The sequence below is a fragment of the Chlorocebus sabaeus genome, chromosome 27 (assembly GCF_047675955.1).
Source record: "Chlorocebus sabaeus isolate Y175 chromosome 27, mChlSab1.0.hap1, whole genome shotgun sequence".
Lineage (NCBI taxonomy): Eukaryota > Metazoa > Chordata > Mammalia > Primates > Cercopithecidae > Chlorocebus > Chlorocebus sabaeus.
In genome coordinates this window covers 34,688,081-34,832,259 of record NC_132930.1, presented here as the reverse complement: position 1 = coordinate 34,832,259, position 144,179 = coordinate 34,688,081, and the positions used below count along the sequence as shown (strand labels likewise).

The following is a 144,179-nucleotide window of genomic DNA, read 5'->3' as shown; positions in this document are numbered from 1 at the left end:
CCTTAATAACCAACAGCAACATGCAGGTAGAAAACTTGCTTCTTGAATGAGACTCTGAGATGTCCTGGCTTCAGGTATTAGCTAGGTCACAGTGGAAGAGAGCACCAAACAGGCTCTTTGGGTACCTGAGTCCAGGCCTAGGCACTTGGACAGCATTTACAGATCTGCCATGGGCCAGATGAAAGCCCACTGCCCTAATGGGCAGTATTCACCACAAGCTGAATGAAGAGCCCTGGGCCCTAAGTGAACATCACTGGTGGCCTGGCAGAGCTCCTTGTGGGCCAGTGGTAGTGGTGACCACAAGGAGAGGTTGCTCTGCCTCTGAAAACAGGAAGGAAGAAGGAGAAGGACTTTGTCTCATGGTTTGAGGACCTGTTTAGCTACAGTGGAATAGAACACCAGATAGATTACTAAGGTTTTTGATCCAATCCCTGGCTCTAAGACAGTATCTCTGGGCCCACCCAGGGCCTGAGGTAGCTCCTTGCCCTGAAGTAAAGGACACAAACAAGGCTAACTTCACCAGCTCCTGATTGTAGTGCTCTAGGGCCTTGATTAAACACAGATGGTAGCCAGGTAGTGGTTACATTAGGCAGTGGACAAGACCCAGTGGAGTCTCAGTGGTGGTGGTCATGGTACCTCTACAAGTCTACAAGAACCATACATTACATGAGGCCCAAGTCACTTTGAATATCTGGAAAGCATTCCCAAGAAGGATGGGCACAAGCAAGCCCAGAATATGAGGACTACAATAAACACCTAACTCTTTGATGCTCAGACACCAATGAACATCCACAAGCATCCAGACCATCTAGGAAAACATGGCCTCATTAAACAAACTAAATAAGGCCCCAGGGAACAACCCTGGAGATATAGAGATATGTGACCTTTCAGACAGAGAATTCAAAATAACTCTCTTGAGGAAACTCAAAGAAAATTAAGATAACACAAAGAAGGAGTTCAGAATTCTCTCAGATAAATTTAACAAAGACATTGAAATAATTTAAAAGAATCAAACAGAAATTTTCGAGTTTAAAAATGCAGTTGTCATAGTGAAGAATGCATCAGAGTCTTTCTACAGCAGAATTGATCAAGGAGAAGAAAGAAATAGTGAACTTGAAGACAGGCTATGTGAAAACACACAGTCAGAGGAGACAAAAGAATAAAGAATAAAAAACAATGTGTAACTGCCCAAATTTGTAACCACCCAAGAGGTTCACCTTGCCTGCTACCTAGACAGAACTGATTTATCAAGATAGGGGAATTGCAATAAAAAGTAATTCACACAGAGCCAGCTGTGCCAGAGACTGGAGTTTTATTACCACAAAAATTAGTCTCTCCAAGCACTTGAGGATCCGAATTTTTAAGGATACTTTCATGAGTAGGGGCCAGTGAGTTGAGAGTGCTGAAGATTGGGTCAGATATGAAATCATAGGGAGTCCAAGCTGTCCTCTTGCATTGAGTCAGTTCCTGGGTGGGGACCACAAGATCAGATGAGCACTTATATTGATCTGGCTGGGTGGTACCAACTGATCCATCAAGTACAGGGTCTGCAAAATATCTCAAGCACTTATCTTAAGTTTTACAACAGTAATATTATCCCCAGGAGAAATCGGAGGAGGGTCAAAGTGTAAGAATGTTAGAGAACACCAAGCAGATTTAACTCTAAGAAGACTACCTCAAGGCATAATCAAACTCCCAAAGGTCAAGGATAAAGAATCCTAAAAGCAGTAAGAAGAGCAAAGAAACAAATTACAATGAAGTTCTAATACATCTGGCAGCAAGATTTTCAGTGGAAACCTGACAGGCCAGGAGAGAGTGGCATGACATATTTAAAGTGGTGAAAGAAAAAAACTTACACTCTAGAACAGTATACACAGCAAAAATATTCTTACAGCATGAAGGAGTAATACTTTCCCAGACAAACAAAAGCTGATGAATTTCATCAACATCAGATCTGTCCTACAATAAATGCTAAAGGAAAGACTTCAATTTGAAAGAAAAGGACAGTAATGAGCAACAAGAAAAATCATCTGAAGATCCAAAACTCACTGGTAATAGTAAGTGCACAAATAACAAGGAATATTATAACACCGTAACTGTGGCATATTAACTACTCTTAAGTAGAAAGACTAAATGATAAATAAATCAAAAATAATAACTACCACAACTTTTCAAGACATAGACAATGAGATATAAAGAGAAACAAAAAGTTATAAAGCAGGAGGATGAAGTTAAGGTGTAGAGTTTTTATTATTTTTATTAATTTTCTTTTTGCCTGTTTGTTTATACAATCAGTGTTAAATTGTCACTAGTTTAAAATAATGGGTAATAAGACAGTATTTGCAAGCCTCATGATAATTTCAAATAAAAAAACATACAAAAGATACACAAAAAATAAAAATAAAAAAATTAAATCACTAGAGAAAACTATCTTCACTAAAAGGAAGACAGAAAGGAAGGAAAGAAGGAAGAAAGACCAACAAAAAACAAAAACCAAAAAACAAAAACAAAAAAAAAGAAAGCAAATAAGAAAATTGCAGGAGTAAGTCCTTACTTATCAATAATAATGTTGAATGTAAATAAATAAAAATCTCCAATAAAAAGTCATAGAATGGCTAACTTGATTTTTTAAAAAGACCCAGTAGTCTGTTACCTATGAGAAACACACTTGATTTATAAAGATACTCACAGACTGAAAATAAAGGGATAGAAAAAGGTATTCCATGCCAATGCAAACCAAAAAGAGGAAGAGTAGCTATACTCATATCAGACAAAATAGGTTTCAAGACAAAAACTGTAAGAAGAGACAAAGAAGATCATTATATAATGATAAAGGGATCAATTCAGCAAAAGGATATGACAATTGTAAATATATCTGTATGTACCCAACACTGGAGCACTGAGATATATAAAGTGAATATTATTAGAGCCAAAGTGAGAGATAGATCAAAATACTATAATGGTTGGAGACTACAACATCCCACTTTCAGCCTTGGACAGATCTGCCAGACAGAAAATCAACAACAACAACAAAAATTGTACTTAATCTGCACTATAGAACAAATGAGCCTCATAGATATTTACAGAACATTTCATGCAATGGCTGAAGAATATACATTTTCTTCCTCAGCACATGGATCATTCTCAAGAATAAACCATATGTTAGGTAACAAAACAAATCTTAAAACATTTTAAAAAAGCATACTCTCTGACCACAATGGAATAAAACTAGAAATCAACCACAAAAAGAATTTTGGAAACTATACAAACACATGGAAATCAAACAATATGCTCTGGAATGACCAGTGGGTCCACGAAGAAATTAAGAAGGAAGTTGAAAACTTTTTTGAAACAAATGACAATGGAAACACAACATACCAAAACCTATGGGATACAGTGAAAGCAATACTAAGAGCGAAATGTATTGTCATAAATGTCTATATCAAAAAAAAGAAGAAAAACTTCAAATAACCTAACAATGCCTCTTAACTAGAAAAGCAAGAATAAAGCAAACCCAACATTAGCAGAAGAAAATCAGTAATAAAGATTACAGCAGAAATAAATATAATTGAAATGAAGAAAACAATACAAAAGATCAACAAAAATTAAAAGTTGCTTTTTTGAAAAAATAATCAAAATGAACAAATCTTTAGCCAGACTAAGAAAAAAAAAAGAGGGAAGACCCAAATACATAAAATCAGAGACAAAAAAGGAGACATTACAACTGATACTGCAGAAATTCAAAAGATCATTAGTTGCTGCTATAAGCAACTATACACCAATAAATTGTAAAGCCTAGAGAAATGAACAAATTCCTAGACACATAAAACTTATCAACATTAAACCAGGAAGAAATCCAAAACCTGAAAAAACCAATAATGAGTAAGAAGACAGAAGCTGTAATAAAAAACTCTCCCAGTAAAGAAAAGCACAGGACCCAATGGCTTCACTGCCAAACAGTTAAAGAACTAATACTAATCCCACTCAGACTATTCTGAAAAGTAGATGAGGAGGGAACACTTCCAAACTCATTCTATGAGGCTAGTATTATTCTGATACTAAAACCAGACAAAGACACATCAAAAAAAAAAAAAAAGAAAAAAGAAAAAAAGAAAACTACAGGCCAATATTATTGGCAAATATTGACGCAAAAATTCTAAACAAAATACTAACAAGTCAAATTCAACAATACATTAAAAAGATCATTCATCATCACCAAGTGTGATTTATCCCAGGGTTGCAAGAATAATTCAACATACATGAATTAATCAATGTGATACATCATCATATCAACAGAACGAAAGACAAAAACCACATGATCATTTCAATTGCTGATGAAAATCATTTGATAAAATTCAACATTGTTTTGTGATTTAAAAAAAAAAAAAAAAAAAAAAACCTTTAAAAAACTGGAAGTAGAAGGAACATACCTCAACATAATAAAAGCCATATACAACAGACCCATAGCTAGTATCATACTGAATGGGGAAAAACTGAAAGCTGTTCCTCTAAGATCTGGAACAAGAGAAGGATGCACATTTTCGTCACTGTTATTCAACATAGTACTGGAAGTCCTAGCTAGATTAATCAGACAATAGAAAGAAATAAAGGGCATCCAAACTGGAAAGGAAGAACTCAAGTTATCTGATTTTCAGATGATAGGATCTTTGGAAAAACCTAAAGACTCCACTAAAAAACTACTAGAACTGATAAACAAATTCAGTAAAGTTGCAAAACACAAAATCAACATACAAAAATTAGTCACATTTCTATATACTAATACTGAACAATCTGAAAAAGAAATTTAAAAAATAATTGTATTTACAACAGCCAGAAACAAAAATTAAATTCCTAGGAATTAACAAAAGAAGTAAAGGCTCTCTACGATGAAAACTATAAAACACTGATGTAAGTAGTGGAAAATAGCACTCAAAAAATAGAAGATAATCCATGTTCATGGATTGAAAGAATCAATATTGTTAAAATGTTCACACTACCCAAAGCAATCTACAGATCCAATGCAATCTCTATTAAAATACCAATTACATTCTTCAAAGAAATAGAAAAAAATCCTAAAATTTATATGGAACCACAAAAGACTCAGAATAGCCAAAACTAGCCTGAACAAAAAGAACAAAACTGGAGGGATTACATTACCTGATTTCAAATTATACTCCAGAGATATAGTAACCAAAATGGCATGGTACTGGCATAAAAACAGACACACAGACCACTGAAAGAGAATAGAGAACCCAGAAACAAACCCATATATATAAAGTTAACTTGTTTTTAACAAAGATTCCAAGAACATACATCGGAGAAAGGACAGTGTCTTCAATAAATGGTGCTGAGAAAACTAGATATCCATATGCAGAAGAATGAAACTAAACCCATATCTCTGGCCATATACAAAAATCAAATAAAAATAAATACTTAAATCTAAGACCTCAAGCTATTAAACTACTATAAGAAAACATTGGAGAAACTCTCCAGGATATGGGATTAGGCAAAGATTGCTTGAGGAATATCCCACAAACATAGACAACCAAAGCAAAAATGGACAAATGGGATCACATCAAGTTAAAAAGTTTCTGCACAGTAAAGGAAGCAATCTACAAAGTGAAAAGACTACCCACAGCATGGGAGAAAATATTTGCAAAGTACCCATCCGACAAACAATTAATAACCAGAATATATAAGGAGCTCAAACCACTGTCCAGTAGAAATATCTAATAGTCCAATTAAAAAATGGGCAAAAGATCTGAATAGTGTGGGTGTGGTGGCTCATGCCTGTAATCCCAGCACTTTGGTAGGCTGAGTGAAACTGTGTCTTTATTTCTAAACAATAATAATAAAAAGATCTGAATAGACATTTTTCAAAAGAAGACATACAAATGGCAAACAGGGATATGAAAAAGTGCTGAGCATTGCTGATCATCAGAGAAACGTGAATCAAAATTACAATGAAATATCATCTCATTCAAGTTAAAATGACTTTTATCTGAAAGACAAACAATAACCATTGATAGTGAAGATGTGGTGAAAAGGGAACCCTCATACACTGTTGGTGAGAATGTAAATTAGTACAACCAGGATGGAGAACAGTTTGGAGGTTCCTCGAAACACTAAAAATAAAGCTACCACATGATCCAGCAATCCCACTGCTGGGTACATACCCAAAAGAAAGGAAATCAGTCTGTCGAAGAGACTTCGGCACTCCCACATTTGCTGCAGCACTGTTCACAATATCCACGATTTGGAAGCAATGTAAGTGTCCACCAAGAGATGAATGGATAAAGAAAACGTGGTTCATATACACAATGGAGTACCATTTAGCCATAAAATAAATGAGATCCTGTCACTTGTAGTAACATGAATGGAACTGGAGGTCATTATTTTAAATGAAATAAGCCAGGCACAGAAAGGCAAACTTTACATGTTCTCACTTATTTGTAAGTGTTAAAAATGAAAACAGTTGAACTCATGGAGATGGAGATTAGAATGATAGTTACCAGAGGCTGAACAGGGTAGTGGAGCAGGGAGGGGGTGGTAAGTAGGGATGGCTAATGGGTACAAAAATTAGAAAGAATGAATAAAATCTAGTATTTGCTAGCACAACAGGGTGACTATAGTCAAAAATAATTTAATTGTACATTTTAAAATAACTAAGAGTATAGCTGGATTGCTTGTAATACAAAAGGATAAATGCTTGAGGGGAAGGATAGCCTATTTATCCTACGTAATTATTACACATTGCCTGCCTGTATCAAAGTATCTCATGTACCCCATCAATATAGACACCTACTATGTACCCACAAAAATAAAACATTTAAAAATTTAAATATTCATTTCAGAATCCCCAATTGCCTGTATAAATGTTTGTTCTTCAAATTTCCCTTTGAACCAGTCCAGTCACAACATCTTACGGTTCCTTCATTCATTAGCGAGTTGAGTAAAATCTTTGACTTGTGTTCAGTGTATATTTGCATGAAAGTCTTGTTTGTAATTCCTTGAAAATTATAATTTAGAAGGCTTAATGAGGCTTATGTCTAGGGATGCAAATAGCAAATTGTAAACATTCTGCAATTAATTTGTAGTTAAAATTTGAATAAATACTGGAAAGGTGAAACGCACAGCTACCTCTAAACCTTTCAAGAGACTCTCATATTGATCTGGGATTATAGTAGCCTTTTAGCTGGGACACAGGTGCTGCCAGCCTCACACCAAAGACTCCTATCAAGTTTTCTTCTGATCTCCCAACAGCAATCCCATTTAGAGCAAGCTTTGACTCGAGGCTCCAAGGAACTGCTAGAGACAAAGGGAAATATTAAAAGGGCTAGACTCGAATAAATTCCTTTTGACTGCTGAGAACACAGAATGATTTGTTGTTTTTTAATTAACAGGGACGAGGTTCTTGAAGATCAAGGAAAGTGGGAAGTAAGTTCAAATGTTGACAAAATATCCATCCTCAGAATTTAAATAGAACTCCCCTGCCCAAGAAGATCAAGACCAGGGAGCATTCAGGCAGGTCTGGTTGGATGGAGTCTATTTGCAGAAGCTGTGCTTGGAGAATGAATAAAATAATGAGACTGCCTAATGCTTTCCAACCTGGGTTAAATTTGAGGGAGATTTTCAGAACACTTTTCATATAGAAGGAAGAAGAATTACAAGTTAAGTCAGAAAATTGATCTAGATTGGAGTTTTTAAATCTCAGGACTCTCCACACTGTGGGCTGAATAATTCCCTGCTGTGGAGGGAGGTTGTTCTGTGTATTATAGGATGTTTAATAGCATCCCTACATTCAACCCCACCAGTGGCAACATCTCTCACTCCCGACTGTGACAACCAAATATGTTCAAAACCTAGGGTTTGATTTTTTTTAAGTCACAGGTGGAATGATTGAGTTCAGGCAGAATATTATCAGATATATTAAGCAAGGGGTCCCTGGCGGCAGTTTTGGCAAATACTAAGGACTGCGGTCATGAGCTGAAGCGGACTTACCTGTGCCTCCACCCTACTTGACCCAGTTATGGTACCTGCCTGGCCCCGTGGGCAGGTGAGTTTCTTCTGGTTACAGGATTTTCGCAGTTGTTAGATACTTGTTTTCTCCTGTAATCCTCAAAGCAAGCCAACTGGGTAGATATTATCAGCCCATCAGGCAGATGGAAGAGTTGAGGCGCAGAGAATATGTGATTTACCCAGTCACAGAAGGGGCAGACCAGTGCTCAAAGCTCTCAGAATCCTCATCAGAACTCTTCCTACTACAACACAGAAGAGAAGGTGTGCACTGCCCAAGCGTGAGAGAAAGCCAAGGCTACGGTGGGAAACTTGGACTTCACTATGATGGGTAATTAAGCCTCTAATCACGCAGACTTCTTAGTTGTACACCCCGACAGCCAAGACAGCAAGAGTAAGAGTAAGAAGTTCAGAAGGACGACACTGGGGAGTTCTCACATTTGTGCCGTATCACACCCAGTGACAGCCTGCCCCAGAACAATTACAAAGTGAACTGTTTCAGGGAATGTACTCGCCTCCTTGTATTCCTCACTTCCATGTTTGCAGCACACGGGGCAGGATGCTTGTTACAAATGTAGCCCAGCACTTGCCAAAACTCCAAATTTTACTCATAAGTCTGATTGAGCATAGAAGCACTTAGAAAAAAGAATAGAAGGACTATTAATAAAATATCCTATGGACTGAATGAGAAATTGCTTAGCAGATGATAGCCTTCAATAAATCCCAGAGGAAAGCAGAGGCAATAAAGTGAAATTATAAGCTCTTTAAGCAGACAAATAAATGTAGCAACAGTAAAGTTGTCTAAAAGATAAATGAAATATATCCACGGGGCAGTTTTATGTCCTTGTTGCTGCCATTTGCTGACTATCTACCATTTCTCAGGAACGGAGTGAAGTAGTTTCCATACATTCTGTTATTTAATTAAACCCTCATAGGGGGCCGTTTTTATCCCCATTTTCCAGAGAAGGAAATTGAAGTCTGCAGAGCCAGGCTCTACACTGTTATTTCCATAGTAAGAGGAGCAGTAGAGCAGTTACCATTTGTCGAGGAAACCATTACTCTAATCACCTTACACACGTATTTCATTTAATGTTTAAGATAATCCTAGGAAGTAGGTATTATCCAGCAAGCTAAATAGAAGCACATTGAATAACCGTTATGCACCAGGATGGGGCTAGGTGGTGGGAATACACCAGTAAACAGTCCCTGCCCTCATAGAACTCACAGTTTAGAAAGAAAAGCAGGCATTAACAAACACTTTCAGATGAGGTGAGTGGTACATAAGTGGGCATCTCCATAGATGTTATGAAAGTATATAAAATGATGTCTATATTCATTTTCTGGGGCTGCCATAACAAAGTAGCACAGACCTGGGGGGCTTAAACAACAGAAATGTGTCGTCTCACAGTCTGGAGGCCACAATCAAAGTGTTAGCAGTGCTGGCTCCTCCTCAAAGTGGTGAGGGAGAACCTGCTCCAGGATTCTCTCCTAGCTTTTCGTAGCCCCAGATGTTGCTTGGTTTTTAGACGGAATTCTCCCCATGTCTGGCCATCATCTTCCTTCTGTACATGTCTGTCTCTGTATCCATATTTCCCTCTTTTAAAAAGGGCACCAGTCAGAATAGATTAGGGTCCACCCTCATGACCTCATCTTAACTTGATCATCTGCAACGACCCTATTTCCAAATAAAGTCACATTCGCAGGTACTAGCAATAGAACTATTAATCTTTTAGGGATACATAATTCAACCAGCAACAGTTTCATTATTATAGATGGAGTAACTGATGCTCAGAGAAAGTGACCTGCCTAAGGTCACCCAGCTGACACGTGGTAGAAGTGCAATTCTGTCTTGGGTCTGACCAGTCCTGGAGGCCAAACCTTTAACAACTATGCTAAACCAGCTATCAAGAAGACAAGTCTTAAGAAAGTGCTTCAGAAATTTTTGCTCACTGATTATCTCTGCAAGATACAAAATCATTTATTCTTTTTTTTTTTTTTTTTTTGAGATGGAGTCTCGCTCTGTCGCCCAGACTGGAGTGCAGTGGCCAGATCTCGGCTCACTGCAAGCTCCACCTCCCGGGTTTATGTCATTCTCCTGCCTCAGCCTCCTGAGTAGCTGGGACTACAGGCGCCCGCCACCTCGCCCAGCTAGTTTTTTTGTATTTTTTAGTAGAGACGGGGTTTCACCGTGTTAGCTAGGATGGTCTCGATCTCCTGACCTCGTGATCCGCCCGTCTCAGCCTCCCAAAGTGCTGGGATTACAGGCTTGAGCCACCGCGCCCGGCCATTTATTATTTAATTCATCCAACAAACAGTCATTGAGCACCTACAGTGTGCCCATGCCAGGCTTGGTGCTAGCATTAGGGACCTATCCATGAATAAAAGCAATAATCCCTGACCTCAACTTTTACACACAGTCGTTAGAAGTTGATAAGTCCTCTAAAAATAGAGAAGAAAAGAATGAAGGAGAGAGCCTTGGAAGCAGCAATTACAGCAGGACTCACTGAGATAGGGTTTGGGGTTGAGTCCTGCAGGGGATGAGGAGTGAGCCAGGTGGTGAGGACAGAGGACAACCAAAGCCAGCTCCTGGGGCAGGAGCAGGCCTGGCCTATTCAAAGAGCTCCCAAGAGGCCAGATGAAGTAACTGAATGTGGGTAACTGTCAGAAAAGACCTGCTTGCTCAAAGTCAAAGCCAATCAACGGCTAATATGTTTTCAAATCCCACCTCCTACTTCCAAGATGGAAGGACTTATATGAAAATACAGATAGCAATGTTCAGACCTAGGGCTGGAAGTGAAGACATTTTCTTGATGAGCTTTCAGTGAGCATTTAGTCTGTGCCAGTCAGGCTCCCTCCTTGACACTTATGGACATATAGGTGACTTCAATCCCAGCCCCACAAACTTTTTGTTAGGACTTGGCTGCTTACACACTGTAGTTACTCAATTAATAATGATAGTGGTTAGCAAAATAATAATGTAAAAAAAAAAAATGCAATAGGAACAACAACAACAAAACCTGGATCTATCTGAATGTGACAAAGCAATGATCATAAACCTAAGGAGACAAGGCCTTGGAAAACTGAGCTGAGGTTAGAGGATTTTAGAGATTCACTGAGTTACAAATTTGCAGAAGGTAACATTTATATGCACGTCATTCTGCACAATGTTTCAGGAGCCATTTAATACTGTCAAGAAGTACTAAAATGCATAGACCTAAAAAGAGGATTTGTTGCTTTCAGAGATACCAAATTTGAAGATGGGTTTAAAAAAAGAAAACAAAGTAAGTAAAATTAACATTGAACTCTAAGGAAAAATTCCCTGGTAAGGAGACCTAGAGATGCAAGGAATGCTAATGAACATTGTAAGGGTACACTGAAGTCAAATTTAAGTCAGTAAAATTATTAAAGCTGGGTAATAGGTATCAGGGGTCTGTTTGGTGCAGGTTTGAAATTTCTCATCCTAAAAAGGTAAAAAGAAAAAGGAAGAAAAAATGTTAATGGCTGGAATGCTGGAAAATGGAGGTGGCACCAGAGCCGCTTGTATTAGTCCATTTTCATACTGCCATGAAGAAATACCCAAAACTGCACGACTTATAAAGAAAAAGAGGTTTAGTGGATGCACAGCTCCACATGGCTAGGGAGGCTTCACAATCACTGTGGAAGGTGAAGGAAGAGCAAAGTTATGTCTTACACGGCGGCAGGCAAGACAGCAGGTTCAGAACTGGCCTTCACAAAACCATCAGATCTCATGAGACTCATTCACTATCACGAGAACAGCACAGGAAAAACCCACCCCAATTACTCAATTATCTCCCATTGGATCCCTCTTATGACAAGAGGGAATTATGGGATCTACAATTCAAGATGAGATTTGGGTGGGGACACAGCCAAACCATATCACCCCTCAACAGGCTGCAGGAAAGGTGTGCTGGAAGCAGGGTGCAAACCCAAGGGCTGGGTGAATCCAGAGTAAAGACCAGAGTCAGCAAGCAAGCAGAGTGCTGTCATTCATATGCTCAGCCATTTTCATCATATTAAGTCTTATGGAAGGAAAATGTCAAATGCTCAAAGGCTTAACAAATAAGGGACCACTTTCATTGGCCAGGCAGCAACATGGTCTGGGGTAGACCAACTTGGGTTCAAATCTGACTCTGACACACCTAACTCTATATGTCATCTTGAGCTTCTTATACTTAACCTTCTATGAGCCTCTATTTCGTCACCTGTAAAGTAGAATTAACAACAGTAGCACTGCTGGGTGTCATGAGTCTCACATGAGACAAGGCATGCATGGCACCTGCACGGCAGAGGGTTCCAGTAAGAGCTGGTGCTCTCCTCCTGACCACGCAACCTCTGATTGTATTTAGGGTGGCACAAGGATCCTTCCTTAGAAGGACCCCAATCCCACCCCTGAGAGAGGCAGGTAAAATTGTGCAGGGTAAAATTGTGCAGGGAAGTACAAAAGGGCCTGAATCTCCCCATAGCTTGTCCTCATGATAAAACACAGTCCAAATGCATCCTAGATGGGGCCAATCATATTACTAAAAGTGAAACCAACTTAGTATTTTCCTTCTGCCATTTTAAAAAAATACAAGCTTGTTCCTTCTCCAGAGTTCTCTATTTTAATTAATAACATCAGTCTCCCAAGATGAAAATTCAAACTTACCTATGTTATTGGTCATGTGGATCGAACCATGCAACCCCTTTTCTTGCTGGGGACCTCCCCCCCATTTGTGGAGAGTAGCAGTGGGACACAGCCCAGCACTTTTCACCACAAAAACCTAACAATCGTCCTCCCATGCAACTGCCGCACACCCAAGCATGACCCTTCCAAGGCCTGGCTGGTCGGCCACTCCTGCCTGGGCCTTTCACTCTGGCGTGTGTGATGCAGGACAGGAGGCCAATCAGACATCAGAGTAGCAGCAGGGGTGGTGGTATCGGTGGTGCCACACGCCAGCTGTAGTGTCCTAATCAGGCTGTACCTGACCTGGAGTGCTGATTCCAAACTCCAGCCTCCTGACAGGGCCAGGAGCCATCCAATATCCTTTGGATATATTCCTCTTCTGGGGAAAATGATTAGCCAGAGTTGGCTTCCGGTGATCCCTGATTGATTAACACACCACCTCCAACACTGCCCTCGTCTTCCTTTTGTAATCCATCCCCTCCTCTACAGTCTCATGGTGGCAGTGCTAACTCAGCCACTCATGTACTGTGTGGACTCGTCATACTCCACGTACTTTGTAAAGTCCCCCAAAGTCCCAGCTCATTGCTCACTCATTGGGATTAAGGGGAGGCAAGTGATTTGTCATGTCAAGTACAGGTTCAGATCCTGTCTGTATGTTACATTCTGAGGCGTGTGTATCATGGAATTTGGGGCATAAATATGGATTTTTAAAATATTGCATTAAGTATTATTCACTATAATTAATGAGCTGTTTGGGAACGCCCTTAAATTTTGTGCTGGTCCCTTGAGTGACGCTGCAATACTGACCAAGACCATAGCTCATCCACACACTTCCCTTCCTTCACTAAACAAACTCTTCAGAGCATTGCTCTGCATCCAACTGCACTCGGCTCTAAGGATGCAGAGGTAATTGACACCAAGTCAGGCCTTCAAGAATGTTATTTGTCTAGTGGGGGGAACAAATCAATGCCACTTGGAATTCTACATGCACCAATAAAGGGAGAGTACGAGATAAGCATGCCCATAAGGCAGGAAGTCTCAGTTCAACCCCACATGAAACCTTCCAGAAAAGGTTTCCCAAGGCTATGATGCTCCAGCTAACTCATTAGAATGAAAAGTTTGCCAGATGAAGAACAAGGCTAAGAGGAGAGGAGCCCTAGGCAGAGGAGTCAGCACACACAGGCCTGTTCAGATTCAGTCAGTGGTTTGGTGGGGCTGGATCGTGTGGGCTGGGACATAATATTGGTAAAAATGAATAATGATAGATGAATCTAGAGCAGTAAGTTGGAGGGGCTTGGGATGTGGAGGTGCTCACATGCCACGCTGAGGAATTGGGACCCTCTGAAGGCAATGGGGAGACATTGAGGATTGTAGAGGAAGAACTGCTTGACATTAGCTGTAGGAAGATTACCCCAGAAGGAGGACCGGGGAGGAGAAAGGTGTGGGAAGAGAGGAGCCTGACAGGAGTCACCCAGGTGGGTACTCAGGGCTGGTTCATGGGCTTGGCATTTTGGAATAATCCATTAGGTTTAACCTCTCCTTGTGCTGCTTCTTTCTGCCTAGTTGCTGGCAAGCAAAGTGCAACTATTATATGTAGCAACTGTCCGCCGGCCTCAACACCCTGGGTCTACAGAATAAGGTCTCCTTTACACTTACATCCCAGCTAGAAAGACTCCATGCCCTGCCCCACCTCCACCTGCCTCAGCAGGAAACCAAGTGCCTCTTACAGCACCTATGCGGCATTTCTGGGGCTCCCCCACCGCTCAGGGCCTGATACCTTCTTAAGTTCTAGCTCTGATGGTCGCGACCCACAAAGCCTCCTGATGAGGCCCTTCCACTGCCCCTGCTGACCGAGCCCATCCTGAGACGCCAACCTCCCTGCCACTGCTATCTCCAGATTCTTCCAGAGCCCTCAAAACTTGGAGCTCCAGGGGCTGCTGCATAGATCTTGGGAGAACGGCTTCCTCCCCCAAGCAGGGCTGTAATTCAGACTTCAAAATGGCTCTGCACGTTCCTAGAAATTCCTAAGAGTCCCAGGAAGTGTTTCATTACCTTCAAGATCTTACCCCTCAGATGAGAAGGATGCTACTATTCTCATCTCCCACGGGAGTGGCGGGGCAAAGCCTCTGCCCCGCCTCCCTCATTGTCTTCTGGGACCCATGCCCGAATTTTCGTCTCGCTCCAACTGAGAGCTAGACTTTCCCAACAGTGTTCAGAGCATGTTTGCTTCTGGGAGCCATGGTCTCAAATGCTTCCACCTCAGAAGACCTTTAGTGTTCATTTGCATAGCTGGAGGCTCACTGGGGTGGGCAGGTTTTGCAGAAAAACAATGGGACAACCTGAATATATCCAAATGTCTACTTCTTCCAGAGACATGCTCAGCTTGAAGTTGCTGTCCCCACTAGGTTTCCAAGAGCCAGGCCCAGCGCAGGTGAAGACGGTGTGTTTCTCCAGTGCCCTGAATGTTGTCTGCCAGGGGGAAGCTTCCATGAGGCCTGAGACAGACCCGGTAGGAAGCTCAGCCCAAGGTGGTGGCCCAAAAGGTCCATCTCCTGTGTGTTTCATTTCGGGACCGTTGCCCTTTCCTCTGATCCACATCATGGAAATTTTAGATTCCCATGAAATGTAAGTTCTGCAAGGGCAGGGGTCTTGATCTGTTTTGTTCACTAAAATATCCCAGGAGCCTAGAACTGTGCCTGGCACAGAGCTGGAGCACAATAAATACATGTTGAATGAGTGAGTGCTTATTCTCAGCAAGCAGATTGTGTAGTGAAAAGAATATGGGATAAGCATCTAAACCTGGATTCAAATCCAGCTCTGCTACATGTTAGTTGAGTAGTGAGTTTAAACCCATCACTTTACCTCTCTGCACCTAAGTTTCCTCATCAGAAATGGGGATGATAGCTGTATTTTAGAAAGAAGTGAGGTATAGGCTGGGCTTGATGGCTCACACCTGTAATCCTAGCACTTTGGGAGGCCAAAGAAGGCAGATTGCTTGAGTTCAGGAGTTCACGACCAGCCTGGGCAACATGCCAAAACCCTGACTCTACCAAAAATACAAAAATTAGCTGGGCACAGTGATGCACTCCTGAAGTCCCAGTCACTTGAAAGCCTGAAGTGAGAGGATCACATGAGCCTGGGAAGTCAAGGCTGCAGTGAGCCATGATTGTACCACTAGACTCCAGTCTGGGTGACAGAGCCAGACCCTGTGAAGGAAGGAAGGAAGGAAGGAAGGAAGGAAGGAAGGAAGGAAGGAAGGAAGGAAGGAGGGAGGGAGGGAGGGAGGGAGGGAGGGAGGGAGGGAGGGAGGGAGGGAGGGAGGGAAAAGACAGATATTAACACACAAAGAAAATGAAATGTGACTGTAGTGTGTGGTATATTGTAGGTACTAACAGATATTTCTGTCCCTCTTTCCTCCTTCCCTTTCTTCTACAAATATTACTGAACACCTTCTATGTGTGTAGGCATCATGCCAAGTGTTCAGGACACAGCAAGAGCAAGACAGTGGAGGGAAAAGTTTACTGTCTAGTTTGGGAGATGGATAAAAAATCTGGAAACAAATAAACCAAACAAGTCATTTCAAAAGGTGCTCAGAACTATCTGGCCATGTCCAGATTTTAATCTAAGTGGAAATCTCTTTTGTTCCTGACCCATGGGCCAATGCTGGGTGCTGACTGGGGTCAGGGGCTGGAGGTTCTAGGCCTGACTTGGCCCTTGACCAGATATGTAGACTTGGGGAACTACCTAATGCTTCCTGACCCCAGCTTCCTCATCCAAGAGCAGAATCTCTGAGCTGCTTCTCATGGTCCAGTGGTCTGTGATTCATTTTTTTCTCCCAAGGTCTGCACTATATTGGAGCAAGTTTGTAATTTGTAGGGAGCTTAATATTTTAATTTAGGAAAGGACCATTAAATTCCTTGCTAATAGACACTGTCATGCTGCTCAGCAGCTTCGTTAGCCAATCTATCCTGAGTCTGAAATTAAAGCCAGGAAACCCCAGGGTGTCACTCAGTGTTAATGTCTGGATAGCATTAAGAAGTTTATAGGAGCTTATATTAAGCCTCCCAGCCACCTTCCTTTCTTGAGTCAGCTTCCATCCTGCTCCAGCTTTCCAGATGCCACTCAGAGCAGCCCACGTTGGCCATGACTTTGATGGTGGAGTTTCGAAGACATTTTAAGTACAGTCATGTGCTGTTAAATGATGGGGATATGTTCTGAGAAAATACATCGAAGGCTGTTTTGCTATGCACACATCACAGAGTGCACTTACACACATGTAGATGGTCTAGCTTACTACACACCTATGCATATGGTATAGGCTATTGCTCCTAGACCGCAAACTTGCACCGCATGTCACTGTACTGAATACTGTAGGCCACTGTAACACATGGGTAACAGTTGTGTATCTAAACATAGAAAAGGTACCATAAAAATACGGTTCTACAATCTTATGGGATGGCCAAGGTGTGTATATGTGGCCTGTTGTTGATTAAACATTGTTATGCGGCACATGACTGTAACTGTGCACTGTAGAAGGCATTGCTCTGCAACAGCATGTCCCAGACGTTTTCGTGACATGACAAGTATGTTATCTGCAGGGTCAGCTCTAGGCAAAAATGTGGAGTATACATAGGAGGAAGAACATGGACTTTGGAGCCAAACAGACGTAAGTAGAAGGCTATGTCCGCAATATCTTGTGTGATCTTGGACATATTTTCTCATCACTCAGAATTCCAATTTCGTCATTGACAAAGTGGGAATAACAGCACCTATTTTACACTGTCATTGTAAGGATTTTATGGAAAGGATACAGTTGGTCCTCAGTAGATCGGGGGCCTCTTAGAAGCTGCACCTCCATGTCACTCTCTGGAGTCTCTGCTCCCATCTGCTTTCCCCGTTGTCCACCCTGGGTAAGCAATCTCCGCTTCTTCCTCATTTTCCTATGTCAGACCTGAGCCTTGGAGGTATTCAGAGATTTGGGGGAACATTTCTCTCTCCTTAGCCCCAGTCCTAGCACTGGAAATGACTTAGGCTCAAGCTTCGCCCCATCCCACCAGCCACCTGCACATGAGAAAAAGGAGACCCCAGGAAGTTGTGTGTATTGAGTGTTTTGTATCAGAGGAGTTAAAAGTGTGTGTTCTGGAGGTAGATTGGCTGTGATTTACGGTCTGCGTCTCCTTGGTGAGTTACCTGACCTCTTTGTATTTCCGTTCCCTCTTCTGTATATTGTGGCTAGCACCTAATACGGCATAACATTGTGAGGATCAAATGAGTTAATACACACAGAGCTTTGCCCAGCAACTAACATGTATTGTTTCCAACAAGTATTTATTGAGTGTCTGCCCCATGATGGCAGGTGTCTTTTCTAATGTCACCATGTCAGTCAGTGGGGAACAAGTGATTAAATCCCAGGTCTCTGACTCAAAAGTGCCAACTCCTCCCAGATTTTGCACTTTTCCTTTTTCTTCCCTCCCCATCTTTCAAGCAGGAAAATGGGAGGGAGGGAGGGAGGGAGGGAGGGAGGAAGGAAGGAAGGAAGGAAGGAAGGAAGGAAGGAAGGAAGGAAGGAAGGAAGGAAGGAACGAACAAAGGATGTATGGAAGGAAGGAGGGAGGGAGGGAGGGAAGGAAGGAAGGAAGGAAGGAAGGAAGGAAGGAAGGAAGGAAGGAAGGAAGGAAGGAAGGAAAGGAGGAAGGGAGCAAGGAAGGAAGGGAGGAAGGGAGGAAGGGAGAAAGGGAGGAAGGGAGGAAGGCAAGAAGGGAGGGAGGGAAGAAGGGAGGGAGGGAGGGTGAAAAGGAAGAGGGGTAGGATTTAAACCTGCCAAGCATGCTCTCCCTCCTCCTCTGGGGTCAACTGAGCCAGAGCTCACTTCCATTGAGTAGAAGACGATGGATTCTATGGGGGTTTCTATATTTGATGCTCATGTCTACCTTTATCACATAGTGTGTGTAGACTCACACTCTCCCCTCAACCACAGATTCTTCATTCAGAAGGGTCCGCTTCCAGTTACTGCACAGCTGATAGAGACAGTGAGAGGCAGGGAGGAAAGAGGACAGATTTCACATCCAGGACAGAGCAAATTATTTCCTCCCTCTCATTCATTTGTCCGTTCTTTTGTTTAACAAATACTGACTGACTCTGTGTCAGATACTGTGTAGTATCTCATCTAACCCTCATGAACCACACAATGATGAAGGCATCATCCCATTTTCCAGATGAGAAAGCTGAGGTTCTAGAGGTAAAGAAATGGCAGAATGAGAATAAGTCTGTCTCCCTTGGTCTAGCACTGGGTCATTATTGATCAAGCACTGATCATTATTATTGTTATTATTTTAAGAAACAAGGGCCTACACTGTCACCTAGGCCAGAGTGCAGTGGTATAATCACAGCTCACTGCAGCCTCAAACCCTTGGGCTCAAGTGGTCTTCCCTCCTCAGCCTCTCAAGTAACTGGGACTACAGGAATGCACCACCACATCCAGCAAATTTTTAAACATTTTGTAAAGATGGGGGGCTTATTATGTGGCCCAAGGTGGTCTTGAACTCCTGGCCTCAAGTGATCTTCCCAGCTTAGCCTGCCAAAGTGCTGGGATTACAGGCATGATCACTACACCCAGCCCAATGATTATTTTTTAAGTCATCAAACATATTTTCATTTGACTGGTGGAAAATTGTCTAATGTATTCCATAAACTTACCCCAATAAGGCAGAGAATGAAAAAGCCTGAAAAGTACCCTATTCCTAGATCACAGTGACAAGAAGGTGGGGTTAGTCGAACAGTTACCCCTATCTGAGGGTGCCAACTCCCTGCCACGCACTATCCTTGGGGCGGGTCATCACTCATGTGGTGTTCTCGGAGCACCTTTTGCTCCAAAGTGTGGGCACCACAGTTTTCTGTGCAGAAGCAACATTGCCCTGATGCACTCTTATGTTTCAGAACTGAAAATACCAGCCAGGGAGGCAGAGAGCTGGGTCTGGTTCCACCTCTACCACCTACCAGATGTGTGACTTCAGATAAGCTGATTAACCTCTCTGAGCTTCTGCCTCTCCTTTCAGGAGCTCTGAGAGTGTCCTCATCTCTGCTTGTGCTCCTTTTGAGTGTTCTTTAATTAGCACTTGGACAAAGTTTGTCACGGCAGAGCTATTTACAGTTGTCCAGGAAGCTGAACTTTCAGTGAAAGTTCTGGAGACTTCCATTCGCCCCTCAAAATAATTCACATAAATAAATATCAGGCTCAGATGCAAAGTTTCTTTTTATAATAGAGAGGAGACATTTGAGAAGGAGCTGTTGCTGTGTTGCAATAGCCACTACAATCATGTTTTTGCCTCCTCTTTGACCTTTCTCTTCTGGGAACCTCCTTTGAGAAGGAGTCCCTTAGAAATGTATTTCCAAAACTTATTTGGTGATAAGATTCACCTGGGGCACTTGAATAAACAAACAAACAGAACCAGAATCCCAAGTCCATCATCTGGAGTTGTGATTCTGCAGGTTCAGGTGAGTATTCTTACAAGTACACCCAGGCCTGGGTAATTCTTGTGGTCAGATGGACTGGGGGAGCACTTGTAGATCCTGGAGCCCTGGAAATAAACTCAGCGTCCAACCCTGTCATTTTATAGTTGGGGAAACAGAGACCCAGAAAAACTGAATGTCTTACTCACCAGCTGTCACCAACTGAGGCTAAACTGAGACTTGTGTGAAGGTCCTGGGGCTGGGAAGAAGTTGGAATCAGGAGTTTGATTCTTGATCTGCCCACTTAGTAGCTGTGTGATGTTGGCAAGTATTCTGTTCACCTCACAAAGTGTTCCTTGTCAAGGGTCCAAATATTCAGGACGGTCGTGGTGTCATCAGGTTTTTGAGATTGTGCACTTGGCTTAAGGTGAGCAAGAGAGAAGGTGACCTGGCCTTGGTGACTGGAGCCCAAAGAAGGAGGCCAAAAAGAGTAGGTACTCCCAAAAGTGAGCAGTGTGGCCAAAGTAGAGGGGGGAACCCTAGGCTGTATAGAGCCCTACCCAGCCTGGTCTGCGAGAGGCAGGAGCGGCTTCCCTGAGAAAAAGAAGGTTGAAGATGGTTAAAGTGACCAGGTCTTAGGCAGATAAAGAGGTAGAGGAGAACACCGCAGGCATCAGGGAAATGTACACAGGCCAGGTAAGTACCAGAAACACGGTCTCGGGTGGAATCACCAAGTGAGAGAGAGAGAGAGAACAGAAGGCAACTCCATGGTAGCAAGGCAATGCAGAGGGAGGCTGGTGCAGATCAGGCGGGATCTCGTGGGTGCCCGTGTATATGTTCCATTTTAAAGGCAGAGGGAAGTCACCTGAGGATCCAGGTGATCCAGGACAGAGAGGGTCATGGTGCCATCAGATTTTGGAGGCACATTTGTGAGCTGAGAATCATCATCTGAATATGGCAGGGGGTGGGGCGTTCCTGATTTGCCTTCTGCTTTCTCTCTGACCCCTCTGTGGTCTAATTCTCCACCCAGTGGCCCTAGCAATGCTTTCATAATGGAAGCCAAATCCTGTCACGTCTTTGCTCAACTGCCCTGATGGTTCCCATCTGCTATAGTTTGGATGTTTGTCCCCTCCAAATCTCATGTTGAAATGTGATTCCCAGTGTTGAAGGTGGGGCCTACAGGGAGGTGTTTGGGTCATGGGGTGGATCATTCGTGCATAGTTTGCCGCCCTCCCAGCAGTGAGGAATTCATGGAGATCCGGTTGTTAGAAAGAGTCTGGAACCTCTCCACTTCTCTCTTGCTTCCTCTCTCACCTTGTGACATGCTTGCTCTCCCTTCTTCCACCATGATTTTAAGCTCCTGAGGCCTCACCAGAAGCAGATACTGGTGCCATGCTTCCTGCACAGCCTGCAGAACTATGAACCAAATAAACCTCTTTTCTTTATAAATTACCCAGTCTCAGGTATTTCTTTAGAGCAACACAATACAGATCAACACACTATCTCATTCGTCACTCAGCACAATGTGCAAAGTGCCCAGTGTGGCCTATAACTATCTGTCCTAAGCCCCAACACCCACACCTTCCTTGTTCTAACTGGACACCAGTCCTGCTGGCCTCCCTTAACATCGAACAGCCTGTCTCTTGAGACATTTGCACTGACTGCTCCCATGCCTGGGGGCAGAAGGGTCAGCCCCAGACACCCCCACAGCTCCCTCACTCCCCAGGCCTTTCTCGACTGCCTGCCACTCGCTGACCCAGCAGCTCAGCTTTCCTTTGGTGCACTCACACCTGTCATCACTTATATGCATTTGCCCAATTCTTTCCTGAAGGCTTACCCATTAGAAGGTAAGCTCCACGGCAGCGGGAACTTGGGTCAGTTTGCTTCTGCCCTCCCCATGGTCTGGCACAGAGCCACCAGCCAATAATATTGTTGGGTCAATGGCTGAACAATACCTATCTTGAATGTTTATTGAAAAGCTTGAAGAATAGAATTTCTATACACACAGCACTAGTTGCAGTATGTGGTCAGTGAGTAGAAGCTTCCTCATTTTTTTCTATGGCATCCTCCCTTCCAGACTTACAATTAGAAGTTATTTCCAGGACATCAGTCATCCCTGGGCCCCCAACTGACCGCACTAAACCCTCTGCCCTTCCTGCCAGCACCTGGCTCTGTCCTTGACAGAGCTTGTTGTTTGCATTTCTCTGGTGTCAGCTTAGCTGTGTCCCTAGGGAAGGAGATGGTGGTGGTGGTGGTGGTGGGCAGGGGTGGTGTGTGTGCAGTTACCATACAGTACATTGGGATGGTTGGGAAGCTGGTGCCTCTTAGATTGAGTCATATCTCTGGTTCCTTTGGACCCTATGTGATCAGAACCCAGAAGTGGTCATCACACCCATGTGACACCAACTGCATGCCAGGGCATGTAATGATTCAGGACCATTGTGCAGGGACAGAAAAAACAAAGCCTTCCTTGTGCCTTGACTAACAGGTTCTTCTCCACTGACCCCAGCACAAATAGACTGTGCTAGTCTGGATGTTGTTGGCAGTGTGAACTTGGGATCATGCGCAGAAGCGTACTTTCCTCCCCAAAAGCATGGCTTGAGATTCCTGGAGACAGTAAGGCTGTTTGTAGTAGAGAGGCCCAGATGACCATCTGAGAGGGTTTTCTCCTCCTTCTTTCTTTACTTACAACTCACATTGACTCAAATAATATATGGAGACATTTGCAAGCTTCTTTGGGAAGGCAGCATTGCAAACTGTCAAGAAGTCTGATACCTAGTTCAGGATGTTTAACCTGAGAGGCTCCTGGATCGCTAAAGGATTTGGATGTGGGCCCTGAACTTGTATGCAAAGCGTGGGTCTATCATGAATATTTGCAGAAAGAGGGTCCGCTGCTTTTCTCAGATTCTGAGAACCAACCTGTGAAAACGTCCAGTCTAGATAGGAGAAGTGACTTACCTGACTCACAGCGTCACTGGCCGCCCAGCCTCCACCTCCACGTCTGCTGCTATCCACAACCTGCATCTGTGAGTTCATTGGCACTGTTTAGAACAAATGATGAACAAATCAATAACAGCAAAGCCAAGGACTATGAAAACCAAAAGCTCAGGGAAAAGAAAATACATCAGCACATTAACCATGATTGCCTCTATGAGCGGTGGGGCGAAAATCTTTTTCTTTTTTTGTCTCTTTTTAATTTTTGTGTATTTTCCAGATTTTCTATGAAAAAACATTTAAATTTAATTATTATCAAGAGGAAAACGTTAAGAAAAACAAATAACTGTAAATATATAAATATAGCCCTTCTTTATACAGTTTTTTAGGTTTTTTTAAAAGGGTTGCTATTATTCAAAGTTTACAGGTTAGATATTTTGGGAACCTGCTTTTCTGGGGGAAAAAATACATGAAAGTTTTAGAATGCATTCATTTTCACTCCTGAAGCATTTAGTCGAAGGAGGAGTTAGTGGACACGCTTTAAAGGACAATTTTCATGCTCTGATATGTTCTATTAAAGGGCAAGCTGCATTCATTGGAAAGATGCGTTTTTATGGTTAGTTTTGATATGGCAAAGATTTTGGTTCACTTAACTATTATAAAGTTTTACTACTTTAGGGACCAAGCTAAATTCAGTGAGCTACATTTGCCCTAAGATACCACTCCAGGGTAGCCCTCTATTTTTCTACACTTTAGCTTTAATGGAGTTTTTCAAATATGAATTCTAAACTGGTTACTTCAGCTGATGAACTCAAAGTGACAGCTATTAAACTCAATATTTATAAGATTTCCTAGAATAAATTTAATCGTCATATGAATACTTGCAGTCAGCTGTCACTGTTGCTATAAATACCTCTCTTGCCTTCTCGAGTCCCAAGTGTGCCAACACTAGCTCTGGCCTCAAGAGAAGTTAACTAGGTATCACCAGTTTATGTGACCTCACCATAGTCAATTGTTTTGATTCATCTGGGGCAGGTCTTTGTGTAGTTTAGACTCTTTCCACATGAAAAGACTATATAAAAGTATTCTCATCCTCATGGAGAAAGGACACATGGCTTTTACCTTTAGGCATGTGGAAATATGCTTCCAAATCTATGCCTGATGTGTAGCTATGCTGTCTACTGGAATCCCATCCTGAATTTATAGTGAGAAAAATAATTTAAATGAGTATAAGTCATCTCGTCTTTAAATATATAAATCTGACTTCAAACCCTGGTTCTGTCTCTCAGTAGCCATGTAACCCTGGGCAGCTCACATAACTTCTCTGACCATCCTCTACAAAACAGGGATAGTAATACACTTCAGTAAGATTGCCGGGAGGGTTTTTGGAAATAAAGTATGTTATGGCATTATTACCCCAGTGTGTAGCATACAGCCCACATTCAAATTCACTTCATTTTCCCCACCTAATTCTCAGAGAATAATGTCAATTTTATTCAATTAAGCAAACATTAATTGGGCATTTGTTATGTGCAAATCACTAGAGATACCGGCACTTCATTCATGTATTTAAGAATCCCAGCCGGGTGCTGTGGCTTGCACCTGTAATCCCAGGGAGGCTGAGGTGGGAGACTCATTTAAGGCCAGGAGTTCAAGACAAGCCTGAGCAACATATGGAGACCTTGACTCTATTAAAAATTAAGAAAAAACTTAGACAGGCTTGTGCCTGTAGTCCCAGCTACTCAGGAGGCTGAGTAGGGATGATGCTGGAGCTCATAATTTGACTGCAGTGAGCTATGATCATGCCACTGTAATCCAGCCTGGGTGAGAGAGTGACAGAGTGAGACCCTGTCTCAAAAAAAGAAAACAAAAACAGAAACAAACAAACAAACAAACCAAAAAAACCTCCCTATCTTCCAGGGAGGATAGAGCCTTTGTCCTTTCATAGGTCTTAATTATGTCAGATTGTAAAAATGCCTTAATCAAAGTATCAGGAAAAGGTTCTGGGATCCAAGGAAAAGGAATATTAGTTTCACCTGGTATGACTTTACCAAAAAGGTTACAGAGCCTCCAGTGAGCCCTTGAAGGATGAGTAAGTTCTGGCCTTAGAGAGGAGCAAGCTTTTGGAAAGCTGAGAATGAAGAGGGAACAGTAAGAGACAACAGCAAGAGCACAGGCAAGGAAGAATAAATGTACGGGTGGAGTTGAAGAACCCTTTGAAGGGACAGATCTTGGGAGAAATGACCAAGTAACAGAAAGATAGGGGGACAGACAGGAGAAAGGGCCAGGTGGAAAGAGCCATGGCTCCTCACCATTGCCTCTGGCATCTTCCCACCTCTTGAAGCAAAAGTCTTAGAACTGTAGTAGAAGCTAAGTTGACACCTGTTGTCTTCATTCACTCAACAAATATGGATTGAAACTTCTATGTGATAGGTCCTATTTGAGGTGCTTGGAAGTCAACAGTGGTCAAGACACAGTTCCTGTCTTCATGGTGCTTACACTCTACTGTGGCAAACAGACAATAACGAGAGAAAAAACAAATAAACATACTGCAGAATATAATTGTAGGAAATTAGTGTTGCATAGTAAGAGAACGTGTAAGGGATAGATAAGAGTTGTTCTTTTCCATAGGGTGGTCAGAGACCTCTCTGTCAGATATTTGAGAGGACTTGAGTAAAGTGAATAACCGAGGGAAGCAAGTTCCAGGCAAAGTACAGTGCAAAGTCTGGGGAAAAGGGGCCAGCTTCGTGTATTCAGGGAACAGCAAAGAAGCCTGGATGGGTCCAGTGCAGGGCTAGAAAATGAGATCAAAGAGATATGGAAGAGCACCAATAAGGTTTCCCAACCCCAAGTTCTGTAACCCACTCTCTGCTCCTGCTCTGATCCTTGGAGTCTGGAGTTTAAACCTAGGCTTTCTGGGACAGATTCTCTTGGCTCCCTGCTGGCTCCCTCTGTCCTCACAAACATGCCTGACCCTTGGCACACAATCCTTGACACGAGTCTTTGGGCAGAAAACCCACTGAGAAGGGCTTTAGTCACTGGGGTGGCTCTGCCTCCCTCAATGGCATCCTGATCAAATGCTCCCCTTGATTCTCCAAGGTTGGCAGCAGCCAGGGAGATTCTCCAACATGGGAGGGCCATAGAAGTCTTGCCACTGAGGCCCCCCTTTCCCTTGGGACCTCACTAGTGTCATCGTATCCCTGGCATGGCGAGGCTTGCCTGTTCTTTAAACTCTGATCTATGCCTGAACACCTGATCTATTTCCTCAATTTGCCCCAACCCAAATGAGATCAAACCTGATTGTTTAGCAAGATTTTAGAGAAGACCTAAACATAAACAGAGTAACTGACAACTGCCCACTGCTGCGCATGGCTGCTCTCAGAATCCTCAAGGCTGCCCACAGCCGTCCCTTGACTGGCTCTGCCTCTTCCAGGGCAGTGGCCACCACCTCCATCATCCCCATCACCTGGCACCCCTCCTCCCTATGTCTGGGAACTTCTGGGGTCCAGATCCAGGAGAAAGGAACCCACAGAGAAGAAAGCAGCAACTTCTGCCAGCCGAAGGCCCACCTCCAAGCTACTTCCTGTCCCAGCATCCTCCCCTTCCTGCCTGATTGACATTGGGAACAGCCACTCTCTGGGGAGACACTGCCCAGCACCCTGGAAGCTTAGAACTCCCCTTAGTCCCATCAGAGCATCAGAGCAGTGTTCTCTCAGGGTCATTCCTGAGATCACAGATATTCCTGCAGAAGGGTTTGTCACGGCCCCATTTGGTGCACTTGGATTTGGTCTGTCCCTGCCCTGAGCTGCTTAGGGTAGGAACTTCCACCTGGTCTGGCCCCTCAAAGATCCACTCAGCTCACCAGCACCACACAGCACTGGGAGTCAGGAGCCTGGCAAGGCAGCCTTCCTGCTCACACTCTGCCAGGACAGATGCTGCATCTTTGGGAGGCAGCTTGGGGGCAGAGTGGGCTCAAAGAGGGTTTCTTGAAGACCCGCTTGACTCAGGGTGGGGACATGGTTCCTTTTATCCATCGGGATCTGGCTGAGGAACTCTGACCCTATTTACAAGACAGATACTAAAGTCAGTGGTGCAGAGTAGTTGTGCAAATTCAAGTGGGATATGAAGGGAATGGAGCCTAAATGAGCTGCCAGGAGAACAGAGACAGAGAGAGGTCATACCGCATTACACAGCTGTACACACCAATACTGAGTATATGTAAACTTCGTAAAGAAGATACAAGAGCAAACTTTAATCCAGACATAGAGGTTGTGATTAATTCTGATATCCAAGATGAAGAGCCATTGCTGAGGAATGGAAGTGGAGGGTTGAAATGCAGATTGACTGACTCTGGGCCTGGGAGTTTGGCTACCACAACAGACTACTTGTGAAGTAGTCTGAAGAAGTGAAGAGGTCTGAAGCATGAGGAAGAGAAAACAGGGTCTGGAAGAATTCACCCAGCTGGAGTGTCCTATGACATTTTATGCTGAGTTGGGACCACTATGACATTTTATGTTGAGTTTATGGCATGTGTCCCTCGTAGAGTGTACAGTGGAATCATCTGCAGTAGGGTAAGGAATCACCCAGCAAAAATCCTATGTGAGTTGCTTCTATAACCCAGGCAAGATGAGGACAAAAACATGTCCCCAAAAGGAAGCTTCCCTTTTCCTCCAGGAGGGTGGCATTTATGAATGCTTACCCATCCCTGATATTCTGTCATCATTGCAGCTACCCTGTTACGGGCTCAATGGGGTCCCCCAAAAAACTCATACATTGAAGTCCCACTCCCCAGTACCACAGAATGTGACCTTATTTGGAGACAGGGTGTTTATACAGGTAATTTGTTTAGTGAAAATGAACTCATTATGGTGAACCTTAATCCATTATGGCTAGTGTCTTTTTAAAAAGGGAAAATTTGGACACAGAGACAGACATGCAAAGAAGGAAGACAGTGTGAAGAGACACAGGGAGGAGGTCACCTATGAGCCAAGGAGAGAGGCCTGGGAGACATCATCCCTCAGAGCCCTCAGGAGGAAATGTTGCCATCTAATCACCCCTTAGTTCAGCTAGGTCCAAGTTATTGACCTGCAACCAAGAAGAATAAGGCACGTGGCCACCAGAGAGTGAGTAGAGCAGAGCAGAGTTTTATTAAGCAACAGAAAATATCTCAGCAATAAGAGGGGATCCAAGGAGAGTTAACAAAAATGGGGATGAGTTCCAGGTCTTTATGTGGCAAAGACAAGGAAGTCTTCTGTGGGATCTGCCCACATGGGAGGGGTAAAGATCCCCCTTGGGGGTGTTGCATCTGTGCATGCCAAGATGAGGACATTTTTACTGTCCTCATCTTTCCTGGGTGGTAGAAGCAACTCATGAAGGATTTTTGCTGGCTGGCTCCCTACCCTGTTGCAAGTTATGCCACCATACACTCTATGAGGGGTTGGCCATAGTGACTTCATCTTGGTTATTACTCATGAGTGCCTAAGCAAAAGTACAGCAGGGGAGGGGGGAGGGGGAGGGTTAAAACACAATGCTAATGGCATGTTAATGACATTATAATGAGCTGGGTTAAGTTAAGGACATTTAGGTTGATTCATTGTGCCTGCACCTAGGTCGGCACAGTCCCTTCCGAGCAACATCCTGGCATTAGAGGAAATTCTTAACCACATTTCTTTCCACTAGCAACAGAGGTAGTGCAGGTGCTGTCCCACGGGTATTTTTCTACTCCTGAGACTCTCCCTCTTATCTGGCTAAGCAGCCTCTAACTGCCTTCTCTCTCAGAACCAACCCTGCAACACCTTGATCTCAGACTTCTGGGACAATACATATCTGCTGTTTAAGCCACTTGTTCTGTGGTGCTTTGTTACAGCAGCCCTCACAAACTAATCCACATCCCATGAGACAGGAGTTATTACCTGTTTTGCGGACGAGGAAACTGAGGCTCAGAGAGGTTGGATGTTTGCCTCAAAGGCCCTCACATCCAGTAAGAGGCAGGGATTTTGGCTTCCAAGACATTTTCCACTGCACTGAGCTGCTCCTCTCGAGGCAGTGAGAGGTTTGGGGTTTCTGGGGTTTTCCCACACCTGGCACAGGCTGCACTCTCATGCTGTAAACAGAAGGCTCTGTAATTGGGATTATTCTCCACTCTTCTGTGGTTAGGTAGCCATGCTCCCAATTATCTCCCCGGTGCTTACATGGGACAGAAAACCTGCTTCTCTGAGGGGGAGCCCGGATCCCATTCCTGGCAGTCAAGAGGACGAAAGGCCCAGCAGTGTGTTTCCTTGTTTACATTGCAAAGCTGAAGAAAGCCTTGGTTGTGAGGCACCGGCTCTTTCAACCCGAGGAGCCCTTCACCCACCTCAGTCTCTCACACCTCTGGGAGCCAGAGGCTGGGCTTTTTATTTCCCCCTTTCACAGACAATGAAACCCAAGCTCAAGGAAGCAGAAAAACTCACCTGAGGTCACCCAGTAACTATACTGGCAGAGCTGAGTATTTGTTTAGTGAAAATGAACTCATTATGGTGAACCCTAATCCATTATGGCTAGTGTCTTTTTAAAAAGGGAAAATTTGGACACAGAGACAGACATGCAAAGAAGGAAGACAGTGTGAAGAGACACAGGGAGAAGGCCACCTACGAGCCAAGGAGAGAGGCCTAGGACACATCCTCCCTCCTTAGTTCAGCTAGGTCCAAGTTATTGACCTGCAACCAAGAAGAATAAGGCACGTGGCCACCAGAGAGTGAGTAGAGCAAAGCAGAGTTTTATTAAGCAACAGAAAATATCTCAGTAATTGGAGGGGATACAAGAGAGTTAACAAAAATGGGGATGAGTTCCGGGTCTTTATGTGGCAAAGACAAGGAAGTCTTCCGTGGGATCTGTCCAACACAACCTTTTGTTGTCTCTCCATAGTAACAAGTAACCATTATTAGTAATACTAATTGGTAATTACTAATTAGTAGAAGCTAAGTTGACACCTGTTGTCTTCATTCACTCAACAAATATTGATCGAAACTTCTATGTGACAGGTCCTATTTGTAATACTAGTTAGTAATTAGTATTAGTAATTAGTATTACAAATGGAATCATTCAACATCCCCTTCTTAACAGCATGCAGAGCATCAGGCTGAGAAGGGCTGGATGGGGGTTTCTGTTTTTGATATATTTTAACCACTGTTGAGACCATTTTGTGTGCGATAATCAAAGTTACACATTTTGTGGTAGAAAACCTGGAAATGGAGAAAAGTCCAAAGAAGAAACTTAAAATGACTAATTTTCGCTCCCTCGTTATTTTATTTATAGATAGACAGAGCATATTAACTATGCTAATACTTCAGAGACACGCCTTCCATTTTCCCCCTTGTGCAAAGGTAGATGGGCAAATAGGCTGCTGTGTGCCCTGTGTGCCCTGCTGTGTGCCCTGGTTTCTTAAACGCTGTGTCTCAATCCCTCACCTGTAAAACGAAGATGTGAATTGTACCCACTTCATAGGTTTATTGGGAGGATAGAATGGGTGAAAATGGTGTGAGCCACAGAGCAGGTGCTCAGTCAGCCCAGCACACATCAGTTATCATGTTTTTCTGTGCAACTCAATGACACGAGGCTTGTTATATCTCCAGAGAAAGAAACTGAGGAGTCAGGAAGGTGTCAAGTAACTTGCCAAATGACAAAAGGAAGCAAAAATTCTTTTCTGAGTACCTCTATGTGCTAGGTCATCACTGTTGGCCCATTTACCAGAGAGGGATTTTGAGGCACTGAGAGGTTGAGAGTGTCCCAAGTCACTCAGCTGTTTCAGGGCAGAGTTGATTGATATGGCAGGCTTTGTGTGTTCCTCCATCCCGCCCCACTGCCTTTTCTTTTGTGGAAATGCCCCTTGTCTGGGACTAAGAGTCACCCGGCCAGGGCCCCTCACCTCTGGGTGGTTCCAAGCATCTGCTTCTGCCTTCCTGCTTGCCCAAGGTTGCTGTTTACCTCTTCTCTGGCTTCTCGCTGTGGTCATCTCCCGGCTATAACTGCAGGCACTCTTGCAGTGTTTCCAAGAAGCAGAGGCAGGGGCCAGCGCTGTGGAAATCGGTGTGTTGGTCCCTGAGTTTCTGTTCTCGGAGTGTCTCAGGCACTGCTCTGAAGCTTCACAGAGCCCTCAGGTGATCCCAGGCCAAGAGACACTGTCAGTGTCAGATACTGAAACTGCCCTTCCAGAAATCTCTTATGTAAGCCTCCCAACTCTGCCCTGGGAGAAAGGTTAGGCCCTCAGAAATACAGGAAAAAAGGCTCGAAGCCTTGTTAAGCAAGGAAGACACTGTCTATCTCAGGTCTGACTTCTCATCCAGAGATGCCAAGGGCTCAGGGTGGTTGGTATTTGGTCCTGTAACCAAAACAATGTGATCAGCCTGGAGGGCATTCCCTGAGATTCCACAGGAGGGCCAGGAGACTGCGGCATTTTCCCAGGATGCTAATTAAAAACACTATGAGACCAATACAGCATCATAAATAATTCAACTTGAAGAGCCCCACCCAGGGTCCATGCTGCTGCTCAAATCCCTCCAGAGCATGCTGGTTCTTGCAGTTCTTCATCTTTCTAAAGAGCTTTTAGAGATGAGGGCTCTTCCTGGTAGGCAGCTGCTCCCAGTCCCGGGAAACCCCAGGACTAGAGGCCTACATAGCTGCCTGGGACCCGGCATCCTCAGGGACACGGGAACGTTCACTGATTAAGCCCACCCTGGTGGCACCGCCAGGTTGGTCTGTAGCTTGTCAAGTGGGAGTTGAGTCTGGAAGCAAAATTCCCTCTCCTCGATCAAATTTCACAGCATTCACTTGGCATGATATTGAGCAGGTCACCTGCTTTCTGAGCTCCCAGCAGGTCCACAGGTAAATCCTGTATGAGACCAGCCTCCTGTTGTCATCTCCTCTCTTCTGGGACTCAGCTGGCGTTGCTCGTGGGCTGCAGGCCCTGTTACCCCCATCAGCTGAAACTGTTAAGCTGCCATTGCATCCCCCTGAGATCATGGTTTTGAGAGGTAGTGGAGACAGGTGTCAAGAAAGACCTTAGCACTGTTCGTTCTGCATTCTCTAGCATCATCATCTTCACCTTTGTCCAAGGTAAACATTAATTGAGTACCATTCTGCTCAATAAGCTGAGCCTTTTATAAGCAAAATAGCATTTCATCCTCCCCCACACTCATGAGGTATATGCTGTCATGATTCCCACCTCACAGAGACCCACTGGGGTTCACAGAGCTTCCATGCACTGCCCAAGGTCACATCTGGTTAGTTAGTAGTGGGCCACGGGTTAAGATCAGGCAGGTTGACTCCAAAGCCGACAGTCCTGACAAAGGCTGCTAAGATCTACCAGTCATGGGATGGTCTGTAGGATTAATAATCTGGGGTAGGAAGAAGAACATATATGTAGACTGTGAGGATGAGACAGGATGTTTAGTTCCAAGGCAAAAACCTTATCAACTAAAAAGAAGAACGTGAAGGAGGAATGGCAGATAACAACAGCACCTGAGGGTAGACTGACAGCAGGCTCAGCGTCCCAGTGTGAGAGCTTCTTACCTGTAGACAGGTGAAGAGTATATCAAGTACTCGATGTACTCACCTGGGTCCCCTCTTCTACCTCGTCCTCTCCCCAAACTAGATATAAGGTAGATCTCTGGTGTCTATAAATTTAACAATCCATGTATTAACCTGCCATTTTTCTGAGCTAAGAATTTGAATGACAAACAATGATGGGTAAAATCAGCCTCCCAATCAAAAGAGTTTCATGTCATATAACCTAAAAGTTAAACAGTAAACAAATACTGACTCCTTTCCTTTTCAGATGCTTGCCTAAACCTCTTTCCCTTATTGTTTATCTCTCTTTATTTTCAAAATGTAAGTTTACATCTCTTTTCCGATGTATATTTTACCCTGTTTACTGTTCTTCCATCTGTTTTCAGTGTATATATTTACAATGCTTGTCAAATGTGCATTGCATGTTTATTTACTTGTAAGCACCAGGATCTGCCTCCAGATGTATCTCAAAACACAAAACAAGAAACTTTCTGGAAAGGTGCATGTGTAGGGTGGGCGGAATCTTGGGTTTCATTCATGTATAAAACAGAACCTATAAACCTGAGAGGAAGCAGTCACTTGCCTTCTGGCTGCTGGATAAAAAGCCCGCACTTCTTCCAGCATGCACAATTTTTGTGAGACAGCTAAAGTGTTATCTCAAACCATTTTTTTTTTTTTTTTTTTTTTTTTTTGAGACGGAGTCTTGCTCTGTCGCCCGGGCTGGAGTGCAGTGGCCGGATCTCAGCTCACTGCAAGCTCCGCCTCCCGGGTTTACGCCATTCTCCTGCCTCAGCCTCCCGAGTAGCTGGGACTACAGGCGCCCGCCACTTCGCCCGGCTAGTTTTTTGTGTTTTTAGTAGAGATGGGGTTTCACCGTGTTAGCCAGGATGGTCTCGATCTCCTGACCTCGTGATCCGCCCATCTCGGCCTCCCAAAGTGCTGGGATTACAGGCTTGAGCCACTGCGCCCAGCCTCAAGTCATCCTCTTGTCTCAGCCTCCCAAAGTACTGGGATTACAAGCATGAGCCACCATGCCCAGCTGACACATTGATTATGTGAAGACACTGTAAAAAGATTCCTATAATCCGACAAAAAGACCAGGACCTCTTCTGAACTGAAGAAATTCTGAATGAAGTTTTGCTAATGATGGGCTGCAAAATCATACAGGTGAATGTGTTCATTGATGGCAGAGTTGCATTGCTTTGAGGATCAGGTTTGATCTGTCACTTTGGGGTCCAGGACTAAAAATATCTGAATCTGGCAAGGAGAAATGGCAAAAGACTGTCTTCTCGTTTGGAGACCAAGTAGGTCAGAGGTAGGCATGGAGCTAAGGAGAGCCCATCTGAGAGGGATTGGTCCCTCAAGGCGGGACGCAGCCTTTGGATCTGGGAGTCATGTCCTGTTTGTTCGGGCACATGTACTTTGTGTCCTGTGTAAGTGGTTTGTTAATTTTTTCTAGTTTTTAATTACCTTCTGAGGATATTGCCTACAGGGATATTTTATTAACTCTTCCAGTCTTGAGTCAGCTGTGGTCTGGGGATTAGGGAGGCAGGATCCATGCATGGGAAAGCTGCTGCTGTGAAGTATTGAGAGAACATCTGCAGGGAGTGAGCAAGACCTGGAGGGAGGTTGTTGTTGAGGTGACAAATAACATGAAAGACATATTCTGGAACATGTTGGTGTCCCTCTGGGACCCCTCGGAGAGACACTGTTAAAACTCTCTATTTTCTCCTAATCAAGTAAATGATCTGGGGCTTGGGCCTACACTGGTTGTTTTTTTGTTCTGTTTTGTCCTGTTTGTTTTGTTTTTGAGACAGAGTCTTGCTCTGTCACCCAGGCTGGAGTACAGTGGCACGATCTCGGCTCACTGCAACCTCCGCCTCCCAGGTTCAAGCAATTCTCCTGCCTCAGCTTCTCGAGTAGCTGGGACTACAGGTATGCGCTACCATGCCCAGCTAAATTTTTTTGTATTTTTAGTAGAGATGGGTTTTCACATATTGGTCAGGCTGGTCTTGAACTCCTGACCTCAAATGATCTGCCCACCTTGGCCTCCCAAAGTGCTGGGGTTATAGGCATGAACCACTATGCCTGGTCCACTAGTTGTTTAAGGGAAGGGTTTCTCATAGGTTAGAGAACTTGGGAATAGCCAGGCTATACTTGGGGTTCATAGAAGTTGACTTTGGTCTCAGTGTTTTTCCAGATATACAGTTGGATTTAACCTTGACCTTTGGAAGGCTCAATAGCCAAATGCCCACCTCAATGTCATATCTTGCACCTCTGAGCTATTATAAACATTCCTCTTATCCTTCTACTCCAGGGAAAGGCTGAAATTTGTGTGCATGCAATGAAAACTGAGATGCACTAGAAATTTAGGTGGGATCTTACTGTCTTGAAAGCCAATGACTAGCTTTATCACCACATTTCTAGATCCAAAATTTACGGACACATTTGTCTCAAAGGATCCTATAAAGTATCAAGTCCATGCAAAAGTATAGGAAATTTAAAACTGCAAAAGAGTACAACAATCTTAAGAGCATTTTTTTTTTTCCTTTTTCCTTTTTTTTTTTCTTTTTTTGGCGACAGAGTCTTGCTTTGTCGCCCAGGCTGGAGTGCAATGGTGCAATCTTGTCTCACTGCAACCTCTGACTCTCAGGTTCAAGCAATTCTTGTGCTTCAACCTCCTGAGTAGCTGGGATTACAGATGCCTGCCAGCACGGCTGGCTAATTTTTGTATTTTTATTAGAGATGGGGTTTCACCATGTTGGCCAGGCTGGTCTCAAACTCCTGACCTCAAGTGATCTGCCCGCCTCGGCCTCCCAAAGTGTTAGGATTACAGGCATGAGCCACCACACTTGGCACTTTATAAAATACTCAAGAAGTATTTTCTTTCTTTCTTCCTTTCCAATCTGTATGCCTTTTCTTTCCTTTTCTTGTCCCATTGCTAGGCCTTCCAGTATGACATAGGAGTGAAGAGAAGGTGTCTTTGTCTTGTTTTCAGTCTTAAAGAAAAACTGTTCAGTCTTTTACCATAGTATGCTGTTAGCTATAGGATTTTTTAAAGAAAATATTACCTTTATTGTGTTAAGGAAGTTCTTTTCTAATTCTAAATATTTGAGAATTGCCATCATGACGTGACTAGATGGGTTTTCTTATTCAGTCTGCTAAAACTTACATCGATTGATTTTTAAATGTTGAACTAGCCTTGCATTTCTGTAACTATATATATATTTATGTATATATGGTTTTGATTTTGCCCGTATTTTGTTAAGGGTTTTTGCATCTATATTCATGGAGAAATATCTGGTCTGTAGTTGTTATGTCTTGTACTGTTTTTGTCTGGTTTTGGTAGTAGGGTAATATTGCCCTCTGAAAATGAGTTAGGGAAGCGTTTGCGCTTCCATTTTCTGGAAGATATTGTGGAGAATTGGTATTTTTTTTCTTCAAATGTTTTGCAGAATTCGTCACTGAAATTCTAGTGCTTTACTTTTCTTAAACTTTAATTATCCATTTGAGTTTTTAATAATTAGAGGTCTACTGAGATTATCTATTTCTCCCGTGTCAGTTCTTATAGTCTCTTTCAATGAATTAGTTTATTTTATCTAGGTTATCAAAGTTGTGTGGAAGTATCTTTCTCAAGTGCTCAAAACATTAGTTTTGAAATTGCTTCCATGAAATTGCATCAGCATCATGAGCCAAATTCTCCTGTCAAGTAGGTGAGGAGACAGTACGTCATGACCTTAGTTGCTTACTAAAAACGAAAGGAGTCTGGAGAAAGCCTGATAATTCTTTGACAACATTACCATCAGCCACCCCTTATCATTCCCAGCAGAGCTGGCCAAACGGATCTTCCTCTATCAATAGCAGGAAGTGGGTATCTATCTGGTATTAACAAACATGCAAATTAGTGATTTAGGAACCACACAGTCCCTGATGATGAAGGCACATGATTCCTACACTATAACTTCAAAATGTAACATTGAATACTAAGTTGTTTTAACAATAACAATTTTAAATTAATGTATTTTGGATAAAATATCAGATTTATTTTTTCATTGCATAACATCAATCTATTATTATAATATTCACTTTTTGCCTTGACAGAGACAGATTTTATCATTTGCCAATTTGGAATCTGGTCAAATGCATATTTACCATGCAGCTCTAGAATATACATGCATGGACACACACACACACTCTTCTTTATCTTAATGTCTCCAAGCCTCACCAGGCTGTATTTATAATCACATTGAGAATAATCCTTGTGTCTTGCAAGTAGTTCTTCTGTTTATATTCCAGGCCCTTTTCATCCCAAAGTGCATGTTAGTTGGGTCACAGTAGATTTATAAACACAACCTCACAAAGCATTTTCAGATCCCCAGTGCTCCTGTGTGGTCCTCAAGTCTTGAATCTGACTTGTTTTGTCAAAATCCCACTTCTCTTTTGAATTCTCTTGTAGGGTTCCCACAGCACTCTTGGTAGCTGTGTAAATTCATTCATCTCTCAGTTCATAGAAAGACAAGAGAATCACAGTTGAAGCTTTTCTGCAATGCTTGGGACTCATTTCACACCTGTATCATTCAGAGCTTATAATTAGCTTTCTTGCATCTAACCAAACACTAAACAGTGGCTTAAACAAGATCGATGTTTATCTTTATCTTATGTAAATGGAGTCTGGAGGCAGACTTCTTATGGCAGAATGATGACTCTTTTTATAGCCATTGTGGCTTTGGCTTCTATTTTTTTGCTTCCTTATTCTGTTATATCCTCAAGGTCACTACCACATCCAAGAACACTGTTGGGGCTTCACAATATCTGCACTGGGGGTCATGCTGCGGCCTGAATGTTAGTGTCCCCTCCAAACTACATGTTGAAATTCTAACTCCCAAGGTAATGAACCTCCTAAAGACTCCATTTCCTAATACCATTACCCTGGGGGTTAGAAGCCATCATGAATGGGATTAGTGCCCTGATTAGGTCATGGGGGCAGAGCTACCATAAACGGGATTAGTGCTCTGATAGGAGAGACCCCAGGGAACTTGCTCACCCCTTCCACCATGTGAGACACAGCTAGAAGGCACCACATGATAGCAATATGGAAGCAGAAAAGAAGTTAAGACCAATTAAGATGGAAGGCTGATGGTCACACAGGCAGAATCAGGAGGTCCATGGGGTAGATAGATGTGGCCCTGCTGATGATACTAGGTGTGGACTTGCTGCGATATCCATGTGGTGCTGCCACAGCTGGTCAGAACAGCCACCTTAGAAGACTCAGCTGAAAAGTTCTGCTTGAAGACACAAGAGAAAACTGGCATGTCTAGAGAGGAGAACAGACACAACAGAAAACTCTCCCTGGGGGTACATCCAGGTTTGAAGGGCAGAGGGGAAGTATAGCAAATGGAACCAGTGAAGAAGACAAAGAAACAGCAGCTGGAGAAATACGGGCAAAGCAGGGCAGTGCAGAATGGCCAAGATCCAGGGAGGAGCATGGCTGGAGGGAAAGGGAGAGAGAAATGGAGCAGAAGCACCGAGAGCTTGAAGTCAAATGGAGCAGACAATGGCAGAGCAGGCCAGTGGGTCTAGTGTTTAGAAAGCCATTGGCGCCCAAAGAGGGCATTGTTTTTTGAGGTATTACCAGTGGGACAGATGGTAGTGTCTTTAAGCCTAAGTCAAAATGAATAATTAAAAAAAATAAAAAAAAAAGAGTCAGCTGTGAAAATAACTTTGAAGGTTACGGCCAGCCCTTGCATTTGCATGCTTGGTGCTTTCCCAGCAGGACAAGCTCCATAATTTGCAGGGTCCAATACAAAATCAAAATGTGGGTCCCTTACTGAAAAATTAAGTATTTCAAGACAGTAATAAAGCATTAAAATAAGAGTAGAGTCTTTCTGAGTCTGGGGCCCCATGCAACTGCATAGATTCCACACACCCATGAAACTCACCTGCTTCCAAGCAGTTTTCCTCTACTCTTTAATTTCAGAGATGAGTTCTGGAGACAGGAAAAATCCATATGAGTCATTTGGGATAAATATCTTTTCTCAGCATCGAAACACCCTTCTTACTTGGGGGTTAGAGGGATTTCCCATTATCTGAGAAGCATGCTCCCCTCTACCAGGCAAATCCTTTGTCAACCCCAAGCAACCAGGCTTAGCTAATTAGGTGCTCCTTCCCAGCATTTTGAGTCTTGAGGGAGAAGTGCAAAGATGCACGATTATTAGAGACAATTTCCTGTGGCGGTGGCAGAATGGAGAGGCCAGGGCAGAGGTGAAGGTAGGGCAGGAACAGCAGTGAGTGTCCAGTGGAACCCAGGAGTACTGTCCCATCCCACATTTCCCTGGGACCTGCTTGGGTGTTCTCTCCTGCTCAACCTTCCTTGACTGTTGCCCATTCTCCATGTACAAGTTTATGCTGGGGAAAGGGTCCCTAAGACCACCCTTGGGCTTAGTCATTCACTAGAAGGATCACAGAATTCAGCAAAGCTGTCATGCTTACAGTTTTGATTATTACATTGAAAGGACACAGACAAAAATCAGCAACAAGAAGAGGCGCACAAGGCAGGGTCCAGGCATGAGCCTCCAATTGTGCTCTCCCAGTGGCATATGTGAACAGTGATTACCTCTTTCAACAAGGATGTGTGGTAACACAAATGTTGGCAATGCTGATGTTTGGCAACACAAGTATTGCCAACCAGTGCAGCTCACCAGAGCCTTGGTGTTCAGAGTTTTTGCTGGAGGCCAGCCATGTAGACACAGCTGACAACCCACATGGCTGAGATTAGTATCCAGTCTCTCCAGAGGTTGAGCTGTGGCCACAGGGCTTCACCATCAATCACGATTCTAGCATAGCCTATATGACATAGTCCAAGGCCCCCAAATAAACAAAGACACTCCAATTCGGCAAAACATTCCCAGGCTTAGGGTTTACATCTCAGAAGTAGGGATTGAAGCCACACCTTTCTTTGGGCAAGATAAATCCTTCACTGCACACCAAGCCCTCTCCACCTGCTTTCTCATCCATTCCTCTGGGTTCTCCAAGCCCTTTCTTAGGAAGCCCCTCCAAAGAGTACCTGGATCCTCTCAATACCTCCTGAGGTGGGCACAGCAGATACTGTGATCTGTATTTTTCCAATGATCCAACAGAGGCCCGGAGAGATCTAGGAAATTTCCTGAAGTCACAAAAGTTGATGTAGGGCTCACATGTTCTGAAACCTACCTCAATGTCCTTTTGATTCCACCCAGCTGTTGGGGATGTAATTGCTCTAACAGGCTAGCAGCTGTCCAGGAGGACTTGGAGTCACTAGAAAGGTCAGAAGACTGAGGTTGGCTGAACTTCATCTCAAATATTTGGGGATCTGAATTTTTTTAATTCCTCATAAGCCTGATGAAATTAACCCAGGGTTTGCCTTCCAACAGTATTTTGTGGATAAATAAGGCTTTCTGTAGGTTTTTACAAACATCCAATGTTAAGACATTTCACTATGTTAGGAAGCTGGCCAGACTTTCCCGGAAACATGGCAAAACCAAAGGGCATCCCTACATCCATGGAATGGAAAATAAGTCTTTATAACCAATAGGTTATAATCCCTAAGCGATTATCCCCCACTGTGACCCAGAAGTAAAAGTCCTTTGTGGTGGGCAAGGCTTGTCTCCTAGCCAGGGGACAACTCACCCCAGCCCTACCACCAGCTGGTCCCATCTGCTGCTGGGAGCCCTGGGAAAGAGATGGTCACTAAGGTAACCACAAGTCACTGAGGGTTGGGCAGACACAGACACACAGCAGCTGCCACTGCTGGGCACACAGCCCATGTCCTGCTCTGGAGAGACCCTGGGGGCCTTCTGCCAGCTGAGGCCTCAGACCTGGGGCACACAGGGCTGCCTAGAGAAAGGTGCTTTGAGAACCTTCTTGGTCTCCGTAGTGTTCCTGCAGATCACGGATCATGGAGACATCTCTTCCAACTGGGTAGACTGAGGCCAGGAGCAGGAACTGACACTTAATAGCAGAGCTCAGACTTCAACTCAATGGTCCTGACACCAACTTGAGAGCTCCCCGCTTTAGAGGTGATCGCTTGATGCAATGAGCTCTCCAGGATCCCAAAGAAAGGGGCTGAATACGGCTGCAAGGGATGATGTAGAAATACCTCATTCACTCATTCAGCAAACATTTACCAACTGAAATCAGTGTGTTGACAGGGAGAGGGCTGTGGCCCCCGTATTCAGAGGGTCTAGTAGGAATCCCTCCTTGTCTCTTCTGGCTTCTGGCAGCTTCAGGCAGCTCCAGACATCCTTGGTTTGTGGCTGTGTGACTCCAAACTGCCTCTGTCTTCACATAGTCTTATCCTCTGTGTCTCCCCATATTCCCTTCTCTCAGGAGGACACTTGTCATTAGATTTAGGGCCCAGCTTAATCCAGAATAATCTCAACTCAAGATCCTTCATTGTATCTTCAAAGACCCTTTCCCGAAATACAGTCAGATGCACAGATTTTAATGGCTGCATATTTTGGTGAGGAAGCACCATCCAACCCACTGCCCCCACCCTGTGTCAGTCTTTTTTCAACCCTGGGTGCTACAGGAAACACAGCAGACAGGGCCTGGGTCTCTGAAGTATATAATCCAATGAAGAAAAGACAATCTACAGATGGTCACCAACTTATGATGGTTCAATTTAGAATTTTTCACCCTTAAGAGGATCCAAAAGCAACATGCATTTAGTAGAAACAGTACTTCAAGTACCCATACAACCATTCTGTTTTCACTTTCAGTACAGCATTCAATACATAACGTGAGATATCTTGATTACTAAATAAGCTTTATGTTAGATGATAAGTGTTCTGAGCATATTTAACATAGGCTAGGCTAAGCTATGATATTTGGTGGGTTAGGTGTATTAAATGCATTTTCAGTTTACAATATTTTTAACTTATGATGGGTTTATAGGGATGTAACTATGGGCATCTGTATAATTTAATGTAGTTTCAGGTAATGATAACTACTCAGAAGAACAGTTACGAAGGGCAAAGGAAGACTATCTGGGCATGGAGTGGGTTCTCTTTTGGATGGAATGGTCACAAAAGCTCTCTTAGAAGGGGTTTTGGATGACTCAGGTCACTGGCACATGCACACATTTCCACCTATCCAAGTTCAGGGGCCTGGGAGACAACAGTATAGTATCAAGGAAAGAGCAGACACTTGGTAGCTTGTCTTTCATTGGGCTTGCATTGGAGGGGCACGATGTTTCCTGCAGTTCTTGTAGCTGAAGTTGAAAATGCATTTAATATACATAACACACCAGATACCATAGCTTAGCCTCGCCTACCTTAACTACACTCAGAACACTTACATTAGCCCACAGTGAGGCAAATGATCTAACACAAAGCCTATTTAGTAATCAAGTGCTAAATATCTTATGTAATGTATTGAATGCTGTACTGAAAGTGAAAACAGAATGGTTGCATGGGTGCTTGAAGCACTGTTTCCACTAAACGCATATGGCTTTGGCATCATCTTAAAGGTGAAAACTCCTAATATCTGCCAGTAGCATTTATGAAAGGAAATGGCAGCACTTTGGGACTGCACTCTTTGGAACCTCGACTTTCAAGACTGCCATTTACCAAGCATTTTCTATAAACGAGGCATCTCATCAACCCATCAGGATGCTGAATGGAACTTCTCCATTGAGATTTCCTGAGTCCTCAGAAGTGAAGACAATGGGTTCTCACACATTTTAAAAGGAGGTGTTAGACACATGCCCACAGAAATGCACAGATCTGCAAAAACCTGTGACCCTTGCTCACCACTTGCATCCAACCTACACAAGAGATGAGAAATTCAGAGAGGACTGATCAGAGAAAGCTGTCCCTTACAGCAAATGCACAGATGCGGAGCTCATGGCAGTGTTTGTCCTCCTCTTCCTTTTATTATTTTTAGAGACAGAGTCTCGCTCTGTCACCCAGGCTGGAATGCAGTGGCACAATCACAGCTCACTGCAGCCTTGGGCTCCTGGGCCCAAGGGATCCTCACAGCTCAGCCTCCTGAGTAGCTGGGGCTACAGACCCACACCATTGTGCCTAACTTGTTTCTCCTTCTTTTCTGAGAGGGAAGAGAAAAGCCAGGGCTCCTCATCCTAAATGAGGGGAAGGGGCAGGAGGTTCTCTGGGGGAGGGGAGGGGGTGTCCATGGGCCAGTCTGGTTTCTGACTGCATGCTGAATGTCTCCTAAGCTGCTGAACTGTGCACCAGGGCCACTACAAGGCCAGAGCAGAGTGCAGTGGCAACGTTGGGTGACACCTTGGCCTCCTGAACTTTGGAGGTCACATGCTAGAGTCAGCTTTTTTCCTGAAGATGTCCAGGATGCATGAGGAGGATGGTCAGGCAGCCTGGGGAGCAGCCTGCACCCCCAGAGACTGGCTGGGCCGAGGGAACACCAAGGAAGGGGCCAGACTAGAGTCACTCTGGAAACAACCCTGCCCAAGCAGGCTGCCTTCCAGAACTCCAGGGCGGGCCCCTGGGGCGGGAGACGAAGAGATGAGAAGGAGCTGGGAGAGGTCAGATCAGAGGGTGCGTCTGCCATGCCAGCAGGCCCCAGGTGGGGGCAGGGATGGAAGTGAGGCTAGTAGATATCTCTGAAGAACCCACAAAAGGTACCTCCTTGGAGACAGAAAAGAAAGAGGGTTGTTATGGGTTGAGTTGTGTCCCTCAAAAAGATGTGTTGAATGAATTCCTCACCCCTAAAACCTGTGAAGGTGACCTTATTTGGGAATGGGGTTGGGGCTGATGTAATGACTTAGAATGAGGTTGTAGTGGACCAGGGTGGGCCCTTAATCCAATATGACACTTGTCCTTATCAGAAGAGGGAAATTTGGAAACACACAGAGAAGAGAGCACCATTTGAATAGATGCAAAGATTGGAGTTGTGGTGTCACTATCTAAGGATAGTGCTTTGGGGGCTGCCAGAAGCTGGAAAAGGCAAAACAGGACCCAGCCCCAGGGGTTTCAGAGGGAGGCTGGTCCTGCCAACACCTTGATTTTGAACTTCTAGCTTTCAGAACTGTGAGAGAATAAATTTCTGTTGATGTAGGACACCCAGTTTGAGGTATGCTGCTACTAGCAAACTAATGTAAGGGCCAACTTTTGGTCATCTGCCACATAGAAGACCCATGGACAGATACTCCAAGAGTCAGGTGAGGCAGCCTTGAGTTCACATCTACCCTCCCCCACCCACTCCCTTCCCAACTCCAGATGCAACAGGGCATATGAAGGACACACCATGTCCTATTCCTGGGGCTGTCCTTGCCTGAGCTGGGGAAAAGGCAACTGCTTTGAATGGGACGTGAGATGGAAAAAAAAAAAAAAAAAAAGCAAAACAGAAGATCTGAGTGGCTTAGATTGGACTTGAATCTTTTTACTACCAGAACATGCTATAGGATCTACCCATAGTGTGAGGAGTTTCCCCAAAGAGTCCACAGGAAACATACAGGTAGGAATATCTGATGGGCTCTGGCCCAAAACTTTCCCCTAAGCCTCAAGGAGAGCCAAAGCACTACTCTGAAAATGTTGGAGGCAGAAGAAAGTTTTCTCAAATTCCCTGCCATCTCTTGGACTTCTCCATAAATGGAAAGAAGGCTCAGTTCAGCTTCACTAAAGTCTTGGATTCTTGTTCCCCTGGGACTGAAACCTAACCCGGAGCCCAGGTCACTACAGGGAAATGATCCAGACCTCAAGGAATTGCAAAACGCTTACGCAGGCAACAGCTTTACCTGGAGGCTGGCCAACAAAGGTCACATAATGGACAGAGCAACATTTTGTGGTTGGGGCAATGTTTTCAGAGAGGCAAGCCTTTGGGACTGTAGATTAGGATCCAAATACCAGTGTAAATAGAGTAGAGCTTCCTGGGTGAGGGCTTGGTTGCTCAAGGTGAACAGTGTGCATCTTTGTCCATGCTCAGCTCCACAGTCTGGAGTTAGTTACCCTATCATCAGAGTTAATGGCAGGAAACAGAAAGTTCCCTGGTGGGTGTTAGGTATACAGATAATTAATACAGATAATTAGGTGCTTGCAGAAATCATCTGAAAGCTGTCGGGAAGCCAGGTGGCTCTAGACTGGGTCTCTAGGAGTGTTTAAAAGGCATCTCAAATTTGTTTTAAGCTGGTATGGTGAGACATGAAAGTGACTGTCATGAAGAAGTTTGCTACTCACAGGTCCCTAGAAGCAGGGCATGCAGGGCCACATGGAGAAGCACCTATGTCAGTACTTTACTGAGGTTTCTACAGGAGGAACAGGTGAGGTAGTGTAAGCAGCGTTAGGATTGTCTAATTTGAATACTCTTAGCAGGCTCTTGGGCACAGGGGCTGCCCCTAGTTGTCTGTCCCTAATTGTCTTTCCCTAGGGCTGTCCCAAGTTATCTGGCCCTAGGGTGATTAGAGCAGGTAAACAGTGGCCTGGAGTGTGAGAGCAGACATAGGAGGTGGTTGGAGTATGGCTCTGGATTGGTTGGTTTGCATATGAAAGGTACATTGACTCACAGACCAGAAGTTTGCTATTCCTAGGAATTCGTTAGTGCAGTAAGGGGTGGTCCCTCCAGGATCAGCAAAGCCCCAAGATGTCAAAGCATCAAAAATACAGAATAAAAACACCAACTGGTCAAGGAATTGCTTCTGCAACATTTGAGAAGGCAAGGAAACAGGGGGCTACACAAGGAAGCTCATGAGTGCCAGAGGATTAAGATAGTGTCTGTAAACCACTAGCAGAGTTAAAGGCATTAAATCCTCAATTAACAGCCACTGCTACAATTCTTAGCATTGTTTTGAGTTCTGTAACTTGGCTACACAGACAATGATCATATTATTAGGTTTGCACTTAAAAGGAAAGAAAAGTCCCCTGTCATTTGACTATCTCTGAGACATCTGGAGTTTGTGACTTTCCAGGAGCACAGTACTAATCACACGTACACTCCAGCAATACTGGATGCACTAAGCGAAACTGGTGACCAGGAGCATATTGAGGTACATAGTTCTGAACCTCACCTTTTCATAAAGGTTTGGTCCTTGCTGGGGGCTGACATTGCCTATAAGAGGACCTAATAAAGCTCAGTGCTCTTTCCAGCATTTTCCTGTAATACCCTTAGAGGTCTTCTAATCGTGTAGTGCTTTCTGTTGTCCACTAGCCAAGGAACACAGTAAAGTGAGACCCAAACCAGAAAGTAAACCTGAAATGCAGGCAGAGAGGGCCAATCCCCACATGCACAGAGCAGAAGTGCAGAAAAGGGGGGAGGGGACACACCTCTTGTGAGCACCCTGGACAGCTGTTTTGCGTTTAGCTATTGGCAACGCCGTGAGGCTGAGATGTGTCTCAGTTTTATAGAGGATGGCAAAGCTCAAGAGGTTATGTACTAGCAGAGGTCCCACAGCAGGGTTCACACCCAGGTCTGCCTAACTCTGCAGGCTAAGAGGCTTCCAACCACACTACACAGCCTGGAGAAAGAACTGCACATGAAGAATGAACTGTGGAGAAGGCTGCCTTTGCCATGCCCATAGAGGGCAGCCAGGTGGGGTTGGGGAAACTGTGGAGTGAGGTCAGGGCCTCAGAGAAGAGCAAGAGAGGCAGGCTGCAAAGATGTCCCCCCATGTCTCTGTTCTCCCACAGACACCCACCCAACTTCCCAAACTGGAACTGCATTTCTATGTACTTTTGCTAATGGAAATCCCAGCAGAGGACTTTGTGACTTTTATGGTTTTAGTAACACACCCCTCACAATTTCTAAAGTGATAAGCATCATTGTAAAACAGAAAAATGCACCTTGTATGAAAACAAGTCTCCACACCCACTAGGATGGCTGTCATAAAAAAGACAGATAATAGCAGGGTTGGTAAGGGTGGGAGATATTGGAACCTTCATAGTCTGTGGATGTCTGGTATAGCTACATTGCAAAACAGATTGGCAGGTCCTTAGAAGGTTAGACAGAGTTACCATGTGACTCAGCAATTCCACTCCTGGAGATATGCCCAAGACAAATGAAAATATAGGTCTTGGCCGGGCGCAGTGGCTCAAGCCTGTAATCCCAGCACTTTGGGAGGCCGAGACGGGTGGATCACGAGGTCAGGAGATCGAGACCATCCTGGCTAACATGGTGAAACCCCGCCTCCATTAAAAAATACAAAAAACTAGCCAGGCAGGGTGGCGGGCGCCTGTAGTCCCAGCTACTTGGGAGGCTGAGGCAGGAGAATGGCGTAAACCCCGGAGGCAGAGCTTGCAGTGAGCTGAGATCTGGCCACTGCACTCCAGCCTGGGCGACAGAGCCAGACTCCGTCTCAGGAAAAAAAAAAAAAAGAAAAGAAAATACAGGTCTACAGAAGAGTATGTACATGAATGTTCACAACAGCATTATCCACAATAGCTAAAAGGTGGAAGCAATCTAAATGTCCACTAATTAACGTGTAGGTAAAGAAAATATGGTGTCTATACAATAAATGTTATTCAGCAATACAAAGGAATGAAGTGCTGATATGTGCTGTGACATGGATAAACCTTAAAAATGTTATGCTAAATAAAAGCAGCCAGTCACGAAAGACCACCTGTCATATGATTCCACTTTCATGAAATGTCCAGAGTTCATAAATCTGTAGACAGTAGGTTAGTGATTTCCTAAGGTTGGGTTGGGTGGGTGGCTACTAGTGAGTACAGAGTTTCTTTGGAGGCTTACAAAAGTGTTCCAACATTGATCACGGTGATGGTTGTACAACTCTGTGAATATATGAGAAATTATTGAATTGTATACTTTAAATGGGTGAATTTTATGATGTATGAATTATATGTCAATAAAGATGCTATAAAATTATAAAAACTTGCATGTGGATATGTATAGCAGCTTTATTCATAATCACCAAAATTTAAAAGCACCAAGATGTCCTTCAACAGATGAATGAGTAAATACACTGTGGGACATCCAGAATATGAAATATTATTCAATGCTTAAAATAAATGAGCTGCCAAGTCATGAAAAGATGTGAAGGAAGCTTAAATGCATATTTCTATGTGAAAGAAGCCAGTGTGAAAAAGCTACACATTACATAATTCCAAATGCTGTATATGACATTCTGAAAAAGGTAAAATTATAGGGACAGTAAAAAGTTCAGTTGTTGCCAGGGATTGGTGGGAGAGACAGATGAAGAGGCAGAGCACACAGAATATTTAGTGCAGTGAAACTATTCCATATGATACTATGATGGTGATCCATGTCATTACTCATTTGTCAAAGCTCAAAGAATGCACGGCACCAAGAGTAAACCCTAATAAAAACTATGAACTTTGGGTGATAATGATGTGTCAATGTAGAATTGTCATCAATTCTAACAAATGCACTATCCTGGTGGGGGACGTTGACAGTGGGGGTGGCTGCAAGTGTGGTGGGTGGAGAACATATGGGAACTCAGTACATTACACTCAATTTTTATGTGAACCTAAAACTGGTTTAAAAAATAAATATGTGCAAAAATACAGTTAGGTAGAAGGAATAAGTCTTATGATTTTATAGTATAGTAGGGAAATTATAGCTATCAATAATTTATCGTACATTTCAATACAGCCAGAAGAATTGTAACGTTCCCAATACAAAGAAAAGATAAATGTTTGAGGTGCTAGACACGCCAATTGCTCTGATTTGATCATTACACCTTTTACACATGTGTCAAAATATCACATGTGTTGCGGGAAGTCAGGGACCCTAGATGGAGGGACCGGCTGGAGCTGCAGCAGGGGGACATAAATTTTGAAGATTTCATGGACATTTATCAGTTCCCAAATAATACTTCTATAATTTCTCATGCTTGTCTTTAATCTCTTAATCCTGTTATCTTCGTAAACGAAGGATGTATGTCACCTCAGGACCACTGTGATAATTGTGTTAACTGTACAAACTGATTGTAAAAACATGTGTGTTTGAACAATATGAAATCAGTGCACCTTGAAAAAGAACAGAATAACAGCAACTTTTAGGGAACAAGAGAAGACAACCACAAGGTCTGACTGCCTGCAGTGTCGGGCAAAAAGAGCCATATTTTTCTTCTTGCAGAGAGCCTATAAATGGACACGCAAGTAGGAGAGATATTGCAAAATTCTTTTGCTGGCAAGGAATATTAATATTAATACCCTGGGGAAGGAATGCATTCCTGGGGGGAGGTCTATAAATGGCCGCTCTGGGAGTGTCTGTCTTATGCGGTTGAGATAAGGACTGAGACACGCCCTGTTCTCCTGCAGTACCCTCAGGCTTACTAGGGTGGGGAAAAAACTCTGCCGTGGTGAATTTGTGGTCAGACTGGTTCTCTGCTCTCGAACCCTGTTTTCTGTTGTTTAAGATGTTTATCAAGACAATATGTGCACCGCTGAACATAGACCCTTATCAGTACTTCTGCTTTTGTCCTTTGCCTTGTGATCTTTGTTGGACCCTTATTAGTAGTTCTGCTTTTTGCCCTTTGAAGCATGTGATCTACTCCCTGTTCTTACACTCTCTCCCCTTTTGAAACCCTTAATAAAAAACTTGCTGGTTTGTGGTTCAGGTGGGCATCACAGTCCTACTGATATGTGATGTCACCCCCAGTGGCCCAGCTGTAAAATTCCTCTCTTTGTGCTCTTTCTCATTATTTCTCAGCCGGCCTACACTTATGGAAAATAGAAAGAACCTACATTGAAATATTGGGGGCGGGTTCCCCCGATAACATGTATCTACCAAATATGTACAACTATGACATATCAATAAAAAAACACAAGACCCTATTTTTAAAAATCGCATAATGAAAAAAAAACACGTGGGAGTCTGACCACACACACAAATATGATAATCACTCAACAGTTCAACCAACGTTCTTGGCTCTTTGTAAAGACTTAAAAATACAGTTTCCTATTATAGTGTTTCATCTGTTTCTCCTTTGCTAGGGTGAAAGGAAAATAAATCTTGGGGCCCCCAAGTCACTAAGCTAAAGGGAAGAGTCAAGCTAGGAACTGCTTAGGGCCAACCTGCCTCCAATTCCATTCAAAATCATCCCTCTCCTTACTGAGATAAATGCGTATCTGATTGCTTCCTTTGGAAAGGCTAATCAGAAACTCAAAAGAATGCAACCATTTGTCTCTTATCTACCTATGACCTGGAAGCCTTCCTGTTTTGAGTTGTCCTGCTTTTGCTTCAAATTGTGCTGCTTTTCCAGACCAAACCAAAGTTCATCATACATACATTGATTGATGCCTCGTGTGTCCCTAAAATGTATTAAACCAAGCTGTTCTGCAACCACCTTGGGCACATGCCATCAGGACCTCCTGAGGCTGTGTCATAGGCACACATCCTTAACCCTGGCAAAATAAACTTTCTAAACTGACTGGACCTGTCTCAGATATTCAGGGTTCACACTAGCGATATGATATAAGCATTTTTCTATGTCAATAAAGACGTTATATTTTAAAATATCTCCATGGAAATGTATTATGTGGATGAACTATAATTAATTTAAACACCACGTTTTTTAGACATCATCATAACTTGTGTTATTATAAAGAACATTGTGAACAAATCACATGTTCCTAAAATAGATTCTTAACGACAATAAAACAGTGAATATTTGTTGAGTGCTTACTAAGAGCCAGTGATTAAGTAAAGTGCCTTGCAAATGTTGCCGCAATTAATATTCAGAGAAACTCCTGGTGGCAGGTGTCTGTAGTCCCAGGTACTTGGGAGGCTGAGGCAGGAGAATGGCATGAACCCGGGAGGCGGAGTTTGCAGTGAGCCAAGATCCCGCCACTGCACTCCAGCCTGGGCGACAGACTAAGAAAAAAAAAAAACTTCAGAGAAACTTAGGAAGCAGACACTAAAATTAATCCCATTTTACAGATAAAGTAACTGAGACTTGGAGATTCAGTGACTTGCCTAAAGTTAAGCAGCTATAAACAGGAAATACTGTGATCAAACTTGGTTTATCTGAATCTAGAACTTGAGCTGTTATTCATTCTGAACCCCAAAATATACTGAGTTTATGTATCTTTTAATTCTTTTGATACCTTCTGTCAAATAGTTCTGGGCCCAGAAAAGTAATATTAATTTATAATTTCTGCCAAAAATGCAGAAAAGTGCGAATGATCCCCATCAGCATGGTTTTATAGTTCTTCATTATCTTGTATTAATTTAATATGCAAAAACTAGTCTCCTGTTCTTGTTTCAATTTGCAATTTTTAAGTTACTTGAGAGATTGCATATTTTTATGCTTACTGGCTGTACGCATTTATTTTTTTCTGGAATCAGTTTTGCATATCCCTTTCTTCTCTTCCATTGAGCTCTCTTTTTTCTTATTGATTTTGTATGGGAATAGCCCCTTTGTCATATGATTTCCAAATATTTTTCATGCTTTACGTTTTTTTTTTGGTGGGTGGGGGTGAACGGAGTCTTGCTCTGTTGCCCAGGTTGGAGTGCAGTGGCATGATCTTGGCTCACTGCAACCTCTGCCTCCTGGGTTCAAGCAATTCTCCTGCCTCAGCCTCCTGAATAGCTGGGACTACAGGGGCGTGCCACCACGCCCGGCTAATTTTTTTATATTTTTAGTAGAGACAGGGTTTCACCACGTTGCCCAGGCTAGTCTCAAACTCCTGAGCTCAGGCAATCCGCCTGCCTCGGCCTCCCAAAGTGCTAGGATTACAGGCATGAGCCACCGCGCCCAGCCATGATTTTTTCTTGTAACTTGACATTCCATTATTTTTTGTTGATTATTGATTTTACACTGAAATCAAGTGTGGGCTCCAGTTAGAAACCTTAGACATAGAGAGGGGTGGCAAAGCACAGGAGAATGGTTTTCAATTGTTTTAAAGCAGTAGAAAACTTTTTGTCTGATAAAATTTTATTCAGAACCTAGGGTGAGATACAAAATATCTTGCAACCCAAAGGCATAGGCACCAATTGGAATAGACTCAAGCCTTAGCCGTGCCAGGTGCTGTCCTTTGAATGGGGAGAATCTTGGGACATAGCAAGTGTGCAGGTGTCCTCCAGGAGTGGGCCTCCGAGAACTTTCTCTTTCAGGGGTCTGCCGTATTACTCCAAGGGGGAGTGGGAAAGGGGATATTTAGGGAACTTGGCTTTCCGGGCTGTCCTGCCAGCTTTGGTAGCTCTCCTGGCCTGCAGCCCCAGAGGCTGTCTCCTGAGCAGGGAGACATGTAATGCTAATCTCCCCAAATGGATCTCATCTTTCATGTAGGTCTTGGCAGTTCTTCTACTGAAGAAGGGTGGGTCAGAGGTTCCTACAGTGGGGAAGAGGGCAGGTGTGGGTAAGGGCAGCAGGGGAGATGTGACCTGTCCTCCTTATTCCCTGGACCTCACAGGTGGAGATGGCCTTGAAGAAGAGATTGTGTCTGAATGAAGATGGCGGGGAACTCACCTTTCCCTATCCGCTCTTCTCATCCTGTCCTTTCAATCACTCCAGGAACTGTACCCACTACCATCTTGCTTTCTGTGTTTTGTCATCTTGCTACCACTGGATGCCCAGGTATCATGAAGGCGAGACTGCAGGGTCTTCTAAATGTGGGTCAGTCTGAGAACTGGCTGAATTCCACGTTATATGGAAGGAAGCAGAACATGTCAACTTGAGTCTTGATTTTCCTAGGAAACAACTGAGTCTGGCTCCCTTAAGGAGAGCATGTTCCATCTGTAACGTGTCTTGGATCTTGATCCTTGAGAAACAAAAGCCCTGGAATTATTGAGGTTTTAACTAAGGAGCCTTCGACTCCGCCTGAGCCTGGTTTATACTGCCAGTTACAACCTTTAGCTGCCAGTGGCTCTTTCTTAATCCTCTTTGATGACTGGCACCAGTTGCGCTTGCAATTATTTCCTCTGATTCTAAACGGGATGATGTTGCCACCCTTCTGTCTGCCATAGCAGAATGGTCTTTTCCATCAGACAGACTGGGTTTAATTCTCATCTCGCCACCTGCTGCATGATTTTAGGCAGTTCACTTGGCCTGCCTAGATCTCAGGCTCCTCAGCTATAGGCCTGAGATATTACCCTCCTTGCTGTGAAGATTCAGACAGGATGTGGCAAGCACCCACCCTTCTTTTCTCTGTACCCTTTGGTCCCTGTGTGGAATTAGCTGATGTGCATGTCATCTGGAGGGGCCCATAGAAGAGGACAGTTCTAGGACCCTTCGCTGCTCTGCTGGTCTTGCCTTTCTATGGCCTGGACCTAGTCTAGCTGTCAAACACAGCCCTCAGCACCGCAGAAAGGCTGCAGAGGGAGCGGACCAGACAATGGTTCAAGTAGGGTCTGAAGCCAGCCTGCTTGGATTTAAATCCTGCCTCTGCCACTTACTGTATTACTTTGAACTTGCAGCATCTCTCTAAATCGCAGAGTTGATGAGTTGTAAATGGCTATTTAAACATAAAAGCTTGGTGTCATTTGATCATAACAGTAGCGCGGGAAAATGAACCGCTCTAGGACGAAACCCAGGGGTGAGGAGGCTGCCTTTGTGTTTGTAGACAGAGTTCATGGGCACATAGAAGACTCTAATTCCCAGTTAGGATGCTGCTTCTGCAATGAGATAAGACCTCAGCTTTTCAAATGGGGTCAGCAGGTTGCTAGGGGGGATTATCTTGTGGCCTAATTAAATAGTGGGAAGCAAAAGGACTTTTGCAAGTGAAGGAAAAGACTACATTGATATCAGTGATCTATGTTAAAATAACAGAGCTAATTACTGCCATTTTAATTAGGAAATCATAGGAACGCAATTTACCGTGGCAGTAGGGTGCTCTCCTCAGGCAGTGGGGTGGGACAAACCCACAGCTGTGGGTCAGAAACTTGCATTTGGGTGGGTCTTGACTTCAGGGCTAGTGTGTGATCTGTGACCTAGGCCAGGCTGTCTAGCCTTTGCAGGCCTTTCCTGCTCTGAAAAAATGAAGATAATTAAACCAATTTCATCTAGAGAAGACAGTTGATGAGAACACAGTACACGGCTCTACAAAATGCAAATATTTATTATCATTACACGCAAAGATTTATTATCATTACATCTTGATCATTTCTCTCACCTCTCAGAGCAGGGGAGCCCTACCTTATTGGAAAATGGAGATTTTGTTTCCTTCCTCATTAGTTATTTGTCCACGGCCTTTACCCACAAAAACTCAAGGCAACATATAGAAGTGTATGTATCTATGTTTAAAATTACATATAAGAAACAGCCATCTGAAACTCTCTGTGGTATTTGTGGCAATCAGTATTTTAATAAATACGATAAGCAGTTTCAGATGGCTATTTCTTTTTTTCTTTTTTTCTGGAGACAGAGTCTTGCTCTGTCACCCAGGCTGGAGTGCCAAGGCGCGATCTTGGCTCACTGCAACCTCCACCTCCCAGGTTCAAGCAATTCTTGTGCCTCAGCCTCCAGAGTAGCTGGGATTACAGGAGTGCGCCACCATGCCCGGCTAATTTTTTTGTATTTTTGGTAGAGACGGGGTTTCGCCATGTTGCCCAGGCTGGTCTTGAACTCCTCAGCTCAGGGAATCTGCCTGCCTCAGCCTCCCAAAGTGCTAGGATTACAGGCGTGACCCACAGTGTCCAACCTACTATGGCTATTTCTTATACGGAATGCAGAGCAGTAAAAGTGATCCTCTGAGACTCTTCTTGCCACTTAGTTTGTTGACTGAATGAATGAGTGAATGGAAGATGAGTTAAGGTTCCTTTTAAATAAGATCCCTCTTCATTCCCTGAAGACTACTTTATACTTTTGCAGTACCCATGATAAGCTGTTAGACATTCCCTCCCTTGCAAGCAAAATCCAGTCATAAAGGCATCACGGGCACAGGACCTCTTCCCTATCCACCACCCTCGGACCATCACCCACTGTCACCTTTATGACAAAGGATGCTGATGCTGCAAATGGTCCAGGAGCCAGTGCCAGGACTTTCACTAAAGTATCAGGATGTGACATATCAAAGGTTTGGTGGCACACTCATCCAAAGGAATGGAAAAGAACCACTAGTAAAGACAAAATGCTTTTTTTCTGAACACAAAGGAGACTGAGCAAAGCCCTCTTTTGTGGGAGAAAAGGGGTCATTTCATACCCAGTTGCTGTGTCCTCCGCCTATGGGGCAACAGTGGTGGAGAGAAACAAGAGGATGCAGAGTGCTGAGTCCCACAGGCTGGGTTCAATCCATCAGATGCCCTGTGCACCCTGGCCCCAACGATGTGAGCCCCATTGAAAAACGACTATTCTGCATGACAAGTTGTCCAAAGTCATTTGGGGAAATATCCAGATGGTGAGTTTAAACAGAATCTTGGGAAGCATTTGTGACAATTGTGTGCTTAAAAAGACATGAGGACAGTTTATCTCACATGAGAAAAAGAATGCCAAGAAATAGTTGTAACTGGAGCACACCTGAAGAATATCCCCGGGGTGGGGTAGCCTGTGTTAGAGAAGTGAACCCTGGGAAGAAAGGCACTGAGGAGCTGAGAACCCTGCCCAGGGTTAACTCTTCCAGGAGGGCTCATCTGCAGCCTGGCAGCCAAGGTCTTCTGTGGCAGGCAGAGCTCAAACAACTCTTCCAGCCGTACCTCTTCCCACACATCCCAGAGCTCAGCTGACCTGGTGCTCTTAAAGCTGCTGGAGTTGGGTTTACTGTCACCTGCAGTTGAGTCTTGCCCAACAGAAATGCAGTTCAAATGCCTTCTTTCCCACAGAGCTTAGCATAGCCTCCCCTCCCTCTGGCCCACCCTGACAATGATCTCCATATGCCCAATGGTTCTTACTGCATCTGTTCTGCAGTTCAGTGATGGTGACATGTTTGATTCACCGTGGGTTTAGCCATGAGTACCTGGCACCATGTTTTGAATACTGCAGGTAAATGTTTGTTGGATGAATTGGACAAAACAGTCAAAATGTGAAACCATTCACCTCTTAGATTAGAAAGCAAGGGAGAAAGGAAGCGTGACTTGCTGAGATACTTACATACATTATTTCACTGAAACATGCAGCCATCCTGGGAGGTTTGTATTATTATTTCTATTTTACCCAGAGGGGAGAGACTCTGAGAGGTAAGATTGTTTCACCAAAGTTACTTGTTAAGATAGAGGCAATGCCTTGATTCAGACTCAGGTCTTTCTGATTCCAAAGCGGAAAGCTTTTTCTACTTTTTCCAGCAGTCTTCCAGAAAAAGAGGCTGTTTTTGTGAAAAAGAGACTGAGTTTCCCAATGTCTGGGTTGCTCCTTAGCAAATCGCTTTAAAGATTTCTGAAATTTCCCAATAGAATATGGGCTAGAGGACAACTCCCTCAGGCCCACATACTCAGCAACCCCCAGGAAAGGGGAATAGAGTATGGTTTACAGAGCACTAGGGAGGAGAAGGCGTCCAAGAGTCACCTAAATCTTCTGTCCAAGGAGGATACATTTCAGTTCCTTCGGTTTGTGCCATCTTTCCACCTTATTCCATCTTCTCTAAAACATCTACCCATGGAAAGTCTTGGTCCTTTGAGCTCACTGGAGTGACTCCTAAAAACAGAGAAGTCTCCAGTAGCTATCTGAAGTCCGAAGTCCAGCATTGGCTCAACTGACCAGAAAGGTTATTAAATGGAAGAGAGAGAAAAAGCGAACAAAATGTACATGACCATAGAATGACAGGATGGAAAACCTTTCAGTAAATTCATTGGTGAGTGCATCCAAACATCAATTCTCACTTTACAAGCAGATAAAACGAAGCCCTGAAATACTTAGGGATCCTTCCAATACTTCATCGTGGAGCTTCACTGGAATCCATTTTTTCTGAGTCTTAATCCAGTGACTTTGAATACATGTTATTTTTCTATCTATGGCAGGTTTTTTTTTTTTTTTTTTTTGAGATGGAGTTTCGCTTTTGTTGCCCAGGCTGGAGTGTAGTGGTGCAATCTCAGCTCACTGTAACCTCCACCTCCCGGGTTCAAGCAATTCTCCTGCCTCAGCCTCGGGAGTAGCTGGGATTACAGGCACCTGCCACCACACCCCGCTATTTTTTTTTTGTATTTTTAGTAGAGATGGGGTTTCACCATGTTGGCCAGACTGGTCTTGAACTTCTGACCTCAGGTGATACACCCGCCTCGGCCTCCCAAAGCACTGGTATTACAGGCATGAGCCACGGTGCCTGGCCCCATGGCAGTTTTTTCTCATAGACACATCATATGAGAGATGCTTCATGCATCCCCCTTTTGGCTTCTTACCAAAGGCCTTGTAAGCATTAAGATATTAACGTGTCCTTTCTTTCTTCCTTATTTGTAGGTGGCATATTTCAAGAGTAAGAATTGATTTCCAAGTCTCACTGAGGACCTGGCCTAATCCCTTGGGTGGGGCAAGGAATTTCTACCTTTTAATGGATGCATTTGGATCCCCTAAAAAAGTGAATGACCTTTAATTCATTAACTTACTTAAATCATTAAGAAAAACATTGACATCAAAAAGAAAAAGATACAAACATGTCACTAAAAATGCACTGAAAATATCTAACAAATATGTTTAAATATTTAATTACATTCTTAAAACTGGGTACCTTTTTTGAAACATCGGTAAGCTTGGCAAGACCTAGGAGACCACTTATTCAACCCAGGACTGGTGAAAGTGTGGAGACTTCAGGCATGCTTCTACACTCGGTGCCTCTGGAAAGCAATTTGGCAACAGACATCAAGACTTTGTCCAACTAATTCCACTCTCAGAATGTATCCTAAGGAAATAATCAGAGAACTGTCCAGCAGAGAGGAAGGGATTAAACAAATGAGCATATGGCCATACATGGGAATTCTACATAGCCATTGAAAACATTTTAAATTATTGACAAGGGGAAAATGCTCACTACATGTAAAGGGAATGAAGCATGTTACAAGCCAACATGTAAGGTAGAGTCTTACTGAGGTCTATTTACATGTGGAAACCTATATCTATTATATATTATCAGAAAAAGTTGAAGAAATATGCACCAAATTAGATGGTGAAATTATAGGTATTCTGGGGGTGCATGTGCGGGTTTGTTATACAGGTAAACTCGTGTCATGGGGTTTTTTTGTACAGATTATTTCATTACCCAGGTATTAAGCCTAGTGCCCAGTAGTTATTTGTTCTGCTCCTCTCCCTCCTCCCACCCTCCACTCTTCAGTAGGCCCCAGTGTCTGTTGTTCCCCTCTTTGTGTTCGTGAGTTCTCATCATTTAGCTCCCATTTAGAAGTGAGAACATGGGGTATTTGGTTTTTCGTTCCTGCATTAGTTTGCTAAGGATAGTGGCCACTTATTATTTACGGAATGAAACACTGAAAGCTCTAAAAATGTGTGATAATTGCCACTGCTTGAGCCAGGAAGTGGGCTACTCTCCCCAGTGTCCCCTCCTCAGTGCTGAACAGCAGTGCTGGAAGCCCTATGCTGGCCTACGGTGGGAAGTCCCATTTCCCAGCCCAGGCACTGCATCTGGACTCTCGGAAAACCAGGGCCTTGGTTTAACCGGTTGGAACATGGATAGCCCCATTCACACTGTGCCCACCTTGCAGGGTGGAATCAGAAGTCAAGGACAGAAAAGAATTATCTGTACGTGGTGGCACATGCCTGTAGTCCCTGATACTTGGGACGCTGAGGTGGGAGGATCCTTTGAGACCAGGAGTTCAAGGCTGCAGTGGAGCTATGGTTGAGCCACTGCACTCCAGCCTGGGTGACAGTGAGACCACATCTGAAAAAAAAAAAAAGAAGAAAAAGTGCCAGGCATCATATAAATACACCTCACACTGTCATGATTCCTTGGTGAGAAAAAAGATGATTCAACAATATAAAATATAAACAGGATAACCAGAACAATCTATTCATAATCCAAATGCTAAAATAACACTCAGCAAAGCCAATCTATGGAGAATTAGAATCACATGAGAGTATGGAAAATGTGAACTGAAAGGAGGGCAGAAGGAATGGAAATTCTGTTAAGTATGCATGCTTTTGTTAGAAAATGATTTAAGAAAAAGTATTTTGTAAGAGCTCTTGTGGAAGGCTGTCCTGAGGCCTACAGGCTGCATGTTGGTTACGAGCCAGCACTCTGGGATCAGAAGGAGCAGGGTTGAAATCCTGGCCCTGTTACTCCCTAGCTGGGTGACTTTGTTGAGAAAAGAGCCTCTCGAGCCTCAGTTTCCACATGTGTAAAATGAGGACTTTTTGGGGACAATGTGCAAATTAAATAAGGTAATGAATTAAAAGGGCCTTGTATGATGATTTGTAGTAGACGTTTAATAAGTATTGGTTTTAGGCTGGGCACAGTGGCTCACGCCTGTAATCCCAGCACTTTGGCTGAGGCAGGTGGATCATTACCTGAGGTCAGGCGTTCGAGACCAGCCTGGCCAACCCGGTGAAACCCTGTCTCTACTAAAAATACAAAAATTAGCCAGGCGTGGTGACACGTGCCTGTAGTCCCAGCTACTTGATAGGCTGAGGAAGAATTGCTTGAACCCAGGAAGCGGAAGTTGCAGCAAGCCGAGATTGCGCCACTGTACTCCAGCCTGGGTGACAGACTGAGACTTCTTCTCAAGAAAAAAAAAAAGTATTGGTTTTAAAATTATTATTAATACTACAGCACTTATTTCAAGACAAAATTATTTGATAACTTCTTGGGAGTACAGGACAACAGAAGCCCCGGAACAGGGTTCAGATGCTTTGTTAGAGCTGCTTTAATGCTGAGAGATCCCATCATCCTAGGACCTAAGTCATTTTTGAACTAATCTTTGAAAGAGAAATGAACAGTGCATTTATATCCACAATAATTGCAAGGGAAAGTCATCTTATTTTCTACTGTGTTTTCAAGTAAAGATAGATAGAATCTGAACTTCAGAAAAATGTCATCTTGTCAACTGGAAACAATGTTTCCAGTTCTTAGTGCAGCCCCCTCACTGGGATAGTGGAACGGTTTCCTGCGGCTTGGCAGGGGCTCACAGATGCTTCCAGCTGTTTCCCCTGGGCATCATTTCAGAGAGTAGCAGAACTGGAGGCCATTCATCACCATGATCATCCAATGAGAGACACAGTTAGATAAAAGTTGACTTTGCCTACTAGGTGGTGTCAGCATTGAAGAAACAAATGGGTAAAGCTAGGTTCAGAATCCCCTGTCCTGTGTCTGTGTCGCCAAAGGAGGTGTTAAGGTTCCTCCAAGAGGCTGCTGCTGCTTTGCCCTTCCGAGGTGGAGAAGAGCCAGACCAGGCTGGGGGCTCCTGGCCCTGCCCTGGCATGACCCCAGGCCTGCCTGAGCCTGGTTTATATCACAGAAACAGCCCTTTGCTAGCCTCTGATTTTATGCTAGTTGTCCTGCAACCCATTCTTCGGACAGCAGAAGACAGTAATATCCTAACTCCTTACCTCGTCCTTGGACCAGTAGTATCCTAACTCCTCCAGTCCTGGGGCTTGGATGACCTGGACTTCCACTCCCAATCTGTTTTGTTTGTTTGTTTGTTTGTTTAGACAGAGCCTTTGTTTTCTGAGACGGAGTCTCGTTCTTGTCACCCACGCTAGAGTGCAGTGGCACGATCTCAGCTTACTGCAACCTCCGCCTCCCGGGTTCAAGCAATTTTCCTGCCTCAGCCTCCCGAGTAGCTGGGGTTACAGGTGCGCACCACCACACTGGGCTAATTTTCGTATTTTTAGTAGAGATGGGGTTTCACCATGTTAGCCCGGCTGGTCTTGAACTCCTGATCTCAAGTGATCCACCCACCTCGGCCTCTCAAAATGGTGGGTTTACAAGTGTGAGCCACTGCACCCAGCCAGGACAATCTGTTTCAACAGGCCCCGGGGCAAGTCTCCCCACTAAAGTGTGAGAACCCTGGAAAGTCATCACCCCCTGGATTTCAGGGTGATGGGTCCAAAAACTCACCTCTACTTTTTCCAAAGATTGGAGAGACTAAAACAGGATCTGGGGGCCAGAAGTTCTCTAGCATATGACCATACTCTGTTTAAAATCCACGATTGCTGTCACTCACTCAAGGCCAGGCAGCTAGACAGAGGCAGAGCAGGCTAAGACCAGGGGCTTCTAGATCTTCCTGAAACCCCCGCGGCTCCTTCTACTGCACCTTCAGGGCTCCACCCCATCCCCTGGCAATAGTACCTTTCCGACGAGTCCTGCAGAGTTGGGGAAGGGAGAAAGGATATACAATCCACTAAGTGGTGTGATTCAGCACCAAAGCACTTTGTAGGGGTTTCAGTCTGTTTTCACTGAGCATCTCCGCTGATCTAGGAGTTGCTGGTGCAGCCAGCAAGGCAGGCACGGCCCTTCTCTTTAGAAGCTTATATTCTGGTAGAGAAAACAGATCATACAAATGTGAACAGGGCATTTCAGAAGGTGACCTGTGCTGTAGAGGTAACAAAGTAAGGTGATAGGGACATGATGCTTTCTTGAAACCACGTGGTCAGGGAAAGCCTCTAAACGTGACATGCAAGAGGAGACCTGAACTAAGGGAAGGAACGTCATGTGGCAGAGGCCCTCAAGTTCAAAGCTACTGAAGTGAGAGGGAACAGAGAGTATCCTAGGAGCAGAAAGAAGTTCATCAGGGTTGGGGGAATGAGGACATGGGGACTGCAATTAATATCTGTGAAATAAGTCTAACAAGCTTTTTATGCCTTTTCCTTGTTATACATTTCACTTATCTGGTTAAACCTGACATTATGGCAATTTCTAACCTTCCCAGTATTTACATTCTTATGTTGACATATTAAAAATGGAATGAGAACGGGCTTATTGAAAATAATTGCAGTTTCAAAATAAACCATCCACTTTGAAGGTTATTCACGCTGCAAGAGCTTATTCATTCTGTAGTTCCTGAGCTAATACCTTTAAAAAAGAGGCCAAATGGGCCCTCAAGACCTCCCTTGGTTTCCTTATAAGCCAAAAGCAAGAAACAAACAAACAAAAAACAAGACATATAAAAGCAAAATATATTATACTGATACCTACACCTTGTCATTAAATATCAAAAAAACCTCAAATACAACTTTACTACACTATGCATAACTGTGCCTTTTGCCAACTTGCTGATATATTTACTCTCTTTTCTTAATAAAATTTAGAACAGCAATGCCTTGTTTGCTCAGCACTGCTAAGCATTAGTTCTTCCCTACAAGCAAACTTTTCAGATAACTCAAGCTCCCTGAGAATGCCATTTTTTTCTGAACAACTTCCCCTCTGAATTGTACACACCTTAATTTGTATCAAACAAACACAATCCTTAATTGTATGTAATGAACACAATCTAAATCAGCCTAGATCTCAGGCTCTTACTGCACACCACACATCACACTGACCTGTAACACAGTTTATCAGCAATCACAGGCACGGCATCATTGACCTCAGGTATATTTTTATTGCTCTCTTAACTCCTTTTGCTTCTACTTCTCCTTGCTGTTAAGCTGTACTTACAATTTACTTTTACTATACACACTTTCCTGAGATAAAGGGCAAGAAATGTCTATTTGATAGAGTATACGGACAAATAGAACTTTGCCATTTATGAGCAAGTTTAATGTTTAGTTCAAGCAGCCAAGGGTGCTGGGAGTCTGACCTCTGAAAAAGTGAGGTGGAGTAATCTTTATCTTTTTCCATATAAATAATAAATAATGGGTATCCAGAGAGAATTTTCAGAAGAATGTGTTTTAGCAAGATAGGTCTAACTCCTTCCTCCTTTCATGTAAAGATCTCTAAACAGTCCCTCTCAGATTTCCTAATGTACTAACGTGGGGCTAAACTTCATGAACAGAACCTCCAGGTTCAGTGGCTTAGAAACAATGGCATCTCAAGTTTTTCTCTTATGTATAGTCAAGCGGAATTTTCCAAGCTGACCAGCAACTCTGCTCCACAGCGGCATTCAGGGATCCAGGTTCCTTCTCTCTCAAGGCTCTGCCATGATGGGCACCTACTGGGACAAGGTCACTACCTTCTCTGGGTTCCACCTGTGGGAAGGGGACAGAGGAGGTGAGGCGGACTCACCCACGGTCTTAAGGGTCCTGGCCCAATAACGGCATACACCCTTCAATTTACATCCCCTGGGGAGAATGAGTCAGCTGGCCAACAGGTAACGGCAAGAGGGGCTGAAAAATGCAGTCCCCAGCAAGTAGCATGTGCCCAGCTACAACTCTACACAATGGAACAGGAGAACGGATTTTGCTGGGTAACTAGCAGTCTTCAGGAGGAAAGTATTTTCTTATTTCTATTTTATAGAAGCACTGTAAAATTGCTATACAATTATCTTATTTCAAGTCAATCCAATAAGAAAAAAATCAGACTTACATAAACATTTTAAAGAACTATATTTTAGAGCTGAAATAAGCCTAAGAAATCATTTGGTCAGTGAACACCCTGTGACCAGCAGACATTATTTCATTGACTTGTTCCTATCAGTCTTCCACAGAAGAATAGGGACTTACCTTGTTCATTGCTGATCCCACCACTTAGAACAGTTTCTGACACATAGGAAGTGATTAACAAATCTTTGTTGATTAAAAATAGTTGAAATGAGAATATATAACAATGTAGAGATATTATTTTGTAAATTTATCTCCTCCTCTGCTGAGTTACCAGGAGTGGCAGGATATATTTTGATGACCCAATTATAGCAAGTTTCTTTCACTTTATTTAAAATGAATATAAAGTCTAAATACTGGCCAAAGTCCACAAGAAAATCTGGACAAGTGTATCAATGACACTTGGTCTTTACACTTATTCTAAAGGAAAACCTAGTAAGGGTCTGGCCTAGGCTGTGCCTTCATTAGATTTTTTTAAAACCAAAGTACTGTCTTGAACTTGACTCCCAGATGTGAAAAATATTTTGTGCGACATTCAAACCACTTGTAAAATGTAAATACCTTCATTTGCTGAGAAATATTAAACGATCTATAATCAAGGCCCAGCCTATTTTTTCCAAAGACAAAATTAAACATTTTGCCACCATTAAGACCAAAACAATAATTCAAATTAAGATAGCTCTACCACTTGTGAATTACAAATAAATTCTTATTATACAGTGGGAAATTCACTCTTCCAAATACAATAGTAAATATTAAAAGAAATTCAGTGACCTTTTTAAAAAAGATTACAAAATTGAATTTATTGAGTTTCACACAAGATGCACTTATAAAATTAGTATTGAATGCCATTATGACAGAAGAAATGAACATAATCCCGAACTCCCAACAGCATCTGTAAAGGAATGGAAATCTTCTGAAAATGACAGCACAGTAACAGAAAAATTCAAGCGGAACTGAAGATCTATCTAAACCATGTTCCTGCTCTGAAATCAGGGTTGTGTTTGGCAAAGCTTTCCCCAAACTATTCCATTCACCGTGGCATTGTTCCTTTTGTTGGTAAAGGGAGATGGAAAAAAAATAATAATTCTAAAATGGGGCTCCACTAAAACACACACAAAGCAATTAAAAGCTTTTTCATTTTTAACTTAAAATACTTCCTGGTTTCACAAAGGCATGTCCATACACTTTCCTCAACATTAATCTTCAGATTTCTTTAGTTAATACAAAACATTAAAATTCACTTACTTTTTTTGTATTTCAAATGAACAGGTCGGAATATTAAAGCTTGCTTTATATTTCATCCAAGAAATGGAAAAATCACCTAAAAATTGCCTTCTGCATATATACATGCCTGAAACATTTGCATGAGAGCTAAACTTCAAAATCAAAACATCAAAGGAAATAACAGTTAACAGGACCACCTTGTGGACAGTTCTGAAACCAGAAGTTGTAGAAGTTTTACAGAAATGCAAACGGGTTTATCAAGATAAAATGGGGTGGGAAATAACTTGACCTACGACGTAGGCCACAAACTAGTAATTAAGTGGAAACAGAATGTTATCTCAAACAAAACCAAAAGCACTTTTTGGTTGCTGTTCCCAACAGCCATACACAGATGCCTCCCCACACTGACAGCCACCCATACGCCTCGAACACCCATTTACTTTCACACAAAATCCTCTCCTGACTGGGGCCTGCCCCACCCCCAGCACAGGCCCACCCTGACAGTCACATCCCCACAGACACACAGCCACAGAACACACACCCTGCCCCAGCACAGGCCCACCCTGGCTGTTACATCCCCACAGACACACACCCACAGAACACACACCCTGCCCCAGCACAGGCACACCCGCTGTCCACCTAAACAGAAGGACTGATGCATTTGATAAGCCCAAGCAAGATGCTGCTGCCTAACACACCTGGAGCATTTACTTACAGTTAAAATTGACAGTTTTGAATTTTGTACACTGACAATTTTTCAGCCTGTTCAACACCAAATCCTTTTAGCTGTAATAATTTATGAAGCAATTAGTTTTAAAGCAAAACCAGTGAAGTATACCTTAAAGTTAACACTGCTCTGCTTCCTTGGTGTAAAAAGTGCCCTTTTGTAAGGGCATTTATATTTTATCCACCGCAATTAAATGACATACAGCTCACATTTTGCTTTAAAGAGTAAACTGAAAAATTATGAAGGGTTTTTCCCAGTAATGCATAGCCTTCATTAATTTTTAAAATAAATAAACTGGTTTAGCGTTTTTTGTTTTTGTTTACCCTACAAAATGCTACTATTCATTATGTCTTATTTAAGGTAGCCTTTTATTCTGATTAATCAAGATACATCTTTAAGGGTTATTCTGGTGGTAAGAATATTTATGTTGACTTATGTTTAATTTTTTTTAATGCTTTGGCAGATGTAGTAACATTTGAAAACTGTTTGTGAAAATAGTATGAGACTGGTAAGGTAAAGTCATGGTAAAAGCTTCACAGTTGTCCAGGTATTTCCTTACACTGAAGAGGCCTTGAGGCAAATTCAACATTCTGGAAGCCCAGATTGACAAAGCAAAACAGATTTTGATGTTGCCTTGGTTGGGTCCTGGAAGTGACGCTGCTGCTTGGCCAGGCAGGAGAAGTTTTATAATCCATCAAGCTTCCCAGAGAGTCAAGGCCGAGGTCGCTCCTGTCTTGTGATCTGACCCTCAGCCAGGCCACATTACTGGAAGAAAGATACTAAGATCTGCTTGCCAATAATAATTTAAGTTTTTAAATAAATATTTAAGTGCCATGTTTAGCATCTGTCTGTCCTGGCAACACAGCATTTGCTGCCCCAGGACCCAGCTTCGTCAGCACATGGAGCCACATATTCAGTCAATTCGGTTTCCGCAAATTGTGAACCTGTCTATCTCTAACAAATCTTTCTTTGAGGATCTGTGTTTTAATTCAGAATTGTCCTGCGTTATGTCCTTCTCGTCACCATCTGGAGTTGTCAAAAACTGATCAGAGTTGCTTGTCACAAGTAATGGTATGATATTTTCCTTTTGATGAACAGGCTGATTGGTGACAGAGGCAGACAGGTTTTCTTCTGTGGAAAGGCCTGTGATAAAATAGGTCCATTAAATTAGAGAAAGATTTTCCCCAATGTGCAATAAATAAAAACTTACCAATATAGTGGTGCTGAAAAAAGTGCCCATCATCCATGCTTTTAGATAAAGCAAATGATAACCAAATAGCATGTTGTATAAGAGCCATCATTTACAATAAAACTTAGAGGCCAATCATCTGTTTGTTCAATTTTATGGAAGGGTATATTACGTTGCTCGTATCACACAAACAATGCCATCACGCAACTGTAGAAAGATCACAACTCCTACAATACGGCTCCTCTCTATATAATCAAGACCTAACATGACTGTTGCCAGTCCTGAAAAATTAACATTTGCTCCAATACAGAACATCAGGGAGTGGGCCAAGAAGACTTTACCACATTCTAACTGTCATCTGCAGTCACTTCAGCTACAGTTGGTTTAGCATCATCATCTCTGGGAAGTACAAACCAGAGGTAAAAACAAACAAATAAACAAAACCCCCAGTGTTTATTTTAGGCCACAGAGATTCTGAAGCCTGGCTTTGGGGACAGCTGGGCTGGGGCCCGGAGCGACTCATCTGAATCATACATTCAATCCACGTAAGAACAGCTTCTTTGAGGCAAAAAAGACATACCATCAGCTGTACACATTTAAAATGTATAATCTGATGAGTTCTGACATGTGCATACACCTGGTCACACCACTGCCATGATGGAGGTAATGACACATCCAGCTCTCTTGCACTAATTCCTCTCTCCTGCCCTCATCCCCAGGACTGCTGTCTTTTGTCTCCTTACAACGTGATGAATCTGATGCAGCCTTGAGAGATGGCCCCCTCCCGCTCTTCAGCTTGACTTCAACACCCTCCTGAATGGTCTCTGGTCTGTGTTCTCCTGACCTCCAAGACATTCTGTGCAAACACTCAGACCCTTGTCCTGAATGTACTTCTCATAACATGATCCCTGAGTCAATAGCCCTGCCCTGTAGTACGTGCTTAAAGCTTTTATCCCCATTAGACTGGATCCTCCTTGAAAGCAAGACTGATGTTTACTAACTTCTTTTTATATTTTTTGTGGAGATGTGACTCACTAGGTTGCCCAGGCTGGTCTCGAACTCCTGGGCTCAAGCACTGCTTCTGCCTTAGCCTCCCAAAGTGCTGGGATTATTAAAGGCGTGTGCCACCATGCCTGGCCTAACTTCTTAACTAATATGCATAACAAGAGAACACATACAGGCCTCACTATGAATTACCTAGTTAGCTGAAAAAAATACAATCCTTATTACTAACAGTGTTCTTATAATGCAAACAATTATTTCTCAGTGATTATACACATTGTTATTTTACTTTATTTTTGCTTCCTGTTAAGTACACATGATGAGCACAGCCCCACTTTCAGGTAGGACTCCAGTCCAGCCCAAATCTCCTCTCCTCCCTCTTTCTGAAGCACACTCCACACTTGCCATATTGAGCTGCTAGTTCTCCAGATGCTTTTCCAGGCCTCCATGAGCTAACTCATGCTGGCCCTTCTGGAGTGCCCTTTCCACCAGCCTGCCCTAGGCCAGTTTCATCCTTCAAGCTTTTAGTTTAGAAGAACCCTCTCCTGTCCCTCCAAACCCTCTGCTCACCTATTTGGACCCCTGTAATTACATGAGGCCTTGAAGGACATCCTTTATTTATCTTTCTATCTTCAGCATCTCCTCTAATACCTGGCACACAGTTGTCCCACACATTTAAAAATATATCATTTAAACTAAAAGTCATATGAACAAACACCTTTGTGAACAGGGAACTGCCACCTAACAACAAAAATTAAGTCAGTGTCCCAGTTCTTCCTCCAAATCTTCCGGCCCAGAAACCTTGGAATCATCCTGAACTCTCTTATTCTTCTCACACTGCGTAACTTCCTCATCAGCAAATACTTCACACAAACCTCCCAGGTCTATCCAGAACCTGGCCAGCTCTCCCTGCTCACACTGCCTACCCTGCTCCTGGCCAGGTAGCTGCCTCTCTGGTCCCACCCCTCTGGAGTTTATTTTCCACAAAGCTTGAGAATGATCCTTTTAAAATGTCAGCTGCACCATGCCACTGCTCCGCTCAAAGCCCCACAACAGCCCCCTTCCACCTGGAGTCAAAGCCAAGGTCCTCATAACAGCCTGCAGCCCTCCATGGCCCCCAAAACCCCCTCTCCAGTCCTTTTCCCTGGGAATGGGCCACTGCAGCCACCTTGCTTTTAATGTCCTTTGATGCACCAAGCCTCTTCCTGCTGGGCCTCTGACTGGGAGCTGCTCCTGGAAGGCTGGATGTGCCGTCCTCAGGCTCCAGGACTCTGTGCAGTGCCATCTCCTCACACTTGGGGGAGCATCCAACTCCCTGTTGTACTTCCCTTTCCCCGTCCTGCTTTTGTTTTCTCCGCAGTTCCCCGTCACTTGACATAGTGCATACTTATTTCTCTCTACCCCTCTTCCCGACAATCTAGAACAAGCTCCACGGGAGCAGAGAATTGCCTTTCCACCCCACTGCTGTATCCACTGGAGCTGACGAGTCACAGGTGCTCAATATTGAACAGCGAATGAGTAAATGGAAAAACTCAGAACACTGGGCCAGGTATATACGCGATGGGATCTAAAACACAACCATTAAAAGACCAAAAAACCTAGGCAAAGTGAAACCAGTCTTTAAAGCGTTGCTTAACATTGATCGAACTGTGATTTAACTATTTGAAAATGATCCAGGGAAGTGAAGAAAGGGACCAAACCTACCTTGAGAGGGTTTACATTTGTTCTGTGATTTACTGGACGGCTTGCCTGGAGTGCAGGCTGGGGGAGGATTCGACAGCTTCTCTTCCATTTTGGCTTCTTTCACATACTGGCACGATTTCCCCAACAGCACAATGCTATTAAGTACTTTCAGGGATACCAACCTAAAACAGAAACAAAACAAACCACCTCCGTTGGAATTCATCTAAATCCCTGTGAATGCTCATGGCTAAGGGGAAGGCAGGGAGCATGGGATGGGGGCAGGTCAGGGATTTTGAGAAATTTACACAAATCTTGAGTTTTCTGAGGCTTCTTTGCCACAAAGAAAAACTTCGGAATTCCTTATTTTCTTCTTTTTGTTTTTTGAGACAAGAGTCTCACTCTGTCACCCAGGCTGGAGTGCAGTGGCGCGATCTTGGCTCACTGCAACCTCCGCCTCCCGGGTTCAAGCAATTCTTGGCCTCAGTCTCCCGAGTAGCTGGGATTACAGGCATCCACCACCACACCCGGCTATTTTTGTATTTTTAGTAGAGACGGGGGTTTCACCATGTTGGCCATGGTGGTCTCGAACTCCTGACCTCGTGATCCACCTGCCTCAGCCTCCCAAAGTGCTGGGATTACAGATGTGAGCACCACGCCTGGCCTCCTTAGTTCTCTTATAAGAAATTACACAACTTAGAATTTTTTCCTGGTATTAAACATTTTAACATTTATTCTTTTATTATACAACAAATACATTTAGCACATGCAGATGAACAAAAAAATAATAAAGTTACACGATTCCACACCCTTATGATTATCACTGTGACATTTAGTATGTTATCTTTCAGTTGCTTTCTCCGAGTACGCCTCCATTTGTACTTTCTTGCTGTATAGAAACAGGGTCTATTTTACAAGGCAGTAGGCGAGGGGAGTCAGGAGACAAAGCATGGATTCTGGGGTGAAGTGTGTCGGTGTGGAGTCCTGAGTCCACTGCTTAGAACCTGTGTGCACCTGGGCAAGCTACTCGACCAGCTAATCTGGAAAGGAGAGCAGTCAGGTAAGGTGCTCAGAGCAGTGCCTGGCACACAGAAATGGCAAGCAATTTTGTTACTCTTGTTGTTATTTATATAACAATGTATCATGAATATTTTTCTGTATCAGTTAATGTTCCTCAGGGACATTATTTTAAATGGCCTTATAACATCACTGTATGGGTTATCAAATAACAAAGCCCCAAACAACTCTTATTTCTGGATATTTAGATTATTTTCAATATTTTGCTTCTACTAAAAAGTTTCTGATTAAGAAAACATGTTAAATCTGTATTTCCTTAGGATACCTAGATACTTATGACTACAGAAATAAAATTTCTGGGTCAAAGAATATGAATATTTTAAGGCATTCAATATAAATCTGGAAAAAATTATGGGAAGAAAAAAGTCTCACATTAACTTCAATGCCAGTTTTATAGCCAGTGAAGAAGCTGGCTTGCTTTTTTTTTTTTCAAGAGACAGTCTTGCATTGTCACCCAGGCTGTGGTGCAGTGGCATGATCATGGCTCACTGCAGCCTTGAACTCCTGGGCTTAAGCAATCTCCCACCTCAGCCTCCTGCACAGCTGGGACCACAGGCATATGCCACCACGCCCAGCTAATTTTCTTTTTTGTAGATCTGGGGTCTTGCTATGTTGCCCAGGCTGGTCTCAAACTCTTGGGCTCAAGCAATCCTCCCACCCCAGCCTCCCAAAGTGCTGGGGCTACAGGCATGAGCCACCATGCCATTTTCTGCTCAGCTCCATTCATGGTCTCCCCTTCCCGGGCCCTCTGCCCCCATGGCTGCCCAAGGACTACTGTAGCTGCCTGGCGCCTGCTGTTCCTCCACCAGGCCTGTGTCCCTGTGCCCTTCTGCTAAGCCTACGCTTTTCCCAGGTGGCTGCACAGCTCCCTTCCTTACTGAAACACCAGCCGACCAGAGAGGCCTGCCCTGGCCACCCTCTCTAAGGTGGCTGCGTCTGCCTCTCCCATTCATCTCCTCACACTATTGTGCTTTTCTTCCTAACGATTCCTACCAACTGTCGGTGGCTGTGTCTGCCTCTCCCATTCATCTCCTCACACTATTGTGCTTTTCTTCCTAACGATCCCTACCAACTGTCAATAGAGTGACTTGCTTTTCTAGTTGTTGTCTATTTGTTGTCTGGAATTTCTGTGACATCAAGGCAGGGAACTTGTCTGGCTTCTTTGTGGCCAAGCCCTAGACCAGCCCAGGCCCAGGCCCTGCTGCTGAGCAGCTGCTCCCTGAGGAGCGCTGAGCAGAGCAGTAATGGCAGAGGCTGGCAAGTCCTCCCACCTTAGCTGGCAAGAGTGAGTCTGGAGGGAAAGACAATAAACTGGGTGTGGTGGGGAAAAACTTCAGCATTTTATTTCAGGAGGCCCAACTGAATTCTGATTTTATTTTTTTAACTGAAGACAGATTCTTGGGTTTGGTGCAGTTAATTGATAAAGAAGGCATGGACAAGGTAGTTTTGAGAAAGTTTCTGAAGGAGAAGAGGATAATTTAGGAATTATCCTGAGATGAGGATTAGAGTAGATGAATAAAGTAGAAAACTAAGCAGATCTGTCTGGCTGTGCTATCCAGGTGCAGAAGTGAAGCAACATGGGGAGGGAGGCGACACTGGAGGCTGGGGGCACAGGTACCCTGAATTCTAAGTAACTCAAGATTAAAGTACATCCCCCTTGGTGAACTATGCACAGGCAACTGTAACTAAACAAAGGTTTTCAGATGTAGCATATACATGCTTCATTTCGTGATTATTATGTAAAAAATACTAGAATATTAGATTGTCAAACAATTATTCCCACTGAGATTACAGCAATACCACTTGGTAAACACAGCACAATGTTAAAAACGTTGAGGTGCGGTGTGAGACTCTACATTAGAAAAGGAAGGTCTTAATGTTATTTAATGTCAAAAAACGAAAAGAGTTACCTCAATATAGTAAACTATTTACATACTCATTCAAACAAAAAATAGGCAATGCTGTACAGTGTGATTAGAACCTCACCCTCCTGTGTGAAACACTGAAATGACCTACATGCAGCTCTGCAGGACACCGGCCTGAGCCAGGCACTGCAGGAGCTGGGAAGCAGGCCCATGACTCAGGATACTTGGTGGAGAGGTAGAAAGTGCAGACAGTAAGTGACTATTCCCATGCTACTTCAACAGAAGCTTCCTGAGCACGTGCCAGGTAGTGTGCTAAGCCCTGGGCAGGAAACAATGTGAAAAACACACTAAAAAAACCATGAAACTGGAACACTAAGCAAATCCACCGCTCAAACTGTGACTGCTATGCTTACCCTCCAACCTTTCTCCTCTGGAGGGATTAAAGTTCGACCCCTCTCAGAACACCCACCCCTCCCTGAGTGAAGCTCCTGATGCACACCACCTAAGCGAGGGTGGAACAGGTTTCCCATTTCATTTTTCAGTAAGTTAATTGAATGCCAGGTCTGGTTACTTTATCATTGTTCACCTCTTGAGAAAAGTAACAATGGCAAAATCATCATTTTATATTGTTATTTTCTTCATACCATTTATTTCTATCTTAATTAGTTGTTAATTTACTGTATGTCTCCCCCAACTAAAATGTAAGATCATGAGACCAACAAACCTGCAGATGGATTCCACTGGTCACAGAAAACCTACGCTTGTGCATTACATTTGGTTTTATGTGATGCCTGCCTACAGTGTGCTGAACAATTCAATGTGGCAAACATATTGGAGGGTCAAAGATGTTTTTAAATATGAAAACATGTCTGCAATGGCAGGCTTTTATTCATCAAAAAAAAGTGAGTGAAACCTAAATCTTAAGCAAAAAGGGCTTTAAGATTTTGCTAAAAATTAAAATAAAATCTAAAGTACTATTAATACTACTACCAAATAGCAGTGTAGTTAATCTAACCGAGTCACAAATAAGTACACTGGGAGGTATAGCTATTGAAAGGAAGCCCCCGGCATAGATTGGGAGTAGTATGATTGGGATGCTATTAATTTCCATTACATCTTGCATTTATGCTTTACTATATAGCCAAAAACATATTCAAGAATAATCTTACCCAAAATAGAAGAGTATGACACAGGCATAGGACAGGATTCCTTGCACTTTAATTGAGCTTGTTACAACTCTGATGAGCTAGCCAGAAACAAACCAACAAAAACACACAAACAGAACACACAACCACAGAATTATTAGTTAATACTTAAAAAGATTTCTCCATGCTGACTTTAACATTTTAGGCATAAATCTATGGCCTTTGTCTAAAAATCCAAGAAGGCAAATTTGTCGATTTGTATCAAAATCTGCCTGCTTGTGAAACCCGTGGTACATTTGGATTGGTTCAAGCAAATCTGGGATGTCTGTGGCTAGTGCAACAGTTTCACTCTTGTGGACTCTCTGAGGTCCGCCCTATACCTAGGTCATGAACGACACATGTACTTATACCTCATAGAGATGCAAAGCAGCTGATTTTTATAAAATATTATTCTGCAAAGTACAAATGATTTCATCTTGCTACATGTGTCCACACCAGAACTAGAATCATTTGGTGGGTGTTTTCTTATTCCTGTTCCCCCCCCACCCCGCCACTCCCCATCCTTTCTTCTTTGACTCTTTGAAGAACCACCAGTAACTCACAGGGAACACAGGAAAAATGGAACCTTAAAAGTTTTGTATTTAGAAAAACTAAACACTATTACAAAATTAAACAAACATTGAAACATTTCTCTCTTTTGGATAGTTATAGTTAAATACCCATTTTCTTACTTCTTTCACAGAAATAAAGGAATAACAGCGTTATCCTTGGAAGTCTGCTGAATAAATCTGGTGAAATCAGTTAAAGGAAAATGTCCACATATTATAAGTGCAGCTGTGCCCATATGTTAAAAGAGAAAGAGAGACTTAGGGAGAAGTGGTCTTATCTAGTAATGTCAAGTTATCAAATGTCTATTAGGGTATCTTAAATAAACATCACAGTACACATTTAAAAAGACATTTACAAATGCTTTTAATAAAAGAACAATTGGGAAGAGGTGTGGCAATGGATTGTCATATGTTCAATAAACTCTAACTATGAGAAAAGTGACAATGGAAGCCCTCAACTGTGTCACAGTCTCTAACAGGGTAATAATGTCTACTGTATAGGCATTTGTGACTGAAGTTAACACAACTCTAGGATTTTATTCATTAATATGAAAGGCAAACCAATGATCACATTTAAGGCTTAAATACACCCTTATCTAGCATATTATCAGTTAACTTTTACTCAGTCTAATTTCCATGAGACTTTAATACACAATTTTTCTTTTTTCAGATATAAAATCATTTTAGGACCTAACGTAACGCTTAGAAGAAAAAAATTGCCATCCTTGTACCTTAATTAAAGAATGAACTTGTCACGGAGGCCTTGGTATATTTCTCAAGGCTCCTGGATGCTTGCCAAAGCTGTGGCACACAACGAAGCTCTGTGAGCAAAGTGCTGTGGAAGGAAGCCCACTAGATCTCTGCCTAACTATACAACCCCCTTTCAGCACACTGGAGGTGTTCCAAAAGTGTTTTGTCAGTTATTAATTATTCATGAATATTTTGCTATAACAGCCATAAAAACTCATTTAAAGAATAAAACAAAGACTGAAGAAAAATTTTTAAATACTAAATCAAAAAAGTTCATACTAATTATGAATTTTCTTTTTTTTTTTTTTTTTTTTTTGAGACGGAGTCTGGCTCTGTCGCCCAGGCTGGAGTGCAGTGGCCGGATCTCAGCTCACTGCAAGCTCCGCCTCCCGGGTTTACGCCATTCTCCTGCCTCAGCCTCCGGAGTAGCTGGGACTACAGGTGCCCGCCACCTCGCCCGGCTAGTTTTTTTTTTTGTATTTTTAGTAGAGACGGGGTTTCACCGTGTTCGCCAGGATGGTCTCGATCTCCTGACCTCGTGATCCGCCCGTCTCGGCCTCCCAAAGTGCTGGAATTACAGGCTTGAGCCACCGCACCCGGCCTAATTATGAATTTTCTGACAAGTAAGTTACTAGACAAATAAGTCAATTATTAGTTGGCAAAGCAGGATCATATTTAAATCCAATCATTTGACCAATCCTTACCAAAAAAAAAAAAAAAAACTCAGGCCATGTAGGTTTATCCCTATACTTGTACGTTTCATATTTCTAGTTGTAGTAAACAAATGTTATCAATCTCTTAAGCCCTTAACAAACAATTTTATTATTTGGAAGCCTCCATTTTTCTGAAATTCTAGTTCCTTTTCCCAAGCAAAAGAAAGCTATATTATTATGTAATAAGCAAGCTACTAATATAATTAAAAATGTTTTAAAAATTAAACATTTTTAATTATATTAAAAATTAATGTGGTTATCTGTAAAATCACACTGAAATTTAAATAGCATTAAGCCTATTAATCATCTGTCATCTAAAAAAAGTCAAGGAAGCTGGTCTAAAATATAGCTGGTATGATCTTCCCTTTCTTTACACACTTCTTAGTTGATCTGCATGAGACTGCAGCTATAGAAATCTAGATATCCTTTGGCAAAAAAGACAGTTGCGTTTTTTGTTTTTTTTTTTGAGACAGAGTGTTGCTCTTGTCGCCTGGGCTGGAGAGCAGTGACGCGATCTTGGCTTACTGCAACCTCCCAGGTTCAAGTGATTCTCCTGCCTTAGCCTCCTAAGTAGCTGAGATAACAGGCGCCCACTACAGGCACCCACCACCACGCCCAGCTAATTTTTGTATTTTTAGCAGAGATGGGGTTTCACCAAGTTAGCCAGGCTGGTCTCAAACTCCTGACCTCAGGTGATCTCCCCGCCTCACCTTCCCAAAGTGCTGGGATTACAGGCATGAGCCACCGTGCCTGGCTGGTTGCATCTGTTTTGATGTTAGAATAGATAGTCAAGAAAGAACATAATCAAATACAAGTGCAGTCAGCAAATATTTTTCTTTTTTTTTTTTTTTTTGCCTCAGCCTCCTGAGTAGCTAACACTACAAGTGCACGCCACTAAGCCAGGCTAAACAAATCCTCTTAATTAACATTATTATAGCCTAATGTTGCTAGAAACTATTTGCAAGCCTGTTCTGGGCAATTCATTAAAATATTCCAAGTTGATGACTTGTTGAGGGTTGATTTAGTAAGTTTCAGTAGTATTTTTGAAAAAAATACTATTTCTTGAGTATAAGAGCAGGAATTTTCATTGCAAAAAGTGTGGACAATTTTTTAAAAGTATTAATTACCACTGAGAGAGAATATGTCTTCATTTGGGCACACCATAATTTATTTAACCTATTTCGCTTGCTTCTAAAGTTTATTACAAATGTCATTGAAATGCAAAGCTGTGCCCACAAATCACTGTGCTTCTTTTATAACTATTTCCTTAGGATAATTTCTAGAAATGAAATGACTGAATTAAAGCATGATACTGTCACATTGCCTTGTAGAAATACTGGATTAATTTATACTCCCACCAACATGTGTTACAGTGGCCAAGTTAATGCCCATGCTCAGGTATTTCCATTAAAAAATATTTTTACTAAATGAATAAGCAAAACAGAGTGTTCTCATTGTTAGGAAAGCCATTTACATAAAACAACTTAGCGTCACTTATCTATTGGATGGCTCAACCAATAGATATTTGGATATATAAGCTATTGCTATAATTTAAAACAAAATTTTCTTCCAAGTTATTTACCCTTAATTTTTATATCAAGTCCTTTTGAAACAATCATATTAATAATCCATTTATTAATATTCTATAATGATGGCTTTGTTACAAAAAACATTAAAAAGTATGCACTTACTAAAACAGCTAGTGGGAGAGGAATAAAGCCCATCCTCCGTGCTACAGAGTCGCTGTAATCAGTGTACGCCTGAACAGAGAGGAGCAAAAGATTCAGATTTATGGGATTTAAACAGCATTTTAAAAGTACTATTCACTTATTAGCAGCAAATGTTCTAAACAGGTGAGGCTATGGAGCAAGAACAGAATGTGGCACTTATAAAATGGACGTGCAAATCCAAATGTTCACAAGTCTTAAATACAAAGTTGAATAACTTAAAATGCTGCAAAGAGCATACACTACTTAATGTTAAATATTACTATTATTCTTAATCTGTAAATGTTTATTTAGTGTTGAGAATAGATAAGTAGGTTTATGTAGCTTTCCTTTAGTTAATATTTCATGCTAAATTAAGCATTATTCAGTTAATTTCAGACTATGCCTTTGTTAATTTCGGATTATGCCCTTGATAAATGCTCACATTTTTCTGTCGGCTGCTAACAAGGTCAAAAGCAAGACTGGCTCTATATTCACTGTAGACCTAAAGACAAATAAGAATGAAATATTAAGTAATATAGTAAAAATATATCATGCGGAAAGACTTAGATTTTATTAATGAAAACGTTTAATAATTAACCAGGAACAAGTGCTAATAACCAAGCAGACATCTGGGCATAATTTCCTTATTTGTTTTCCTACAGTAAAGGTAAAAAGTAACCTTAATTCCCATGAACTCTTAACATTCATAGATCTTTTAAAAGTTTTTCTTTAAAGGGGAATAAATATCCAATGACTATGATCCTGAGAGTTTGGAATTTGGGGAAGAGTGACTATTTTAAGTAGTGTAATGTATATAAAATAATTTTGAAATTTTAAATTAAATGAATAGTTTAAAAAAATTACTGTTTATCTAACCATAATAATGCCTTCTGAGAAAAATGAATGCTGAAAAAGACATAAAACTAAGTTAGGGAACACAGTAAATATGAAGGCACTTGTGAATGACTATTTCCACTAAAAATTGCACAAGTGTCTCAATCAAGCCTATTAATTTTGACTTCAGATGTTAAATAAATGATCCCATGAAAAGGGAATCATTCTGCATCGAGAAAGTTGAGAAAGTAAATGGTGAAATTACTTTATCAGTGCTTTACAAAAAAGTACAAAACTATTTATTTTAAGTATATTAAAACATTCAGAAACTCATAATCAAATCACAGCTGTTGCAACTGCATTTTATTTTAAATAACTTCCTTTTGAAATAAAACAAATATTACTGTGAGACTGTTATTAAAAGTACCACCCAGTAAAATCTAGAAAACTGTGGAGCTATTATTTATTTTGGGACTGAGGCAGGAATGAGAAATACATTAGGAAACTTTCTTATGTTTTATGTGCAATAAATCTATAGCCACATATCTATTTCTAGAAATTATCCAGAACATCTGATTAAAACATAAAACAAATTTCCCAAAGTTTAACCACTTTCACCAGAAAAACGTAAGGCTCTCGTCTTCTAAAACTTACCAGGAACCTATTCATAATTGTGGAAAAAAATCAATTTTTAAATACAAAATATTTTAAAAACCTAGCCAGAGAGAAAAGTTTTGATGGTCTAAGGTTTAAAATAGAAACAATGTGATTTTAAAGTCTTTAAACAGATTATGACAGTGTTAACTGATCAGAATGATTTTGAGTTAGTGACACTGTGACTTTGACTACAGGCTGGTCTATACTTCTACCCCAAGATATGGAATTAGCATTGCCTAATATTAAAACAGAATACTTTCGATAGTGTAATAATTTTTAGAAATTTAAAATTACAATTCTGACTTTAAAGTATTAATAAACTCCTATTATTCTACAACTTTTAAAAATTAAGCAACAGAAGTAAACTTTAAATATTAAAGTGCATGTCAAAATACATACATCTGCAGTAATGTCATTGAATTTGGTGATAAAGGCATGTTTTACAATATCCACGGCAATTTCTGATGCAATTACCATACAGACATCTGGAAACAACACCCAGAGATGATCTATAAATAGAAAAGAGAAAAACAATGAAATATCTTAATATGAACAGAATCCATATCACAGGCTACCAGAGAAATATGAAATCTCTAGGACAAAACTGTATTTTCAGTAAATGATGAACTAGTATTCAATTATAACCCTTACCAAAAGAGCTATACTGTATCAAGTTAAAGGATACTTCATTCAACAAATATTTGTTCAGGCCTGGCACAGTGGCTCACGCCTGTAATCCCAACATGTTGGATCACCTGAGGTCAGGAGTTTGAGACCAGCCTGGCCAAAATGGCAAAACCCCATCTCTACTAAAAATACAAAAATTAGCCAGGAGTAGTGGCGTGCACCTGTAGTCCTGCCTACTTGGGAGGCTGAGGTAGGAGAATTGCTTGGAACCGGGAGGTGGAGGTTGCAGAGAGCTGAGGTGGCGCTACTGCGCTCCAGCCTGGGCGACAGAGCAAGAACAACAAAAACCCAAATACTTATTCATTACTTTCTAAGTGCCAAGAACTGCTTTACAAGCGGGCTCCGGGGGTTTAGCAGAGAGCCTCTGACTTTACGAAGCCTACGTGCTGACATGCTGATGGGATGACTAGATTAAGCAGGTTCCTTAGAAAATCCTTTAATTCCAGAGCTGCCTCAACGTGACAGTAAATAGCTAGAAGAGATGTGCTGTAGTCTTTGCAGATGAGCAATCTTCTCCTTCTTTGATCACTACAACTTAAAGATATTGATCAATCCTTTGTTTCACTGTCATGCAGATGTTAACCTGATAAATTTGCTCACCATTATCACATTTAAATGTCTATTCAAGTAAGACCTAGTGTTAGATAGATAAATAGGGTAACTGTAGTTTGCAGTAATCTACCGTGCATTTCAAAATAGGTAGAATAAAAGAATTTCACCGGTTTTAACAAAAAGACAAATATTTAAGATAATGGATATCCCAAGTACACTGATTTGATCTTCACAAAGTATATGAATACATTAAATTATCACTTGCACACCCAAACTATGAAAATTACGCATCAATTAAAAAAATTTTTAATGCCAATTCAGTATCAGGTGCCTGATAAAACACACCCACAGACAACCTGCTAAGAACTTGGAAAAGAATGTAAGAGTGGGATACAGCAAGAAAAAGATAGGGAGAAACACTGACAAGGACCCATAGCAACTCAAGACCCAGGTAGCCGGAGGATGGGATGGAGACCACACAGCTGGGCTATCCTGGCTGACAGTGTAGGCAGCTTCTGTGAGTCTGGCATTACGTCAAGTTTTAGAAATCAAGGGACCTCTTTCTCCGATAAGCTCTGCTACTAACTGCTATATGACCTTGGGCAAGTTTTTTTTTGAATCAACATCACTGGCAAAGGGCAAGTTTCTTAATTAGCTAAATTCCAGCTTCCTCAACCACAAGGTAAGGATAGTAAGTGTCTACACTTAATTATTATGAGATCTAAATGAGATAATGGTGCACAGCAATATTCCTGGCATACAAAATGGCTAGTGCTGTTTTTATATTCCTCATGACCCTGAGAACTTAGAGCAACCTTCCATAAATGGCACTTTGTTGGGTTTTTTTAAAGAAATTTTAATAAACCTAAAAAAAGAGTGAAAATGGTGAATTCATCAATAAAAGCAAGTGTTCCTTTTATCATATTATCTGCCATAGCAGTAATAAAGGACGCAAGATAATTTATTAAAAGTCACAGTATAAATGAGAATGACTTCAAATATCCAGCTGTCTAGGAGGCATAAAGACTATTTGTCTTTTGTTTTAACCACTCAGCTTTGGGAATTGCTGATCCTACATGTACTCTACTGGAACCAGTGACATATACCCACTCTGCCCTTCATGGACACCCTGTTAGGTGACTTAGTTATAAAGAAATATATCACCATTCACTGAAAAAAATCTGGGTACTCAATGAATCTAGCTGTGTGTGTGGAGGAAGAGGCTTTTCCACCACAAGCCAGGTAGCCTACTCCAGCTGCTGTCAGATATCATTTAATCTTATGGTTTCTCTACGAAAAAAACTTCTGAAAATGTATCTCCAAGAGCATATCTCTCATTTTATATGTTTTTGATTTTTCAGTTACTTGAAAATTACCAATGAATTAAAATAAATTAGTAAGTTAATAAATGCCTATAACATATATAATATTGGGAGTAATAAATGAAATCTAAAACATGGTCTCATCCTTTAAGAATGAGATTCCAACAAAAACGTCAGATATTCAAACAAAAACTCTAAATTACTTGAGATACCTGAGAAATTGATCATTTCCCACTTAGCTCACTTCAGCATTATAATTACCCATTTCCCCTTAATTAGCCTGTAAGTCCTACAAATGTCTTAGTATTTTCTACATTTGCCACAGTGCCTGCCCTTGTGCCTAGAAACTAGCATACGCTCAGTGAATGTCTGCTAACTGAATGGATAATGAAAATTCATGGAATGTTGACAATTTCCTGTCAGCCTGAATTTAGAGATGTACCTAAGTAGCAAAATTTCCACCTTACTTTATATTTAATTTACCCCTACTTAAAATGCTAATCAATGGGTAAAAGATAAATGTTAGGGAAGAGCAAAGGTTCTTCTGGTCAACCCCTAAGATGAAAATGATCTTTCTGGATTTAGGTAACTAAAGCACACTACAGTTAAAAATAGAGAGGCTCAGAACTGCCAGGTATAATAGGGTGCACTCACCTACTGAGTATACAGCTCCAGAGACACGGAGGGGTTTATAGAAAATGACAGCAACCCACCACACCACAGAAAACATACCCAATCCATTCTACTGAAACAGGTACTGTCATGTGTCACTCAGCAACAGGGACACATTCTAAGAAATGTGTTTTTAGTCAATTTTGTCATTGTGTGAACATCATAGAGGGTACTTACACAACCTAGATGGTATAATCACACACCCAGACTATATGGTATAACCTACTGCTCCTAGGCTACAAACCTGTACAGCACATTATCATTCTGAATATTGCAGGCAACCGTGACACAATGGTAAGTGTATCCAAACATGTCTAAACACAGAAAAGCACACTAGGAGACTAGGTGACAGGAATTTTTCACGTCCATTAGAAACTATGGGACCACCGTTGTATATGTGGTCTATTGTTGACTGAAATGTCATTATGTGACAGATCATTGTTTCTCCAACACCCAAACAGTAAAACAGCCAAAGTCTTTTGAAGCTTTCTGCAATATTCATTTTATTCCGTGTAAAAGAACGATTTTGGCTTAGAAGGAAAATTATAAGACATTGTTTTGTTAAGAGTGAGTTACCTGGATTCCAAGAAAACTGTTCCATGTTTCTCAGACACACTATTAGTAAAAGCACATAATTTGTGAATCGTTCCTTAATATCTAAAAGAAAAAAAAATCAACATATAAGTACTGTAGTGTATATAAACAACACAATAAAGTACATATAGGACACAATTCTTTTAGTCAGAACATGAAATTATTAGACAATGTATAAATGTCCATAAATATACAACTTTATATATATATATATATGCGTGTATATATATAGGTTGGTGCTATCTTGGTAAGCCACTGACTTCTTTTGCCAACATAATTCTAGTATGGAAATTCCAGTTTTCTATTAACTTCAAAAAGTATTCACACGATCAAACTGCTCAGACTGGGTCATCAGATTCCTCCAATGGTCTTTGGGGACATATGACAACTGTTTCCATTTTACAGAAGAAAAAATAGAAGCAAAGAGTAAAATGAAAGACTTTGGGTAATAAAATCCCTGTATAAAATCCCAGACTATTTCCAATCTGGTAAATAGTACACAATTACTGAACTGATGAGTCCTTTAGCTGAGAGAATCCTGCTATTACAATAGCATTTCTTGCGGTGTAGGCAGAACTTGAGGGAAAATACCCCAAATTGGGCTTCATAATATTTACCATAAACTAATAACTATGTGCTGAGATTAGGTGGAATGAATTTAATAAAATCAAATCACTGAATTATTGCTAAAGGCCAGTGTACACATTTCACTTTTAAGCTGTTAACTTTCTCAGTCTAAGATACTATGTAATCAAGAAATGGGATGAAATAAATTTGTCTGCAGTTAAGAGTGGCACACCCATGGCTGTGTAACAGTGGGGGCTGTGACTAGAAACAATCACTCATATAACAACCCCACTCAAAAGTTTTTTTACAGTCTGTTGTCATTTCCCTACTTTCCCAATGCCTCAATAATTGCAAGCCTCACCCATATCATTCAGCCATGGTACGCCTCCTATAAGTGCTCTGAATTTCAGTTTCATCCTGATGTAATTCATGGGACTGTCCTTGCTTCTCTTTTTTTACTTCCACCTTTCCTCATTATTCTCTAGCAATGTGATTAAAAACTTTTATTCCACAGCAAAACCTCCTTCTCTATAAGTGAGTTGGCCTTTACTCTCTGTACCTTCCCTACATCCTTAAGCTCTTCCAGTCAGTTGCTGGTACCTTCTTTTTCAGGGTAGCTCAGCTCCTTATTAGTGATGGGTCTGAGCTGTGCCTTCGCTCCCTCAAAGCCCAGTGGGCACTACTTGCTTCCTACTTCCAAAGTTGAAGCACCATTCGTTATGCAGCACTACATTTTGGAGTGTGAGCTCAGGGCACAGTGAGTCTCAAGGTACCAAGCACTGAGATGCCTCCTTAGGAGGCAGGGCACCTCCGGAGCAAGTCCACGTGGAGTTTTCAGGCGCACCTGTTTTGATTCGTTCTAGATCACACGTTTAATTTATTCTGTGACGTTAAAAGAGGATACAGGTTAAAGGAAACTAAGAAAAGTCTGCCCTAGAATAAGTTCCATCAAAGTCTGACACAAAATATATTCTTTGTTACTATAGCTAACTGTGGATCTTAATTCGTGGGGTTAAATTTGCCAATGTATCTTTAATTAGAATTCTGTAGAATTATTCACCAAGCTGCACCTATATGTGTGCTAAGTCCTTTCTAATTTCCATAAATGAATTTAACAATGAAACGTATTTATTTTTGATACTTCCCAAACATGAATATGTAATATAGACTTGTTTCATTACAGAATTATATGAAAATAAATGACCTTGAGAAATTTAAAACACTATTTGAAATGAGCCAAAGTAACTTTTCTAAACTCTAATATAACAAAGCGAAACTACTGTAGAATTAATCTAACTGTATTTGATTTTTGGGCACATGGCAGCTGCAAGTATAGAGAAAATCTGCAATAATTTCATTTCTAAGGATACTGATGAAAGGGGAAAACCTATCTCATTAAAGGTATATTTAAGGCAAAACAGATTTTATTTTTTATTTTTTATGATTTCTTAGTTTTTTGAGACAAGAGTCTTGCTTTGTCTCCCAGGCTGGAGTGCAGTGGCATGATCTTGGCTCACCGCAGCCTCTACCTCCCGGGTTCAAGTGATTCTTCTACCTCAGCCTCCGGAGTAGCTGGGATTACAGGCATGCGCCACCATGCCCAGCTAATTTTTGTATTTTTAGTAGACAGGGTTCCACCATGTTGACCAGGCTGGTCTCCAGTTCCTGATCTCAGGTGATCCGCCCGCCTTGGCCTCCCAAAGTACTGGGATTACAGGTGTGAGCCACTGTGCCCAGCCCAAAACAAATTTTAGAAAAGCAGACTATTCAAAAAAAAAGCAGACTATTCCAAAAAAAGATATTAATAAAAATGGATAAATTTGGTAAATAAATGCAATTTTATAAGATGAAGTATGTGAAGGATGGCAAGCTTAAATATTAAAAAGTGACACCATAAAAATTAACTGTATCTTTATTTGATAAGATAAAGATATAAAACTATAACTATAAAGATGAGGTTGTTATGTGAAGATTTTTTTGAAAATTTTATTCTTACACTTTCACAACTTTTACATTTAAATGTTTTACATAGACATTATAAAATCAAGATTTGACTTTTAAAATTTGAGTTAAAAAATATCCAAATTTTAAGTGTCTCCAAACAAGATATAAAAAGAAATAAAATTTCTATGAGAATAACAGAGTCTCATACTGATAATCTAACATATATTAGATAAATAATGCAATCAGCAACAAATTTATACCATATCTCATCTTCAGAATAGTCAGGGTTCGGATTAGAACTGAACTCTTACATTAATTAAAAATTAAAATTTCTAAGAATGTTTTCTCCTAACCTTTATCAAGAAGCTTAAAAACACTGGTATTAATGCTTTTAAATATGTCTGATATTCAGATTTTTCCTTGCTATATTACCACTAACAGGGATATATTTTAACATATTTGCAGTCACATTTTAAATATAAAATGAGTGACTATTTCCAATAAACATCCATATTTATTGCAGCTTTGCAGGCTTCTAAGAGTGTTAAGTGAGCTATAAGCTTACTCCAGACAACCTAACTTCTGAAGGACCTTTCCAAATGCACAGTTCACATTACCAACGGGTAAAAATCTACCTAAAATTCTTCATCTCAAGAATGCGAACCAGAACGACTGGGGTTCCACATTCAGCTGATGCTTATGATATAACGAAGTGAAGAAAAGGATAAGTTGTTAAAAACCTGGTTTTATTAACTAAACTACTTTTCACATGTCCTCAGGCAATTCCTCCAAAGAAAACATACGGTGAGCTACCACTGAAAGGGGTAAAGTTACTCTCAGATTTCTCCATGAAGTCTTCTATATTAAACCAGCATGAAGGACTAAAACTTACACTATGTATCTGGCAAGTCAACTTCTGATGGAGAAAAAATTCATAGGAAAATTCATAAGAAAAAAATAGCCAATATGAGTATCCCTGCTGACTGGCTCTCATTAAGTAACTACTACTGAAGCATGTGAAAGAGGCAACATATTCATATCAAGAGTAAAAAGCACTTCTTGGTGACTCCTGATCTTTCCATTTTAATAGCTGAATGTTACATGTAATGTTAGCAAGATTGCCTAGAATTTTTTTTTCTTAAGTTCTTTTTTTTTTTTTTTTGAGACGGAGTCTCACTCTGTCACCCAGGTTGGAGTGCATTGGCGCAATCTCGGCTCACTGCAAGCTCTGCCTCCTGGGTTCAGGCCATTCTCCTGCCTCAGCCTCGCGAGCAGCTGGGACTACAGGCACCCGCCACCACGCCCAGCTAATTTTTTTTTTTTTGTATTTTTAGTAGAGATGGGGTTTCACCGTGTTAGGCAGATGGTCTCGATCTCCTGACCTCATGATCTGCCTGCCTTGGCCTTCCAAAGTGCTGGGATTACAGGTGTGAGCCACTGCGCCCGGCCCAGTTAATTTCTTACAAAACTCTTAAAGGGTACAATGCAGACCACCGTGCATTGTAACACGAGCTACTTTGCTTACGGCAAAAGGTAATTTTTTTTGGTGCTAAGTAGTAATCATTTTAAGCCAAAATAAAGTCCAAATTTCTTGTAAACTGATATGCATACCTGATCATTATATCATTTTTTTTTCCAGCGTTTTCTTAAAACTCAAATATTGAATCCCTAATCTTTCTAAGATAAGAGGTTGGAATTCTGGGGAACCCATTTATAAAAATGAAAAGGGGTATTAATTACATCAACATGCTGGCCATGAGGTTAAAAACATTTCACAATTTCCTCTTCATAATTTTGAGGCTTTTATACATAAGGATTGAAAACCCTTAAAACTTAAGATTTGCGTGTCTAGTTTAAGTCTCTATAAAGAGTGCTTACCCAAAGGAGGTTACTAATATGAATTAATTTTTAAAAACCATGGTTTCTACAACAAATGAAATGCTTACAGCTGAATCAATTTACTCATGGTTAACTACTGAAGCAAAGTATTCTATAATTTAGTACCTTCCCTCCTTCCTCTTTCATGTCTAATTCACGACGCTTGGCAGTCTGCACTTGAAAGGTGAGGAACATTAATAGCGAACTGCCCCTCAGAGCTTTGAGAGTCAGGTCCAGCATGGCCTCATAGAATCATCTAGGCTTTATGTTCAAGTTTTCCATTTGTTCTTTTCATTCCTTGCTTAGTTTTCAAATCTCCTGTAACTTGTTTGTTTTAACATATTCATACGCCATTATTTTCCTTGTCTAATATACAGGTAAAATTTACATACAGTGAAATGCACAGATCTTAAGTATATATAATATATATACTTATATATTATATATATACTTACATAAAAGTATATGTAATATATAATATATATACTTATATACTATGTAAGTATATATAATATATATAATGTGATGAGTTCTGATCAATGCATGACTTGTGACACCAAGCCCTTAATACAGAAAGAAGTTCCATCACCCAGAAAGCTCCTTTGAGTCCCCTTAGTCAATCCAAATGCCCAATAAGCAACCTCTCTTATTCCTATCATCATAAATGAATTATTTCTGATCATAAACTTCATATAAACGAAATACATTATGTACACTTTTGTGTCTGGCTTTTCTGCTCAACATAATGCTTCTGAGACATAACATAGTTGACACTATTAGGAGTTCATTCTTTCATCTTTAATTGCTGAGTAGTATTCTATGGTACGGATATACAATTTGTGTATTTTCCTATTGATAGGTATTTGGCTTGTTTCCAGTTTTTGGCTAGTATGAACAAAGCTGCCATAATAATTCTTGCAACAAGTCCTATTAAGAAAATGTATTTTCGGCACTGAATTACAGGGCAAGTGAACATTTAACTGTGTAAGAAATGGACAAAAACAGCAGTTGTAATACTTTACACTCACGCCATCGATGCATGAGTGCCAGTTAATCCATATCCTCACTAACTTGTGGTACTGTCAAGCTACAAGAGCAGCCACTCTGGAGGGTGTGCAGTGCTATCTCATTATGGCTTTACTTAGCCTTTCTCCAATGACATTTTTCCCTAATAATGCTGAGAGCTTTTCATGACCTTATTGGACATTTATAGATTTTCTTTTGTGAAATGTCTGTTCAAGCCTTTTCCCCATTTTAAAACTGGATTGTCTTTTCATTATTGATTGGTAGTTTGTTATATATTCAGAAAACAAAAAAAAGTCTATCGTCAGATAAATGTATCTCAAATCTTTTCTCTTAGTACTGTGGCTGGTCTTTTCACTTTTTAAATTTTATGATCCTACATTTTAATTTTGAAGAAGTCCAGTTTCTCTCTTTTGTTTTATAGTTAGTACTTTTTGTGTGGTCTCTAAAAATGTTTGCCTAGACCAAGGTTGTGAATGTATTCTCCTATATTTTGTTCTAAAAGTTTTATAATTTTAGCATTTATGTTTAGGGTTATGAACCACAATGAATTAATTTTCTTGGGCAGGGGAGGGGCCAAAGTTCTTTTTTTTAACTTTTATCCAACTATTCCAGCATTACTTGTTGAGAAACTCTTCTCACTAAATTTTAATTTGTTTTAGAAAATATCTTTTTTATTGAAATGTTATTTTTGTAAGCATGTAATATTTTTATTAAAACTTCCCAGTTTTAATTTCAAATATGGTAAATAGCGAGAGACATAATCCATATAAATAAAAGTCCTTTGGGATCATCATACTTTTTTTTTTTTTTTTGAGATGGAGTTTCGCTCTAGTCACCTAGGCTGGAGTGCTCTGGTGCGATCTCGGCTCACTGCAACCTCTGCCTCCCAGGTTCAAGCAATTCTCCTGCCTCAGTCCCCGCTCTGTAGCTAGATTACAGCTACAGAGTAGAGTCCGTAGCTAGGATTACAGCTACAGAGTGACAGGCACCTGCCACCATGCCCAGCTAATTCTGGTATTTTTAGTAGAGACGAGGTTTTACCATGTTGGCCAGGCTGGTCTTGAACTCCTGACCTAGGTGATCCACCAGCCTCAGTCTCCCAACGTGCTGGGATTACAGGCGTGAGCCACTGCGCCCAGCTGATCATCATACTTTTTGAAGCACGTAAAAGGGTCCCAGAAGCAAAAACACTGACAAGCACTGCTTTGGATGAGCCATGTGTGCTCTTATCTACAACCAGCCCACACGCCTCCCCCATGACACGCCTCACCTTCCTCAAGGACATCAAGCCAGGTTCCTTTAGGGATCCTCTCTATTGTACATCTGTCTGGATTCATGCTAAAACACTACCATTTTTTCATGACTTGTGCAAATGTCACCATGGCAGAAGAGATGAATAATGTCTTCATATTCTTGTGAAAACACTTTTGACTCTGAGCACACTCCCTGGTAGAGCCCCTGGGACTGTTCTTGAGGGCTCCATGATCCACTACACTGTTCTGCTCTGGCTTTCAAAAACTATGTAAGACACCGACTCCAGGCAAAAAATTTTGTCCCTTCACACTTTTTAGGATTAGAATGAAGGCAGTAAATAATAACTAAAAAAGCTAAGGACTTAGAGACATTCTGAGATTCACAGCCATAATTCTCCTAGAAGCTGTGTGACTGTGGAGAAGTCAAATTATTTTCTCTGTGTTTCAGTTTTCACATCTATAAAATGGAATAATACCACCCACTTCAGAGAAATTTCTAGATTATTCAGAAGCTTCTCAAAGTATCATATGGTGGTACACAAATGTTTCTAATTTTTTATCTCAAACATCTTGTAACTACAGTAACCAAAGATAAGAAAACCTAGTAAAGATGTTGATAGCATAAGAGAAGGTACAGTTTAAGTTGAAGAAACAGTGGCCCAGAGAAAATGTGCCATTAGGATTTCAGAATGAACTGCAAAATACCGCACAGAACTTCAAGTAGAATCTAATCGTACATACCACTATTTGACATTTGAAAGAGATTGTTCTTTTCAAACTTCTTGAAAACACTTCCTTTAATTTCAACAAACTGAAACAGTAAACAGAAATATCTTTATGATTATAACAGTTTAAAAACTGGACTTGCTTCCTATAAAACTTCCGGGAGAACAACATATAGAACAAAGAATTTTATCCCACCCAGAGTATTGCAGCTGAAATGCCCATATAACTTCAAAAATGTAAGATAAATCTCATACTTACATTATTAGACATCATGATAGTAAGCAAAGACTTGTTGTGTGAGTTAAAAGCTACATTGAGAGTTGTTGCTTGAACCATAATAAGAATTGCATGCAAAACTAATAGAAGGTCAAGGAAAAAACTTAAATTTGTTTTCATATTATTACTGATAATACTACAAAATTTTGAAAGTGAACAATAAAGAAAGAAGATGACTTTCTTTTCTAAATCATCTCACGTAAGTATTATATTATCTTCATAATTTCCCTATTAGCTATAGTTGATATAAATTTGACAGGATATCCACATGAAATGAACAAAAGTGGAAATGTACCTCTACACATTCATTTATTTAGACTACGAATCCTTTGGAACAGGGTTGTTTTGTTCTTTCCGTATCTCTGGCACTTGGCACAGTGCTCAGGAAATAGGTCCTCAAAAAACTTTGTTAAGTAAATGGAATAAATTATGGTAAATACTGAAAGAAGAGACGAAGAAATACACATTCTGAATTAAGATAATTTGCAATGTAAAAAAGAAAGCACAAACTATAAGTCTGGAAGTGATTTTCTTCCCTGATTCTTTAGGAAATGTGGAATGTAAGGCAGTGAGAAATATCTGATAATTAAGATTCTTCTTCATATGTCATTTTGAATATATCCATAAACTGCAGAATTACATTTGTATTACATACAGAAGAGTTAATTTATATCTAAGAGTGGTAACTGCTTTACTCCATTAAAACTGGAACAATCTTCTACCCTCACAGGTATCTTCCCATTTGGTTCTTTAACTTTCCAAGTATTAACCCAATTTCTTTCAAGTGTCACTCTTACAGAGATAGAAAAAAAAAAAGTGACACATTCTTGTGAATGAGTCCTGACTTCACATGGAACTTAAAAGCAGGAACGTGTGTTATAAATATGTAGGGGTACACACAAACATGTACACTGCTTATATAATAAAGCATTTACTCTCCAATAGAAAAGCTTTAAGCCAGGGATGAATACACAAACACACAAAACCACCAAAACTCCTCCCAACCAATTTCACAATTTACTTTTAGATAAATTCTATGCATTTTAAGCCCAAGATTATAAAAAAGAATTCCTGGATTTAAAGATAACTTCAATAAAAATTCTAATATAAGTATGAAAAATTATATAGATCTATGTAAATGTAATGTATGTATAAAAATACACTGCCTTTTTATTATAAAATTCTTCCTTATAATCAGTTACACTGCAAATAGAACTGTTTTCCAGCAGCTCAAAGAATAATGCATACATGAGGCTCCTTAATTACAATTATTATGACAACCAATTTCTCAACAGAACACAGATATTTCACATTAATCTTCAGGATACATACATTATATCTATGTCTTTAAATCTATGAAATGGCTAACCAAATAAAATAAGGTAGACTATGCATTAACTGTTGGAAATTTCCAGTAAGTCTATAAGGATACAGACATAGAGAACAGCCATGAAAAAGTGAGGAATCACCCCAATGTGGGCTCTTTTTCTTTCTTTAGGTTCTGTTGCTGTCCAATAGAGAGCATCTAATATATCTTGTCCAAAAGATGAAAACAGACGATCAGCTACCTAAAAAAGAAAAATGACTTGTAAGATGTTTCTTAATATTCCACTTAAATATGTCATTAAAATTGAGATATAGCTCAAATCCTGAAGATCTACTAGGATTTAAAATCCTAGTAGAAGGCAAGCTAAAGAAGAGTGAAGATGTTTACTTATTCACTCACATTTCTTTATTCTTTAACAAATAGTAAGTGCTACAATATGTATAGAATTTCAATCAGACTGTCCAATTAGCTATGTTTGTAACAAAGAAAGTCTTAAACAGTGGCAAAAATAAAAGGGGTGGGCACATCTGGCCAGGCACGGTGGCTCACGCCTGTAATCCCAGCACTTTGGGAGGCCGAGGCGGGTGGATCATGAGGTCAGGAGATTGAGACCACCCTGCTAACACAGTGAAAAGCCGTCTCTACTAAAAATACAAAAAATTAGGTGGGTGTGATGGCGGGCGCCTGTAGTCCCAGCTACTCAGGAGGCTGAGGCAGGAGAATGGCATGAACCCGGGAGGCGGAGCTTGCAATGAGCCAAGATTGCGCCACTGTACTCCAGCCTGGGCGACAAAGTGAGGCTCTGTCTCAACAACAACAATAACAAATTAAAAAAAAAGGGGGGGGGGTGGGCACATCAGAAACATTGTTCCTCTGGTTTTAGCACTTTAAATTCAAACTCAGGATTCAAATTTAAGACAAATATATCATTTGACCTACTCGTATCTAATATTTGCAAACAATGGTAACTGTATTTTTTTGAGGTTTATTATACGGAATAAAATATGCAGATTTACTTCCTAACCATATTTTCCGGTATCAATCTCCTTGAATACAGTATAACAAGTAAAAAGTGACACATAAAACGGAGAAAAGGAGGGCATGATATTCAGGATTCAGTTTGAATGCCACATCCTAACAGAGGCCTTTCCCAGACCATCTAATCTCTTGTGGCTGCTATGGTATCTACTGCGTTAGTCTGTTCTTTTTCATCATACAATATATCATTTCCTAATATCTCCTTGTTTATTGTCTATCTCTCACCTGTAGAATATAAGCTCTATGAGAATGGGCTGGTTCACCTGTGAGTATTCAGGGTCTAAGATGCTTGGCATGCAGCAAGTGTCAACTAAAGATCTGCTGAATGAATAACAGCTACCATTTAGGGAGCTCCTACCATGGGCCTGATATTGTGCTAAACCCTTTCTATGTGTGGTCTATTTAATCCTCATAATCTCCCTAGTGTCTCCACTTTACAGATGAGAAACTGAGGATTAGAGATATTCAGCAACAGTAACTATGTCCAGGATAACCAGGTAATAAAGGAAGGACTAGGATTTGGTCAGAGGTGGTTTGCCTCTAGACCAGAGCATGGACTCTCATCCACTGTGTTTAGGCCACCTCATCAATTATGGTCTACAATGTGAATATGTATATAAATCATTTTAATCAGCAATGCATGGATCCTTTTTCTTGGCCTATTTTCTAGTAACAATACTACTACTACCTTGAGAGGGCTTTGTAAGTCAGGGGACAGGGAGAAACCCTCGCACTTTCCAATCTCCTAAGATGGAAAGCCTACGAAGGAGAGACTAGAAGGGTAGTGGTGACAAGAGCAAGGCAGAGAGTAGAGGGGAATAGCGAATGAGGTCTAGGCTCTTTCTATGAGAAGGAAGGGAGAACAAGATGAGCTATTCTGTTTCAGGAACTTTGTCCCCATCCACCCCTAGGCAACCTACTTGGTGGGGCAAAGTGTACATGCAGCAAGCCTAGAATCAGGAAGCTGGGGTATGGTTTTAAAATATCTTGGTCTTGAATTTAGGAGGTACCAGAAGGCTAGAGCTCCATGGCTTCTTTGAAGAGATGGAGAGTCGTTATCTACCACAGCAATGCAGCTTCAGAGCAAAAAGGCCAGCAGCCCCCACCCCATCTGTCCTCTCACTAGGAAAAATCTCTTCATGGCTAATTAAAAAGATAAATAGACCTTATTTGTATCCCACCAAAAATAAAATATAAAAATGCAATTTGAATTTCTTTTTTTTTTTTCCCCGAGATGGAGTCTCGCTCTGTTACCCAAGCTGGGGTGCAGTGGGATGACTTCAGCTCACTACACAACCTCCACCTCCAGGGTTCATGTGATCCTCCTGTCTCAGCCTCCTGAGTAGTTGGGATTACAGGCATGTGCCACCAGGCATGGCTAATTTTGGTATTTTTAGTAGAGACGGGGTTTCACCATGTTGGTCAGTCTGGTCTTGGACTCCTAACCTCAGGTGATCTGCCCGCCTCAGCCTCCCCAAGTGCTGGGATTACAGGTGTGAGCCACTGAGCCAGCCTGCAATTTGAATTTCAAAGTTTATTACATAACTTAGGTAGCTTACTATTTTAAAAACTTATGAATATCTGGCTTATAAAGCAAAGCAGTTTTTTGCAAGGTGAATATATGTCAGCTCAACTTATTTTTTACATAAATGCAGATTTTCATATGCTGAATGCTTTAAAGTGAGACGTATTGTACTAAAAACATTAAGTACTTACAAAAATAGGGAACTTATATTTATTTGCCCTATGTAAAGATTTGAATTTAAATGTGCAATTTAAAATGTGTATTTCTTATAGCAAACATACACATAATCATAACATTTAACTCATAATTTAAAGTTCTAGCATGGGTTTCTAATGAAGTTGTGAAACTAATTTTCCTAGCACTTGACAATTTGGATACTCAAGGGGGTACTGGTTCTAAAATGTCTGGGCAGCAAGACTCTTCCCAGCCTACGTGAGGACACACCATGCCTGCAGGCTTGCCACCAGAGGTGTGCCCCAGACCAGCAGCATGAGCCCCACCGCCTGAGAAATGCAGATTCTCCAGACCCAGCCCAGATTTCCTAAATAAGAATCCATGTTTAACAAGAGCCCCCAAGTGATGATAGCACAGTAAAGGCCAGAAGCACCACAACTAGAGTCGGTAGAGCATTCTTGACTCTCAGGTACCTTCAGAATTGGAAGACTTGAAGCTGAGTGCCCTGGCCAGGCCTGTGCAGGGTAAGCGAGGTCCTTACCTCCAGCATGTTGTATATGATGTAGAGCTTGATGACGGACTGCCCCCTTATCAGGTGGTACATCATGGAGTAGTCAACATAGTGCATCATAAAATAGCAGATGACCAAAATGACACCCTTCAAAATGTCACATACCTGGGCAGGCTGAAGCAAACGTCTGTCCCTGAAACATACAAGAAGTAATAAAAATATAAGTTTTACTCTGTATGTTCTCACAAAAACAATAATCTTTACTTGATATACACTGGCATACAAAGGTAAAAATAAGAATTATGTTGATCTTTTAAAAACTTCAAACAAGGGAAGTTAAACTACATGACTACTCGACAGTGTAAAATTTTCTGTCCAAGTATAGAATATAAAGATTTTAAGTGAGAATTACTATTAGATGTTGGCAATCTTAACAAATGAACACAGAGGGCAGGTATCTACTGATAGGGTGCTTTCGAGCAACAGATTTCCACCATTATGGCATAAACTTTTAACTAATCATGAATCTCTGCATGTAGCCTGCTGGATCAGCCCTTTTCACACAATGCCACATTCTATGCATACTGCTCTGCATCTTGTACTTAATGGCATAATATTCCATACAAGTTCATCAGGACTTCATATTTTTATGGCAGCATAGTGTTCCACTATGTGGACGAACTATAACTTATTTAACGTACCACTGACAGATTTCTAGTCTTTTGCAATTATAGGCCATGATGCAATGTACATGCCATGTCTCATATATGAAAGTGTATCTGTAGGATAAATTCCTGAAATTGGAATTCCAAGGTTATATTCACTTGAAATTTTGACAGAAACAGCTGAACTGCCCACTGTGCTGTACAGGGTATGGTTTATACCTTAACTAGCAATGTCATGAGAAAGCCTGTAGCCCAGGGCACTGATACAGTGTTTGACTAACTTTTGGATCTTTGCCAGTCTCATTGGTGGAAAATTGTACACAGTGTAGTTTTAACATTAATTTCTATCATTAGGAAACTAAACATCTTTCCACATATTTAACAGTTATTTATATTTCATGTGAACACTCCCTATCTTTTTTGTACTGGTTTATAGGACAGCTTTTGTATTACAGATGTTAGTCCTATGTGACTTCAGTTGAAATTTTTTTTCATAATTAATATGAGCAGAATAATCACTCCTTACTTCTGAGGTTAGAGTATAAGGAGCTAAACCTAAATTGTGAAAGGAACCATCTTAATAAGACGGAGCAAAAAATACATTAGAAAAGAAGAAATTAAGATTTCTTCCACTGGATTTAAAATTCTTGTGACAAGAATGGGAAAGATACGTTCTCTTTGCCTGTTGTAGGCTGACTCCTCAGGACGGAAAATGCTGTCTCTTGTTCTGGCAGTTTTTATGCATAGTGCAATCAATAAAACAGCCCGAGTATATTTTTTTAGGAGCTGCAGAATCTCTTCATTTCCACCAATTATGACGATGTTCTAAGCAACAATACAGGGGTGGGCTCATTTTCTAACTGGCCATTGGCCGTCTGAGTCACCAATGTATTTGATATTCCTTGGCTACATATTCTCCAGAGCTCTTTCCTAATGCTTTTCCTTCAAAGACCTTTGTGGAGTTTAACAAGGAATTTGTAAATCTTCCAAACTGTTACTTGAAACATTGCTTTATAAAGTCACAATGATGCTCTACCAATCCTGTGAGCAGTTGTTACAGAAACTCATTCTTGTTTTCTACAATGTGCACTGTATGATGTTTTCAGTTAGAAATGAATTTGGCTGATCTATTTACAGACAGAATGTAAGATACTGCAGAAGTTCTGAAAGCAGGCAAATTCTGTGAAGACTGTTCACCAAGGGCTAAAGGTGGCTGGACATACATTGGGCTGGACCAATGAGCCTAAACGAGAGAGAGGTCAGAATTTGTCTAAGTCAGATCACACGACTTAAGATGGGTATGGAAAGCCAAGTAAAATTATTCTTAGCAGTTGAAGTTAAGGCTTTGGGAAAAATTGCATCAAGGACAAAGTTGATCAATCTCTATCATTATTTCTCTTTCACCATGACTTTCTTTTATCCAATGCTGTTCCTCTTTCTGCCACAGAGAAAGAGAGAGACCTTTTTCTCCTCAGGGAACAAAGAATGCCCTTCATCTCCTAACTCCCAGCCAACCAGCCCAGAGCACAGATCTCTGCCAAGGACTATCTGAATATCAAGGTAATTTCCTGCCTCCATCCCTACAAGACTGAAAATGGAAGACCTATTATACCTGCCAAGAATTGGATCTTGATTCTTAAACATATTTCTCATCCAAACACTGAGAAGAGGAGACATTTTGAACACTTGTGAGCTCCTGGCCTTGGTGTGACTGTCTCCACTTGGGCGGCAGGGAACAAATGGTGAGCCACCAGCCCCCACTCAGAAGTGTGGCACAGCTCAGCATATATTGAAAGTCACACATCCCCAACAGTCATGGGCTTTTGTGTTCAAAGACTGTAAATCATGTTTATAAATTAAAGAAAATGATACGAACTAAAAGTAGGGTAGTATTAACTTGTATTAATTACAAAAATAACTTTGATAACTAATTTAAGTAGAAAACTATACTTAGAGCTTTTGGTATTAGATGGCATCTACTTAGTTGAGTGATCTCAGTCAGAGCAATTTTATTTAAGAGACAAAGGGTTTTTAAGTATATATCCAATTGTGTTTCTTTATATACATATTTGGAATCAAAGAACAATGTGTTAGTATATCAATGAAGGAACAGTATATTTAATACAAGCCATAGTTAGAAATTAGATCTACCAAATATTGGAAATACATATCCCAAAATGATATAATACCACACTTTTTGAACCAAGCTGACAAATTAACAAAGAAAAGTTGTAGAAACACCTAATGCTACAATTCAGTTACTATGTGGCAGGCACTATTCTAGACAATCCACATATATTCCTTTTAGTGTTCACAATAATCCTATTTATTTAATCATCTCAGTTTTACAAATGAGCCAAGGGACAGTCAAGAACACGCCTGTGGTTGCACAGTGACTAAGTTCCCACATGGTGCAGCAGGGATGGAAACTTGGCAATCTGGCTCCAGAAGGCATGCTCTTCAGAACCATCTGCATTCTGGACTTTTTAAAACAGAACTTCTAAACTTGCAGGAATCAACAACTCAGAACCTATTATCTTTCTGTAAAATTTAACACTGCATACTTTATCACTGTATTGCAATCTCATCTGAATAAATTGCTGTACAAAAGAACAAACCTACCTATCACTTGGTCTTTATTTCTAAAAATGAATGCAAAAAAACCTGGACTACATGATATGTATATGATACACACATATTGAATTCACTGGTTTCTGTGCACCCCCTGCTCTGGTGAAAGTGTTCCATCCACTGCTAACATCATAATTGGTTGCTGCAGGGATGACTGTGATTTTCAGAACTAAGGAATATTATTCAAATAAAGAATACAAGAAGCAGAACCTTTAAAAACAAGGGTCTTGTTTTCTTTCTTTCTTTTTTTTTTTTTGTATTTTTAGTAGAGACGGGGTTTCACCATGTTGGCCAGGCTGGTCTTGAACTCCTGACTCAGGTGATCCGCCCGTCTCAGCCTCCCAAAATGCTGGGATTACAGGCTTGAGCCACTGCACCTAGAAAGAGTCTTGTTTTCATATAAATGTCCTTGTTAACAAAAAAGAAAGGCTGCCAAAATAAAAAATTGTTTCTAAGGTGGCATCTTAAAAGACAGCTGTATGTACCACAGCCTCTTTCTAAGAAAAGACCTAACCTCACAAATAAGTTTACCTGGTTAAAACAACTTGAACCAATCAGCTTATTTGTTCCTTCTCTGCCAGGATATTTTTAGATGACTATCTGATAAGCACTTCAAACTCCCTAAGAAGCTTATCCAAGGCCCTGCCATTCAACCCTGAATTGGCTTTTGAAAAATGCTTTCATGCTAAAGTTCTTAAAAATGGCTAAGTGGTGGTTACTGGCAATTCACCTTGCAAATGATGAAAATCCCATACGAAAGCATAAACGAGTGAAATATATTGTTGGGCAAAGTAAAAAACCCGCTAATCTAATTTGCAGCTTTGGGTGTATGTCATCACACAACTAGTATTACATCAGATATTTAATAGAACTTAAACATTTTTCAAAACAAGACATTTAAACAGAATTCTTTTAAAAATTTCTAGTAAAACCAACCTTAGAGAAACCAAATTTGCTACATTCCTAAATTTTATTTTTTATCCTTACAAACTTTTCCATTTCCATTGTGTTTTTAGCAACTGTACACTTTTACATTGTACAATTTACCAATTAGAGCCTCTCCAGTTGTTTCGAAGGGCTCACAGATTTAGAGAAACCGAATTATACAGTAGGGAAAGACGATCAAGGGTAAGCTTTCTCCTTCTCCTCTTTAGTGGAAGATAATACGCTAACTGTGATTAAAGTAAAATCTGGTAGTGGACAGAAAGATCAAGAAGGAAGACATGGCACCAAAAATGAGCGAGAAAAATGGGAGAATCCCTGCATAGTTATTGCAAATCAGTGTTGAAACATGCCAGAATACTAGCATGAGTTATTTCATTACAAAATACATAGACTAGATCTCTCGCTCTCTCTCAGTATTTTCAGCCATTTGTGGTATAATTGAAAGAGTGAAGAAACACAAGCACTACTGAAATAAAAATGCAAAATACTTAATATGGTTTTATTTTTGAAAGTGAAGTCCTTTTATAATTTTAAAGTAAACTGGAATAAAGTAGTGAAATCAAGATGTTTTCCTCAATTAGAAAATTAAGTATCTTAAATCTTAAGTTTGACAGGTAACAGAAAAATAAATACTTAACATAAATGGAATGATTCAAACCATTTCTTAAACTTTAATTTCAAACTATACTAGAAAAAAAAACTTTTTATAAAGCTATGTTCACAATTTTAGTACCGCAAAATAAAAACTGCTTATATGGAAGGAATTAAGCTCAGCCAATTTCTGTGGCTTTGGGGATGAGGTATTTGCTAAGTCTAAGCTAATATGTGTAAAGATCACTTCTGAGTGGATTTTCATGTTAGGTGAGATCACAGCCAAATCCTTCACAAAGAAATGTGGACAAAGCTTTAAGACCAAGTAAAGATGCTATTTTGAAAAGGACGGGGATCCACATTTTCTTCAGTATGTTTCTATCCACGAATGGCTATGTCTGCCTATCCTGTTTACTTTTGCGTTTAATGAATGTCAATTTGGCCAAGAGTATAGAAGGAAAAATCAGGGTTTACTCACCACAAGGAGTCCCTGTGCCACCACATTCCATTCTATAAAGGAAGTGAAAGTGCTCCTCCCTTCGGTCTGATTTACGAGAGAGAAAGAAAGAGAGAAGGTTGTAATGTTGCTACGCTACTTAGAGCTCCATAGTGAGGAAACGGGACAATAAAACCTGGCGTTACGAAGACTTTTTAATAACAACAAATATATCGCTCTCAACAAATAAGCCACATAGATCAGCCCTGGTAAAAGGAAGTATAAGGCATATTTGTTTCCCTAGAGAAAGTTACCAAGAGCTCTCCCTACTTGTGCTACAGTGGTGGCATCAATCCCTTAGGCCAAAATCAAGGCTTAATTTTGTCTAAAAAGAGAAAAATCTATTATAACATACAGGTGAAATTAATCTTGGGTAGAACTATTTCTAAAGAGGTAAGGCATAAGAAGGAAACTCAAAAGGTTAGGAAACTCTCAAGCAATTGAAATTCATAATTCTGGGAGACAAGAGCTCTCCCATGGGATAAATTCTCAAAAGAAAATGACACTATTGCCTCTTCAACCAAGAAAAATAAAAGCCTGTGAAGCCTCATGTGAGAGTTACGCCTAAAGCCGGGCCAGGGGTCAGAACATTTGCTCACATATATTTTAGTTGCTCTAATGGTAAAAAACAAAAACCAAAAAGCACTCCGGCATTTATTACTTAAGCCTGTTCAACTCACGTTATCACTTTCTAAAATGTTTCAGTAAAGTTTTTTCAACAATAACTCAGTTCTTGGTACCAGGCTATATCATTTTTCTCCATAATCTTCTTTAACTTTTAACTCACGTGACTAAGAATTCTAAAGCACAAAACGAAGTCACAAATTTTAGGAGAACAGAGGGCTGACAAAAATGCCAGGTAAATCAAATGTACATAATTAGCTATTTTTCATTTAATTCTACAAGTAAATTTGGAAAAAGGATGTTTGGTACCTCTAACATAATATAAAGCAGTCTGCTTTTCTGAAAAACAAAAATTGTATTATTCTTTCAAGGAATAGATACTTCATAGAATAAATCAAAACTTTGTTCTGTTTTATATGCCAGGAATCATTAAAAAGATTATCCTAGTTCAAGAAGTTTCTCAAATGATTTCTAAAATGACAACTACTCTTATCTGGGAAAGAGGGAAGATATACATAAGTGAATCTGCTTTTAAATAATTTAGATGCATTTTCTAATTTTTTTTAAGTCTACAAGAAAACATTTGGGGGCAAAGATTTTTCAAGGTTGTTAATTCATCAGAACCAATTTCAGTGAAGTATTCTTCAGATCACCGAGGACAGACATAAACTTTTAGGGAGGGAGTGCATCCTTGGCAAACACCACATATAAATATGACTCCAGATAATTAACCCTGCCAACATCTCATAATGAACTGTACTTTAATAACAGGGTCAAAGTCAGCAAAACACCCTGCTGGATGAGCCATCATGATGAAGGCTGGGTGAACTTAAGGCACTGTAGAACCACCCTTGTCCTCGGCCTTAGTGAAGGGACAGGGTCTTTATTTTACTTAAGTCAAAAACCGTGACAAGTTTGCAGAAGATCTAGAAATAGGTTCAAATATTAAGTTACGAAGCAGAGAACACGGGGGTATACGTGCTTTAAAAAGCTTCTCACAAATGCTGTACAAGATGTAAATCTGCAAACAGATGAAGTGAAAACACTGATCTCCAATATAAAAAGAAAGCAATAATTTACATTACTGAAATGATACTGAACCAAACAGTTCTAGAGACTGCAAAGAGTTAACTGTTTCCATGTCAGCATCGTGATTAATTTGACAAATGGACTGTTTCCTCCCTTTTGTGAAAACAATTTCAAAGAACAAAGAGACTAGGAAGACAGTAAGTTTTTATGGAAAGAAGACTGAAATACAGGAGAGTGAAAAAAGAAACCATTACTTAAACTGCAATCAACTTCTTTGCTGGTCTATTTCACTTCTTATTTCTTTGAAACAAAGTCAGACTGAAGGAAAGAGCACTTTTTGCTTGCTGAAAAGGATGGAACATGACATCACTATAGGCAAGACAAATCGAATAATCTTTAATCGAAGTAGAAAACACTGGAATAAAAGCTATCAGAAGGCAAAATCTGGCTATTTCTAAATAATCATTTGGTAAACCTAAAAAGTATTTTTATATTCCTAAAATATTTGAAAGGTCTTAGACTTAACATTAACAATAGCTTTGTTTAATGTAACCTTCACCTTATCAAATATTTCAAGTTTTGTGACTTTAAAAATAATGCTCAAAGAGATATTTTCTAAATTGCTCAAAGAAACAAAAACTGCAAACTATATTACTGTAAGCACAAATTACTCAATTTTAACAAACCATACTTAAGGCACTAAGACATTAGGCAGGATTTTCCTATTCTGTGTAACTTGGCTATCCTCAAAGCATTTAAAATTGCCTGAACTCCGTTTCATTTAAAATTTAAATGAAAATGTAAGTTTCATTTAAACTCCTATCATTTAAAACTGCTGAAACTGTTATATAATTTCAACTGCATTTCACGCTTTTTATGCATGTATTTATTAGTGATAGCATGAAATTAATTTTTCAGTTACTCCAAAGCAGAAATAGCAAGAAGTGTTTGCAGGGGAAATCATCAATGGAGTCTTAAATGTAGTGTGTAACAGGCTGCCCTCTAGTGTCATTTTAGCTTAACTTTGAAAGTAGAAAACACCTTATTTTCAAATGCTACTCAAACAAATTTAGATTCAAAGTATTTCAAACTAAGGTAAGAAAGCAATCACCTTATGTGCTACAAAAAAAAAAAATCTTAAAATATCTAAAACAGGTTAGAGGTAGGGATCATTAACCACTAGTAAAGTGAATACTGGAAGAGATAAGATTTCCCAGTTCCCTGCAACACCTTTTAATTTTCAGAACCAACACTTTAAGACCTTTTTTTCTTTTTCAAGAGACAGAATCTTGCTGTGTCACCCAGGACGGAATGCAGTGGTGCAATCACAGCTTACTGCAGCCTCTAATTCCTGGGCTCGAGGAATCCTCCTGCCTCAGCCTCCCAAGTAGCTGGGACTACACGCGTGTGCCATCACACCTGGCTAATTTTTTATTTTTTTGTGGACACAGGGTCTTGCTATGTTGCCCAGGCTAGTCTTAACTCCCAGCCTCAAGCTACCCTCCCACCTTGGCCTCCCAAAGTTCTGGGATGACAGGTGTGTACCACCGTGCTGGTCTAGAAAAGATTCTTCTAACACTATTTTATGTGCCCTGTTCTTCCATGTAACAGGGGCTATGCAGAAATGAACTTGAGTGCAGCACAGTTTTAGATGCCTGTACAATATAACAAGGTGGAACTTCAAACAACTGTCCCCAAAGAGAGACCCTTGGGATCATTGGCAAATCACCACTCTTACTTAGTATACCTCATATGTGTGCTAACCAATGCCCAAGGAAGGGAACACTCCAGAAGGAATATAGTCATTAGCTTATCTATCATTTTAATGTTTTATCACATTGTGCCAACGCCACTGAGCACATGACATGTCTTTAAAAGCCATTCACATAAAGATAGCTAGAACATGAACTTGTTGCACATTGTTGATCAAAGAATAACTAAAAAGTAATGTAGCTCATAATGTAGATGTGAAAAGTCCTACATAGTATTAGTTTATTTTCTTTCTTTACTTGAGACAGGGTCTCACTCCATCACCCAGGCTGGAATGCAGTGGCATAATCATGGCTCACTGCAGCCTTGACTTCTCAGAGTCAAGTGATTCTCCAACCTCTCAGCCTCTGGAGCAGGTGGGACCAGAGACATGTGCCACCATGTCTGGCTAATTTCTTAATTTTTTTGTAGAGACAAGGTCTTACTATGTTGCCCAGGCTGGTCTTGAACTCCTGGCCTCTAGCAATCCCCCTACCCTGGCCTTCTAAAGTGCTGAGATTACAGGCATGAGCCACCACATCCAGCAGTATTAGTAATTTTCTATCATGTGTTTCACCTGACTTTATCTAAATTTCCACGTGTCTATTCGCTTTATGCAGTTCCAAATAAAGATGTATATTTAGTAATGTTTTGTTAGATTGTATTTTGGTCTTCTGAAAATGAACTAAAACGCCATGATGTTATGAAGCTCCCAATAGTGATAAAAGAAAATAGTTTATTGTGGTTAGGTTTCGTTAGTATTAATGTACCACGCTACAAATGCCTTTTAAAAAGTTTGTTAATTATAAGGCCTTCTTAAAATTTCTCCTAAAAGAAAAAAGAATGTACTAGAAATAACTTAAATGACTAAATTTCTAAAACTACTTTCCCATTTGATTAACTTGTGACTAATAAAATATGTAACACGAATTCACTCTTATCCTGGAAGGCAAGTAAGTTACAGAATATAGCATGTAACAATGACAGGAGCTGAAGTTTTATAATTGTTTTACTCCATGTAATCTTGCAAAACAAGAATTTTTAATCCTTTTATAATGTGATCATCATAATAATTATTCCAATTTATAATGGGAGGAATTTCTATCAAAATTGATTAAGTCTTATTTTTAAAAAGACCATATGTGTTACCAAATATCAAGTATACGCTCATTTACTACTTTAAAAAAGAATCTTTCATGGTTTTAGTCTTTTTTAAAAAACCATATAATTGTGTATATCAACCACTAATTTTTAACTCAATTGCTATGGTTAAAATATTTTATTAATTATATATTTTATACACCATGGAACAGTCACCATAGTTCAATGAAGCCTCACAAATTATTGTTCATTTTAGCATTTTAGAATTTTCACAGAATGAAATGTATTTAGAAAAGTGATGCATGTCAGAAACGTAACTTTGACATTTATGATAAGAACTAAATAAAAATGCTGTAAAGAGGGACTATATACAGACGGAGACACACTGGCATAACTATACAAAGAAAGAAAACCGTAAAAGCCAAACTTGCTTTTAACCTCCAGACCAATAAAGCATTAAGCTTCATGTAAGCTTAACACCTTCACCTTACTATTCTTAGTTTTGGGAGAGAAGAAAAAGAAGAAAACTGATTATCTGTTCTGGTCTACTATGAGCCAGGTACTATGCTGGGTATTTTTTTTTACATCTTCCAATCTTTGTGGTAAAAGATGCTGAGCTCTCAATAGCTCCTTTTTGCTGATGGGGAAGCACACTGAGAGGAGTCAGGCAGTTGTGCACAGCTCACAAAACAGTCAACGTCGGGTCAGGCTATCTGATCCTCCCCATGGGACAATGGTCTTCCAGAGTTCTTCCACTCTCACAAATCAGTCTCATCTATAACCAGTAACTAAGGCTCCACAGACCATTACAACAATGATTCTCAAATGAAATGGAGGAACCCTTGTAGTAAGAGCTCCTGAGGAGATTCCTTTCCCACTCCAGCCTAGAACCCTGTCCTTTCTACAGATGATGCCTATGAGGCACAAGGACTTCAGGGAAATAAAGGCCCTGGTGACTTAGGAACGTGGTAAGTAGGTCTTTGACTTTCATTCCCAGGTCCTTTCTACACTGCTACAAAGCCTCCAGCATTAACATTATTTTACTGGCTAAAGCAAAGTTTCGGTTCAAAACAATTCTGGAAAAAAATAAGTATATAAAAAGTATAATATTATATAAACATATTATATAATATCCATTAAAAAGGTAAACAGTATACACAAGAAGGGCCAAAGTGTGGATGAAATTGTATGAATTATTCTTACTTTGCAACCACTACAAGTATTAAAAATAAATACTATACATTTACAATAGTTAATAATCTTAAACTTACCTTAAGCCATAGCAAGGCAAAGTGAGGAGCCTGAATAGTGCCAGGAAAACTCTTAAAGGAAGCAGGGTGAACACATACAAAAACGCATCCAGGCACAGAAAGATTCCAAACACCATCAGCTGAATTTTAAGGAGAGAAGAAAAAAAAGTATTTTAAAAATACTTGTAAATGAAAATTTCAAACAATCAGAATTTCTAAACATTATAAAAAATTAATTTCTTAAAACTTAGCCCTGGGAATAACAAATTAATAGTTCTACTCTTCAAAGAATGAGTCTGTGCTTCCTGCAGAGCCTTTGGTTTACGACTCACAAAAGAAATTACTCAAAAACAAGTTGCCCTTGACCATAGTTAATGGCACATAATCTGATGTGTCTTTCTGAGTACTTCCTCAAGCTCTAAAGATATTATGGAAAATCTTTATTCCTCATAATTTTGCTATTCCTATTTATTAGGGTGCTTCGTTGCTGGGAAAGACTGGAATATATATTGAGTTACAACATTGTTTATGTTAAAAACATGCAAACTGATCACTAAGTTTAACACAATTTCATGTGCACTGAAACTTGCTGCACTCAGAAGGCCTTATTCTTAATTCCAGGACCAGCCTCTTAGCGTTTATATTTCTCCTTCATTCTTGAGTACTTGTCATACTCTTTTCTTTTTGTGGTAACATTAGATACTCTTACTTGTTAAGTTTAGGACTATACTACACAGAAAGAGGGTGAAGTCTTTTGAGGACTTGGCCAAGTAGCCACCCCTAGGCTAACAAATTCAGGTACCCATTTTAAGAGTGGTGACTTTCTGTATGTCTGGCACACAATTATGGTATGATACACATGCCCGAGCCACAGCACTTCACGTACCTTTAGTCAATAAATTGCTCTACCTCCACAGATTGAAATTCACAGTTACAGACTGAACTGTGTCCCCTATCAAGTTCCTAAGTTGGTACCTCAGAATGTAACCGTGCTTGGACATGGGGTCTTTAAAGAGGTAATTTAAGTTTAGGTCTTTAGGGTGGACCCTAATCCAATATGACTGGAGTCCTTATAAAAGAGGAAATTTGGACACAGGCACAGACAGAGGAGAGATATGAAGACCGAGGGCGAAGGCAGCCATCTGCAAGTCAAGAAGAGGCCTCAGAAGAAACTACCCCACTGACACTCGATCGCAGACTTCCAGCTTCCAGAACTGCAAGATAATAAATGTCTGTTGTTCAAACCACCTAGTATATGGTACTTTGTTATGGCAGCCCTAGCAAACAAATTCACATGTCTTTAAATTGAAGAATACATTTTATTAATTTTGGATAGAAATGTCTCAAAAATATGCTACACATATTTTTGCCAGATTTCTTAATCTGAATATATAGGCCCTTTTTTTGTTTTCCACAATTTAGACTTATTATGAACAGCAATGAAAATACGATGCTAAACCCCTAAATCACGTGCTGGTAGATTAACATAGAGTCCCAGTGATGCATGTTTTCTTGTCTTACACACAAAGCAGTGCAGTAGGAGGTTGAGCAAAGTCCATGTAGATAGAGTTTGTGGTCCTTTTCTATTACTCTCCTGTCACTGAGAAGCCTTTCCCTCCTTACGAGTGGACTGCTGGTTCAGTACTGAGGGCAGAAGCTGCCAGAAACCCGATGTCCCCAGAAGGAGAGTTTGTGATCCACTAAAAAGTTGCAACTCAGTCTGAAAGTCAGGTCCTGGATAGGCAGCCAGGTTGAAATTTAGTTCCCTCCTAGGCAGCTTCCAAGGCACTGAAGACAGTTCAGCTCAAACTGACTACAGAAAGCTTTGCAGAAGAGTATACGAGTGGGAACACACTGGAAAGTTCTTTGTGCAAAACTGAATTAAAAGTACCGAGTTACAAACTGCAGGCATACAATTTTAAAATATTTTCTAAAATTCATTCTCAGCAGTGATTTATCAAAATGTACATGTTTCAAAATAATCTTATGCTTAATAATCTTCAGGTACCTCTTTAAAATAAAAAGAGTTATAAGTGAAAACAATCAAAGGACAGAAACGTTCACCAGGCTCTCTGTCTCTGAGAGCTCTTGTCTGGAAGGACTTCAGAAGCCTTCTACAGGTTCTGGGCAATGCAACCGGGCACTGGCCAGGTGCTGGCTCCGCCTGTGCATGGCCGCAGTCCAGTACCACCCACACTCTGCAGTGAGACAAGGAGTTGGCACAGGTTCTTGAGTGGTGGAGGCAGAGCCAGAACTTCACTCCGTCTGCAGAAAACTGAAGCACTATTTCTACTAATGACACTTTCATTCATCCTTCTGGCCTCACTCACCACTGGATTTACCATTATACATATTTCAAAATAAAGTTTAACCTAAGTTTTTAACATCTGAACTTTAATGCTAAGGAAATTACAAAATGAAAATTATCCTATGACATTGTAAGTAAACAAAATATTCACTTGCGAAAACTTCTGCCACCTGCTCTTATCATATTTATTTTGAACCTAATAGAACTGCAACTTAGCATCTGAAAAATACCTGCCTCAAGAGAAATAAATCAATAAAAACGCCAGCCTCTTTCTGTGGGGAATGAAGCAGGGTTTACCTTTTAAAAAATCTATGCTTCCCTTTATGACAAAAATCTCCTGCCCTTCTTTTAGCACCATTTGAAATTTCAAAATAAATAATATGTAATGGCTAAAATGAAAGAAGCATAATGATTTTGCAATATGCCTCCTTGAATTACACTAACCATCTTCTGGAAATTCTGAATACCATCTCCTCCACCACAACCACCAAATACCACCTGCTAGTCAAGGATCGCTGGTCTAGAGTGTTACAAAGTAGGAGTAAAAAGGCTTACTCTCACTTTTATAAAGCTCGTGCTAAAGCTCTGGGTCTACTTCTGTAAAAGCAGAGACCATATCTTGCTTAATACTGCACTGGGAAGAAAGATATCTTCTCCAGGGAATTCACGACCCAGTGAGCTTGACACAAACCACACAGTAAGTGCTGGATGAATGATGTGCTCTGGAAACACAGGTGAAGAGCTTAGGTCTGTAAAGTGTGTGTATTTGGGGGTAGGAGAGAGTGGCATGAACACCACAGGGAAGGAGGTGCAAGAGATAGCAGAGATGTCCCACAGAGGAGAGAAGATGGGCACTAGATTTTGCCAGGAAGTAAAGAGGACAGAATTCCAAACCAAGGGAAGAACATGCACAGGTACAATGTGAGTAGCCACCTAGCGGTGAGGTTAGGCTATAATCATTATGCAAGAGGCATGAAAATCACGTTTAGCTCATTGTTAAGGAGCTCAAATTTTTATTCTTAGGTTCTAAGGCATCCTTGTCTTTTGATTGTTTTCACTTATAGCTCTTTTATTTTAAAGAGGTACCTGAAGGTAATTAGATTATTTTGAAACATTTACATTTGGATAAATCTCTGCTGAGAATGAATACATTCTCAATAAACCCACATGTAGGGATCAATTATCAGCAGAATGTCAAGGGGAACAGGGTATCAATAAGAAAACTATAAATGACTGACTTTGAAAGCAATTACTGCAGATTCAAGGTTATCCCTACAATAAAATCATTTTAATCATCTGAATTAAAAAATTCATGCCCCAGAAAGTCTATATTCTAGGAGATGACCAAAAAAGGGATTATCATGAGCCAGGTTCTCTTATGATAGGCAAGCTATGTAAGCATATGTAGCCATGGAAAACAAATCAATTGAAGATTTTAATTTGTAGGACTATGCACAAAGAATGATCCTAAGACTTTCTTGTTTCTCTTATTTCCAATCCATGTTGAATAGTGTTATATTTTAAGCATGTGACCCACATTAACTTAATCCTCACAACAACCCACCAGGCAGGAACTATTACTTGGTATTTTGCTTGCTACAGACAGGGCTTAGACAGGGCTGTGGTGCTCCTGCTGAGAGGCTGGAATGATGCAGCAAGGCAGGAGTGCCCTCAGGGTTCAAGGCAAGACTGAGTGTCACCTAAGGAACAGAGGTCTTAGCTACTGCTCTAGGCTCTGATCCTATACCTTCTATCTAGGATCAGATCAAGGGAGCGGTCAGCACGCAGCACCACAGCAGGCTGCAGCGAGCAGAGAGGACAGTACGGAAGGAGAAGAGCCATCAGTGTGAACGATCACAGCAGCCTGATATAGGACAATGAAAGACAGAGAAGAGAAATTTAAGACTGTTTCCAAAGCTGAAATGAGAGAAATAAGTGACTGATTCACAAAGATAAACATGGCCCCATGGTGCCAAGTTCAAAAATTATCTTTTAAATACATCAATAAATGCGGTAGAGGCCTAAAGGCTTTGCTGGCTTGTCTTAGAACTATCTGATGGGTCTCACATGCCGAACCTCCCCTGAAAAAATTAAGAATGGTAAGACAGTTGCAGAAAGAACATGGAAGCTATGGTCACCACCACCACAAGCAGGGTGTGACAAGCCTCAGAGAGAAGGGGAGAAGCACCAGCCAAGGCTGCTGAGATTTGAGACATGTGGATCCCTACTGGCTTTCCTGCTTCTCAGCAGCCACACGGGGGGTACATCTGCGCAAGGGTGTGTCACCAACAAGAGCTGCATCATGAGAAGAATTTAGAGGGATGATTCTCTAAACATGTTTTCATGAAATTAGAAACTGACTAGGATGCCCAAGAAAACACTGCCACAAATATGGGTCTGAGTAAGTACTCTCTATTAGTTTCACAGTGAAATCCCAGGACTGTTTTACTGAAATAAAGGGGAAACAATAGTCATTATGTTTTCTTAACATATACCTCACACTGACATAAAACAAAAAGGCTTTATATGACATTTTAAGTCCATTCATTAGAAATGAACTTTTGGATTATTTTTTTCCTAAATGCTAACCCCGCCATGACCTTCAAAAAGGCAAAACTAAGTTATTCAACTAGACATTTAAATCTTTCCATCTGCCCTCACCATTCCTCATAGGCAAACTCATTCAATGAATCATGCACTATCAGACCTCTTGACATGACCTAAGTCCAACCTTCTAATCATAGAAGAAAGTAAAACCCAAGAGAGATTTGATGACTTGATCAGGCCTCAGCTATTACAAACAGACTCAAGAAGCTAAGGTTGTTGATGCTTGATTACAAATAATTCCCCTGTATGACACTAACCCTTCTCCCTTTCAACAATAATAGTTTATGCCTAGTAATAACAATATATCAATACTTATACCTTCAATCTGACAAATTTAAAGCTTATAAAAATTTGCCTCATTGGTAAGAAAACTAAGGGGTTCTATTTAAGTCTAAGCAGTTGAATTTAATTTTTAGAAAAATGTGTTAAATAGCTATAATGTACAAGGCATGGTAAAAATGAAATAATGAATTGCCAAAAGCACAGAATTACAAGGTAAAGAAAAGTCAACAGAATATTTTCATTTTAGTTTAACCAGATATGCAAACTTACATGAACACATATAAACACGAAAAAGAATATTGCTGAAAGGTTTCATGATAATCCACAACATACATCTGACATATTTAACACAAGAAATAAATACCATGAGAGGGGAATAAATAAATCAAATGAAGATTTTAATCTGTATAATTAAATTATGTAATTGTAGAATTAAATTAGAATTTTAATTGTAGAATCATATATTAACTATATTCATGGAAGGATCTTGAGCTCTCCCTGCTTGTCTCACTTCCAGTCCATGTTGAATATGACTATACTAATTTTCCAGAAAGAAAGCTCTGAGGGACGGCTAACCCAATAACCATTGTCAGTTCTTTTCCGTTTGCTGGAAAAGCATAATAATCACTGTCCTAGCCTCCTTTGCAGCTGGGGATGGCTATGTAGCTCAGTTTGCACAATAAGACAGAAGTGGAAGTATTCCAGGCCACGTCTGGGATTCTTTATAAAAGGCATAGTCAAAAAGGAGGCAATGCCCACTCCATTTCTTTCTGTTTATAATTCAGATGTAATGCTGAGGTTGCAGCTGTCATCCTTCTACTAGAAGACAACAAGCAAGAAGACCCAAAGCCAATTTGCCAAGGATGGCAAAGTAGAAAGATGAAAAGGACTTGGGTCCATGACAGCGTCATTAATCTCCTGCAACAACTGAGACTTCTTTTTTTCTAGACTTGTTGAAAAAAAGAGTTTCCTACTTGTTTAAATCACTGTTAACCAGCTTTTCTGTTCTATACAGCTAAAAGCATTCCTAAGAAACACATATTTAACAGTCTCCTTCCACAGACTCGACTCTCCAGCCTGACCATTCAACATAACTGGATCTAGTCTATCTCTTTTTCCGAGACAGGGTCTCGCTCTGTTGCCCAGGCTGGAGTACAGTTGCATGATCTTAGCTCAGAGCAACCTCTGCCTCTGGGGCTCAAGCGATCCTTCTGCCTCAGTCTCTCAAGTAGCTAGGACTACAGGTGAATGCTACCACTCCTGGCTATTTTTTGTAGAGACAGTGTTTTGCCACATTGCCTAGGTTGGCCAGTCTACCTTTCTTTCCAGCATGTGTCAGTAGTTTCCTGTCCACACCTAACAATTTTCCACCTCTGGATCTTCCTAGCATACCCATCCCATCCTACAAAGCCTATACTACAAAATCTCCCTCTTTTTCCTTCCTGGATCCTCGTCCCAGGCCTGTTGTTTAAGCACACTTACCCTTCTCTAAATTCTTCACATTTTATTTATACTATTTAAAAGCACTTGTCACTTTGTATCCTGTATTATAATAACTTATGGATCTGATATCTCCTAAGCTAGGTGTGAGTCTTGTTTATCTCTGTATTCTGCATCATAAAAGTGCCTTCTTGGAACATAGAAAGTACTCAAAACATAGATGCAGCAAATTAATAATTAAGTGTGTAAGTCATCTTTACCTTTCTAAATTAGGATTTAAACATACCTGGGAATTTTAGAAGATCCTATAATGGGTATTTCTTTACTATTTACTGTAGCTTTAGATTCACAAAGATGACAAAATTAGTCCTTAGACAAGAGACAATTTTGACCTGACTCTTGGGAAACTGTTCCTAGGGGACTAGGGGACCTAAATGGAGAGCATATGCTACTAGCACATACCTCCACCAAACAATGGTGGAAGGAGAGATCTGTCTGGAAGTCAATGTAGAACTGCCACAGTGGGGTGGGCAAAGGAATTGGAGCTTTAATAGTATACATATATCTTGTAAGGCTGTTGAAGGGACTGAACGCAAACACATGTAAAGTGCCTAGGACAGTACCTAGCACCTAATTCTTACATAACAAACATTATTTATTATTCATACAGAAACAGATACAAGTGGTGGGATGTAAGTGTCTAAGTCAAGGTGGGGTGTGGGACAGTGAGAAATCACTCACCATGAATTTCCTCTTTAGGAAACTGATGCTCCCTGCCCCCGATTTCACCAAGCCTCTGGTTAAAGCACCCTGTTTCTTTATAATTGTAGGTTTCATGCATGTGCCCACCGAGGCCAGACTCTACAGGGCTTGGCAGAAAATGGTAGGGTGTATTATCATCTCTCATGGCCACTGGTTATGTCCTTCATGAAAGAGATCAGCTTTACTCCCAGACAGCCTGGGTAAAAGGAAAGAGGAAAGAAGACAGCTTTCCCTAGATATTTTTTCTGCCTATGGTCAGCAACCCAAGAGGGCCAAGAGTCAGAAAATCATGCCCCTTGCAGGGTTAGCAAAGTCAAGTTTAGTGGCAAGCAAAGCAGGGAGATTAAAAGTATAATGTGAGATAAAACTGGGACCCAGGGAAATCCTAAAAATCACACCTCTCCCAATCACCTCCTGCTGAGCACATCCCAAAGATGAAAGCTATTCCTACTGCAAAGAAAAATATTACATCCACCAGAATGTAATCGGGAACAAGAAATCTTTAAATTCCTCTCACTCTAGCAGAGCAGTGCATTCCCCCTGAGTGGCTGATGTGAAGGTTGTGAAAAATTTTACATGCTTACCATATAATTAATATATAGATGAGGCAACTTAGGCACAGAATGATTAAGTGAATTGCTCAAGGACTCACAGTTAATCAATTGTGAAGCCAAGATTCAGAGTTAGGCAGTCCAGCTTTAGAGATGATCCCCTTAAACACTTCACTATCTTGCCTCTCAATTTAGAATGCACAGAAAGTATAGTTTAATCTCCTTGGTTGTATAAAAAAGAATAATAAAGTTCCCAAAGTGGACTACATAAATAGCAGAAGATCTGGTATATAGAACCCAAGGGGTTGTGGGGTCAGGGGAGGGCATTTATGGTGGAAGAGAAGAAATGTCTCCAAAAGCCAATAAAACACTCCAAAATTATGTACCCCTACATTAAAATAAGAAGTTTAAGAGTGAAGATCATGTGCTAACAATTGGAGATACTATTTAAAATATATAAGCAATTCATTTTTACTAAATGTCAAGTATAAGGTATTTATCCAATGACAATATAATACAAAAATTGGAGGATTTTTTTTTCACATTAGTAAACAGGTTTGATAAGAGATATGAAGTTGACTTTTATCTTAAAATATAAAAATTAATTACATGTTTTATGGTGTTTACAACCTTTGTAGAAGCAAAGTGCTCTTTAATTTTCAAGTTTCTCTTCCTGAAAAGGTTAGGTGAAAATATCATAGCATTTATCAAAAACAAGAAAAAAAAATGAGTAAGGTATTATATATTAGAATAGACAATGTAAACAAAAAAAGCCAATAAAAAATAATTTAGGTTATCTTGCATGTCTAGATAGGCTTTCAACTCATAATGAAAACTTTACGTGAGATCCTATTTATAAAAAATAAAGGCCTTAAAGACATCAGAGTGAATTCATGTGGTTATGAGAGATATTTAAGCCTGGAATTAAACTGAAACCTAAATTTGCTTTCCTTTACATCCTGCTTGGTTTTAGAAGTTAAGAAAAAATGCTCCAAACAGAAAAGCATGACGTTCTTTTGTACATTTAGGCTACAAAGCTTCTTAAGTATTGTTCTAAGAGACTACATCAAATTTTCCCAAACAGGCCTAAAGCCTCTTTCAGGGAAAACAAAAATCATTAGAAAATTATTACAATTGTGTATTAGCAGTGTTAATGCAACTTTTCTGACATTATACATTTACATTCATACAAATGGAACCAAAGTTTCATGAAACAATACTTACTCTTAGCATAGGCAATGTTCTCTGATAATTCTTCTATTTTCTTAAAAAAAAAAAAAATTCTGATGGCAACTTATACTGATTACTTGATTCATTAGTAGTTCTACAGTGGACCACAATTTAAAATCACTGTTTATACTTTAGTCTCATCAAGACATAAGTATAAGGCTATTTTCTCCAGAAGACAATCTATACTCCTAATTACAAACATGAAATGCTTATAAGTTTCTGTGAGAAATCTACCCCAAAACATTGCTTGTTATTTCAGTTGCCTTAAGAGAAAGAAAGAAGGAAGCGTGAAACAAGCCCGTCTCTGCTGAGGTAACAGAATCAGGAGTGGATGCTGCCACTGCTCATTAGTTTTGCCACAAGAGGGGTAATAAAAGGGGTCAGACAGACACCAACCCACTTTGAAGCAGTCCCCTAGTTGTGCTCATAAAGTTTGGTGGGAGTTGCAGATTTAAATCCCTCTGTGTCCTCCCCAGAGAAAAATGGGAGTTCATAATTACTCAGACAGACAGGAAACAAATTCCCCCGTAGAGGGCTGAGGCCTGGTGGGCAAAAGCTGACAGTGGCTGGCACCGTCCTGTCCAAATACAGGCCTTCGCAGGCTGTCCCTCCCACTTCCCCTGCACTGTGTCCTCACACTTCCATCTCATGGCTTATTGCTGGAAGAAATCCGAAAAGCAAGCTAACAGTCTTTTAAGACACAAGAACTGGTTTCATCTTGTATTTTTTTCCAAGTAAAAGAAACACACGCCTACCCCACTCCTTTCTCCAAACAAAATCCTCGTTAAATCCCAATATATAAGACAGAGCTGTTGCTGCGCTGGAGAGGAGTACTGCAGACAGCCCTGCCCACTCCTCCTCCCTCCTTATCTGTCAGTCCCTCAGGCTCCTCCACGGAACCCTAGTCCTCTAGAAATGTAGGAATACAGTAATAGTTAAGCATATTTAATGATCCTCACTAAAGGCAATCAAACCATTGCCATATTTGTTTTCTAATCTTTGCTTGCTCACCAGCTCTCTAAATGCCACCCTAATACAGAACTCCCTAAAACTTCAGCAAGTGATGCTTCACCAAGAACCTACATAAAGCAACATTTCTGAAATTGTCACTCTACATTTGGCTCTTTTTCTTCTATTAAACTGATAGACTGTCAGAAACAGAACATCAGCCAAACCAGCTGGGTCCTTACTCCTCATTGCCTGTAGTACCTCTTGTTATTACAATGTACCAATAAATCCAGCCAACCAAACTCCTCTGATAGCCACTCCAACAGAAAGTATGATTCCAAGAAGATGACTGGACTATTACAGGATTTATGTTACCATAGAAGTATGACAACATGTTTCAATATAGCTGAAGCTTAATTATTTCTTCTTTTCTTTTAGCAAGCAATTTTGGAATTGCTTAGACTCACCCACTCTAGCATCACCTAGGGGAGAAGGGGCTGCTTTCCCATCCTATTTTACTGGTCTTGATAGGATAAGGCACAGACAAGGAATAAGACACATGAAGATGTAGTGCTGCTGTTACTACACTCACCCTGCAATGTGATGCTTCCTGTGACAAAGATAAAACAAACCATCTCTTTCTTTGAAGAGACTGTCCTGTATGTTTATACACACGTGGGCTTTCTGAGAAACTGAAACCTTTAAAAAGGCTGAAATTAAATAATTTATTAAGCTGAACGGGGGAAAAAAAACCTGTTTCTAGTAAAACAGAAGTGAAGGGAACTAAAAGGGTACAGAAGTAGAGATTAATTCCTTACAAAAGTTATTTTGATGTAGCACACAATGATAATGATAGGCAGAAAAGTTCAGATTTTGATAGATCTATTAATATCATTGGGTCTTACACTGAAAAATGTAACTTTAAAGCTTCTTCCTATAAGGAAATTTATACTCCCCAAATAACATTATTTCAATTATTTAAAAAACCCAACTCTAGCTGTTCACCATTTTCTTTTTCATAATTAATACTTTGACATAACTTTCAACATGATGTCTGGTAATGAAGAAAAAATAGTACCTTTTCCAATTCTCTTGGTATTCGCAAACAAGTGTATACTCTTTCTCTTCTTTCTGTATACTTGGCCTCATTATGTTCAAGGAAGTACCCTCTTGTTAGTTCAGCACTGAGGAACCTCAACAATGAAAGTTCTACAGAAAAGAAAATGACAGAAAACAAAAAGAACAGTATTTATCAAGGAACTTCCATGCTAGCTGGGGCCATAGGTAATACACATATAAAACAAAGAGACCAAAATAAATGTTATCTATAATTCTATGTCTAGAACTGAACAACTACACACAACGATCAGCAAGTATTTTTGAGAAAAGTATTCTTCTGTGTGATATAAACCGAAAATGCCACAGGAATATCTAAGGGAATAATTACTAAGCGCTAGAATAGTCAAGAAAGTATTTTTCAAGAGCTCAGTCTTGGTTCTTACAGGTGATACAGTACCTGGACTGACAGAGATGGAGGAAAAATCAGTAGCTGTCAAGAATATATACAACACAGCAATATATAGAGTTGAAAGGGAGCCAAGTCACACAACGGGCACCACTTTAGTCCAAGAACCATCCTGGGTGAACTACATGTATACCAGTGCCCTAGCTCCTTTCTTAGTTTAGCCTCAGAAATCCTGCACAAACGTCTAAATAATGCCATTTTCCCACATGAAGACTTGCCAACATGACACTCACAATAGTTACACAAAGTGCAACCTCAACCAGATCAGAAAAACTTCCCCTTCCTTGGATCTTTCCATTCACCCATGTTTTTCCTCTGTTCCTCTAAAGCAAACTACTCCATAGTCATCTCATCTCAGATGAGGAAAACAAGGTCAAAGGAAATTATTTATATACTTTCCACTCACTACAACTGGAAGCTTAAGGTGAGAAGTGAAGGCTCTGGATGCTCGACCCCACCTCTTCTCAGTGCATTACACTTCCCTGACAGCCCATCCCCTCAATGACCCTCAGCACCCCTTACTTCATCTACACCTTCCTACGTTTACTCTGCAGGAAGTAAACTCTCTTCCAGAACGCAGGTTACCAAAAGGTTTCCAACTGTCCACTGTTCTCTTCGCTCTGAGCTGGCCTTATGTTCCTTTTTACCAAATGTGGTCTTAATGTTCCCTCCAAAAAATGACAAGGGAAGAAGGTTGATTTCATTTATGCAGATCTACTTAAGGAGTTGCACCTTCTAGGAGTACTATGATCTAAAGCCTACCTGTGAGGCGGAAAGAGTTTATAGTAAAAAAAAATCCTTGGCTGGGCGTGGTGGCTCATGCTTGTAATCTCAACACTTTGGGAGGCCGAGGCAGGAGGATCACAAGGTCAGGAGTTCAAGACCAGCCTGGTCAACATAGTGAAACCTGTCTCTACTAAAAGTACAAAAAAAAATTAGCTGGACGTGCTGGTGGGGCACCTGTAGTCCCAGCTACTTGGGAGGCTGAGGCAGGAGAATTGCTTGAACCCAGGAGGCGGAGGTTGCAGTAAGCCAAGATCACACCACTATACTCCAGCCTAGGTGACACAGCGGGACTGTATCTCAAAAAAAAAAAAAAAAAATTTTATATATATATATATATATCTCCATCCTTAAAAGCCCTTGGAAAGACTTAGAAGCCAACTTGACTATGGTTCTAAACAACAGGTCTACAACAGCTTACCTCGTCCAGCATTAAAACGGATCGCTAGTTCTTTGAGTATTATGTCAAGTGGCTTGCTTATGTTAGGGTTTATTCCATATATATGTGTACGTACACACATACACACACACACTTCTTTAAATACCAGATTCATAATCTTTTTGGGAGTCAGTGTTACCATGAAGAGTACATTTACAGTTGAAGTCATATGGGTTAATTGTACGCAATATGTGAACTGTATATATTAACGGATGTTTGGATTTAAAGGACTTAGTCTAACCAAATCCACATAGAGTAGAACTTCTGGTTAGGAACTTTCTAATATGTTCTACGCTGGCTAGAACCAGAACAAGATCTGCTCTTTTAAGGTGAGAAAAAGAAAGCCTTTTGAGTTGCAAACAAAAACAGCCAAGACTAATGAAAGATAAACAAATCATACTCAGTTCAGTCAGTTTTCCAATCAGGAAAAAGAGTATGTTTTGATTAGTATCTACAAATACCAGTTCTTTCATGTAAAAATCGAGAAGCAACAGGACTTTCAGAAAGCAGAGGAGATTCCACATACATAATTTTTCACTGACCTTAGTGAACTCTGAACTTTGAACTCCAGAGGCCACTTCACCACACTCTACGGACAGCAGCCAACCCTGCAGCTTCCCCGTCCCTCCGTGCCACCTAAATCTGATTCATTGGTGCTCTTCTCTCTTGAATGGCTAATTTTTTTCATCTAAGTCTCTTTGGCAGCCCTTCTTCCTCTACCTGATCCTTAAGTGTCTGCTGATTCAGTGCTCTATTCACTACAGTAAAAGGTCAGCCATCCTTTAATGGTAGCATTCTCCAATATGTCCTCATCATTCTTTCTGGTATTTATTCCCTATACCTACTTTGTTTCCTATACATGTTTTGTTTCCTTTAGATTTCTAACTAAAATTAAAACCATCATCAAAATCCTAAAGTCATCGCATCTACAGCTCTGGCTATTGTCATATTTCCAACAGCCTCCTCTACCTGGATATCCCATAGATACCGAAATCACCTGCAAAACGAAACCAGTATCTTGCTCACTGACTCTACACCTTTCCTGGAGTCCTGACTTTAGTCCCTGGCTTTACCCGTGACATAGTTGCTGCACTAGAAGCCCAGGGCCAATCTTGACAATCCCCTCTCTCTTCTTACCAAGGCCTACCAATTCTTCCTTTAAAACATTAACTTTTTCCCTTTTTCCTATACTCCACCCTAGTTTAGTCCTCCCCATCTCTCTCCAGGTTATTGCAAAAGCTTCTTGATTGAGTACCATTCTTCCCATCTTTCCTCCCTTCAATGCTAACTCCACCTGGCAGCCAGTCAGCAGCTCACACAGATCAGATATGGTTTTGCTGAAACTCTTCAGTGATTCTTCATTACCTCCAGAATAAAGTCCTACCTCCTCAGTGTGGGCCATCCCAGATCCTCTATCACTGGTCACAGGCCATCTCTTCAGTCATGCTTCACACCTGCCTCCTCTGAATTTCTAGGTCACAGTTTTCTTTTTATACCACTTTTCATTTTTCCCAAACATGTCAATGGGTTCACACTGCTCGTTGGTCTGAGAATTCCCTACCAATTTTCCAGAAGTGAACATGCCCAGACGGTACCTTCTCTGTGAAGACTTCCCTAAGTTTCTCAGGCAGAGTCTGTCCTTTCCCCTACTTGGCTTCCACAGTACCTGCGCCTGCCTATGATTTTCTGCAGCATACTACATTCATTTTCTTATCTGGTTTTCTCATTCACCTTTGCATCACTGGGACCCAGCACATAACAGGTACTCAACAAATGTTTGCTAAAACAATATATGGGTCAGAGGAGAAGAAGAAAAATCACAGAGAACAAAAACAGAATCAGACAGTGAAAAGCTAAAAACGAAATGGAAAGGGAAGTGACTAAGAAAAGAAAGAATTACAGACATAAAATGGAGTGGCCAAATTAGTCTGTTTAAGGAGGCAGGCAGCAAAGAACAGAATTGACACAGAATTGAGGGAATAATGTGAATGGCAAACTGGGCTAAACTTTCATGTGGGTGATCTTTCCCTTCTGATATGATAATTTCTGGCATTTTCCCATTTTTCTTTACTGCTGAATTGCTTTATTGAAAGATGATCTATATGAATACAAAAGTGGAATTCATCAAAATGTTCAATAGTAATGGAATTGCTTAATAAATAACAATGTACCAATATAAAACAAAAATCAGAAGTGGCAAAAGAAAAGCACACCAGATACTTGAGAAAAGAACTTGTGATTGTGACAGAATTGTTCGGAGACTCGGGGAGTCAGCAGGGAAGGAGTGAAAAGCTTCACTCAATGTGGCAGCTGCTGAGGATACAGGAGCCTCTACTCTGTCTGTGTAGCTAACAGACTGTAAAGGTAACCCAACGGGTACCTGAACCTCAATCCCCCTGAGGGAACAGGGTGCCATGATGCAGTCACAGTCAGTGAGTGCCCTGGGTTTGGGAATGAAGAGATCCTCACTGTCCACACTAAGTGCAAGGAAAGAAATTAGGCAGCCCACAAGAATGCCATCTGCATTAAAGAGATACAGAAACACATTACTGCACAATGATTTACAATTTTAAAAAGCAAATTAAATAAAAAGGTTTATTTGGGGCCGGGTGCAGTGGCTCACACCTGCGATCCCAGCACTCTGGGAGGCTGAGGTGGGAGGATCACCTGAGGTCAGGAATTTGAGACCAGCTTGTCCAAAATGGCAAAACCCCATCTCTACCAAAAATACGAAAAATTAGCCAAGTGTGGTGGCAGGGGCCTGTAATCCCAGCTACTTGGGAGGCTGAGGCAGGAGAATCGCTTGAACCCCAGAAGCAGAGGTTGCGGTGAGCCGAGATCATGCCACTGTACTCCAGCCTGGATGACAAGAGTGAAACTCCATCTCAAAAAAAAAAAAAAAAGGTTTATTTGGAAAATTATTCTCCACAATGGTGTTTTCTCTGGTGACTGGGGATGACAGCTTTGACCATAATGAGAGTTGGGTTATGATCTACAGAAGAGCATGGGATTAGCAATCAGAGAAAGGGAGTCCTGGTACCAGCTGTCTTAAACATTAGTCCTGTGACCCTACTCCAGTGACAGATGTCAATTTCACCGAAGAGAAAATGGAAGCTTAGAGGAGTTTTTTTTTAATATCTGTCAACTGTTTTCCTTATCCACAGAATCATCAAAGGACTAAGAGAGTACTTGTATGAAAGTATATAAAAACTGCAAAGTATGATGCACTGTCTTCAACTACTTCCTATTAACTTCACAAGTACTGTAGTATTAATCAGTTCTGGTTTGGTGGTTATCTAATGTTTATTTCTGCAATCCTAGCTCTATCATTAAAAGGTAAAATGACAAATAAGTATATTTAACAACGTATACAACCTAAGTAAATTTTCTGTAAACAGGTTATCATACAACATAAATACCGAGTGTTTTAATTACAAGTACAAAACAATGCTGTGTCCGGATTCTACCTCTAGATATCCAAGAATTTGAATTATAAACACCAGTTTAGATTCTACAATGGAGAATATAAAAAGTCAAAGAAAAACATAACCTATTTTGAGTGTACAGCTCTCACAACTATGAAACAGGTTCTACTGTTATGCTCATTTTGCAGATGAAGAAACCAAGGCCCAGACAGGCTAAGGAGACCTCCAAGGTCACATAGGAAGCAAGCAGAAAAGTCAGAACTCAAAGTCAAGAAGTCTTTGGCTAGAGTGTGTGTTTTTCACCATTAGACAGCTTTTCCTAATATTGCCTCAAGTGCTTTTGTAAACAGGCCACTGCGTTACTTCTGGAAAATCAGGAGCCCTCTGTCCCTCCTCTTTATCTGTGCTCCCACTGCACCTTGGGCTGACTTCTGTGAAGCTACACTCTTTACTAGTTGCTCCCTTATAAGACCATAAACTTTCTGAGAGCAGGCCCCATGTATCCCTATATTCTCGAAGTCCAGCCCTGCTGGTGAGTTCTGAATGTAGGGGTAATCTTTGTGTATAATTAGCGCGATGCTAATGGGCTGGGGAATGGTTTTAAATGATACATTAAAGAAATACTAACCACAACAACAAAGTTTCATAAGGTTAAATATCTTGAAAGCTTTGTCTTCCCTCCTTCTCATCTACTCCTGAGTAAGTGGCTATATTTTAGGGATCAGAATCCTTCTACTTTACAGTATGAGGCAGTTTACAAAGGTCTTGCATACATTACTTCATACAATTCTTGCAACAATCATGAGAGCTAAAGAGAGCAATTAATGCTGTCCATAGTTTGTCCATTTTCATATTATGAAAAAACTGAGGTTCACAGAAGTTGAGTACAAAGTCATTGAAAAGCTAAGCGACAAACTGGGAATAGCACCTAGTCCAGTGTACTCTCTCACCTATATCAAAATGATCAACCATCTCTCTGACAATTATAATTTGGCTGTGATTCATGGTGAAGGAGGTAGGAGGGTGCACTGCCTCATTGCCGAGCCAAGGAGTTAGCCTCGTTGGTTCTGCTCCACCAGGACCACTCCCACCTTTCCCTGGAGAAGGCTGCATTTCCCAGTGCGCCACTCAATCCCCAGTGCCGAGTTACACCTGTGTTTCAGTGTTTCGCTTGTTTTCATTTTGCTAAACATTGCTCTCCAGAATTCTATAGACCCCTCTGAACTTACCTGTCCTATAATTTTGGCTACAGTTGCCTGGTTAATAATTTAGCAAAGCCACTGTTCTTTACCTACGGGTATCACCAAGAACTCTGATAGCTAAGTACATCTTAACTTCTGTCAGACTTTCGTGGTATTTTATTCCTTCTAAGCAAAACAGTCACTCTCATTTGTTATGCTAAACATCTACCTTTATGTTTTAAGAGTATTTTTCCAATAATCCAAATATTTACTTCCTGAACACTGATTTCAGTTTTTAAGATGTCAATTAATTTTAGTTCATTTATCCCAGTCTTACCAGGAAGAAATATCATTCAGTAAAAGTCTTTCAAAAATAGATACTTTTGGGCAGCCGAGGCGGGTGGATCCTGATATCAAGAGATGGAGACCATCCTGGCCAACATGATGAAACCCCGTCTCTACTAAAAATACCAAAAATTAGCTGGGCATGGTGGTGTGTGCCTGCAGTCCCAGCTACTAGGGAGGCTGAGGTAGGAAAATTGCTTGAACCTAGGAGGCGGAGGGTGCAACAAGGCACCAAGGCACTCCAGTCTGGCGACAGAATGAGACTCTGTCTCAAAACAAACAAACAAACAAAATTTTACTATTTAATTATAACATAAACAAGTGTTTCAACATTAGAAGAACTATGTTTTGTCAACTGTGAATTTTCTTTTTTTTTTTTTTGAGACAGGGTCTCACTCTGTTGCCCAGGCTGCAGTGCAGTGGCACAATCTTGGCTCACTGCAACCTCTACCTCCAGGGCTGAAGCGATCCTCCCACCTCAGCCTCTCTAGCAGCTGGGACTACAGGCACATGCTACCATGTCCACCTAACTTCTGTATTTTTTATAGGTATGAGGTTTTACTAAGTTGCCTAGGCTGGTCTTGAACTCCTAGGCTCAAGCAATCCACCCGCCTTGGCCTCCCCAAGTGCTAGGATTATAGGTGTGAGCCACCGCGCCCAGCCGTCAACTGTGAATATGTAATATGAGGAAAATAATACCAATCATAAATCCAAATCAGTTCCTCCAGTGCATATACATACACATACATATACATATATATATTTTATATATATATATATTTTTGGGAGACAAAGTCTCGCTCTGTCACCTGTCACCCAGGCTGGAGTGCAGTGGTGTGATCTCGTCTCACTGCAACCTCCACCTCCGCCTCCTGGGTTCCAGCAATTCTCCTGGCTCAGCCTTCCAAGTAGCTGGGATTACAGGCGCATACCTCCATGCCCGGCTAATTTTTTGTATTTTAGTAGAGACAGGGTTTCACCGCGTTGCCCAGACTGGTCTCGAACTACTGAGCTCAGGCAATCCACCCGCCTCAGCTTCCCAGAGCGCTGGGATTACGGGTGTGAGCCACTGCACCCAGCCCCTCCAACATATTTTTACACAATATCGTCTCCTACCACAGAATTGCTCTGTGATCCAGAACTTAAATTCAGAAAAAGCATAGTATAAATTGCCTTTTCCTCACCCCTAAAATAAAAAACACATTGTTTAATTATCTTCTAAGAAAGCTTATTTTAGAAATAAGAACCTAAGATTAAAAAGTATTAATTAAAAGTAATGAGTAATCATAAATATATTTATATGTTCAGTAATATGTCTAAATATATCTTTCTTAAAATAGCATTGAGCATTTAAAAAGTTGGAAAGTAATACTGGTTAACTGTTGGGAAAATATGAAACATGCATACCTCCATAGTCTTAAATAACATAAAACTTTAGTAAACTTTATTAAGGTTACACTAAAATATTAGATAAGCTTATTAAACAGAGACACACTCTTGTACAAGGCCAATTAGTAATCAGCTTTTCTGGGAATCAATAATACAACAGTAATTCTGCCTTCCTAAGTCAAACATTAAGTAAAAGAACCATTTCACACAAAATATTCAAGTTTTTAAGATGTTTGAAAAAATGTTTATAGTCTCATTTAGAGGAGTAAAGAGTAGAATATTTATAAATGTATAGATGGAAAACAGGTATAAACAAAGGAGTGACTTTTTCCAAGGTCATAAGGTTATAAAGCAAAGGATTACAAATGAGAATAGAATATCATTAATTTGACAGTCAATGCTATATACGCTTTCTAGAGACTTCTTTTATGCAAGTAGTCCCCAAATTGGAGTACAAATGGGCTGCTAGGATTGAATTTCAGAGTAAACTAGGTTAAAGTTAAAAACTGTAAAAAGCCAAGGCACTGAACTGATCAAAAACCAAAATAAGTAACTTTTCATTGTTCATTTGGTCTATATATACTAATTAAGTAAAGCAAGTGAGAATTTTAAAAGCAAAGCAATTGTTTGTCAGAAGACGCTGTTACTTTGTATCTGGTTTGTGGTTACTCCAAGTAATTTCCCAGTTTTATAATTATTTTTCTTTTTCTCTGTAAACAAATTAATTGGCTCTAAGATCATAATTTTAGAATCAGTCACCCTTTAATCATCCATTAGGTTAAGTTTGGGGCCACTGGGATAACTATGTGATATAGATGAAGATTGGTTAAATGAGAACATATTTTAACAAATATGTATTTATAAGAAGAAACTGACAAATTTTCCATTATACAAAGAATAGGACATAGGTAATATGAGTAGTTAAAACCTTCGTCCCACTCAAAATCTTTTGAGGGTATTGCTAAAAATTCAGCTGACTTTTCTGGGTTTTCAGTCTTTCTTCCTGCCTCTGCTCAATCTCTAACAGATGTGAAGCAAGAAGAGGTCTAACCATGGGTAAAGAGAGAGGCAAAAGAGATGGATAATAAGTTGAAGTTTTAGAAGTCCGGAGTCACTACTAAAGGAGAAAAGAAATGGGTCCATGGCACTGTTACCAGTAGAAACAATATGTTCACCTATACTGGACTTCAGGCTTTCTTGTTTTACAAGCAATACCTATCCCCATGCATCTCCAACACCTGCATTACACAGGTACTGTTTCATCCTCACAGGTGCTACCTACCCTTGTTTACACCAAGCCTTCTGTTAAGTCTCCACGGTGACTATAACCAACCTAGATGCTTCAGATACTGAACTATCTAGTAGTGGCATTATGAAACAGAACCAAATGGATTAGGCAAGCAGTCTAAGCAAGCACAGAGTTTACAAAGCAGTTCAACAACCCAACCAAGCCAAAAACACAGATTTCCTAATGTTTAGTAAAAATATGGCTATACAGAAACTCTCCTGCCTAAGACTTCTACAGATGAATCGAGTGGGGAATAAGCACAAAAACCTAATATTGATTATTTGGTTTTCTGTCAAAAGGAACAACAGAAGTTGGTAGTATTTTTAAGGACAGGAAGAAAATACAGAAGAGATCAATCTGCAGTTCTTGATAACCACTATATCCAGAGTCTAAGGCCAGTAACCACATATGCAACACGGGAATACACAATGACCATTCTGAGACAGCAAATAAAAATAGGAATGATGAGTGGGATTCCCAATTCTAACTACGTTAAAAGGTGTAAGTACTCACATCTGAGACATGCTTCAGCCTATTGCCAGGCTAAATATAAGTCAGAACGGGAGTTCTGAGAACGAAGTGACGAGGAAATGAAAGCTTAGACTTAATGGAGACACATGTATAATACAATATATAGCATATATAGCTGTTCATACAAACAAATATACATATCTAGTTTCTAAACATATAAATCAACAAGGAGAGATATAAAACAAAAAATGAACCTCAGACACCACATTTTGATTTATTTTATTCAGATGGAAAGAGTTTGGATAAGTACCTAATATGTACATTCATTCAGGGAATTCTAGGCTGTTGGGACTGATCAACAAATGTCTTTTCTGTAGAGGCCCTAAATTCCTTGTGAGAAATGATAAAGGGGACTTTGGAACTGATGGTTCAGCCACCAAGACACTAAAATTATGACTTTCAAAAAGAAAAGCCAAAGGCTGCCTTAACTTGCAGGGGGATCTAGAGCTCAAGAGCAGGTGTGCTAGACTCTCAGAGGCACACAAGAAAATAAAAAATCGACAAGTAATACCTTAAGTCCGAGCATCTAGCCTTGGAGGACTAGTTTGATTCAGGGAGAAATGCTATCCAAATGACTCTAGGTGCTGCCACTCAAAGGCCCTCTGACCCCGGTCAGCTCCTACAGAATCGTTTTTTTTAATTCTTAAAAGGAGGAGAAGGAAGGATTACAGAGCAGGGGAAGAGGGCAGCACTAGACTTAGCAGCCTGGGCACTGAAGAAGGACTAAAATAATTCAGTCTCTAGTGGAGAAACTTCTAACAAACGTGGTTATCAGAGCTACAGGCTGGGTGCTAGCAGTGGCAGGAGCTATGTGACTTAGCAGAGCAGGGACACCAGGGGAAAAGAAGGCAGGGCTCATGTGGAGGCTCAGAGAGAACACTGGCCAGTGGCTCCAGCTGAAACACTCCTGGAATTTGGAATTCTTACCTAAATCCTGATCACCAAGGCTAGTGTGACTTGGTAAAGCAGGAGTGGCCACTGACATCTCCTCACACAAAATCAATGGAACTGGGGAAAGAACAAGGACTACCCCAACAGCTAAACCTGGAGGCATCTCCCTGATAATGACTTCCTGCAACTATGGGTTAAAAAAAATCCAGCCTTAAACATGGTGAACCATGTTGGTGAAGAATGGATACATGATATAATGAAGTCCATGGAAGTCCAGGTATCCAGTCCCAGAAAATCCAGGGAAGAAGTGTGAAGTGATACTGCAAGCTCAAGATCTGTGCTCATCAATAGGCTTCAAACAACTTCATTTCCTCTCCATGCAAACAAGAAAAAAGGGCTTTTAAAATGGTGGCTTTCCTGCAACTGAGAAATATTTTAAAGAAAGTATAGTGAAGCCTGGCAACATCTATTTCTATTTACAAGAGTGCTTTTAATATTCAAGTCTAAGTAAGTAAACAGAGAGTTGAGAGATTTGATATTTTGACTTACTTAGATCCTGCCAATTCAGAAAGTAAATACTCTTGAAAGCAAATGTTTAACTGAGAACTAAACCAAATAAAGTATGGTTGAGAATTTTTAAGTGGTTAATTGAAAAAGACCAAACAAGACAGTCTGTAATTTTCATATAGACTGCTTCAAAATCGAACCTACGTCCAGTTCTGGGAATCAGCAAATCAATTAGAATCTCATCTGATCAACTTTATGCCCCTTAAGTACTCTTAAAATTTCCATACTCAAGTACAATCAATGATGTAATCAGCCTCACAACTTAAAGTTATTTGCATGAACCGCAGGAAATAACGGCTAACACAGTCCCTTTTGGACAACAGAAATAATTTTTTAGTTGGAAGAAATTTAATGGAGTTATGGTTCAGCTGCTGTTTAAAGCTTGAGGAATTAAAAGGTTGGGTTCACTCTATATTCAAGAAGACATCCATCTTAAAATCTTTTTTCATTTAAAACTAATTTGCAACTGCAATATGAATACTAACGCAAGTTAAAAAAATTTTTTTTAAATGAGAATAAAAACCTAGATCTTATAGAAACTGTAACATTGTAACAATACGTTTAAAACTGGTCACTGAATGTAGCATTCGTAAGTACACATTTTCTCATCTAGCAATTTTTTTTGGCGTAAGTTTCAGTTTAGGAAAAGTTCGGATGCAACATTTCATGGAGTGTTAAATATTTCTGTACTGGGCAAAACTACTGAACTTCATGGTCACTACCACACCGTCAGCTGTCTGTGAAACATCTATTTGGAGGGCAAGTTAACAGGTCTCTACGGCTCAAGTTCACTTAAAATACAGAACAAAAAAAGTCACCTTGACATGAATATAATTAAGAAATCAGCCGTGTGCTTCTCACGTTTTGGCTCCGAGACGCGGAGATGCCCGCCAACCTAAGACCTTCCGAGGGCGGTGCAGGGACCCGGACAGAACTTTCCCGGCCGCAGACCCCTTCTAGCGCACACCTGGCCTGGCGCGGCCACGGGAACCTCGGCGGTGCGCGCGGAACCCGCCCGAGGAGCTGTCAACGGCCGCGGAGCCTCGGCAGCGCGCGCGCCCACAGCCCGGGCGGCCCCGGGAGGCAGCGCCGGCCGCGGGGCTCGGGGGCCAGGGTCCCAAAGCGCCCCCGCCGCCCTCGGTGCCCAGTCCGCCCCTTGGTGCCCGCCGCGGCCTAGCGCCGCCCGCCTCACCTGTGCGGCCCCGGCGCCTCTCCCGCCGCCGGTCGCTCTCGTAGAAGCCCAGCGTCTCAGTGAGCTGAGGCGCCGGCGGGGGCCCTTGTTCGCCGCTGCCGCCCGCCTGCTCCGCCTCGCCGCGGCCGTCCCGCTGCGGGCCGTCTACGCCGCCACCGCTGCCTTCTCCCGGGGCGGCCGCGTCGCCAACGCCCGCCATGTTCCGAGCACAACAAACTGTCCCCGCCGCCTCCCTCCAGCCTCTGGCCCGGCCTCCGCCTCCGGCCGGCCCCCTCCCTGCCTCGCCCCGCCCCTCGCCGGAGCCCGGGCCGCCGCTGCCGCCGCCGCCGCCGCCGCCGCCGCCGCCGCCGCCGCCATCCGCGGCCCGCCGACCGGCGCGCACCATTGGCGTCAGCGACGCGTGTGAGGCCGCCGCCGCTGCTGCCGCCGCCGCCACAGCCGCCGCCATCTTCTTTTTGCCCTCGCAGTGGCGGGCGGCGGTTTCCCGCGTCGTGGCTGGCTCGGCCGGCCGGGGCATCGCGCCGGGCTCCATGCAGTCGGGCTGCGCGATCGCGCAGAGCGGGCGCCTTCGGGGCTTGGGTCGGGGACCCCGCAGGAGCGGGCCGGGGATGGCAGCGGCGGGCGGCGGGTCGGCAGTGGAGCCCCGGGGAGGCTGCCGCCCCGACCGCTGTCCGCAGTCTGCGAGGTGTCCGGCCGCCCGCTCAGGGCCCCTTTTGCAGATTCGGTGCCCGGAGTGCGCCGGCGCCGCCCGCCGGGTCTTGGCACCGCTGGCGCGGGCGCGGGCGCGGCGGCGAGGGCCCGGCTCCAGATCCCCGACCCCCGCGAGCTCCGGCCCTGCGTGCCCGCTATTTTGGTTCCATCTCTTCTGCATATTTATGCTTGCCTGTCACATTACCTGGCCTCTGAGTGTCCTTTGGCAGTTTCCAAAGCACTTGGGCTAGAAGGAGCTTGGGGAGCTTCACAACAGGTGGGGGCGCGCAGGGGAGGGGCCGCGGCCGGACCAGCAGAGCGCTTCAAGGGCTGGCGCGGGGACGGACTTTCCACACTGTCTTTAGGGACTGGGGTTAGCAGACAGCCCTTGACCACCACTGTGTCCTTACTCTGTCGCTTTACTTGGGGTTGGACCTCCCCATTCCAGCTCTGGCGTGTGACCCCGCACCGAGCGTGGTGTCAAGACCACCACCAGCTGGGGCCGTAGGAGTGAAGGTGCCCCAGGCTGGGGGAAGGTGGGGACCTTTTACCCGCTCCGCAAGTGATTGTTGCGCGCTCTGGTGAGGGGACGGTGGTACCGCGATTTCCCGTGTACCAGCTTCGGGACTCAGCTGTGCTTTTGTGTCTTTGATTAGCAAAAGCAAAACAAATTCCTCCCCGAACACTAAGTTTCCTGGAAACTTCCCTAGACCTAAACTTGAGAACCGCATATAAACGGACCTTAAGGGTTCTGTCGTCAGTAGCGGGTTACCTGATTGCAAACTGAGCAAGTTTAAAACGGAGTGGGCTGCTTTGGGCTGCACAGCCGCCTGGCATTCTGACAGCTGAGCAGGAGGCAGAGGTGAGAGCCCAAGATGGACTAAAAATGCCCCAGCAGCTGGGAGCCCAACCTCGGCCCAGCCTCGTTGAAAGGGGGAACATTCGGTGCAGGCGTCGGAACCTTATCCTTTATGAAACGGGACAGCTCACAGGATTACATTTCTGAGCCAATCCTGTGACGATCCTCCATGAAATTCTCTGTTTTCGTTGCATGTGGTCAAAACTGAGCCTCACTGAAACAATTGAAAACAAATATTCTCGACAAATCTTAAGAATCGTTTTGAAAATCAAAAGGTATGGAAAATGTTGTGGCTTCTTTCTAAGCTTTATTCAGCCCAAATTCTATTATTCTCTGATCTTTTATGGTGTAAAATCATACCCATTCCATTATGTATTGATTGCAAAGAGGGAAGTAGGCTTTTATTGCCATGTTTATGTCAGTTTCCATTTACTGTCTCACCACATTTATTGGGTTATTGCCTTTGTCTTTGACTGGACAGCAGCTGGAAGGGTAAGAATCCCAAATTCTGTTTCCTAAGGCAGCCAGTTGCCAGAATGGACTTTTTTTCATTTTCTATTATGAGGCCTGAGGAAAGACATTCGGTTCCAAAGGCTGCGCCTATCCTTTTAAATAGAAGAGAGAGGGCCTGGCACGGTGGCTCACGCCTGTAATCCCAGCACTTTGGGAGGCCGAAGCGGGCGAATCACGAGGTCAGGAGATCGAGACCAGCCTGGCCAACATAGTGAAACCCCGTCTCTACTAAAATTACAAATAATTAGCCGGGCATACGGCGGGCGCCTGCCCCTGTATTCGTAGCTACTCGGGAGTCTGAGGTAGGAGAATCGCTTGAATCCGGGAGGCGGAGGTTGCAGTGAACCGCACCGAGATCGCGTCACTGGACTTCAGCCCGGGCGACAGAGTGAGACTCTGTCTCAAAAAAAAAAAAAAAAAAAAGAAAGAAAGAAAGAAAAGAAAAAGAAAAAAAAAGAGGAGGAAGCAGCCGTGCCAAAAAAAAAAAAAAATAGAGGAAGCAGCCATGCCAAGGCTAGGTACTGACTGAAGCAGGAGGAACAAGTTGGAAATGTGGGAATGCGAATGTGGGCAAGTTGAGGGTCTTGTAGCTTCTCTTCGGTTGAATCTTTTCACTGAAGCTGCTTTATTATATCTGACATGTGAAACTGCACAATTTCAAACCTATATTGAAGTCAACACACAAAAAAGCATTTTAGAAACAACCATTAGTAAAAATACTTTTTTCAGCTATTCTTCCCTTGTATGGGTGTTGATAATCAGATAATCAGATAGCTTATTGCATATAGAAAATTGTTTTCTTTGAGTTAATTCAACGTGTTGCAACTTAGAATCCAGGAAAATAGTATTTTCCAATATGTATTTGGAATCTTCAAAATATTAGGTTGCAAATTACCTTAAAATAAGAAATATTTATGCAGCATAGAAGAACCAGCAGTTCTCCGAGGAGGATAAATAGCAGTTAAAATATCATGATGCACTTTATATCAGTTGTAAAAAGAAAAATATAGGCTTGAATTTATGGTATTACCATTAGAAAAACAATATGAGTATTTAAGAAACATAGCAACCTTAGCCATTAAATAGGCATCAAATAGCATTCTGAATTAAGTTATAAGATAAAACGAAGATTTGGATGATAATGACAATATTGTCCATCATTGTCATCCAAATCCTTGTTTTATCTTATAACTGCTTTTAGGGGCAATTCTAATGAATTGCTTCTAATGAATTGCCCCTAAAAGATGTTTGAAATTAGTTCCATACACTTTTCCTGAATCAACTTAAATATTGATTTCACAAACAAGATGGTGTGCTGTAGCATGTCTGCACTAAAAAGAAAAAAAATACTCCACAGGTGAGGAGTTATTTCAGTAGAGGAAAGTGATGAATATTGGATGTGAGTTCAGAAACCAGAGGTTGATAAAGTCTTGTGATTGCTATATGCATTATGAAGCTACTGTGTTTTGAAAATTGCAAAACTAATTTTTAAAGAACAAAAATTTGGTGAGTAGCATACGCAGATTTCAAACATAAATTGCATAACTTCATATTTCAGTAATTAAAGATTTAACAATTGTGATTTTGTGGCTAAACAAAATATACTGAACCCATTACGTATAAGCCATGGATTCAAAGCTCCAGAAAGTTATCTTAATGAGGCATGTAAACTCTTTTTGTTTAATGTCCACACCAAATCATTATGGTCTGCCATTTCATGAAATAGCAAGACTTTTAAAATAAGTGATGCTTTTTAGTTTGTATTTCTATATTCTTTCCTACCAGGTATAGCACAGCATAGTACAAGGGCCTACAGTTATAAGCCTTGGGAAAGATGCTGTTTTGGCCCCATATTTCATCTGTGTGACCCTGGAAAGAGGGTCTCAGAGGGTCACTGTGGCCCTCAGTGTCTTTTCATTGGTAAATGGGTCATCATCTCTTGTATAATGAGAGCTGAAAAAAATACCATTTTCCTTTTATTCTCCCTTCCTTTCATTTAGGCTGTAGTTTTCACTTTTTAACTACAAAGCAGTTTATCTCTTGATAACACTTCTAGTGTATTGTCCCTAAAATATTTTTGAAAGTAGTTCTATACACTTTTCCTGAGTAATAAAAACATCACATATTTGCTAATTTGAAAGAATCCCGAGTCAGGAAGTGGCCTGGATTCTCTCTGACCTTCAACTAAAGTCTTTGACCAAAGGAGCACAGGTGACCCCTCTCTGCCATATTTTCTGACTTATAGAATATTGGACTCAATGACCGATCCTCCTCCCTTCTAGCTCCAAAATACTGGGCTAAACTCCATGCATCTCCCTTCTGAGATAAAAATAGTAGATAGGCCTGCACTATCAACATTTGTAGAAAAATATGAAATGCTTATAGTCACTTTGTAATTGAGTCTAAGGTGTGAATGCATAGAGTTTAAATGCAATAATTGTGTTGATAACAACAAAGACATGTAAGTTTTTATGTACCTTTATGTTCTGTGCATTAGTCCTTCATTCCTGGGCCTGAGGAGAAGTGATGGTTTCTCAGTGACTTTCCAGAACTCTAAGGCGGTGTTTCTCACACCAGGCCTCAGGGTTTCTACATTTTGAACAAATTTCCAATATTGTACCCGTGCACACCTAAGTCTAAGAACTCTGCTGTAAGGTGACATTAAACAGCACCTGAAGTTATATTTGAGATGATTACTCAGTAATCATTGTACAGTTGATTTTCATAATATGGATTCAAACACTGAATAGAGCACAGTTTTAATTAAATCTGTATTTCTCAGTTGAAACTTTATTTTAGCATTACATGACTTCTATTTCATGAATCATAAATGTCATGTGTCTTCACAAACTGTAGTTCTGAATTTAATTCATTCACCATTTTGTCATCAGAAGAGTTGATGTTTTTGAAAGATCTAAACAGCTTTGCAGCTGATGTTCTAAAGAAATAAAATATACTGCTGAACGCAGAACAAGCCTTTGCACTAAATTAATGTGAGTTTGAATTTCTGAGTTTCGGTAATAATAATTTCTGTCTTTGGCAATCATTTTTGGACTGATGCGCATTATGTTTTATTCTTTTTGGACTTTATTCCATGGATTTCTAAAGGACATCAATTCGCTTTATTTCTGGAAGATGTAACACAAATTAAGTAATGTGCCTTTGATTCTAATGTACCTGTTACACCTTAACTAAAGCATGAGCAACATCATTTTTAAAAGCATTTCTTTGACATGAGAATATATGACAGAAACCATCGTAAATAGGACTTTTTGAAAACTACTTTGCTGAAAGGGGTGTTTTGTAAAGGATATTATGTTCTGAAGACCTAAAGGTGGGTTCTGTTTATGTAATAAAAGTGTATGAACCTATATAATTTCATGGCTTATTGGCTTATAGGGCCTTTTATTCATGATCAGTTATAAAATGTATTTTGTGCTGGACTTTAAATTTCTGGAAAATTTCAAAATACTGATGAAAGGGCCCCTGGTAATGACTCAGCAGGCTTTCCATTCCAGATTTATCTCTTTGAGAAAAAAGAACAGTGTTTCTCATTATCACCATGAAAATAAATAGACGCTGTTTCAAACCGTGTTAATCATTTAGTCGGTTAATTAGCAATAATCATTTTGCAGAATAAATTCAGACCTTCCAGTAATGTGTTGATAACTGTCAAAAATCCTTTTTTCTAAATCTAGCTGGCAAAGGCTTTCATTTTGGAATTCAGGAAGCAGGGGAGATTTTATTTACCACCCAGTTCTTGTTGCTAGTCCTTTTGAATTTTGCCTTTCAGAGGTTTTTTTTTTTTTTTTTTTTTTTTTTTTATTCTTTTTGTTATTCCCCAGTGGCAAGTTATTTATTGCTTCTTTTGGCCACTTATCAAATAGCAGTTGGTAATCGGGAGATTTTACGTGGTATTTAGGATAGTTTTTTGCTTTTTTCTAGTGTTTCTAGTTGAACTATGATGGATTAAGGGTAACTGAGTAATTTTTCTCTTGACATCGATGCCCTTTAAGCTCTTTTGGGCTGTGATCCTGCTCTTGTTATTAGCTTTTATTCTGTTCATTAATCAGTGTTTTCATTCTGGCAGTTTTTCCTTTTCTTTCTCCTTCTTGTTTCTGAGATTAAAAAGTGAAAGCAGTCTTTTACAAGGATCTATTGTTTGTTATCTTTTAGGCAAACCCAAATATTTATTTCTCTCTTTTACCTTCATACCCAAATTTATTGCAAATGCATGATAAACTTTCGGATTCTGAAAAATCTTCTCAGGGTTTCTGCTTTCCAGGTTTTAGAAATTAGATTATCTGATTTCAAGGCCTTAGATTTTCAAATTGCCCTTTTGTATGCATCTATTCTATTCGCTTTTCTTTTCAGTTCTAAGTCTATGTTTATGTGTAAAATGCTTCTCTTGTTTCTGACATTTTCCAATTTAGTATCAATTTCTAATAATGAACCACTTTCACCTGCTTGTCTTCCATGTGGATGCTTAATAAATACTATAACTTAGGTATACAGTTTCATGGAGGAGAACAGAAGAATGTGGTTAATTTTTTGAAATAGCACTAAGAAGAAAACGTATTATAGCTTTAGCAAGCATTATTTTCTTGTGACAGTTTTATCCTCCTAATTATACTTTGCCTAAGCTGGTACTAACGTTAATTCACGTTCTCCTAAGCATATGCCCACTCTTGACAGATATACACTGGGGTTGCAAATTTGGCATGTATAATTTACACATAAATATTCGATTGCTAAGAAAACTGAGACTAAATCAGATGCTGGTCATTGTCATCTTTTAAATTACACTCTGACCTTTCATCCGTCTACTTAGTGGTGTAATAACACAATTGTCTTAATATAAATATTCATTTCTAGTGCTGCAACCCATTTTTAAATATTCAATTTTAATATTTATTATAGTTCTGATGTTTATTATCTGAAATGTTTGGCTAGATATTCTTTTTCTGAATAGTACTTAGTTTCATGTAATTTGATTTTATTTTTACTAGCTGGATAAACACACAGTTTCTACTTTATCTTAATGCATCCAACAAAATCAGATTATATTAAGTAATTAAGGTCCAAAAATCAGTTGGTTCCATTGACTTTGGGCAATGCAATGTCCACTCCAAATCTGTAATTTGTTTCCCTCTGATATTTTGATAGTGTTCCACAGAGGATGCCTAATTGGTGTGATTAGCCTTCTTCACTGGTGTTTTATGGACAGTATAACTGGCTTCTCCCTTGAAAGCAAATAGTTTTCTTTATGTTGGGAGTATTTTTTAAAAATAGCTTATCAGCAAAGGTTTTTCTTCTGAGTGTGTTTTTTTAAGCTAAATCTTTTAGAAAGGCAGCAACCGTTAATCCTTCAGGGACATATATAAACACACAGGTGGATTTGCCCATGCGAGTATTTGTTTTTAGCTAATGGATAGTTTTCTCAAAACAATCTGTTCTTTTGCCTGTGTGCATCAAAGTGGGTGAATTTGGGACTACACCATAAAAAGTAATCTTGAATGATGGCAGTAGGCTATAAAAGTTCATCATGCAGAGAGAGCAGAATATAATGGAGAAAGCTATAAACTTAGAATCAGGAGGTCTGCCACTTATTAGTTGTGGAACGTGGATGTGCTCTGGGCCATTATTACCTAATTTACGTAGCAGAAGGTGGGCTAGATTGTCTCAAAGTCTCCTTTCAGCTCTAGAGTCACGTGATTTTTTAGGTGCCTCTTTGGTTATTTGAGGCTAGCATTAAATGCTGACATTCATTTGTAATATTATCCTTCTGGTGAGCTCAGGTACCCTACTGTAAATGATAATGTTTATCTGAAATTGCTTACCTTCAAACAGCAGCCTTTAGTATTTCTTATTCAGCATACATTTGTTGACCAGATTTTATGTGCCCGGTACTGATAAAAAGCCTTAGAGTAACAAAGGTAAATAAGATGAATTTCCCACCCATGAGTAATTACATTGCTATACAGTAAGTACCACAATGGAAGACCATATGAAGTACCATGGTAGTTCAGAGGAGAGATTAATTAATTCGGCTTTGGGATGACCAGGTCAGCTTAGAAGGAAATGGCATTTAGATGGATCTGGAAAGATGTGTTTGCCAGATGGAAAACAGGGCTGAGGATGGCAACTGAAGGGCCTGACAGGTGGGCGCTAGAGCACGGGCAGAATGAGATTTCCAAGGCTAAATAGTAGACCATGAATGGGGCTGGGATAGAGCATTTTGACTTAAGGAGAGTGGGGAAGAATGGCCTGGAAGTGAAATGAGGAATTAGGGCATTTTTAGGTTGCCAACACTTCCTCTTGGCCATCTCCACATGTTGAAGAGTAATTCTGGTTTTTTGTTTGTTTGTTTGTTTGTTTGTTTTTAATCTGGTGTATATTGGGATCTGCTTGCATTTCTACAAAATTTTCACAAGAATAATTGGAACAATAATCTGTTTATTGAACATTTATTATGCATTAAGTCTTACTCTCAATGTCCAAGTCCAGTATCTAGTTAAGACATTTTACCATCTTTTTCTTTTCTGAAAAGTTGTTTCAGCACAACATTCATAGAACAAACTTTAAAAAAAATTTTTTTTGTTTTGTTTGGCTATAAGACAATAAATCATTCATTAAGGATTAACATTTTTTGACAGCAACTCGCAGATACATTTTAATGATAGGCAATATATTCACATATAAAATAATCATATTTAGCCTCAGAACCTCAAATCAAATCATTTCAGTCTATTGAAAGGATGAAATGGGATGTCGATGGCTTGGAAGCAGTCTTTTGTAAACTTTACAGTTCTAGATTATTGTCAGTAAGTATAAATATCAGGAAGAAGACATTATGTATTCAATTTTGTGTCTGAGTCTCAGCCTAATCCCCTAGTAGTTATGGAGTAGGGTAAGAACTGTATGTCAATTTGGAATCAGACTCTCTGTTTTGAGCCATTTAATTTAGACACATTATTTTAATGTAAGCGCTTTTGCTTTTTCTTTGGCAGTCAGTGTGCAATTTTAATTAGCACTTGGAACCCGGAAGAATACATTGATGAGCACAAGACATGAAGAAATACGTTCATAATGGCCTTCCTGAGGTCTCTGGCAGCATCCAAGAAAGAGGCTTTCGGTATAATGGTCAGTGCTTCTGAGAAATCATCCTTGCTGATGATTTATACTTTTGTACATTTAATCATTTTAGAGTTTCAAAATATTGGCATTAGCAGCTTTGTCATCTATACTACACTCAAGGAATATTAATTTCCTAAACTTATTCTGATGCAGTAACTGAGGTGTAAGAAAACAACTTATTTTCTATATCTGCCCAGGACTCTCTTCCCAACTTTGCCAGTCAAGCTCTTCCACATCCTTAAGCCCTAGCTCTAATATTTCCCCTCACAGTCTTTTTAACCTCCCATTCCCCCATGGCCATTCTTTTCAATATACACCCATGGTTCATGCATCTTAGCATCTTAGTGTGCACACCACACTGCGTTGTAACTATTTTTTAATGTATTACACCCCCTGTCAGCTCTTGATCCCATATTTGTAGGAACTGTGTCCATATGTGTATTTTGGTTGCATCTAGTTGAAAGAGCATGCTACAATAGAAATAACATGCACCTTATAAACTGATATAGGTTGAATCCAAACTGCTCCTTACTTGCTGTGGGGACTGGGGCAAGTTACTTCTTTGAGCTTTTTTAAAACAACAATAGTAATACCTGCTATGCAGGATTGTTGTGAAGATTAAAGAAGCTCCATTCATTGGTTCAACAAATATATGGAGAAGTCCTATTACATGTCAGTAATTACAAGTGTAACTGTACTTGGTGTTAAGAATATAAAGGTGAGTAAGTCATGACTTTGTCCTAAGAACTTTACAATGTGGTGGTAGAGAAAGACTAGGAGATAGTTGCAATATAATTCTCAAAGGATGAGTAAGAATTCACTAGCACGGGAGTTATAGGGTTTAGGTTGAAAGCAGCAGGATTTGAAGTAGAAGGAGAACTGTGTGCAATGCCTTTAAACCAGGGAGGGAATGGGAAGTCTAAGGCACAGAGGGAGGTGTAATGTAGCTGTGATGGTGGGGTTAGGCTGCAGATATAAATATTACAAGGGGCCTTGCAAGCTAGGCACAGGGCAGAGGGAACCTGTGAAGAGTAGATGATTAGATTTGCATTTTAGGAAGATCTCTTTCCTTGCTGGCATGTGGAATGGTTTGAGGGAGTCAAGAGAATCAGTATGACCAGTGAAGAGGCTGTAGCACAAAAATGTTAATGGCCTCAACAGCAGGAGTTACAGTGGAAATGGGGTGGAGAGAATGCGTTGAGAGATAATTAGGAGCCAGAAAAGGCAGGATGTGATACAGTGTACAGGTGGGGGAAAAGTGCGTAAGGAAGACAGAGGAAATTTCAGGGGAAATGTACAGAATTTTGACTTGGGGGTGATGGTGCTATTCTCAGAGATAGGAAATGCAAGAGAAGCAGTTTAGGGTATAGGTAGGGAATGGAAGGTGACTCCATTGTGGAAATTGTGGAATTTGAAGTGCCTATAGGGAGTGCAGGACATTTTGACATCATCATTTTGAGCTCTTGTATGTTTTGACCCTACTGTTTTTTGTTGTTGTTGTTCTTGAATATAAACGTTGCCATCAAGATGATATCAACACTGATGAATTTTGTGGTAAAGATTTATTCCAGGGTTAACTTCATTAAGCTAGTTTAATTTCTTGACCTATTTCCTGTATGGCAAATTTAATCTTTTCCCATTTGTTCCCTCCTGTATTTTTATTTTACTAGCACTGTTTCCATCAGGACAAAATCTTTCTTGTGTATATTTTACAATGAATACTTGATTTATCAACTTCTTTATCATCATCTTTGTCAAATTTTTACAGATATAACTTTTTCATGGTAAATGTCATTTTAGCTCTACTATTTTTACCATGTCAAATTTTGTACATCCACTTTTTTTGATTTTTCATTAATTTGTAAGCAATAATAATTCTTTACCATTTTCTGTTTTTGATATTTTCAGTTGTATTTTACCTTTTTTTGTAACCAGTGAGTTTCATGAGACAATTTTTTCAACTGTAAAAATTACTAATGATCTGTGATTCTCAAGTCAGCTTTTCATCTATAACAAATTTTGCTGTGTATCATTTTGGCCCTTGTCTGTTTCATTTTGGTTCTTAAAACCAAAACTGCCTCAGAATCTAAATGACATTCTTCTGCCTATGGAAGAGCCAAGGAGAAAAGTCCAGAACATAGGTACATGTATATAGGTATGGTGATTTGGAGAGAAGTCTAGGATGAAACGTAGATTTGTAAGCATTTGCATCTGGGTATGAGGGCAAGAGAGTGGATGACATCTTACCAGAGAGTATGTAGCATAAGGAAGGGCACCAAAGAAAACTAGGAGAAGGAATCTAGGAAGGAGTGGTAGAAGGTAGGGAGAAACCCACAAGATGGCATTCTTGTGGAAGACAAGTCAAGAAAGAGGAAGTGGTCAACAATGTTGGATGCTGCCAAGAGGATGCATACTGAAATGTGTGGATTTTGCAACAGTAACATCACCCTGTCATCGCTGAAGGCAGCCTCATGAACGGAGAAAGATCTGCAGCTGGGTATACAGAAGAGGAGCAAGAAGGAAGCGAAGATGTGGAGACAATTACAAGGACAACACTGGGCTGCAAGAAGAAAAATTTGCTTATTGATTCACTGGTTTGTTTCCTTTTAATATGAGAGAGACTTAAGCATGGTTAGGTGCTGATGGGTTGGAGAGGAGAGGATGAATGTACAGGAGAGCTGGAACAGGATCCCCAAGAAGAGCATTAAGATTCCAGTCCTTTCCTGGGGTAGAATTTAGCATTGCTGCCTAAATCTTCATATCTAATGATTCCTCTGCAGCTGCGTGCCCAAGACAGAACCATCCTCAATCTGGCCGATCCATTTGGGCTTTTACTTTGGATTCCCAATTAAACCCCTAATTCCTTCCTGGGCCCAGAACTGTCTCCAGAGCTGCTATCACTTGCTTATCACATCTCAGTCAAGGGGATCTTACTGCCCTTAACCCCACAATACTATCGCTTGCTGTGACCCTTGAATATTACTGCTTTTAAGAAAGTCTTGCTACCATGTGTTGGCCACAACATCAGATAAGCTTTGATACTCTTGCTCTCCAGCTGTGAGCTGGGTCTTACCCCATTTACTAGATCCACCACTCACAGATTAGATGAAATGGAACACTCTGTCGTGACCCTGACCATTCCCTGTTCTTCCCATTTGTCCTGAGACTGAATAAATTATGGCAAAACTTTTGTTGTCTTATGAATAATAGAGCAGCAGCCAATGCACACATCCTTCTTCTCTCCATCCACGGAGGGCTCATCTAACCATCCCCTGGTGTCTTCACTGCATGTTTGTTGGGCACTTCCTAGCACCAGGCACTATGATAAGAAATGGAGGGTAAGCCATGAAGAAACATGGCTCCAGCCCTTAGGGAGCTCCCGGTCCTGCAGGTGAGTTAATCCTTGTTGCAATACTGTGTGCTAGATGGGCAAAGTGAAGAACCAGTTAGCCTAGGTAAGCAGAAACTGGTAGATTACCCTATTTTTTTATTTATTTATTTTTTTTTTTGTAGAATCTAAACAATCTCATGAGTTCAGTTGAACATATGAAATACACTCTTCTTATCCTCATGTCATCGTTTCCCCTGCCAGTCTACACAGCTCGCAAGGGTAAGTCTGTGTTATGAGTTGGATAGGTTCCAGGGCTGCGATTTATCTTAAAGAAAACCCATCTGCTTATGTAGCAGCCAAAATCAGTTACTAAATCTCCAAGACATTGAAAAAAATGGCATTCTCTTCAAATCCCTTTATATTTTTAGCTAGCATCCCCTTGCACCCTGACCCTGTTCTGACCTTTTTGTTGGTTGGTTGGTTGCTTGCTTTTGCCTTCAGGACAAAGTGCAGGATAGTTTTGTGTCTGTTCTTGAATCAAGTGTATTTGTTTGATCTCTGTGGAATTTAGTTCTGAGCATATGAATGAAATAAAGATAAACTGAGAGGTCATAATCCGTATCTTTCTCTGAGAAGTTCTCCAAGGCTCTACCTTTGCTTGCTTTGCTGTTTCTTGATTCCTTGGTTGTGCTGCTGTCTCTGGGTTCCAGCACTGACACCCCATGTGGGTAGGGTACTGTGAGGGACAGCACAGGTCTGAGAGAGAGAGCCTGGGGAAAGCTGGAGATGGCCCTGTTCTTGTTTTCCTGCACCAGGCCTCTATACCCCTTGAGGTCAAAGCATGTCCAATTAGGTTGAGAATAAGTCAGAGATTTTGGACATAAATGTCTTCCTAAAAATTAAAATGTGCCGTAAACACTACATTAAAATTATCTGTTAACCACTTTAATATTAACTTTGAACTCTACATTATGGCAGACTGTTCGGAAATTTAAAAGTTTCCCAGCACTCTCTTTCTCTCTCTGACATTGTGTCCACCAGTTCCTGATCTTGTCCCTTGCAAAGAATGGGTGGGACTCCACAGGTCCCTGACTGCATAGTTTTTCAAATCCAGTGGGTCTTTCTCTGTTTCCCTTCAGGCTCCCTTGCTTGGATCACAGATGTGTGGAAGGCTGCCTATGATGCCCTCTGCATAGAGTGTTGCAGCCACTTGCCCATTCCTGGCACAAGTCTTCCCCTCCCTGCAGGAATGGTGCTCAGGACCCCAGTGGCTGCTTTCTTCCTCTTTCTCCCCCACTTCCCTAGGGCGGGAGGTGAGAGGAGTGGCGAATGTTAGACAGAGGGGCTTTCATTTTGTATCCTCCGCATCTGCTCCCTGAGGCAGTGAACACAGGTGCCTACCTGCTTAGATAGGGGACAGAGGAGCAGGGAGCCAAAGGATGAACACATGGAAACAAAATTGCTCAGCTTTGTATCTTAAAATAGTGCCCTGACACACAAACAAAAGCTCTCCTAAATTACTAGGACTGTTAAAAAAAAAAAAGTCTAACTTATTTAAAAAGCCAATATTAGCTAATGACAAAGATCTCTGGCAAGATTGAGGGAGAAGGCTTTTCAGACAGAGACAGTGGTCTGGAGAAGCAGTGTCTTGTCTATGCTGCTTCTTACTTTGTGTTCTCTTGTCACTTTCTCTTGGTCACACTCTTCTTGACATTGTCTCCCCTTCTCTATCCAATCCTTGTCTTTTCCCTGCTACTGTTCTCCACTCCCATTTTACACTCATCTTTGGCAGGCCATCTAGAGGATTGAGTGGACACGAAGGTCCATAAACCATGGTTAGGCCTTGGTTTGACTTCTGTCTGCAGATTTGCTTTTGTAAAATATATCCTCTGAATGTCTACTTGAGATGGGCTTATTCCTTTTTAACATTTCACTTTTTGAATATATATAACACATAATTCCAAAGTCAACATTATATAATTATAGGCAACATTATATAGTTATACTCAGGTGATATGGTTTGGCTCCATGTCCCCACCCAAATGTCATTTTGTCACTCCCATAATTCCCACATGTTGTGGAAGGGACTCAGTGGGAGATAAGTGAATCGTGGGTATGGGTCTTTCCTATGCTGTTCTCATGACAGTGAGTGGATCTCACAAGGTCTGATGGTTTTATAAAACGGGAGTTTCTCTGCACAAGCTCTTTTTTTTTTTTTTGCCTGCCACTATCCACGTAAGATGTGACTTGCTCCTCCTTGCCTTCTGCCATGATTGTGAGGCCTCCCCAGCCATGTGGAACTGTAAGTCCAATTAAATCTTTTTCTTTTATAAATTGCCCAGTCTTGGGTATGTCTTTATCAGCAGCGTGAAAATGGACGAATACACCAGGATACTCTTACTTCAAGCGTTGAGTCCTGTACCCTGTTTGCCTCAGTTGGCTGCAAATTTTTGTTTCTGGTTTATTCTTCCAGTACTTCTTTTTGCAAATATAAGCATCTATATATGTCTTGATTATATTATATTGTATTATATTATATATATGCTTTGATATGTTGACTTTGATTAATATTAAATATAAGCATATATATGCTTATATTAACATATATTAACTTGGATTTATATATATGCTTATATTTGCAAAAACATGTATGCTTTTATTTGCAAAAATATGTATGCTTATATTTACAAAAAGAAATACTGGAAGAATTGCATATGCATATATAT

General features: G+C 40.8%; 1 protein-coding gene across 2 annotated transcripts; it reads right to left on the bottom strand.

The window, feature by feature from the left end:
* Positions 1–63,687: 63,687 nt before the first annotated feature.
* Positions 63,688–129,184, bottom strand: TAPT1 (transmembrane anterior posterior transformation 1). 2 transcript variants are annotated; one of them, XM_008017823.3, is made up of 14 exons: positions 128,924–129,184; positions 116,446–116,576; positions 105,261–105,379; positions 94,189–94,351; positions 91,016–91,151; positions 89,566–89,663; positions 89,323–89,392; positions 81,896–81,976; positions 78,486–78,595; positions 77,038–77,097; positions 76,578–76,646; positions 72,840–72,916; positions 68,753–68,913; positions 63,688–66,000 (listed from the first exon to the last, which is right to left on the bottom strand). In XM_008017823.3, the coding sequence occupies exons 1-14, from the start codon at positions 129,120–129,122 to the stop codon at positions 65,771–65,773; spliced, it is 1,704 nt and encodes a 567-aa protein (XP_008016014.2). In that variant the 5' UTR covers positions 129,123–129,184; the 3' UTR covers positions 63,688–65,770. The 2 variants fall into 2 exon arrangements, with proteins under 2 accessions (XP_008016014.2, XP_008016015.1); XM_008017824.3 differs by lacking the exon at positions 116,446–116,576 and having other exon boundaries at positions 128,924–129,025.
* Between the last annotated feature and the right edge of the window lie 14,995 nt (positions 129,185–144,179).

Coding starts and splice junctions, on each gene's coding strand:
- TAPT1 (XM_008017823.3), bottom strand. CDS start 129,122: ATGGCGGGCGTTGGCGACGCGGCCGCCCCGGGAGAAGGCAGCGGTGGC. Junction 89,664..91,015: donor CATGGCTGTTCTCTATGTCT/GTATCCTTATAG, acceptor ACCTTCTATTAG/TTTTGCATGCAATTCTTATT. Junction 81,977..89,322: donor CTTTCAAATGTCAAATAGTG/GTATGTACGATT, acceptor TTTTTCTTTTAG/ATATTAAGGAACGATTCACA.